Source organism: Herpailurus yagouaroundi, unplaced genomic scaffold, assembly GCF_014898765.1.
Source record: "Herpailurus yagouaroundi ecotype Mexico unplaced genomic scaffold, PumYag 139, whole genome shotgun sequence".
Classification (NCBI taxonomy): domain Eukaryota; kingdom Metazoa; phylum Chordata; class Mammalia; order Carnivora; family Felidae; genus Herpailurus; species Herpailurus yagouaroundi.
In genome coordinates this window covers 46,880,974-47,004,180 of record NW_024412394.1, presented here as the reverse complement: position 1 = coordinate 47,004,180, position 123,207 = coordinate 46,880,974, and the positions used below count along the sequence as shown (strand labels likewise).

Sequence of the window (123,207 nt, the reverse complement as noted above, 5' to 3'; positions counted from 1 at the left end):
CCTTCCTTCCTTCCTTCCTTCCTTCCTTCCTTCCTTCCTTCCTTCCTGTCCCTGGTAGTCTCTAATCTACTTTCTATCTCTATGAATTTCCCTGTTCTACTGTTCTAGAGACTTCATACAAGTGGAATCACACAATATTTGTCCTTTTGTATCTTACATATTTTATTACCATAATGTCTTCAAAGTTCACTCTCACTGTAGCATGGCTCAGAACTTCATTAACTGACTAATATTCCTTTGTATGTGTATACCACATTTTGCATATTCATTCTTGATGTAACTTGGGTTGTTTCCCACATGTTGGCTATTGAGAATAATGTTGTGATGAAAACTGTCATACAAATATCTCTTTGAGTTCCTATTTCCAATTTTGGGGTATATATCTAGAAGTAGAATTGCTGGGTCAGATGGTAATGCTATGTTTAGCTTTTTGAGGAACTGCCAAACAGTTTTCCACAGTGGCTGCCCCACTTTACATTCCCACCAGCTTTGTACAAGAGTTCCAATTTCCCCACATCCTTGCCAACACTTGTTATTTTATATTTTAAAAACTATACCCATCTTAGTAAGTATTGTAGCTTTTTTTAAACATTAAAAACAAATTTATTTTAGAAATAAAGAGCATGAGCAGGGGAGGGGAGAGAGAGGGAAGGAGAGGGAGGGAGAGGGAGAGAGGGAAAAAGGAAAAGAGGGAGAGAGAGAGAGAGAGAGAGAGAGCCTGATGCAGTCTGATCCCACGACCCTAAGATCATAACCTGAGCTGAAATCAAGAGTTGGACACGCAACCGACCGAACACCCAGGCGCCCCTTCTTAGAGCTTTGATTTGCATTTTCCTAATGACTAATGACGTTAAGCATCTTTTCACCTATGGATTGGCCATTTGTATATCTTCTTTGGAGATATGTCTATTCAAATCTGTTGTCCATATTTGGGTTATCTTTTGTTGTTGAGTTTTAGCAGTTCTTTACGTATTCTGGATATTAAAACTTATCAGACTCCATTTTTAATTTAGATAAAATGTTTGGGGGAAATCTTCAATTCCCAAAATTATTCATGATACTGGCAATATTGAATATTTTACTTTCTGAAAATATTTAATTAATTGAATTTTCCAAATGAAATTCCTGTGCACTTAACTGCTAGTTCTCAAGAGAAAAGAGAAAATCATAGGAAAATTGGTACATTAGAATTGGCAAGTAGAAACTCCTTAAAAATTGGGAGTAATCCATAGTGACTTAAGAAAAGGGATAAATTAAAGACCTTTATTAAAAATAAAGAGACAATATGAATTATTATTAAGAGATAAACATGATGAGCTAATGACTTCAAACTAATGACTGCTTTCAAATGCTTAAAGGGCTATTATATAAAGATTCCTAACTTATCCACCTTCAGGGGAAAAAAGTTAGAGAAAAAAACATACTAACTTGCAATTGGAAAGCCTTCCAATTTGATACCAAGAAAAGGTTTTAATGACAAAATAATAATAATGCTTACTGATCACTACCATGTGTCAGACTCTGTTTTGAGCCCCACGTGATTAGTACTATTATCATCACAGCTGAACTTGGGCTTGAACCCATGGAGATCAATGCTGTGCCCAGGCTCTTATCCGCTATACTAAACCAGCTTTGTTAAAACTGGACTAATATTAGAACACCTTTCTCTCCTAAGAAAAGCCACTGCCTTTCTATCAGCAGAGAATTTCAAAATAGGATAGACATTTATCAGTCAAATGAAATTCATGATTCTTACACATTTGATGGTGTCAGTCTTCTAACTCTATTCAAACAGCAGTTTCTTTCTTACTGCTTTTCTTTTAGCAAAACAGTCTGGATCTACTCTTGCCTTCCTCCCTTTTCTAAAATGATCAGCAGGGTACTTTCAAATGTTTTGTAACATTACATAAATATCCTTTTAAATAATATGGACAAATGCCCAATGACACATGTTGTAGGAAAACATAATACCTTTTGTTTTCCCTTTTTAATCTTTGGGACTTTGTTTTAATAATTCATGGAGACATTAACCTTTCAGGTGGATTTGAAACTCCTTTTTATTTAATACAATTTTGTTTGTGTTCTGAAAACCCAAGGACATTGAAGTATTTATTCCCTGCTCAATAGATCACTGTGTACATGTATGTTTGTTTTCTCTGAAAACATCTCTTAACCTTCATACATCTCCTCAGGGCTTTTGTGTGTGGGCTTGCTACATATTGTTTCCCCTGTAAGAGGTAATGTGCCATGCTCCAACAGGTGTGCTGCTATTAACAATATCCCAATTTTCTTAACCTCCTCATTTCTCTCACATGATCATTTCCATGATACTCTTTCAGCTGAGTTAGAGAGAAAGCAAAAGGTAATTAATTTTTGTAATAGAAAACAAGAACTAAAATGGCAAGAATTTCACCTAAGAAATCACAAAGTATATTAGTGGCAGACCTGGAGCTCTAGCCCACATCTTCTGATTATAGCAGAGAGTTATGAGAAGTGGTTTTCACTTGGAGAGATTCTGTCTCATCTCCACAGGGTACACTTGGAAATGTCTGGAGACATTTTTAGTTGTCCAAAATGGGGAGGTGGTGCTACTGGCATCTAGCTGGTAGAGGCGAGAGATTCTGCTAAACAACCTACAAGGCATAGGATAGCTGCTCCAACAAAGAATTATCCAGCCCCAAATAGCAATGGTGCCACCGTTGAGAAGCTCTGTTTTAGAGTGATGGAAATTAGATTTGAACCCTCTGCATCTTATTTTGTGACCTTGGGAAAGTGGCTTCATTTTTCAGAATGTGCTTTCTCATCTGAAAGAACAAAACATCCACCACCATAAACAAACAAACCAAACCAACCAACCGACCAACTAAACAAACAAAACCCCCACTTTCCAGGGTAGTTGGGAGAGACCAACTCAAAAGCACTGAACAGAGTATGCTGTGTATATAATGGGCCCAACAAACATAAATCAGGGAATCCAATTATAAGAAAAGATGGAAGCGGAGTGTGCCAGAAAGACAACATCACTGAAATGAAAAAGAAGACTCCCTAGTTTCCTTTCAACTTTTATATAGAAAAGGGCAAAAGAGATGGAGAGAGGTACAAGATAATTAAACAGCATCAAGGACATATTAGGAGGAGAGGGGAAGAGATGGTAAGACTGGGAATAGAAAATTGTGAGAAGGCTGTACAGGTGAGAGAGATTTTAGCAGTGACCTGGAGATGAATTTGAGAGATATTTGGAGGGAGGAACCAGAAGAATTTTGTGAGTAATTAAGAAGGGTCATAAAAGGGGCACCTGTGTGACTCGATTAAGTGTCTGACTCTTGGTTTTGGCTCAGGTCATGAGCTCACCATTCCTGAGTTTGAGCCCCGTGTTGGGCTCTGCACTGGCAGCATGGAATCTTCTTGGAATTCTCTCTATCTCTCTCTCTCTCTGTCTCTCTCCTTCCCTCTCTCCCCCTCTCTCTGCTGCTCCCCTGCTTGTACTCTCCTCACCCCCCTCTCTCAAAATAAGTAAATAAATATTTAAAAAAAATTTTAAAGGGTCATAAGAGAGAGAGGTCCAGGATGAATATGAGATTTCCAACTTGGGTGCTTGGGTATTGGTGATGCCATTAAGCAATAAAATCAAAGAGCAGAGCAGATAATAAATTCATCTATAGATACTTCAAGTTTGAGAGGCCTGTGGCATATTTAAATGATAACCAAGAGGCAGTGAGATATGGAAATCTGGTGAGAAGCCAAATATTTGAGAGTCAGAAATCTGAAAATGGTAGATGAATCCCTGGGAGTGAATGAGATTTTCTAGGGAGAGCATATGGAGTAAGAAAAGAGCAGAGGACAGAGCTTTTACGAATTAGACAAAGAAAACTAAGATGGTACAATCAAGAGAATCAGAACAATAGAAAGAGAAGATAGAAACAATAGAAAGAAGATGATCCTGGATGTCAAGGCTCAAAGAGTTTCAAGAACACAAGAGCAGGCAACAGTATCATAGAAAAATTAAGTGAGATCCAGAGTGTCCAGAAGATTTGGCAGGTCAGTGGTAGTGCTAATTTTAGCATGCAATGATGAGCAGAAAAACTAGACTCAGTGAGTTGAAGAGTAAATGATAGTTGTAATAGTAGAAATAAGGGATAAAACTTAAGCACATTTATATGCTGAGATGAAGGAACCAGTGAAGGTTGAAGATACAGAAGCAGGGAAAATGGATAAATCAAGAGTGGGGTGTAGAGTTGGAATGATCATTTTGAGGCAAGATGAGGCTGACCCCTCCCTCTAAACTGTGTAGAGCATGTTAAGTTGGGCATTGATGTAAGTAGACCTGCAGGGGTGAGGAAACATGAGTTTGAAGAAGTTCATATCGGAGACCCTCACTTTTCACTATGGGACTGTAGGTGAGCTCAGTTGTTGGTATGGGATATGGGACACAGGACATGAGAGGAGCTGGGGGAAGGAAATAACCTTTAAGGATTGGGGAGGGGCATTAACAAACTAGAGAAAGTGAGTAGAGATTACAATTTCAAGAAGCTGGTATGTGAGGGGTATTTCAAGGTGCCAATGTCACCTTGGGATTCATATCTATTTTTTTTTTCTAGATCACTAACAGAACCCATCCATCCTTAGAAGCAATAAGCTGGAAGGATTTGTTTGAAAGTGAGATAGTGTGTGTGGGATCACCAACTAAATTCCAAACTTAACTGGGCAAGGAATCAATTACGTCTGTGGACCAACTGTGTCATCTCCTTGTATGAATGTGAGTCCTCAACAACCAGAGTTGAAATTCAACTTTATCGTCCATAATTCATAATCAAGTAAGACAGTGGAAATGATCAATAAAATGAAAATAAATGAATCTTGATGCAATTGTTTTCTTTTGCAGAATCTTACCTTCTTTTGAGCCTAAGTCATGAGTTGGATGTTCCTCAGAGACCTCCTAACTGGAGTAAATAAATACTCAACCGGAATTGGGCGGATTTGGCTGGCTGTTGTGTTCATCTTCCGTTTGCTGGTCTACATGGTGGCAGCAGAGCATGTGTGGAAAGATGAGCAGAAAGAGTTTGAGTGCAACATTAAACAGCCTGGTTGCGAAAATGTGTGTTTTGATCACTTCTTCCCCATTTCCCAGGTCAGACTTTGGGCCTTACAGCTGATCATGGTCTCTATGCCTTCACTTCTTGTGGTTCTACATGTAGCCTGTTGTGACAGTAGAGAGAAAAGGCACAGAAAGAAACTCTATGTCAGCCTAGGTGTGATGGATGGGGGTCTGTGGTACACTTACCTGATCAGTCTCATTGTTAAAACTGGTTTTGAAATTGGCTTCCTGGTTTTATTTTACAAGCTGTATGATGGCTTTAGTGTTCCGTACCTTATGAAGTGTGATTTGAAGCCTTGTCCCAACACTGTGGACTGCTTCATATCCAAACCCACCGAGAAAACAATCTTCATCTTCTTCTTGGTTATTGCCTCATGCCTGTGCATTGTGTTGAATTTCACTGAACTGAGCTTTTTGGTTCTCAAGTGCCTTATTAAGTGCTATCTCCAAAAACACTCTAAGACACTCAAGTCTTCAGTGTGTGAGTGCCACAACCTCAGATATGTTGAATGTGGTGGGATAGGGGCTCCTCCCCTGCTCCAGAATTGCCACTCAGACTCAGCTATAAGCACACTGCACACCCCTGAACCCCCTCCTTCCCGAGGTAAAACAAAACTGCTTTGTGATACACAAGAGGGTTGGCAAGGAGAATCTGCATCCTTCCTAAGCAAGACTTAAGCTGTGTTGGAAAGCAAAGGGTGTCAGGCTTAATGTCATTTGGGAAAATTTTTTAAAAAATTTTCAGTATGTGCTCAGTTGTACACACTAGACAGAGATCTCATTGTCATAGGGTTCAAGTGGATATGTGAGTTGTGTTAAAATAGTTAATTGCAAATTAGTCTGAAAAAATCCAGTGAACGGCATTCTCTTAAATGCTTAGATCTGTCACCTGGAAAATATAGAAAGTGACATTTCTGACAAACGTGATGGCTTCCAAGCTGAGGTTGAGGCATTGGCAATCTTTCCAAAGTGGCAGCCAAGGCTCCCCTCACTCAGCTCTACACAATCTTTGCAGAGAAAGAGCATGGTGAGGGCACAGTAGCAGGTAGCTAAGGCAAACAGAAGCACACTCAGTGAGAAGGCCTGGCCTGGGGAAATGACCACAGAGCCCAGGCCTCTGCAGTTTAGGTCTCCCTGGATATAAATGGACTAGGGGGGAGGGAAGAAAGCCATAATTTGTGGTTTCCAAGTTAATACAAATATTACTGGGGACATGTCCCACTTAAGCCTGAACCTAGCAGATACCTGAAAGGGTCACTCCAGTCATACCAGAAGGCAGGTCCCACCAACTACACAGACAGGGAGCAGGTAGGACCCAGAAAAGGAACATACCCACTTGATAATTACTTAACCCTTCTCTTTTAACCACTGAACATTGAATACTTTGTAAATTTCTGTATTTATTGGACCTTTTTATGATCAGGAATTCACAGTGTGTTATACAATATGTCATAGTTTGCCTACAATTTTCTAGTACATCTCTCTCTAGAATGGATGATAAAATGTGTACTATGCTGTTACATTGGTTTGAAAAATGTAAAAAAAAATAAGGATGCTTATTATTACTTTATTTGGAGCCTAGCTCTTTCTTATTTTTTAAAAAATCATATATTATCTTTGTATTTAACACTCTAACAGACGTGCATTTCTCTAGAATAAAAATGCAGTGGTTTTGTTGTGTTATTTGGCTGTCCTTGATATTGTTACTTGACTGCACGGGTACAATTACTCTGTGAAATAAAACTTTTCTGACAATTTTAGAGCAGGACTTGCAGCCCTGCTTGATAAAAATAGTTCAGAAATCATTCTTGTCCACTGGGAATTTTTTTAATGAGAAATCAGTGCATAAAAATGTAATTTTAACTGAAACTGATTATGTCATGTCTTCCATGGCCCTGCCCTCTTCAGCATAAAGTCACTACAATTCATGCAGGTTTTCCCCTTCTTTCAATTTATATCCCAGATCCCTCACTGCTGCACTCCTGAGCTTACATTCATTTGACATGAAAACAGCCAATCTTTGCAAATGCAGGTAACCACTAAAGGATTTAAAGGAATATAAACACATGTTTTTGACAGTGATGGGGGTTAAAGAGGTTTGAGATTTTTGAGGCCTTCATCATGGCATAAAATCTAGAAAATAGGATTTTAGTGCACAGAAATGAAATGGAGGCAAGATGATTTTTCCCTTTAAGTTTGTAGCCAAAAATATTTTTGAGGAGCTCAGACTTCACATCAGCTATGACCAGTGCTGCTGTAGGGAAAAGGATTGGTGGGACATGTGCATTTTTTGCTCTTTCCACTTTGCATTAAGAGGAAATGACGAGGTAATGGGAGCAAGAGCTGTGAATGAAGTTGTTTAGACAGGAAGGGGAATGATTTTTTCCCCTTTAAGCTTAGTTTATAAAATGAGTTTCCTATAAGAATACTCTGGAGGTTGTCTTGGCATCAGTGAGGACCCAAAGCATTTGATTGAGAGAAACTGGCATTTAAATTTGGCATCTTTAGCCTCTTATCAATAAATTGATTTTTATTGAGCTATGATCAGCAGGAACAAGACACTGCATTATGCACCTTCAGAGATATATAATTCCGGCTGTAAGAAAATTTCTACTTTCATGCGGGAGCCTGGATGTTAAGATGGGGTGGAGTATCTTGCACTGGTCCTCACTGGTCACCTCACTTGACCTGACTCCCCCACACAACATTGGTGCTCAGAGAGCAGACATTAACCTTAGAGATGAAGAAGGTAAGACCCAAAAATTCAGTCCCTTTTTTCAGGGATATTCATCCAGTAAAAGCCGAGTTACCAATCAACCATAGTTCTTTCTTAAACCTTCCTCACCTCATTGGGCTTCCCAGATCACTGAACAGGTGTCTTCTTAATTTCATTCAAGCCATTCCTGGCCGGCAGTTGGCTCTCTAGGACTTATCCCCCAAATCTTTCCTGTTAAGACACTGTCTGTGGTCACAAGGTTTCGTCTCAATGGAGCTGGAAGGAAATTTTTTTCAGTATTGTATGAAAGAATGCCTAGGGTTGCAAGTAGCTATGGTTCCAGTCTTCCCAAGGAAATTTAACAAAGATAGCTTAAGACAGAAAGACTGCAAAGTTAAGAGAAGGGGGAAAAGGCAAAGACCTGAGAATGTTTGAATTTTTAATTCCTGCTGTCTCTGACACAGGCCCCCCCCCCATCCTTTCTGTAGTTTAGTTACATGAATGATAAATTCCCCATTTTTGCTTAAACTGGCTTAAATAGGGTTTCTGTATCTTGCAACTGAAAGAATCCTGATAACACCATGTTTTTCATATGTTTCTTTCCAGTACAGTGTAAAAAGGCGGGGGGTGGGGGATGGGAGGACACTTCTCTTGTACTTACTCTTTCTTTTTTAGGTTAGGCATGGAGTATCCTAACTTTTACACGTGGCTACGTATAGAATGTGTGAGTAGGGGGAGAGATGTGGAAGGATCTCAACATTGGTTACAATAAGAGGAGAGTGAATTTTTTCTTTATAAATCTTTTCATTGTTTCATGTTATTTTTGTTCTTAAAATTTTAATAAAGAAGTCAATTAAAAGCCCAAACTGGGGGCACCTGGGTGGCGCAGTCGGTTAAGTGTCTGACTTCAGCCAGGTCACGATCTCGCGGTCCGTGAGTTCGAGCCCCGCGTCAGGCTCTGGGCTGATGGCTCGGAGCCTGGAGCCTGTTTCCGATTCTGTGTCTCCCTCTCTCTCTGCCCCTCCCCCGTTCATGCTCTGTCTCTCTCTGTCCCAAAAATAAATAAACGTTGAAAAAAAAATTAAAAAAAAAAAAAAAAGCCCAAACTGCCCTGTCCCTCCTTTTTCTATCTCACATCCCATCATATGCATAGAACACTTGCCTTAGATATTGATGCCAATTTATTCCTAGTTTACATTTTATTTTGTTTGTATATTTAATACTGCACACAGTACAAAAGAGAGGGCATGTCACAATTCTGTAAAAAAAAAAAAAAAAAAAGTGGTGAGGAAAGAAAGAACCAGTGGTGGGGCATGTAAAGGCAAAAAGTGTTAGCATTCCTTTGAATTTTATGACAAAGTCTGAAGGGACAGATATGTTCTGGGAGAAACTTACCAGAAGCTGTCTCTTTAAGTTTTTTCTCACAGAGCAAATCTTCCTTCAGCTGTAAAAGACAATGGTTTGTGGGGAGTTTTGAAAATTTTCACAGACCTATCCTGTTTCTACTATGTCAGAAAGTCTTAATAAACAATTCTAAGATGATAAAGATTATCTTTAAAAATGCTGTAATGTATCCATATATTCTGTTTGAAAGTAAAATGAGTTCTGGATGTTACCCAAATAGGTCAACATTCCCACCTACTTATAGTTGAAGTATCTGATCCTTCCCCAACTATGGAGATTTAATTTTCTTCTAAAAAGGAAAAGGAAAAATGTTGTTCAGAGAAAAACAGTATTTGGAACTTCTGTTAATTTATTTTTGTCTCGAAATTTTTTCAGACATTAATGCTTTCTGTCAGAGGTGGACAGATGGCTGTGGTATAGAATTGTCTGTACAGAATAACAGGAAATTGAAGAAGTAGACTCCAGTTTTCTATCCTTTAAAAAGATCACTATTGGACTCTGCTCAGTAGATTGGGTCCAGAAGAGACAAATATTAAATGATCCCATTTTCACATTCTTGCTATAAAAATGTCTAACTAAATTTGATCATGAGTCCCCTGTGAGTGTTAGTCATTAGGTGAACCAAGTGCTTTCATTTATAAAGCATTTATTGCAAAGGAGAGTCAGTGCAGTAACTTGAGATTTGACTTTCTATGGAAGATTAGCAAATATGATAAACTGATATTCTGGAGAAAATGCCTTCTAATCACATTTGATGATGACATTAAAAACTTACTGTGGCTAAAATGAAAGATTGTCTTACTAATCTTTCCATATCCTGTATCCCCACAGTTTAGGTCTCTGGCATTTAGGAGCTCAGTTTCTTGGAAAAATATCTGTTCCTCTCCTTCTTCCTTCTTTTGCCTACCCAACATTTACCCTTCTTCACCTAAAAGAATTCTGACTTTGTTGGAGGTGGCAATGTCCCCAGCTAAAAAGTCACATTTCCAGGTCTCCTTTGCATGTAAACGTAGCAGTGTGAAATCTTGTCAAGACAAGATTTTTTGACTGATGCTTTGGGGAAAGTTAAAAAGTGGGCCTGACCTGGCTTGCATGCATCTTTGTGCCCCCCAACCCCTTCCTGCCTAAGACATCATGGCTAGAGCTGCAGTAAACATCTTTCTACCATGAGATACTTTCAAGATGGAAGTATAACCTTATGGATGAAGGAGCAGAGACAGCTCCTGGAACTTTGATGCCATCAGGGAGTTGCTGTATCAGCTCTGAACTGCCTATCTCCATGCTTTTGTTTTCGTTGTTGTTATGTGAGAGATAACTCCTACCTGATGTAAGCTATTGCCTTGTTGGGCTTCTTTACTTATAGCCAAAAATAGTTCCTGACTACTTTCATGTGAGTGATTAGGATGAAAACACAGAAGGTGTGCTTGTATCTACTGAAGACAAAAGAGATGACCTGGATATTGAATGGCAGAAATAAAACATGATTAAAAATCTCAGAATTTTTTTCAGAACGAGTCAGTTGAAATGGAACAAGTAGTCATTCTGCATCGATTTAAAATTTTAATATGAGACAAAGATTTAGTTCACGACATAAAGTCCTTGGAATTTAAGCTTACACCTTACAAATGAGCAAATGTGTAAGTATTAGACTATTGAAAAAAAGTTAATCTTGTGTTGGAAATGTGTCCAGACTATAGGGAATGATTTTCCCAATGCTTGATAGAGAAATAGCTTATTATATGTCCCAATGTTTCAGAACCAGGACTAATTGGTAAACATCAAAGAGATGAAGATTTTTACCTAATAGAGAAGTATTCTATTAATTTGAACTGCCTCAAAATGAAATGATTGCCCAATAAAGTAGTGAAAACCTTAACATTGAAAGAGATGATCAAAAATATTCCTGGATTGTATGGCAGGTGTAATAGCTAGATGACCTCCAAATTTCCTTTTCTCTCTCCAAGATTCTATAGTTCTCAGACTTAGAACATATACTGGGTAATGGCAAAATGAGACTTTGTATTGGTTATCTCACTATATAAACTTGATACCATAGAAAAATCTCTGATTAATCATCTTTAAAATACAAATTTCATGTACAATAAGACAACTCATTAAACAATTTAGGCAATTCCAAAGAACTGATTATAACAAGATTTATTTTCTGTACAATCATGTGACATGTAAAGTACTTAATATTTTCTGTAGTTTCATTATTTTCTCCATCTTGAAAAGTCTAATTTTATTTCAAGGCTTGGATCAAATATTTCTATCGGAGAGCATTTTTAAAAATGTAAAATGGGGATAAATAATACCTATGCCATAGCTTGTTGACCAGATTAAATGAGAGGATCCTTGCAAAGCACTGATACATGGAGGTTATTTTTTTCAATTTTAGATATTACAATTAACATTACATGGCTTTATTATCACTTATTCCTATATAATTTGCTTGTGCATTTGTACCTCCCTCTAAATTATGAGCATATTAAATGTGGGCAAGAACCATGTCCTTTACCATTATACCCTTGAGGTTTAATCCACAGTAGCTGCTCAGCAAAGATTAAAGTATCCATGAATCTTACAGCCTAACTATGTTGTATGAACTGAAAAATCATGGTATTCTGGAATACCAAGGTTTAAGAAATCCTTAAAATGCTTATAAGGAGACTATAACTCACAATGATAAAGTGACTCGCCTAATGTTACATGAAGTGATGGAGTAAGAATTCAGGGTTTGTTTTTTTTTTTTAATGTTTACTTTTGAGAGAGAGTGCATGTGAGCAAGCAGAGGAGGTGCAGAGAGAGAGGGAGACAGAGGATCCAAAGTAGGCTATGCATTGACATCAGAGAGCCCAATGCAGGGCTTGAACTCATGAATTGTAAAATCATGCATGACCTGAGCTTAAGCCACTGAACCATCCAGGTGCCCCAAGAATTCAGGTGTTTTTTTTTTGTTTGTTTGTTTGTTTTTTTTACTCCAAATCTAGTCTTCCACAAGTTTTCTGTACAAAATTGTTCCAAAGTCCCAGTTTTTGGCACCAAAATAAAAAAGATATTTGGAATATTGGTATCCCACATAATAACCAACTGCATTACACTCAGTTGTTTTTTGTTGTATTTTTACCTTATTAGTCAACTAAATTCTGATTTGGTTGGGAGTGACAATGTGCCCAGCTAAAAAAAAAATGTACATTTCCAAGTCTCCTTTGCATGTAGAGGTAGCAGCACGACTACCTTGTTGTCAAAACAAGATTTTCTCATGCTTTGGGGAAAGTTAAAATATGTATAATACATGCAATATTACTGTAGCATGTTTCCATTATAAATGGTGGTCTATTAAAACGTACACATCATAGTTACTTCCCAATTTTTAGACTTCAGTTAACTGTTCAATTTATCATAAATATTCAAAAATATAAATGACACACCACATCTTAGCCCCTGTGTTAGCTTGTAACAAATAAAAAGTAATGGAAAAGTAATTTTTGGTTCCATTTCCAGACCTCAGCTCTATACCACATCTCCTATGTTAGCTTGCCATCTTGTGGCCTCTTACTCCTGTGCAACTCAGTATCAGACCACCACACACTCACACATCCACTTTTTAACTTGTCTTATATGCAGCACGTAAGTCAGGTGCACATCCGATTTCACTCCCAGACCAATTTCATTCCAGCAAAAGTTGACAAACCTACAGTCAGAAAGACAAATGCTGACAGCTACAAGTAAAGTGAATCACCTAATCAAAAAAATATGCTCTGAGAGACAAGTACTTAAAAAACATCTGAGTATTTATTGAACAGAACATGCATACGTTTGCTGAAAAGGGGTGTACGTAACTTTTTTGGTGAAATCAGTATGAACACGGCCTCTGATAAAGATGTAGAAGCAAGGTAGTAACAGGATTTAAATGTAGATTTTACCAAATCAGAATGGTGACATGGTCTTTCTTTCCACTCTGACAGAACTATACAATCTCCAATGTTTGCTTTCTCCGTTGAAGGTATACATATGTGTGTGTGTATGCACATATATTCCATAGTGACTACGATTTAAATCCTCCTTCAAGCAGTATTCTAGGTTTAATCTCAGAACACACAGGTCTCTCGGAATAGAGGAATCAGGTGGGGTTATGAGTAAAAACCGTGACAGTTATCTCCAATACCAGCTACTTCCTTTCTATAGTTGTGATTAAATGAATTGACATATAATGAACTCAGAGGTCTGACACATATATGATCTATTGCCCTTATGATATAGATAAAGCCAGACTTCAGTCTTTGGCTTCCCAAGCCTCCTTCCCTGCTCAGCACTCCAACTGTTGCTCTACATACTGCCCAATTCAATGTACCAAAGACCTGAAGACTCTGCCAGATGGAGCACGTCTCTGTCCTTTGCTTCAGTGTTGTATTTCTGAGAAAAGCTGCCTACACAGATGCTATAGCTTGGCCAGTGAAAAGGGAAAGAAAATAAAAACTGTATCCTGGCCATAGGATACTGGGCTCCTGCCTACAGTTTTAAAATACAAATTCGGATTTTCTCTCATTGTCAGGAATACTGACAACTAAAATCTGAATGATTACACACAACCCACCACATTTTGTGGTGGAAAGATTCACACCATTCTGGATGTTTCTGGTCTTTTCTGGATATTCATATAGAACATTCTGGATGTTTCTGGTCTTTTCACTTCTAGCAGAACAGCTGTTGCCTTTCATACTTCTGGCTCATCAACTTTGGTTGGGGAGCTGGTGTAGGATCAAGCTTTTACTGGAATAAACTAGAATTGCTTCAGTTTCTCATTTTATACTGGTAACATATAGACTACATTTAAACAAAAACTATTTTTAAAGTGTAAGACATCAACATATGCCACGACATGTGACAGAACTCATAATTCTGCCTTATTTACTCATAAGTATATTGCACTGCCTTCCACATTTGCAGTAAAATTTTTCACTATAAAATCCTGACCTTCTCCACATTCATCCTTCTGCTTTGAAATGGCAATACTTTCAGCATCAGGAGAGTAGAGAAAGCATTCTAAGAGAGGGGTCAGACCTATTTTATAGGTTGGTTGTTACAAGTCATTACATTTCCCCATACATCACTGTCCTCATCTATAAAATGGGATTGCTACTTTTTCTATTCCTCTCATGGGGCAGGGCTCATTTGAGAATTCCATTTTAAACTGCCTAAATACGATTTAGACAACCACCCAACTGTCATCATGGGATGAGAAAATTCTAGTGGCATACACACTTGAGAAAAACTTTGTAATGCTCTAGCTTTAAGAAGCCATAAGTAGGTTTAGTAAATAAGGATTGTTTTAAAATTTTCAAATAAGTATGATAATGAGTTTACCAGCTGTTTATGATAATGAGATTACCAGGGACAATTGGCAAAATGACTTATTAGAAATTTGGACTGTATTGATTGCAAAACTGTTTTGCTAGTATGTAAGAGATTCTCTGTATATCCCATCCTCCTTCCCATCTCTAAGTGTTTAGGTGTTGGTAAACATCTTGAAGCCTCCACATAAAAGGGGTTACTTTGGCTTGGCAAGGGGGGTGGCACTCTCCTTGTAGGAGTGACTCCTGGTACCTATTTCCAATAAGAATTTCCTGGTGTGACCTGCTCCTTAACAGGTTGAAACCTACCCATTGTCCTCAAAAGCCCAGTGACTTAAACACTTCACTGCTATTGAGGGACTGTAGCAAAGGAGGGCTATCATTATCAACCTGATGCCCCATTCCTCTTCTCCAACCTACCCTGGGTGACGGGGGTACTTACAGGATCTAGGGATGGTCATACTAAACGCTATTTAAGTGCAGCTTACCTAGTGAACATTTTTTTTTTTTTTTTTGCCATGCCCATAGTTATTTTGGGGAACACAAGAACCTAGAAGCTGAGACGGCAGCAAACAAAACCTCTGACTACTAGTTTCGATTGTAGGCCTCCCAGTACACACGGACTATAAAGTGAAAGGAGCTGGTCAGAAACCATTCGACCCCTCCACAACTGCTTATTTCCTTCTCTCTTCGCTTCTTTGGTTTAAGAGTACACAGCTGCAATGAAGACCTCTAGTAGCAAGCCCTTTGTTCTACTGTACTCCCTTCCTTCATCAACACAGCTATATGCTTCATGGCTCCAGACTTGATTCTAGAAGTTCATCTTTTTTTTCCTTTGGAATCAATATAAATTAACTGTAAACAATATATATATGAATTATCTCCTAATTGCCTGGGAGAGAATTCTCTTCAGCTACCACAGTTTTTACAGCATCATTCCAAATAGACAGTGAGCAACCTGTTACCTCATTTGGCTGCCTACGTCTTCCAAACAAAGCCATGTACAAGCTCTGATGTCAGTGTGCGTGGTTTCAACACTCAGTTCTGCCACACACTAGCTGTTAACCCTTAGGCGAGACATAGACTTTCCAAATATTAACTGTTACTATTATTAGCAGACCTGACACATGGGACCCTAGGCTTGGGAAAGCTAGAAACAGCAGATTCTTGTTAGACTGTAGCCTAAAGATGCCTCCCCCTACAACCTTCACTACCATCCTTACTATTTTACTTTCTCTCCCTGACTTGTCTATGCCTTTCAATTCTATTCATTATGCTCTTTAAAGAGTTTTCTCTAAAACTGTTCTTTGCTGCTTCACAAATTTATATTCTGTAACTTTAACTGAATATGGATCTCCTAAGACTTCTGGGCCAAGAGTATACAAGAAGCTACTTCCCTAAACTCCTTACACGTACCACATAGCCTGGAGGCACTCTCCCTGACAAAACCTCTAAAGGACTTCAACACTTGAGTCAATCTCCTTACACCCAGTTCCTACTAAGGGCATCTTTTGTGCATAGTCCACCAAATAATTTAGACCAAAATTCTTTAAATTTCTCAACTCCAACAACTTTCATCTGCATTCTAATTCAGCAATCTACTATTGCCATTTCCAGACACTGCAAGCTGTATTACTCCTAAAATTTTAAATTTCAATGCCCTGGTCTTTCATACTTAATTCTTGGCTTCATTCCCACTACACTCTCTCTTTGGTGACATAAAGACTTCCAGTCCCTTGACTGCTCTCTTTTCTTCGGTTCTTTTGGCTTTGTTTTCTTCCCTAATTGGACTCAACTCATTGATGTATTACTTCTGCCAGGACTATCCAACCTCTTCCTTGTTCCTCCTCCATTCATACCAAGGAACAGTATTGGAAATACTACATAATCATGCAGATGGTGCCACTACATGATCATGCTCTCCTAACTCAGCTATGCCTTAATGCTGATCAGTAATCCTTATAAAAAACCTGCTACTTAGCTCCTTCTCCCATTCTTCACCTCAAACTTTCACTATTTAAACCTTGGTTTCCTACTTTTCCAAGGATTGCTATTCTGCACATTTCTGTTTCCTTTCTTCATGACAAAGAGCTCAACATTTCTACTTAATAGGAGTCTAAGAGATGTCCTTTCTATTTTGTAAAGCTAGTACTTCTAACCTGCGTTCTTGGGACCAGGTTCCATCTTCTACTCAAACTTCTACCTCTTTAATGGGTACCTCCCCAGAATCCACAAATACTCAAGACTCATCCTAAAATCCTGCAAATAAGGGCAAGCACTGGCCAATTCTATTTCTTTCAAGCAAGATACTTAATTCATTGTCTTCACTTCCTTAGCTCATTCACCATTCAATTGAATATGAGTAGACATTCATTACTTAGCATCCACTAAAACTTCAAGATCAATGACCACCAAAGGTTAATTCTAGTATCCTTTTTATTCTTAACGATCACCCAGTGACACATGGCAGGACCAGCTACTCTTCATCATTCTCCAGCTTCCATAATGCCCCATAACTTTACCTCTATTTCTGTACCTCACCTAACCTAAACAAACCTTCCTTCCCAAAACATCTTTGCTAGTTTCTTTTCTTCTGCCCCTTAAGTGTTGGTGTTCCTCAGGGCTCTCTCCTTGGTGATCTAGCTTTTCCTACATGCTTGCTATTTCTTTCAATTCTAGCAAAATGTAGTAAGTGCTCACTGTATCTCAGATTCGGAGCAAAATGTTCATGAAACAGAAGCCAACATACTTATCCTCAAAGGATTAAAGTCTACATCTGTAGCTTCAGACCCCTATAATTGATCACTATTCTTCTCTGCCTTAACGACCTGTAAGAACCTCAAACTCAGTATTAACCTTTCTTCCAACCCTATTCCTTCCATATATCTTGGTAAACAGCATCACCAGTCACATTACTCAGGCGGAAAACTTAAGAATTTTACATGCTGTTTTTTCAAATCTTAATCTTTCTCATTGGAACCTGAATATGCTCAAATTTGCCTATTATTTGAAAAACCGGTTGGACTCCATGGCACCCTTCGGCTGCCATTCTATCATTTCCTCTCCTTCACAACCAAACTTTCCAAAAATAGGTGTTTCCACTTGCTCTCTACAGTCCTCAAACTGACTTCCACTCTAAGTAATGGCAAAGGTTACTGATTTTCTTACCACTAAATCCACAAAGGACACTACAATCTCCTTAGCAGAATGTGACACAACTGCACACCCATTAAATAGTTCCATCCTACTAGTCTCAGGATTTTTCCTATTTCTCTTTTAATCTACTTTGAAAGACTGAGTTTCTCAGAGGTAAGCCCTGAGTCTTTTTCTATACACTCCCCTAGGCAATCATCAATTCACAAAACTGCTTTTATCCTCACCTACCTAAATAGATTTCTTCAACCACTTATTGAAACCAAAAACCTGAAATTTTTCTCAACTTCTGTCCTCTTCCTCTCTTCCCATAATCCATGATCAAGTTCTGTCAGGTATTCTAGACCTCTCAAGTCTGTCCACTTTCCTCCTTCAGCCATCATCACTCTTCAAGACAGTATTCTCTCTTTCTGGACAATTTGGACAGCTTCCGTAACTGGTCTCCTTGAATTTTCCACAGGAATACTTCCTCACCAGAATTAAAAAAAAAAAAAAAAAAAAAAAAAGCCTGGAATTTTCTTTAACTTCCCTCCCCTTCTCTCTCTAGAAAAGCCTCTAAACTGCTTTCCCTCATCACAGACTATATAGTACCAAATTCTCACCATATTATATATTTTTATAATGCCCTTAGCACTAATGATTATAGTAATTGTGGAGACTCTGACCTCCAGTAGAGCCAGAATCAAGTTCTCTTCATCTCCCATTTAAGCATCCAAGAAATTTTTACTACTGCTAAGTATGTACTATGTTAAAGGTACCAGATTAGATCCATGGCATAGAGTAAAAAGTAGTAACAACAACCTGATAAACGCTATCAAGGAAGGTAAATGCTATAATGTAGTAACCAGTAACAAGGGCAGAGGCCTAAAACTTGAAGAAGGAGTAAGTCAGTACACAGTACATTACAGTATCCCAAGCAGAAGGAACAGCTAGTACAAGGGCCTTGCGATGTGAGTACAAGGGTTGGTCTGAGGAACTCAAAAGTAACCTATGTGGCTAGAACACAATGGGCAAAAGGAGAGCAAAACGATGTACTTAGAAAAAGATAGGCAGGCATCATAGTAAAACATTTTTCTTTTTTTAATTCAAAGGGCAGTGTGAAGAAAAAGAATGTCCCTTCTCCACCCACTCACCCCCAGAGCCACTAAAATTACTTTAAAATTTTAACGTGTTTGGTGGGTAATATTCTGGAAGAAAGCTCTTAAGAACGATATTATGGTGGGTAGGGAAGAAGTGATGGTGAAGAAGTGGAAGAGTTCCTTTTTGCTTGAGGTAAAAAGGACTATACTTGTGACCAAAAACATAGGGAAAGGGCATGAATTGGCTACTATAACAGCATTAAAGAACTTAGCTTGAGAAACCTAGGTATTGATTTCACTTATCCAGATAAGGAATACTGGGAGAGGAATAGATTGAAGGTGAGGTGGGGAAAGAAATAATGATTTGGAGGTAATATGTTTAACTATGAGGTAGGCAGTTGAAAACACAAGCCTGGAACTATGAAGTTTGGTGTTAGAGGTATAAATGTGGTGTGACAGGTACATTCATACTGAACTCCAGAGAATGGACTAAATCTAGAGTGGAAACACACACACACACACACACACACACACACACACTAAGCCAAGTTTAGGTATTGAGAGAGGAGTTAGGGTTGGAGTCAGTGATGGAGCAGCCAGAAGAGGTAAAGAGAAAACCAAGAGTGAGTATTTCAGGAGTACGTCATCAACCCTGCTGGATGCTCCTGAGACAGTGGGTGAGAGCAGAAAAGGATAGGGCAGCATGGAGAATGGTGATCCTGAGGACAGCAACTTCAGAGCAGTTGTGGGGATACATAATGTGGTAGTAAATGAGAATGAAAGGTTTGAAGAGACAACTCAGACTAGATATAAACCAAATAAAATGGGTTATCATTAGATGGAATCAAGTGATCACCCTCCCCACCCTCTACTTATAAGAATAGAAGCTACGAGGGCACAAGTATAAATTGTTGAAAATGATCTAGTAAGAGAAAGTCTGATGAAAAGAGTAGTTAACTGAAAGTTTTTGGGGTGAGGAAGGAAGGATTTTTGATAATAGTGCAGATACAGATTGGGTTTATAAATTTGGTGGTGAAAAGTGGAGAAAATTCCTGTCACATTTTTGTACTTTCTTGGTAAAATATGATTAAAAGGTCAAAGATGAGGGGAATAGGAAAATTGGGGCAAAAAAGCATATAAGTCATTTAAGTTTGTGGAACCAAGTTATTACAATAAAAATGCATAAAAACTGCCAGTTTTGAGCCTCTTTGAGATTATAAACTTGCCTACTGTAGTAATTTCTCCCCATCCAACTGCTCAAGAGCAGACAGGTTTCTGAAATTGTTCCAAATCATGACAGAGTGGGGCATGGTGTGAGAATATGTGCAAAGGAATTCATGTAACAATGGGATCTAGTCTAAGTAGGACAAGTTGAGGACAGGGTGAGCTGATGAATAGTGAGCAGGTGGTAGGATTAACTGATTAACTGTAATGAGGTAGAAGTATTTTTTAGTGGAGATATCTCGAGCAGGTGAACTAGAAGTTTGTGGCTGGACAAAGAGAATCTGAATTCCAGTTAAGGAAGTGATACATGTTTTGATTACAGCAAGGTATAGGGATCGCACTTATGGGGAGATCACGGAAATGAAGCACCTCTAACAAGCAAAATCACTGAGGAATAAAACAGACACTATCATTTTGTTCATTGAGAGGTAGTGTTGGGAGGCACAGATAATAATATAAAAATTAAAAACACTAGGAGCACTGGGTGGCTCAGTCGGTTAAGTGTCTGACTCTTGATCTCAGCTCAGGTCTTGATCTCAGGATCGTGAGTTCAAGCCCTGCAATGGGCTCCAAGCTGGGAGTGAGGCCTACTTAAAATAAAAAAATTAAAAAGCTATAAAAAGACATGTGAAACTTATCAATCAATTAGAACAGTTAAACTGGCCAATTGGAAAAAAAAATCACCATTTGTAAACAGCCAATACAGCTGCTTTGGTGCACACACCTGCTGATTTTCAGCCCTGGTTTAATAAAATGCCATTTTAGAGGAGCAGTTCCTAAAGTGTATTCCTTAGAACACTAAGTCAGTAGGATACACCTAAGTATTAATATTTAAAATGAAAAATATTTCCATTGTCAGTTAAGCCTGAAAAACTCCCACTTTAACAGTTAACATGTTTTCTGTACAGAACTTGAATATACTAATGTTCACTGGATTAAGAGGGAGCTATAACATGCAGTTTAGAAAACTTTGACTACAGACTTCACCTTCCAACCTGCTGGTATTTCACTACAATAAACATTTTGAAAAAGGTTGTCTTACTGCTCTACTCTTTCTCAACTGTTAACATTTTTTCTTCTGGCCTCCACAATTTTTTTTTTTTTTTTTTTGCCTCAAGTCTCTCTGCTTTTAGTCTCAACTTATCCAATCTACCCTCTATACAATGCCAATTGTCTAAAATTGGTATCTGATCAAACTGTTCAACTTAAACACATTCAGTAACCACTTAATCAAAACTGAAAACTTTATGGCACACAAGAACCTTCATGATCTGGCCCATTTGCCTCTTCAGCTTCTCCAACCCCCTATCTTCCCACATAGACCACTTGCAATACTGCAAATGCACTATGTTGCTTCATCATTTCTCCATACGTAGAATTCCCATTTCCCCTATGACCATCCAAGGACTCTTCATTCATTTCTCTCTCAAGACTGATCTTTTCTACAAAAACTTTCATTAATACCCTCCCCCAAATAGAGCATTCCCTCTTTGATATCTCTAGCTGTAGTATTTGAGTAGTCTTAACAGCTATAGCAACTGTGTTTGCTTACCTGATAGTCAAAAAATTGCCTTGCTAAAACTTGATCTCTGTCTAGCCCTTTAAAATAATTGAGCTATGCTGAATTTAACACTGCTGAAAAATTCCCAACTGTTACCATTTCACTTAACACGATGTATTTTGAATAATCTGTTCTGTAAGATTCAAATTCTTTGGATTTAAAAGAGGGAAAAAAATCCATTTTTAAACGATAAAAGCTTAGGTAAACTGAGATTACAGGAAGAAAATACCCCAAGACAATAGACTGAGGAAAAGTATACCATGAAAAATATATACTTTATGATTCCTTTTTAATACTTAGGCATTACATTCCATATCAAATTTTACCAACATGCTGTTTTATAAATTCATATTTTATACCATAATTTGAGTTTTCTGTTCCATGCTAAAAAGCCCACTCTTCCATAATTACTTTTAGCATACAGTACCTGGAATATAAAAAAAAAAAATAACTCAGTGTTGGCAAACTTTCTCCTGATACGTAGGAGAACAATTACAGAAATGTCTAGTTAAGCTAATGAGCAAAAGAAAAGCCCCAATCCACTGGTATTTTCACATAACTGTGGCTCATCACTACATTTATCAGAAATAAAACTACTTGCTACTGCACTATTTAGGGCAGTTTTGCCCAAGGCCTATCTTTAAGAGCTAGGTCAACTTCCAAGAAAACTGTACAGAAACATTCAGTTGTTAACAAAAATTTAATTTTAAAATCATTCAGAGTTAAGTTATTGTTAATTTAGAAAAAAAAAACATGTATTAATCACCCATAAGAACAACTTTTATTTTAATAAATAACAGTGGGCTTGCCAAAGGGAAGGGATTTTAATGTGTCAAGTTTTATGCATATTGGTAATAAACTTTAAGGAGGTGAAACCAACTATTCAATATAACCCATTAGGCCCTAAAAATAAAACTACAATACTTCAATAAAACTTAAAAAAATATTTTCCAAAAGAAAATAATTCACTCCTTGACCATGCTTATTTATTCAGAGTACCAGCAATTTCAGTTAAGTGCTTCATTTGTCCTGCAAATCTGATGTTGCACAGGGAATATACACATTTTCATATTATCACAACATCATCAATATCTCAGGCTAATAATATTGTGAATGCAACTAGTTTATAACAAACACAAAGTCAAAAATCAATGCTACTATATATGGCAAACAGAAACAAAGTAAATCTGAGAAGATGTTTTGTTTCCAGTACTGACTTAGTTGGACTTCAAATGAAGGTCCTAAACTCTCCTGAAATAACCTCTATCTCTGGCCGTGAATCCACAGTATAAATATGGTGAATAGAGCTAACCTATATGAGCTAATTATATACTGAATAACCAAAATAATCAATTATGACAACTAATACTGCTCTGGAAGACCAATCTAATGAAAAAAGTATCATTAGATATGGTGGGAAAATACAAATCTGTACAATCTAACATCTATAAACAGTAAAATCAAAACATCCAACTTCCTTATAGAAAGTGTTTCATCTATGTAATTATAAATGTTAAGGACTCTTGCATTTTATAAACACAAGATGGGCTCACTTTGATGATACCAATTTTAAGATTTATAAAAATGTTTAAAAAAATCTTTCCACAAAAGTTTATACAGTTTAAAGCTATACACCAATCTATAAATCTCAGAAAATGGAAAAAAAAAACTTTATAAGATCACATGTATAAAACAAGAAATGAAATGTGATTTTATTTAAGGCAATACTGGGCTACTTCACAAATCACCACCTCAAATATTTACACTGCTCCACACTACTAGTTTCTATCACATTCACAACGGATTTTTTTTTAATACCAAATGTTTAAAATCTTTGATGTAGTAAATTCTTTATTCACATTTCCATTATATTTCATGGAACCATAATAACTATATCCAATTAGAAGCAATGAAAAAAACTGTCGCTATAGGAAACTGCTAAAGAATCTGCTATAATTTCACATGAATACCATCCCCAACTCCTAGAGGATAAATTTACAAAGCAGAGCAAGGTGTTGATACAATGTGCCTACTTTGTGAAAAGTAATTTTGAGATCTTGTAAATAAATGTTTTATGTAAAAATCAATGAACTATGGCAGAGTTTCTACTTTTAGTTTGAAAAATTCTTAATTTAAAACAATAAAAGAACAGTTTTAAAAACTTGATCACTTAGTTAAAAATTAAAATTCCAAATATAAATGTGTCATTTAATAGTTTAGACTTACACACTGCTGGTGGCAGCAAATGATTTACAATAATAAATATATACAAAAAAGATATCTACAGAGTACTGTTCTACATGAGCAGTGACCTGGTGAAACATATCAATCACACAGATAATTCAGATTAGTTCATGGAAAGGGCAACTGGCTGATAGAAATCTGAGGTGTAGCTCAACTATTTACAATAACTGAAGTATTGATTCTGTTCCTCAAGTCCCATAGGGATAAAAAAAAAAGTTTTACATGACAAATGTCATGTGTTTTTTTTTTTTTTTTCCTTTTTTCGGCCAGGTTAATTCATGTCAACAACAAAAATTAATGAAGAAGTGTCACAATTCTAGCATGCGTGATGACTTCCTATTTAAAATAAAACCGTAAATGATGTATTTATATTACATTAGGTATCAGTACTGCCCTCTCCCTGTTGCTTTACCCAAACTAATTTCTTTCATAACAGACACATCTGGATCATTTGAATGTACTTCAAGTTTTTTCAGACTGACGGTAGGTTTCATTTCCTGAAGCTGTTTTAACACAAGTTCAGTGCAATCTTTAAGAGTCTTGTCTAAAACAATTTTTACATTATCACTGCACTGAAGCTGTGATGGATTGGCAAACTGTACAAAGGTTTCACTTTCTTTACAAGAACATACATGATTTCCACTAGTCACAGCAGTCTTGTCAATATTTTTTCTTGAATTTGAATGGGACCCTTTCTTATTTCCACTATTTGGATGGTCTTTGTCAGAATTTTTCTTCTGCTTCACTGCAGACTCTTCAAGAAACTTCAGAAATGATACTTCAAATCCCATTGGTTTAAACGAGCTCCAGTCAAAAGATGCAGGATGCTCCTCCGTAGTCTGAATTGCAACAGCAGTTTCTTCTTCTTTATGTGTGCTACTTAACTCAACTGCCGATGTTGGTTCAGCTTTTTCAACTTTCCTCTTTTTATTTTGGGAGACATTTTTTTCTTTATTAACTCTCTTCAAATTACTTGTTTTTTGTTTTTCTGACTGGCAGGGGTTACTTTCCTGAAAATTATTACTTACATTTGAAGAGGTATGAGCTTGGGTCTCCACACTTGCATTGTCTTCGTTTATTAATTTCGTAATAAATAATTCTGTTAGCTCATCCATTTCGTCTTTTTCATTTTTTTCAGTTTCCCTCTGTGGAACTGTAGCAGTTCTGGAGTTATCACTGCTCTCTGGTACACATGTGTCAGAATTTTTCACATCACTCTTATCAACTTCTTGCTCAGAAGTTTCCTTTAATTGTGAGTTGCAACACCGTTTGAAGACAATGAGAAGATTACGGTGTTGTGATGTAAATGCCTTTGATAATTTATGGCATTTATAATGTCTAATTATATTGCTTTCACTTGTAACAACTGACGTACACCCCTTTATCATACATGGATACTGGGTTACAAATCTGCTTGTACACTCAGACAAGGCATCGTTCCTAGCCTTTATAGAATATACATGCTTTCCACGTTTCAGAGAATAAGGTTTATTTTCTTCAATCTGCACAATTTTCGCAGTCTTGTTTTCTAAATTATTTTTTTTCTTTCGTTTAGTCTTAGGCATTTTTATTCCTTCCTTTCCAGATCTGTGTTTTGTACCCCGATGTTTAGACTTTGTCTTTTCTTGGTTTGCCTTGCTTGATATATTTTCCTGACCAGGTGTTAATCTTCTTGGCCGAATCAAATGAGCTTTATGTTTGTCATTATGCTTATTAAAAATGTGTCGGAGGAGATTTGACCGAGTTGCATATATACGGTCACAGCCTTCACAGTCACACTTGTATATGCCATCTTCTTCAGTTTTATTTCCCTTTATCCCAATTCCATGATCTGCCTCAAGATGAACAACATAGTTCAAGTAGGTAGTAAATGAAGATTTACACTCTAACTGGTCACATGGAAATTTCCCAACATCCACAGAAGCAGTCATACTTTCAATTTCCTCAGGAGTCATTTCATGAAGTTTCATGTAGTGCTGGATCAGGCCAGTAATTGCTTGGAAGATTCGAGAACAGTCACTCACCTGACATCGAAATTCTTTCACAGTTTGTTTAGTTTCAATCTCTTCACTTTCTTTACCAGCTTCACTTTCCTCTTCAATCTCTGCAGAAAATGCAGGTAGATCTGATTTGTGGACAGCCTGGTAATGCAGAATTAAGTTTTGCTGTATAGTGAAAGCGGCAAAGCAACCTTGGTGAACACATCGATAAGGTCTGTAAGGACTGTATCTTGTTGGAAACTCATGGGAGTGGGAAACCGGCTTCTTGCGTTTTTTCTCCTCCTTTTCTTTTTTATGTCTCCTAATTTTCCGCCCTTTGGTTTGTATGTTTGTGAGAGAATTTGTATTACATTGTTCTGAAGTAACTGTAATCACTTGCAAAGAACTTTCTGTTTTTTCAGGACTTTTTTTTTCTACAAGTTGTTTTTCTGGGATCACTGCTGTATTACTGAGGGCATTTTCCTTCATTGCTCCCAATTCTAAAGCAGGCTGGAACTCCCTTTTATTTTCCTCTGTCATAGTTAGCTGTCTTTTTACTTGTGCAATTCGTGGAGCTGACAAATTTTCACTCTGAGATTTTCTTCCATAAGGCCTTTTTATTTTTAACTTTACCATTTCTTCTGTTGTAAAATGATGGACCAACTGGCAGTGTGCTCGGAGATTAGAATTTCTTGTAAATGTTTTTGTGCAGGTAGGCACTACACATTTAAATGGAGCAAATTTCAACTGATTCTTCTTAATTTCAAGAATCATCTCTGGAGTGTATTGATGAATCTTACCATAGTGCTTAAATAAAGCATCCTTTGTCATAGCGCTGTAATTACACCCTTGGTTTTGACACACAAAGGGTTTATTAACTTTGTCACTAAACTGAATGTTGCTTATCATTTCAGAAACTGGCTGAACCACTGTGACATTTGGGATTGGCTTAATGGGAGTGGGAGTCAGTGTTACTGATGTATTTATTAGTACACACTGCGATGCTGGAGTGGACAGGTCATTTTCTAATTTTAATTTCTGTAAGCCTTCTAAAATTTCCTGTATTTGATCCTCCTTATGTAATACTTCAGACTGAGGAATGTTACTTTTTGCTGGCAATACACCTATGAAGGAGGAAAACTGAGAAGAATCAGGTAACTTGCTATTTTGTACAGTGTTTACTGAAGGAAGCTGAATGTTATAATTTATTTGAGCATTCTGTGATGTTTCACCAACACCCTGAGATCCACTTTTTACCTCTAGTATTTGAGAATTCATAGCACTTTTAATAATTTCAAGAGTCTTTTCGAAGTTTTGTATAACATTGTCTTCAGAAATCTGCAAATCAGAATTTATTGAAGTTGTGCATGAATTCAAAGCCATCATTTGGGAATCCCCATTTTCAGTTTTTAATGTTAAAGGAGCTAACACCGTATGGGACTCAAGATTGGTTTTAAAGTTTTCTTTCACATCAGTAATAAATAACTGATTGTCAACATTATTTAATTTCTGTGCTAGGTTTTCCACCAAACCCTGAGGCTCACAATTTGGAATTACATTTGAATGGAGGTTAGTGGTTGGTATCTCAATACTCTTTGCTATAAGTCCCATTGCTGTCAAGTCACTTGTTACCAAGTTTTGGGAAGCATTGGGTGCAATTAGGGGAGGGGCAACTTTCTTTCTTCTCTTGGAAGCACTGTTTCCCTTTTTATTTAAATGACTAGACCTTGTGTTCTGAGGACCACTTATAACTGAAACACGTGAACTGTTACTGGTAAAATTTTGTGATGGCCCACTAGAATTAGGGAATGAACTAGAACACAAACCATTTTCAACAGTCTTCAGTAGTAAGTCATTTGTTGGGAAAACAGGTAAACTGCTGCATTCCTCAATGGAGGAAGTTTTGGAGTTTGGTGTCCTATTCTGGTTTGTCAGCAGGGCGTTTGGGTGGCATACAGTCTGCAACAGGGGTGGCACAGCTGGGTTTGGCATCACTGTTGCATTTACTTGTGCTGCATCTGAAACACAACCTGCTGGAACATGAGAAAGCATTTCAGCACCCTCAAACGTACTGGGAATGCCAGCAGTTTCCAAAGCCTGTTTAATAATTTCACTTCCTTCTTGACTAACACTGGTACTAAAGCTAGTCACACCAGTCCGGGGAAATGTATTTGGTAAAAATGTTGATGAGCGATTTTCAGCAGCAAGAAGTTGCAGGAATGATGGATCTTTAAAACACGCTTCTGGGTTGAAGGTAGACTGTTGAGGCTGCTGCAAATTTACTGCATTTGTGGAGAGAATCATGCTGGCAAGAAGAGAAGGCTGTCCATTATTCTGTAGAAGTTCTTGAGCAATTTCTGCTCCATCCAGTGGTTTACAGTAAGATCGCTTAGACAAGTGTCCGCCCAGAGATCTGGGATTAGTAAAAGCCCTGTAACACCTGCTACAGATAAATTTCCCATCTCTGATAATTGCAGGCCATTTGGCCCTTTTGTTGTGCTTGGGTTTTCTTTCCTTCCCATTTGGGCCCCGCCCACGGTCTTTTTTAACTTTTTCAGGGGCAGACTGTTGGGCACTGGTGCTATTAAAGTCATTTGCAACATTGACTTGCGAAGGAAAAACTGCATTTTCACCATTGCCTCCCTTTAGAAAGGAGGAATTGGTGTTTCCTTCAATCTGCGAGGAAAAATGATTTGTATTATTTTCCAGCTGGGAAAAAACAGAATTAGCCCCATTATCTGCTGGTGAAGGGAAAAGAGACATTGAACTACTTTCTGCAGGTAAAGGAAGGAAAGGATCCGAGCCACTGTCAATATTCAAAGGCAAAACTGTTTTGGTTAGATCTTCCATTTGTGCTGGCAAGGCAGTAGTAGATAAATTTTCCATTTGGGAACATATAATACCACCACCTTGTTCATTTTTATCCTGAGAAGGTATATTTGGATTTATGACACTTTCCACTGATGGCAACAGTGGAGCTGACACACTTGCTAAATGAGCTGGAAAAATGGAAGGCGAGACATGCTGCAACTGATTTGAACAAGTAGGATTCCCATTGGCTTTGGTCTGTGGTGTAAAAAATGCATTGTTAGAGCTGCTCACCTGTGATGGCAAAAAATAAACAAACTTGCCATTATTTGGTGTATTTAAGTTGTTCGATTTTTGACCTTTTTTACTTTTGCGCTGCATTTTAAATGCCGCATACTGGTCAGGGTGTGCTGTCTTCATGTGTTTCCCAATACTCTGTGAAGAATTATAGGTTCGAGTACATCCCTCAACCTGGCAACTGAATTTCTGACCTGGCGCTTTTGGAGGCACTGATGGAGTTCCTAAAGAACTACTTGGGTTGGGCTGTGATGGAACAAATGTGATACTTTCCAATGTCTTAAGAGGTAAATTATAAAGACTGGATGATGTTTTAACATTACCTCCACATTCAAACTTAGAAGCTGGTAAACTGTTTTGAAATCCTGCCTGGTTTTGCACAGAAAAGGTCATCAGGTTGTTCACTTGCCTTTCTAAGTTTTGTGGGGTAAGGTCACCTATTTTAAGGGTTTCTGAATTTACTAAAGGATTCTGAGTTATCTGGGCTTCATTAAAGCAATCCTGTTCTTTTCTTTCTTGAAAACCTGGACGACATAAATCATTACAAGTATCTTCAACCGGTGTATGTAAGTTTGTGACCAATGATTCACCAGTGCCTTCCACAGTTGAGTTTTCTTGCTTTCCAAAGTTATCCTCGATCCCCTGATTGAGGGACACTTTAATGGACACAGCCACTTCACTGGCCTGAAGCAGAGGAGTAGTCACTGGGTTTTCCAAACCATTTGACAATGGTCCATCAGCTTGCCTGAGCTCTGATGCAGAAATCTGGTCTTGTTTGGTCACAGCTGATTCTGTTTTGCTTTTATCCCAAGCATCACTTCTCTCTGCTGGTAAGGCGTTTTCAATGTTATTTTCTGAAGGAAGCATAGACCTCTCTTTCTCAATGCTCACTTCTGTGTTCTGATTCACTTTAGAAGGCTGAACACAATCTCCAGATGAATTAAGTTGGTCTTCAGGAGGCAGCACTTTTTCAGGAGTACTGTGATCATCCAGATGCTTTTCTAGCTCACTCTGAGAACGATAAACTTTACCGCAACCTGTGAACTTACAAGTATAGGTATTATAATGCTGTGCTTCATGATCATATAGTAAGTAAGCTTCTGAAAAAATTCTGCCGCATTTAGGAAACATACATTTCGCTCTAAAGACTTGATGTTCCTTTCGGTGTGTTAAGAGCTCTGCGTAACTATTAAAACCAGCCTTACATTTCATCTGTATACAGATATATGGTTTACTGCCACAGTGCATTTGTAGGTGATCATTAAGATGAGTAACACTTACAAAATGCCGTCTACAGTATTGGCAAATAACTTTTTTGCTTTGCATTTCAAGAAAGCGCTTGGCATCTTCATTATCCTTATGTCCCTTTACATGAGCGATTAAATTTTTAAAGTACTTAAAGCCCTTTTTACAAAAAGTTACAGGGCAATTAAATTCATTAACAGGTACTGGTTTCTGGACTGGGATCACTTCTGGCTCGTAAGATTTATCTTTGTCATCATTCTCATCATCTGAACCATCATTGTCATTAAATACTATGAAATCTGTTGAATAGAGACTATTCTTTTTTATAGGCCGCTGTTCCTGCTTGGTCACAGCATTAGTCTTTTGATTCTCATTGGTAGTTGTGATCTTAGGTGGCCTCCCCAATCTTCTTAATGGTTTCATAGCTGCTAGTCTCTCTTTACTAGATTGTTTAACATGCAATGTGACATGAGGGACAAAAGTTTCTTTAGAATTGAAGTTCTTTGCACATATAGGGCAACTGTAAATCCCATCTTTGTAATGTTTTTGAGCATGTCGTACTATTCTATGACCAAGGAATTCTTTGTCACACAACACACAATACTGCATGTAGGCTTGCCAATTCCTAAACCTAGCAGATATAAATCCTCTCTCTCTTAATTGTTTTATCTCTCTCTTCTTCTGCTTTTCATCACAGATGTCTTTGAGAAGGCCAGAATTAGCACCAACTCCACCAGAAAGTCCATTCATAGAAGTTTCTTTTATCTCTTCCTGGTAGTCTACTGCTTTCTCATAAACTTCACTGTCGTTTAGTTCATCTATTGAAGACACAATGGATGCTTCTTCCCCCATTAATGCAAGACATTGTCGTTTTAAGGTTTTCCAATCCCAGAATTCTGGATCAAAGGGCCACTGAGTTTTCAATACCAGTAAGAGCTCACAGCGTAGAGAATTTGGTATTGGAAGATTTTCTTCATCATATTTCTGATCTGGCTGGTTATACAACATTTCCACAGCATAATATGCATCTACTGTAGGCTCAAGAAGAAATTCACTCAGTTGACAAGCACGTTTAACTTCCAGATCATCAGGCAACAAGCAGGAAATGGTCTTGCAAATAGATATTTTCACTTCAGTATTTTCTGTAGATTCCAAACGAAGGGCTTTTACACATAGTTCTATACAGGTGGCAAGTCCAGCCCCTTCAGTCTGTGAAAAAGCAAACAAGAAATGTCAAATGTCAATTTATACTTAACCAACCCTTATAAGTGAATTTGGTTATTTTTAAATTGAGGTTTGCTTTTCTCAAATTTTGCAAATAGCAACATATGAAAAACTGCCTCTTCTAAAGCATCGTAGCTTAGCCGTGTGTGTGTGTGTGTGTGTGTGTGTGTGTGTGTGTGTGTGTGTGTAAAATGAATTATAAAGAATAGCAGAAAATGGATAAGCACTGGGAACTAAGACAAGACCTGGGTATAAAATCATCTAATACAGCTAGGTAAACTTGGAAGTTATTACCATCTCTAACCGTTCATAGCCCACTTATAAAAGACAGATCAAAACAACACAAACTTCATAAAACTGCTGTATTAGTGAATATTATGTATTTAAAGTATCTGCTATAGTATAACGTCTGGCACATAGGAAGTGATCGATAAATGTCAACTCTATCACAAATTTCATTTCTTAACTTTGTATTTACAGTCCTTCTGAAATAAAAAAACTCTTAATCCAATTACAGAACTGAGAATGTCCCCCTATTTCCTAACTTACTAGTAATGAAAGGAGATTTTCACTTTTAACAGACTAATCTGACCCTTCATGGAGGAAGGGGTTGTAGTTCTATAATACATTGGCTGAATGCCAAATCACCTACCTTGCTGCTGAACCATCTTAAAAATGAGTAGAAGGAGACACAATAAATGTTTTTTCCTTTTGAATTAGCATTTTTTAAAGTTTATTTATTTTGAGAGAGAGAGAGAGAGAGAGAGAGTGTGTGTGTGTGTGTGTGTGAGAGAGAGAGAGAGAGAGAGAGAGCGAGCAGGGGAGGGACAGAGAGAGAGGGAGAGAGAGAATCCTAAGCAGGCTCCACGCTGTCAGCGTAGAGCCTGACATGGGGCTCAAACTCACAAATTGAAATCACATAACCTGAGCTGAAATCAAGAGTTGGATGCTGAACTGACTGGGCCACCTAGGAGTCCCTGAATTAGCATCCTGAACTATTATTACAAGACAGCAGTAATGAAGGTAAAAGTTATTTGAAGATATATGAAGTGAAGAGATAAAAAAAATGGGTTTTTAAAGACTAAGGAGAACATAAATATAAGAAATAAGCCAGCTGTAAGGTGTGGCCACGTTCATGGGAATGGAATATATGTTATATAGGATCAAAAGGCAAGAAAAAAATAAGTTAAAAAAAGCTGATAGGGTCTGTATTTTCACAGACTAAGAAGGAAATAAAGCTTTTTGTTTTTTTACTAAAACAGAAGCTTAGATTCATGAGCCAAAAGGAAAGTGAGGGGAAGATAAATTGGTCTTGACTTTAGGAAAAGCAAGGACACAAAGACCAAGAAGAAAATGGACAAAAATAGATATGAGACCTATTAAATTTTTTTTTAATGTTTGTTTATTTTTGAGAGAGAGACAGAGGATGAGCAGGGAAGGGGCAAAGAGAGAGGGAGATAAAGAATCTGAAGCAGGCTCCAGGCTCTGAGCTGTCAGCACAGAGCCCAACATGGGTCTCGAACTCACTGACTGCAAGATCATGACCTGAACCGAAGTCAGATGCTCAAGTGACTGAGCCACCCAGGTGCCTGACCTATATTCTTAAAAGTGACAGTGAAGAAAGGACAACTAGGAGAGAACTGGGACCATATGGTTGTCTCTAGCTTTCATATCAAACCTGTATAGTTATTTTATACTATTCTGAGATAAATCTGAGCCAGAAAACTTTTGTAGTAAAAAACATTTGCACCTCTGTTACATGACTTAGGGGCTACTTCTAATAATGCACAAGTGATGATGAAAGCACATATCAAAAGGACTAGTAAATATGTAGGGGATGAGAATTCTGAAAAAGGTTGTAATTATTTAGAAAATTCAGGAAATGGTAGAGAAAGAAAGTAAGAAAGGATTCAGGATATAGGGGTTTTGTGGATGAAGGACACCTACTCTGATGAAGCTGACTGTAACTATTCCGTCACGTGAATGTTGATCTCTTTCTCTATAAATGACAAAAGTGGATTCAAAAATTTTACTTATTGCTTAGAAAATGCAACTAAAATTATTTCAGAGAGAAACTCAACTGACAGTTCTATCCTAATACAGTCGGCTCATGGATTCAAGGGTTCATTTCAACTCATTAAGAGCAAATGGCTTTGAATAAATTTGCTTTAAAAACATCTTAATGTTGTGTAATTAAATGTGAAACCTTAAATGATGCCAACAGAAGTACAACAAAATTTTTATTCTTTTGAGTTTTCATATTTGCGTGTGTGTGTGTGATTGAAAATTAAGTTTACAGGCGATATTCAAATCATAAACTTGTTATATAACAAGTGTTTTTATTTTTTATTAATTTTTAAATTTTATTTATTTTTTAAGTAGGCTCCATACCCAACATGGAGCCCAATGCAGGGCTTTAACTCCCAACCCTGAAATCAAGACCTGAGCTGAGATCAAGTGTCTGTTGCCTAGCCGAATGAGCCATCCAGGTGTCCTTATAATGGTGGGGTTTTTTTTTTTTTTTATTAATTTTATTTTATATTTACTATTTTTTAATTTTTTTTAAATCTTTTTTTTTTTTTTTTTTTGAGAGAGAGAGAGAGACAGAGACAGAATGCAAGTGGGAAAGGAACAGAAAGAGAGGGAGACACAGAATCCCAAGCAGGCTCCAGGCTCTGAGCTGTCAGCACAGAGCCCAACACAGGGCTTGAACTCATGGACCACAAGATCGTGACCTGAGCCAAAGTCACTTAACTGACTGAGCCACCTATAATAAGGGTTTTTAAAGATGAGTCTGAATTCACAATTTTCCATAAGTATGTGATTAAAGAAGAAATTAGCCTATAATAATGTACTTAATCAATAACATTAGTTAATAAAAGTACTGATAGCACCAGCCTGAATTTAAGAGTCACAGGAACAGAAGAAAGCTAAGTGCTAAAAACTCAGAGGGAGGAATAGAGACCCACCCCCTTCCCGCCGCCCCCAGACAGTGGTCCAGCGCCAGGCAACCTTCTGAAAAAGACAAGGTTTTATATTTGGTATCCACCCCCCTGCCTCCACTTCTCTGTTCCTCTCCTCTGACTGCCTAGTGTCCTTGACCCAAAGCTACTTAAGGCTTATAGACTGGTTAGTTTCCCCGTGAACATCCTATTCAGCTCTTCTCCATCCGTGCATACCATGTCTTACCCTGCTTTAAAATTCTTAAATGGTTACCTTTATATTTCAGAATTAAATATATATTCTTAATTGGTAATACAAAAAGGTCTTAACAATCCTACCTATGCCTCATCTGGTCTAGACTCATCTTTTATCTTTTGCCCAACACCCAAATAGCCTATACTGCAGGTAAACTAAGCTAACTGTAGATCCCAAAATATGCCATTCTCTCATTTGCTTGATACCACTTGTGATACTGTGATATAAGAAATACATATATATTTTTTTCATCCAGGGCTCCCAGCACATAGTCCTAAAACCTTGGTAATTTCCTAAATGATAAGAGCTATAAGGGAACCTTTTGTTCCCAGCTCCTAAAATAGCTCCAGAGCCTTAAACCATGAAACAGGTGTTGCTATTAATAAGGACCTTTTAACCACAAAGGAGTTTGTTAATGAGGGGATTTCTGGAGAGCCCCCAGATAACCACCGGATGGTGTCTGGTAGTCAGGGGAACAAACTTGTAATTAGAGGGTTGGAACTTTCAGGTCTTGCCCCCACCCCCACCTCCAAGGGAGGGAGAGATGCTGGGTTCTGAATCAATCACCAACACTGGCCAATGATTTGATCAACTGTGCTTATGTAATGAAGCCTCTGTAAAAACCCAAAAAGAACAGGGTTCAGGGACCTTCTGCACTGGTAAACATGCAGAGATCTGGGGAGGCAGCTTGCCCTTTGCCCCATACTTTGCCCTGAGCATCTCTTTCATCTTGCACTTTCTAAGTTGTATCCTTTTACAACAAACCAGTAAGCTAGCAGGTAAATTGTCTTCCTGAATTCTGTGAGCCACTCTAGCAAACTAATCAAATCTAGGGAAAGATATTGTAGGAACTTCTGATTTCAGCCAGTTGGTCAGAAGCACAAGTGACAAACTGGACCTGTGATTAGCATCTGAAAGGGGTTGTGTGTGTGTGTGTGTGTGTGTGTGTGTGTGTGTGTGTGTGTCAGTCTTGTGGGATTGGGCACTTAATCTGTGAGATCTGTGCTACCTCCAGGTAAATAGTGTCAGAATTAAATTGTAGGATACCCAGCTGGTGTCCAGAGAATTGTTTGATGTGAAGAAAACCCCCACACATTTGATGAACAGAAGTATTCAGTGAGTAGCGAAGAAAAGAGAAGTTTTTTCTTCACACTACTTTACATGCTTTTTCTAATACTAGGGACACTTTCCCCTCCCATTCTGTCTGGCTATCACTCAGTCAAAACAGACAAGTGGGTTGGATGGCCCACATGTTTGTGTGTCTCCATCAATAGACTGAGTGCTATAGTGCAATAGTGCTATATTTTTCTTTTTTTTTTTTTTTTTTTAATTTTTTTTTTTCAACGTTTTTATTTTTTTATTTTTGGGACAGAGAGAGACAGAGCATGAACGGGGGAGGGGCAGAGAGAGAGGGAGACACAGAATCAGAAGCAGGCTCCAGGCTCTGAGCCGTCAGCCCAGAGCCCGACGCGGGGCTCGAACTCACGGACCGCGAGATCGTGACCTGGCTGAAGTCGGACGCTTAACCGACTGCACCACCCAGGCGCCCCAGTGCCATATTTTTCAACCTTTTAATTTCAAGGGTCTAGGAAAAAGCATGAATAAACTGGCCAACAGTCTTCAACAAACCCTGGAATTGTGTTTTTTAAATTCATTTATTTATTTTTAAATTTATTTTAGAGACAGAGAGTGTGTACAAGCGGGGAACAGAGGCAGAGAGAGAAAGAGAGAATGAGAATGAATCTTAAGCAGGCTCCCATGACCCCAGGATCATGACCTGAGTCAAAATCAAGAGTCAGATGCTCAACCAACTGAGCTACCCAGGTGCCCCTAACTCTTGGATTTTTTTTTTTTTAAGTTTATTTATTTTTGAGACAGAGAGAGACAGAGCATGAACGGGGGAGGGTCAGAGAGAGGGAGACACAGAATCTGAAACAGGCTCCAGGCTCTGAGCTGTCAGCCCAGAGCCTGACGCGGGGCTCGAACTCATGGACCACGAGATTGTGACCTGAGCTGAAGTTGGACGCTTAACCGACTGAGCCACCCAGGCGCCCCACTCCTGGAATTTTTAAAAAGGGCCACCAGGTAACCAAAATCACTGACCTTGAGACTAAATTGCATCATGTGAAAACTGAGAAGTTTTACTAGAACCTAGTCACTATAGCATTAATTTTAAGGTCTCTTTTGGTCCTTAATAATAATCTAGGATTCTAGTTTTAAGATAAAACCTCTGCTTGATCAGATTTCAAAAAGTAAAAAACAAAGGGAAAAAATTTTTATGGAATGGGAAACAAGATTTTTGGGGCAGAGTAATTAGCAAGTTGCAAGTTATTCTTGTCAGTAGGTGTGCTCCCCTGACCAACTCTCTAAGCTATTATTCATGCTTTTAAGTGTTTTATATAGGTGCTTTACTTCTGAATCCAAAGTCTCTCCAGAAAGGCACTACTCAACAGAACTGTGATGATGGAAGTCTTTTTTATACTATTCAATATGGTAGTCACTAGCCACATGGAGCTACTGAGCCCCTAAAATGTGGCTACTGGCTATGACAATGCACAGTGTAGCTCTTGTCCAAGTTCTTCCCCTCTCCAACACAATCTCCTTCTAAGTGGGGTGTAAGTTTGACGGAGGAGAGTCACTTTTACTTAACGTCCTTAATTAATCTAATTAAGGAATGAGGGGTGCTTGGGTCACTCAGTCAGCTGAGCATCTGACTCTTGATTTCAGCTCAGGTCATGATCATATGATCATGGGATCGAGCTCCATGCTCAGCATGGCGCCTGCTTAAGATTCTCTCTCCTGTCAAAATAAATAAAAATGAAAATAAAATTTTAAAAAATGTAACACAAAGTGGTTAGAGTTAACAGGTGGTCAACAGAACATCAAGTTTCATACCCAATTTGTCTGGCTTCTGATTTCAAGCTCCTTCTACTTTGCTACACTGTTCTTTAAGTGAGACATAAAGCCACTAGTGGCACAACCTATGTTTTAAAATTGCACATTAATTTTTTAAGAAACTTACTATTGTAAGTTCATTTTCTTTTAACTGCAACACTACAATATAGAAAATGGAAAATCAGAATGAATTAACAAGGCTGACAGAGGAAAAACTGGAAAGCAGGACTCATTCCTGTCCTTTGAGAGAAATTCTTTTCTCCTGAAAAGAAATTATTTCAGGAGAAAAAGTGAAGATATGTGTAAAATTTATGGACCAACTACAGGTTTAAAAAGTTACTTTTAAAGGGGGACAGAAGAGTATCTTTCGGTCCCTCCTTTCAAAAAAAAAAAAACAAAACTACACATGAATTAAAAAATACTTCTTGTCATGCTGCACACCAGATTGTAAGGATTCCTAAACACTGTTTGGCATCCCATTCTATGCAACGTAGCAACTATGGAAAGTGTCTTCTGTGTACATTTAAAATAGGAACCAACTGCATTACTGCAAGGGTTATGCTATAAGAAAATAAATTAATCTTATAAAATTTGGATTCCAATTTAAATAAATAAATGGAAACACATAGGCAACCTCTGATTATTACATGCCTCTTCAGTTGTATTTAATTTGTTTAATCTACTTATTAAATGTTTTCATTTCAATGACTTGTGTTTTATTTGCAAAAGTTCTTCTGACTCTTTAAAATCTGATCATTTTGATAGTGTCTTTCTTATACTTCAATCCCTTATTTTAGGTCTTTAAATACATGTATTTTATAGAATTTTCCATAATTGTGTTAAACTACTAGGCAAATAATTCTATTCTTTTTGTCTACTGAAATTTAGTCATGTCATGTTGTTTCACATGCTTTATAAATCTTGGTGGTTAAATATACTTATGTCTACAAATATATGTAATTTATAGTTTCTATCCTTTCATGTTTAATCCTATTGTTACTTCTCTCTGACAGAATTCCCTCATGACAAACTGCTTCATGTTCTGTAAATCTTGATCACAAACTCATCTTAAGCAGGGCTTTATCTAAGAATCCTACATTGAGGGTATGTCCCTCCAAAGTTCTGCATTTGCTTCTGCCAGGTATCCCAGCTGTTACCAGCCCAGTTCCATCCTTACCTTCTTCAACATTACTTATTCAGCATGGGGATTTCTGGACTATACAGACAGGGTAAATCTGGACCCCAAATCTGTGTAAGGATAGACCTATGGGTACAACTGCTTAAAGAAAACTTTTTTCCTTCTGTGACCCACAGCCCAGTTGGACATGCACAAAGTTTCCTATCATCTATCTGTGTTAAATAAAAAGTAGTATTTTTCTAGTCTACTTTTTCAGTGAAATTGTAGGACTTCAAGGTTGGGGAGGGGAAGGGGGACAGGGGAACTCACTTTCAGCTCCCTAACATGAGAGGGCCGAGCCCAAGATCTTATCTCCTATCCCCATAAAGCTATCTCCTACCCCCATGTGCATATTAAAACTCAAACCCCTTAGTTACCACAAGTAGTAACATACCCTAATCCCCACCCAAGCCAGGAGGGGCCCAGCATCAACTCAAGCTTTCTGCTCCAGTTTTTAGGTTCTTCTTCATTTTGAGCCTAAGGATTTCCCCTCCCTAACATTCATGCAATCTCAGATGCTATACATCAATAGAAATGTTTATGTCATCAAGTATTTTGGGGCATTTTGTAGAAAAAGGATTTTTAGACAATGTAATCTGCCAAACTACCAACAAAGGAAGCTATCTCTCCATTTCTCTTCACACTTTCTAAATCTCTACAGAGCCAAACTATCAAAACAGCAGAACACATAGGAGTAAAAATTATAGAATGATAAAATACTAGAATATTACTTTTCTTCAGGCCAAGAGCAAGACTCTGGCTCTCATTTGCATTTTTAAGTTTCTCTATAGCAAATCTCTATTATTAGACTAATAAGGAAAGCAATGTTGAAAACTCTAAATGAAATAAACAAAAATCACTGGAAGAAGTGCCAAAATAATGTCTTTTATTAAAGATTATTTATGTATCTTAAATTAAGAAAAAATAGCTTGATTGTTCTTACCTCAGAATTAATAACTTTAATCAGGAAGAAAATGTGATATACCGTCTTGGTTAACAGAGAAAGCTGACGACATCTTTCTAGGTACACTTGTATAGATGGTTCTACTCTTTGCTGTAATTTACTCCAAAAGAGAGTGAGTTCCCTAAAATAAAGAAAAAAAAATAAGTTGGAACAATAATGTAACAATCATGGACTATGTCAGTCCAGTCATTACATGTGAAATTAAAGCTGGTTTTAGATTCCAATTCTACATGTGAAATTAAGTTTAAATAAAATATAAAATAGATCTCAATTTTTTAGAGACTAAATAAAATCAGGATATGATTTATCACTTTATTGACTGATATTTTTCAATCTCAGGGAGAAGCACTGCCTGTCACTAATGAAGCACCTCTCATTTAAACTAAAAGTATACAAATGGTAACTCTGAGTCACATCTGTGACTTTATATAATAAAGCACAAAATGTATGTATACATAAAATGCATATACATATATATCAATGGCATATTTTAAAAAGCATTTCATTTTATCTTCTACCTTAAATTTAAAATTGACCAACTGGTCAATTAAATTTAAAATTTTAAATTTAATATTATTAAATGTTAACAATCAATGATCACACAGAACCCAAAAGAAAGTAATTTAACTAATTTCTGTCAAATTGGTAAAATAAAGAAATTTTTGAAAATGGACTTTAAAATTGATTTCAAATGCAATTAGAATGTATCTTTCATAGAAAATAATCCTACTGAAATGATGAATTTTCCTCCCTTTTACCTATTGTTCTATTTCTCTTCTGTCCTCTGTGGTTAATTTACACAAAAATCTTCCTTGTTTCAAATTTTTTCACCAAGTATTCTCCTCAATACATGCCTTTCCTATTATTATTTCCTCAGTCTGCACTTCTAGGAACCCTGCTCTTTCACCACCCAATTGAACAACTTGCTCATTTACTGGATTTTAACCTATATATGGAGGACTTCAAAAATCTGTCTCTCCAGTCTTGACCACTTTCACCTCTCTAGTTCTTTATAAGACTTCTCCACTTTGATCTCTTCTGAAACCTGAAACTTAATATATGAAAAAGATGATTAACATTCTTTCCAGTTCACCATCTTTCTAATTTAATGCATCATTATCACTGACCCTAACAGCCCCTGCTTTTTACTATCCTAAACACAGCTATCGTCATTTTTTTTTGCCCCATCCAACATCCATAAGGAAGCCTTTGTAACTTCCCAGATGGACTGTTGTACTGGTTTTCTAGTTGATTTTCCTATCTCAGCTCTGTCCTGCCACTTCTTCATCCCAACTCTACCCTCACCATTCAGCCCCCAACCCATTTTTCTCCATTACTTGTATTAAACAGCATTTCTTACACATAAACTTCTACTTTGCCTTCCTTAAGACCTTGTAATAGATTGCCTGTGTTGGTCATATGAAATCCAGACTTTGATGCCTTTTTTAAAGCAATAGCACACTTAATTTCTTAGTCACTACTATTTATGTTACATAGAAAATATACTTGTCCTCAGTAGTATATGCATGTTATTTATTCTCCCTTCAGAATCTTCCTACCTGCCTTTTATATCAATCCTCTCTGTCCTGCATTTATGATTTTCCCTTCATAACAAAACTCACAGCTGCTCAGAAAACCTTTATAAACTTTATTCTTCTTTAATTACACATTTATTTAGCTTGCCTGTTCCATATTCATTTGTATGTAATGTGTTAGTCACTTGGTAAAAATTCTTAAATGTTAGAATATTGTAAACTAAATTTTGTGTTCCCATATTACCAATACAACACTGAAGACTAATAATGCTATTCACTGAACAGATTGTCAGCTTTAGCTAATACATTAAGACAGCTGACCTTAAGATTTTTGAATCAGCTGAGGTCAACAGCTCCATTAGTTGCAAGCTCCCAAAAGATTATATAGAACAGGCTTTGCAGAACTGAAAATGTATCATATAAAGTAATGTGCACTAAAGAAGTTAGTGAAGTAAAATATCTCACAGACAGAAAATGAACTATATTTCTATACACGAATGATTAGCAGCTAATTATGTAATTGAAAGTATACAATATGCAGAGGGAAAAAATACAGACATTCAATCATAGATTGCTTACATATCTGAAAAAATTGTTATTGTGGCATCAGATAAAATAAACCTTTCTTTCATCTTCTAATATCTATTAATTATTATACAATCATTACTGGTATACTAAGGAGTTGTGTGATCCTTAATAGAAAAAAATTTTTAAGTTATAATATGAATTAGTTGACAGTTTACATAGCATGTAATAACTGCTAATAAGCTTTTTGTCTTGTTAAGACTTTAAAAGATTAAAAATATATTCTTGAGCTCTCTGCACTCTCACAACCTATCTTGTTTTTTTGTTTAACAAAGTTTTCCTTACAAAATAAAATCAACTCACCAAGCACAGTACATATCTCCTTGTTGGAGCTGACGTGATAGAAATGCAGTACATAAGACAAGAGCACTTTTTTCATCACCCTCAGATTCTAAGTTACAGATCATTTCTAGTGCATCTTTGCAATCAACTTCTGAGATCTACAGAAAAAGGACACAGAAATATGCCATAAAATGGTTTGTATTAGGATATATAGCAATACATGTTAAAATCTTCACTAGATATTTACAGATCATTTTTATCAGTAAAACCTCATATATACTATCAATTCATAGTTTGTCATTACTAGGCTGCAATAAAGAAATCTTTTTTCAAGTCAAAAACCAACTATTTTCAAGAACTTTAAAAATATCTATATGTAAAAAACTAATGCTCATTGTAAGTACCCTCTACCCATTAATCAAGTCTATGATATTGAAAAAGAAAAGCTGTATTTTTCCCTTTTTCATCTGGTAATTTAAAAAGCATTAGAATCAGCAGAAAGACACAGAGATCTACTGGATATAAACTAATAAAGTGTCTATTCATCTGAGGGAAAAAGGTATAATATGAAACATTTTATACTGTAGTTATACTACCTTTAAACTCATCTCAGCTTTCTATAAATCTCCATTATTTTTCTTTTCATATCAATTCATTTCATCTCAAAGCCTGTCAACGGCCATGCATACATAAGTATAACCTAGATGAAGGCAACTTCATTTAATTACACACATCTTATTGCTTATTTTTTGAAAAGTTAAAATTTACTATCATATTACAATGATTTACTACATAAACAGAACTTACATATGATCTCTACAAGCATTTGCTGTAAAACAAGAATATGGCAGACATCACATGATCACAAATCACCAGTGTTCCACAAAATAAAAAGATTAATTCCAACATGTTATAAATGACAAATGGCCAAAAAAAATTGAAGACGATACAGAGCACTGGCACCCATGCACCACAGAGGTAACCATGCCCCTCCTTACTGATCTTATGTCTCTCCTCATCAACTTCTGAGTATGTCAGTGTGAGAAAGAGAGAGAGAGAGAGAGAGAGAGAGAGTGTGTGTGTGTGTGTGTGTGTGTGTGTGTGTAAAATATGTGTTTAGGACTGAATAAGTATCTAAATGAGGATAACTTTGAGGCTTATCTTTGAGAACAAAGGTTGCATGAGAATAAACTCAGAGGTCCCATTCTATACCTTAAGCTGCGCTAGAAAACACTAAAACAAGAGAAGACACAGCTCTGAGTTTGTGTGTTTAACAACAATGACTTCTGAAAGGAATTATGAAGTTAGTGGCAGCGTTAAGAGTGAAACTGGAGTCTTGGAATTCCAACTCCCTGGTGCAGTGCTCTTTCCACTATACCTCTATCTAACTCCTTCTAACAAATCTTTAAGTGAGCTCATTTAAAAAAATTAAAAAGGGGCTGAACAATATGTAATCATACAATATTTTCAAATATCTATATCACATTAAGTGCACTGTCAGACATATTTTATTATTTAATCAGAAATTTTCTACTAGGTAGGCATTATAATTAACATTTTTTACATAATGAATGTGGTGTTCAAACAAATTATTTGCCCAAGTTGCAAAAGTTAATTAAGTGGTAGAACTATAAATCAAATTTTGTCTGATTGACATCAAATACATTCTTTCCATTTAATCACATTATCTTTTACTGCAAACTGTGTTAATTTTAAACAATTATCCTGGTACACACATACAGACAATTATTAGAAGTCGACCTATGAGTTTTGTTTACTTTTTCATGTTAATAATAACAATAATAGCAGCTTCTATTTATTTGTGCCAGCTTCTTCAGAAATAGTATTGCTAAATCTGCACAATATCTTGCCTGGTAGATATTACTATTAACTTTTTAGAGATAAGGTTCAGAGAGGTTACTTGCTCAGTCACATGCTTAATTAGTGGTAGTCAAGATTTCAACCCAGATGTAGCTTCAAAGTCTGTATTCTTTTCAGAATTCTCCATGCACAAGCAAGTTGAGGCCCTTTATTGCTAAATATTGATTTTCACATGTTCAGGTTTAATAAAAAAATCTTGTATCCTGAAAATCTAATTTGTTTTGAAACCGATCTTTTGTTGTCATTCTTCTACACTATTTTTTTTTTTAATGTTTATTCATTTTTGAGAGAGAGAGAGAGAAAGAGAGAGACAGAGCGTGAGTGGGGGAGCGACAGAGAGAGAGGGAGACACAGAATCCAAAGCAGGCTTCAGGCTCCGAGATGTCCATAGAGCCCGACGTGAGGCTCAAACTCACGAACTATGAGATCATGACCTGAGCTGAAGTCGAAGTCAGACACTTAACCAACTGTGCCACCCAGGCGCCCATGTTGTTCGGTTCTTCTAAAACCTAACCCACTCTCCTTGCTCCAATGATGTAAAATGTGTATATTATATATAAGGAAACCTATTTTCCCAATGCCATTACTTACATTAGCTTACAGTTAATCATTAGAAATATATATTTGTATGTTAGGCAGCCTCTACATACTTATTTCATACATATACAACATATCAACTGAAACATTTGCCATATTCAATAATACAGAAAACCTCACTTTTTATAGGTATACTAAGAAAACAATTTTTACTGTCTTTCATTTCCATGATTTGCCACTAGAGAGTCCTCTCAAAAAAACAGGACACTGAAGAGAATGGCAGGGAAAATGAAACTGTCTTTAGACTAATGAATGGCTCTATTCAAACTATGAAAGTGAAATACAAGTCAAATATAGCTATCAATGAACAAGAATTATTATTTTTTTAAATCCAAGGCAGCATAAAGTAGCAATTACCAGTGTTTACCTAAATAGGGACTATTTATATAAGATGGATATCTTTTCTCTATTGCTTTGAAAAATGAGCAAAAATTTAAGTACCAGAAAATTTAGAACTGAATAAATTTTTAAAATCAGAATGATCTGTTAAAGACGTATTATGCTAAACTCTCTGTAAAACAGAAAAACCATTTCAAAAACATGAAAGATGAGGGGTGCCTGGGTGGCTCAGTTGGTTAAGCGTCCAACTTCAGCTCAGGTCATGATCTCGTGGTTCTTAGGTTCGAGCCCCACATCAGGCTCTGTGCTGATAGCACAGAGCCTGGAGCCTGCTTTGGATTCTGTGTCTCCCTCTCTCTGCCCCTACCCTGCTCATGCACGCAGATATAAACATTAAAAAAATTAAAAAAAACAAACAAACATGAAAGATGACTTTTAGGTTTTAATATGGCTCTTTATGCCAGGTATTCAAAAAATATAGAACATTTCACCAGTATTTATATACATTTACTGAGTATACTTTTAAAATGTATTGGCTCTAATCACATTTTAAGAAGTCTTTTTTGCTTACCAAGATAAAATTGCTTTCCTTCTATAAAATAATTTAAATGGTAAACCTCTCATACTAATAAAACATAAAATCAAATAACGAGCTTTTTTTTTTTTTTTAACTCTCAGGCTAGCAAAAATTTAAAAGACAAATTATCTCCAGTGTTAGGGAAGAGGAAATTTCATATGCTGTTTATGGGAATATAAATTGGCATAATCTTTTTTGGCTGGTAGTAAGTCCCTATCTATTAATTTAAAAATTCCATGGGGCGCCTGGGTGGCGCAGTCGGTTGAGCGTCCGACTTCAGCCAGGTCACGATCTCGCGGTCCGTGAGTTCGAGCCCCGCGTCAGGCTCTGGGCTGGTGGCTCAGAGCCTGGAGCCTGTTTCCGATTCTGTGTTTCCCTCTCTCTCTGCCCCTCCCCCGTTCATGCTCTGTCTCTCTCTGTCCGAAAAATAAATAAATGTTGAAAAAAAAATTAAAAAAAAATAAAAATAAAAATAAAAAAAATAAATAAAAATTCCTTGATCCAGGAAGTCCACTTCCAGAAATCTGTCCCACCAGTGTACCCCTGACAGGAATGAAAGGATATATATACAAGACAACAGTTCAAATGCCCCCTAGTCTGACTAAAGTTATTACAAATACATACTATGGAATTATGCAGCCATAAGAATGAGGTTGATCTATATGGAACAATATGGAAAGATGTTCGTAATAAATGGGGAAAAAGTAATTAGCTGCCAGGGTGCATACATATATAGAAAAATATACAGAGGGGCGCCTGGGTGGCGCAGTCGGTTAAGCATCCGACTTCAGCCAGGTCATGATCTCGCGGTCCGTGAGTTCGAGCCCCGCGTCGGGCTCTGGGCTGATGGCTCGGAGCCTGGAGCCTGTTTCCGATTCTGTGTCTCCCTCTCTCTCTGCCCCTCGCCCGTTCATGCTCTGTCTCTCTCTGTCCCAAAAATAAATAAACGTTGAAAAAAAAATTAAAAAAAAAATATACAGAAAAAAAAATATATATAACTATCAGAAAGGTTATATATCAAATTTCAAACTGAATGATTACTTGGGGGAGTATTAAATTGAGAAGTGATGGTTAGAGAGAAAGAAAATTTTACTTTTTAAATTCTATGTTTATTTTAATGACAAAACCAACAGAAATACTGGATCTAAAATAAACAATGCTCACTTCGTTTTATACCTCTATCAAGATTACAGACCAAGCTAGTAATTCCAGAGAAGCCAGACAGACACTCCACTCTCTCAGCCCCATTCTTCAGCCATTTACCAGGGCTAGCTGCTAATTCTATTACAACGAAAGGATCCTGGGGGAATAGTCAATCCCTTGCCTACTGGCTCACTTGGACAAGGATTTCCTCAAAAGGACCACAGAATCCAGCCTATGGTTGACTCTTTCCAGTATCTATTCCCACCATACTATAAGGAATGGGTAAAAACCTCAAATGCTTATAAGAACCAGACAAGTAAAGGTAAATGAATGTGTGTGAGAGAGAGAGAGAGAGAAAGAGAGAATACCACCTCTGTCTTTGGGCAATTGTTCCAAAGTGACTACTTTTCCCTGGGGCAGAAATAAAATAGACCTTGGTGACAGCCAATCTTAACCCACTTCACATGGGAAATGAAGAAAAAGTTTCTATATGTTTGTAATAGGAACATAAAAGAATAACCAAACAATCTCTAAGCAAAGGGAGACTTTTAGCAAGAATGTGTAGACTTGGGGTGCCTGGGTGGCTCAGTCGGTTAAGCGTCAGAATTCAGCTCAGGTCATAATCTCACAGCTTGTGCATTTGAACCCCGCATCAGGCCCTCTGCTGTCAGCATGGAGCCTGCTTTCGATCCTCTGTCCCTATCTCTCTGCCACTCCCTTTCTCTCTCTCAAAAAGAAATAAACATTAAACAAACAAACAAAAAGAACATGGAATGCCTTAATTCTATCTGCTTAATGTAAGAAGGAAAAAAATCATTTCATAGGATATCAGAGATACTTGGGGTCCTCATAGAGAATTTTCCTGAGGACGTCCCAGAGCAAGCTGGGTTGCTACTACTCAACTAAACCAAAAGGAAACTTAGGTTCAGTATTGCAAGATCTTTTGATTATTCAAGAGAGTTAGAAATACAGACTCTTCCTGGAAATTACAAATTCGTACTCTTCAAACAGGACTTCAAAGCTAATCCAATGACCCTATGTTTAGAAAGTTTTCTATTAGAAGTTAAAGATTCTTTAGGCCAAGGCTTATGCCTTAACTCACATTTAACCCCACGGTGCTTAATAAAAATTTGCTGAAGGGAGGATGGATGGATGGACAGATTGACATAAGGACAAGAGCTGAACTGATAATGAAAGCTTTGAGTTGAAAAAAATCTAAGATGTAGCAGCAGCACAATAGTTAATTTAAGAATTTTAGAAAAACTGTTAAATACATTTCAAAAGCTATCTTAAGAAACTATATATCTGCCAATTAACTGTCTGCATAGCTATTTTGAACTAATAAGAAAACTTCAGTCTCCTACTTTGCTCTGATATAGAGACTAAAAAGCCAATTATCTGAGATAAAAGAGAAATAAAGAAAAAAATCTATGGATTAGCCAATGTCTAAACTAATGATATAATTCCCTAGGCTACAGTCCTGGGAGCTATTCTATCCAGCCTAGAAAATGCCAGACATCACTCTTCCCAGTATCCTCATTATCCTCACCATCCACAACAACCTTATTGGAGCTAATCTTGGTCCAAGGCTACCATCTTCCTCTTCATTTTCTAGTCTTTAAAAAAAAAAAAAAAAAAAAAAAAAATCACACAATTACCTCTACAATTACAACCTGTAACCTCATGTAGGCGTTCAGGTTTCTGTCTGAGGCTATATTATGCAAATTCCCATTTGGACCATGATTCTACCTCAGAATTCTGTAGTATAAAACAAATACATGAATACTATGTTTTATGTCAAACTAGAAGTAAAAATATCGTATGTCACACAGAGAAAATAAAGCTTTACATTAAATATACAAGTAAAATTGTGACCTATATATAGACATTTATCTATCTGTATTTATAACTTCTTCCTAGGATACATTATGTTTTTGAATACATTATGTGTGCATGCATGAGTGTGTGTGTGTGTGTGTGTGTGTGTGTGTAAAACAGAAAACATATTCTTAGTAAGAAGTCAAATAAATTCCAATAGTTATTTAAATTAGCCAGTTAGAAAGATCTACAAGTATCCTACAAGTATCAGGTAAAACTAAAGTTAAGGCCCAACTGCTGACAAATATAAACATCCTACTAAATTGTTAAGCCACCTCCATCTTTCCCATAATTTAACCAAAGCAGTAAAAAGATTCAAATTATTTAAAACAGAAGCTAGATGAAATCAGTTTACATATAATTCTGAAAGCTGCTTAGAATCACTACCCAAGAGCATACTGAAAAGTTAAGACTGACAATAGTCCCTCACTATCTAAAAGAAAGAGAAGTCAAAGACATTCTAATTGAAAATTAACTTCTTCATTTTTAAAATTAATTACTAACAAAAGAAAATATACTCACCTCTTCCATTAACTTTTCATTTGGTGATGATGTACAAAGACAAACAAGGTAAGTTTGCTTAAAACTACCTTTTGTACCAATCTCTGGATGGTCAGAACACAGCTTTGCTAGAGCAGTTGCTTGACTTAACTGATTGGTTTTGATTAGATGTTTAATTCTCATATCCAACAAGATGGGACCCTCAAAAGCTAAAAATTCATTCACTTTAAAAAACAAGACATAATAGATTATTAACATTTGAAAATTCATTTGCAATACAAAACTTATCAGGAATATATATATATTTTTTAAGCACAGGAACTACTCCTCATTTTTCTTTGCAATTTTCTATTACTGTCACACTATTACAAAATACTTGACCTTAATAAGCAAAAGGAGATTACACTGCTAACTTTTAAAAGTTGCATTAAATATTTTTACCTGAGAGTACCATTTAGAATGAAGTGAATTAACTTAAAAATAATTTTGTATTGAATTCTAATAGCCATTGCTATTAAAATTATAGTAAATTCTTTTCCTCACATTTATTCTTGAATACCAGAAAGTAGCATCCCTAGAAGTTTGCAGTACTGGAGCATTACACACTAATACTGGTAACCACAAAAGGATACTTGGATATGCTAGAGGATGAGATTCAACCAATAACTGTGTTCAGTACTGATGATGTATTTTTTATTTTACAAAGATGAGGTCTATTTTGCTTTAATAGGTGTTCTAAAACAAATTAAATATCTATAGAAAAATTAAGGGAGTGGGTGAAGTCTGCTGAAACTTCATAGGTTTGTAACTTTTAAAATATTAACCGATAAACCTCAACATTTCCTCACGACCCACTTAGGCATAATACACTTCTACTCTGTTCAAGTCTTTGAATTTCCTACTGCCTGTTTGATGAACTACAAATAAGAATCTTTACTTTTTGTATTTGTGAGGGAGAGTCTAAATTTTAACAGTGCAAATTTAAACTCTTCCCTGTTTTCTTTATCACAATGAGAAAATCATGTTTAAAAATCTACTGGGTGATGGCTAGCCTGAAACCTTTGGAAGGCTTTTGGGAATACAATTTTAATACTCCAAATAAAACACACAATTTCTCTCTTTATGAACAGACTGGAAGATACGTCTAGTAAGCAATTTGTAAGTTAAAAGATGGAAAGTGAGAGATGTTCTTCCTTTTTTAAACACCCTTTGCTACCCACTAGTACCTTTATTTTTTAGGTATAACTGTACTATATTCCTGTATTCCACTGTAAAAAGACTCTCCTATAAGACAGTATAATCATGGCTCCTCAGTATTAAAACCATGAGCATATAAGCATTTTAACACAGAAACCCAAATTCCATCCTTTTCTTGAAGTCTAGACCTTTGTACTTGCCACTTTCTATTCTACTCTCTGCCACATTAAACTAAATCAAAAAGTATAAAGACTGAACAGAGAGAAATAAAACTAAACATAACTTTACAGTGCCTCTGACTATATGTCTTACATATATGGAGCATTACTTTTTTTTTTTTAATATCACATGATTCTACTGGGGACAATTATATTGCAAATATCTTTTAACAGTTTAGTTCACTGCCAAACCAAAATCAGTAAAGATTTTAAATGAGAACTTAAAAAAAAAAAAGTGAAAATAAAGTTGTTCTGGCTATAAATAAGTCACAGACTTAAAAAAGTTTTACTTTCCTAGTCATTCTTTCAAAAGGAAAAAGCCAGCAATACAAAGTCTGGGAATTACTTAAAATATTCCCATTAAAATTCAAAACCAACAAATTCTGAGGACTGTGGCAAAGAAATTATTTAAAGGTGGCAAGTATTTAACAAAACTGATGACACTCCGAATAGAAACTCAAATCGTCCCTAAAATCTCAAATAGCAACATATAAATTAGAATGACAGATTGTACAAAATAATTTCTGTGCTAGTTCAATGTATAGGAGGATATATGTTAATACTGTAAAATGTCAAAAACATAGTTGCACGTGGATTTTTTTTTTTTTTTTTTTAATGATAAGAAACCACTGCCACGCTTAGGGCAAAATTGATTCCAAAGAAATACAGAGTATTAGAGCAGAAGGGACTTTACAAATCATTTTGTCCAGCTCCATCATTTGGCAGATGAGTAAACTGAGGCTCACAGAAGGTAAGTAACGTCCTAAGGTCATACAGCCAGTTAATGACAGAACCAGGACCAGAAAGAAAAAATGGGTCCTCTGACTTCCAGCCTAATACAGTGGTGGCATTAGAAAACAAAATTCACATTTGACTAGTGTGTCTACTTTTTTTTTTTTTTTTTAAGTAGGCTCCACGCTGGGCATTTTTTAAATAGGCTCCAACAGGGGACTTGAACTCATGATACTGAGATTAAGACCCGACCTGAGATCAAGAGTCAGATGCTTAACTGACCAGGATGCCCCTAGTGTGTCTACTTCTAATTAGAGTGGCACTGTATAGCAGTGAAGAGCTGTGAGGTGGCATTAACTTTTAAGGGAAAATAATTCTGAAGCACGGGGTTCAAATGGATCAAAAGTAGATTATATCTTAATACCCATTTCAGAACGTAATAAATGCTCACTCTCCCCCGCCTTTCTCCATTTCTTCCTCACTGCTTTCCTTTTTCCCATTCCTCTGTATCTTTCTCTATTCCTCTCCAATCCAGACATCACAGATGTTATAACATCACCTCAAAGACTATCTGTTTTAGTGCTTGCCAGACTTACGAAAAAAGTTTTATATTTATCTTTGAATAACTAGTCATAGCACATCTCATTTCTCACCTTGCTTTTCCCATTCCCATTCTAGAAAAGTAAAAATATCCTGAATTTTACTGGTGTGTAACCTTTTAATCTATTTTACCTGTATTTATGGACTTGAACAGAAAAGCAGGTTTTACCACATTTGAGACTGTCAAGAGAGCTGGATTACATAAAATGACAATGTAAATGAATGTTTAGCCAGTTCAATTGAGAAAGTAAGAAATGGCCTCTTCTCATAGAATGCCACATACATAATATTTAAAAATACTAGTTCCTACATTAAAGATAATTAACTTTAAATATATTACAATATATATGTTGGATTTTTGTGATAAATCATTCCACAAATACCAAACGAGCATGTCCTATGCACAAAAACTTAATTCAGACTAGGTCCTGAATTTTCCTCAAAGCGGAATGAACTTATTAATTGGATGTGTATCTCCATGCCAAGATCTGCACACGATTTCCTCTGTAGCATCTCTGAACTAGCTATTTAACAACCATCTCAAACTCTGCATACAAAAATCTCTATACTGGGATGCCTGGGTGTCTCAGTTGGTTAAGCATCCGACTCTTGATTTTAGCTCAGGTCGTGGTCTCACAGTTTGTGAGATGGAGCCCTCACTGGGCTCTGTGCAGACAGTGCAGAGCCTGCTTGGGATTCTATTCTCTCTCTCAAAATAAATAGATAAACATTTGGTGGGAAAAACCTCCATACCACAGCATATGTCATCTCAATCCACTTAGTTGTACTCAAAGCCAGGAATCTAAGAGTTGGCCTTAAAAATGCTCTCTCGTACTTGCTTCTCACCCACACATCCAATCCACCACCTAATTCTGTCACTTATAATTCCTAAATACTCAATCCATTCACTCTTCCCCATCTCTACTCCTGCCATTCACCCACTCCTCCCAGCCCAGTCTTTAATCTACCAGACCACTTTGTTAGTCTCCTGCATCCACTCTTAAGCCATCATCTCCACTAGGACTTGCGTCTTCTTTTCTTTTCTTTTCTTTTTCTAAAGTACACACTTGATTGTCTTCTCCCAGTTTAAAATCCTCCAATGGTCCCTTTGCCTTCAGGGTAAATTCTAAAATCTTCATCATGGCCTACCCGAATCTGCATTACCTATTCCTTTTTAAAAAATACAATTTGTATTTTATCGTAAAAACAATTTAGCATTTAGATGAGAGAAAAAAAACGCATTCAAATTGGAAAGAAATAAAATAATCGGACTGCAGATGACATGATCTTACATATAGAAAACCCTAAAGATTCCACACACACAAAAAAACAATTAGAATAAATGACTTTAGGGGCGCCTGGGTGGCGCAGTCGGTTAAGCGTCCGACTTCAGCCAGGTCACGATCTCGCGGTCCGTGAGTTCGAGCCCCGCGTCGGGCTCTGGGCTGATGGCTCAGAGCCTGGAGCCTGTTTCCGATTCTGTGTCTCCCTCTCTCTCTGCCCCTACCCCGTTCATGCTCTGTCTCTCTCTGTCCCAAAAATAAATAAATGTTGAAGAAAAAAAAAAAATTAAAAAAAAAAAAAGAATAAATGACTTTAGCAAAAAGTTACAGGATACAAAAATAAATTGCATTTTTATACACTAGCAATGAACAACCTGAAAAGGAAATTAAGAAAAACAATTCTATTTTACAATATTAACAAAAAGAATAAAATACTTAGAAATAAACCTAACTGGGGCACCTGGGGGCTCAGTCGGTTGAGCGTTCGACTTTGGCTCAGGTTGTGAGTTCGAGCCCTGCACTATGTGCTGACAGCTCGGAGCCTGGAGCCTGCTTCAGATTCTGTCTCCCTCTCTCTCTGCCCCTCCCCTGCTTGTGTTCTCTCTCTTTCTCTCTCAAAAATAAACAAACATGAAAACAAATTAAAAAAAAAAAAAGAAATAAACCTAACCAAGAAGGTGAAATGCTTGTCCCTGAAATCTATAAAACATGGCTGAAAGAAATTAAAGACACAAGCAAGTGGAAAGATTCCTGTGTTCATAGATTGAAAGACTTAATAATTGTCAAAATGTCCACCTATCAAAACAATTTAAGAATTCAATACAATTCCTGTCAAAATTTCAATGGCATTTTTTGCAGAGATAGAAAAATTTAGCCTAACATTCATATGAAATCTCAAGGGATTCCAAATAGCCAAAATAATTTTGAAAAAGATCGAAGTCTGAGGTGTCACACTTCCTCACTTCAAAATAATTTATAAAGCTACATTTTCAAAACAGTGTGGTACTGGCCTAATAACAAAGATATATAGGCAATGCTGTAGAACAGAAAGTCCAAAAATAAACCCTCACATATATAGTCAAATGATATTCAACAAGACTGCCAAAATCACTCAATGAGAAATGGACAATCTTTTCAGCAAATGGTGCTGGGAAAACTCATATCCACATGTAAAAAAATGAAGTGGGACACTTACTGTATACCATATAAGAATTTAACTCAAAATGGATTGAAGATCTAAATTTAAGACACAAAACCATAAAACTCCTAGGAGAAAACAAAGAGGATAAGCTTGAAGACACTAGACTTGGCAAGGATTTATTGGATATGACACCAAGGTACATACAAAAAACCCAAACACGGACAACTGGAACTACATCAAACCTAATTTTTATGCATCAAAGGACAGAATCAATGGGGTGAAAAGGCAGCCTACATAATGGGAGGAAGTATTTGCAAATCATATACCTGATAAGGAGTTGATATCCAGGATATATAAAAAATGTTTAGAACAATAAAATATCAAATAATCCTATTATAAAGTGGACAAATGACTTTAACAGACATTTCTGCAAAGAGGATATACAAAAGTCTAACACATGAGAAGATACCCAACTAATCATCAGAGAAATGCAAATCAAAACCACAATGAGATATTACCTCACACCATTAGAATAGTTATTATCAAAAACAAACAAACAAACAAACAAAAAAACAACCCAGAAAATAAATGCTGGTGAGGATATGGAGAAATTGGAACCTTTGTGCACTGTTGATGGGACTGTAAAACGGAGCAACTTCTATGGAAAACAATATGGAAGTTCCCCAAAAAGTTAAAATAGAACTAGCTACCATATGATCCAGTTATCCCACTTATGGGTATATATACATAAGAACTGAAAGGAGGGTCTTAAAGTGATATGCACATGCACCCCCATGTTTACAGCAATATTACTCATAACAGCCAAGAAGTGGAAGCAATCCCAATGTCCACCAATAAATGAATAAACAAAATGTGGTATATACATGCAGTGGAATATTATTCACTTTTTTTTATTTTTGAGAGAGAGCATGCGAGCGAGGGAGAGAGACAGAATCTTAAGCAGTCTCCACACTCAGAGCAGAGCCCAACACAGGGCTCAATCCCACAACCCTGGGATCATGACCTGAGCTGGAATCAAGAGTCAGACACTCAACTGACTGACGCACACAGGTGCCTTAAAAAGAAAGGAAATCCTGTCACATGCTACAACATGGATTAGCCTTGAAAACATTATGTTAAGTGAAATAAGCTAGTCACAAAAAGGTAAATATGGTATTAAAGTAATCAAATCATAGAAACCAAAAGTAAAATGGTGCTTAACTACTGGCTGGTAGAAGTGGGTAGGGTAGAAGGTGTTGCTATTATTACAGAATTTTAGTTTTGCAAATGAAAAAGTTCTGGAGACCTGTTTTACAACAATATGAATATACTTAACACTGAACTATACACTTAAAAATGATTAAATGGTATATTTTATGTTACATGTTTTTAACCACAATAAAAAAAAATAAATTAAAAAATCAATGCAGCATTGTTAGTCACAAAAATCCAAATTTAGAAATTTAATAAAAACACAACACGTCAAGCTCTGGATAAGTGGCTCTTAACCCTGGCTGTACAATTATCTTGATCTTACAAAAAACTACTGATGCCTGGGGCTCAGACCCAGAGACTATGGTCTGAGGTAGGCCTCTTAAGCACTGAAATGTCTGAAAACTGTCCAGGTGATTTAGGCACAGCCAGGATTGAGTACTACTGCTGTAGGTATCTAGATTTCAGTGCCCAAATTACCAATTAGGGATAGTCTTAATAGTCACCCCACCCCTCATCCTTTCTTGAGGGAATATATTACACTTGTAAGAAATAGAATTTTTACTTAAAAGATTTCAGTCTTGCTTCCTTTTTCATTAATCTGAAACTTTATGGTCATAATGGATTATAGTAAAAATTTATGATAACTGAATTTTTGACATGATTGAAATGAAACAGAATTTTTAAAAATTAAAAAAAAATTCTCTGTCAGAGCACCTGGGTGGCTCAGTTGGTTAAGGGTCAGGCTCTTGGTTTCAGCTCAGGTCATGATCTCACAACTTGTGGGTTCAAGCCCAGTGTCGGGCTCTGCGCTGGCGACACCAGCCATGCTTGGGATCCTCTGTCTCCCCTCGCTCTCTCTGCCCCTCCCCAACTTGTGCTGTCTCTGTCTCAAAAATAAACATTTAAAAAGAATTTTTTATTTAATAAAAATCCACATCATAGGTGAACCTAGTTAGTACGCAACATTAAAATTTTTGTGTGAAGTAAGATCTCATTATGAGTTTTACGTTTAAGTTCTGACATATTTATCCACATAACATTATTATAAAATACACTCATTAATGTTTCAAGAAACCAGTGAGTGTATCTTAAAATCATTTTTAGTGAAAATGAAAATATGGGGGTCACTACGTTTATATTTAATTACATAATAGTAGAGTATAAATACAAATATGTCATCAGCCCAAAACTGTGAGTGAATACTTTTAGAAGCTTACTGTAGTTTAATTGTCAGCTTAATTTTATCCCGTCACTGATCCTCAAGGATCTAAGGGTTATATACAAGTAAAAGGCAATCTAATTTAGTAGTGATTTTTAAAAATAAAATCTAAAATGTTCCCTTCAGTTATTTTGTATACCAAGACAAGGTCAGTTAAGGGCAAAGAAGAGAAGGGGACACAAAGCAATAGAAAAAGGAAATTAAACAAACAACAGAGGAAGGGAGGGAGGGACAACCAAAGACAAACAAGTTAGGTCAACTGTACTCCTAAAAGTACTTAATACAGTCTTTAAGGTTTTCTTTTTAGTAACTTTCTGTAAGAAATGTCCTAACACAAAAAAAGTGTCAGTAGATTTAAGTCTAGGTTTCAGAGTCACCTCTTCTGGCATTCTCTGTATAGACAGGTAAAGACATATATATATCTCTTTATACAAAAATATATATATTATATATATCTTTATAAAAAAATATATATTGTATATATCTTTATACAAAAAAAAAATACACCAAAAATGTACCAAAAGAGTGAAGGAACTACAGATTTCTTATCCAAAAGTAAATGCAGCTGTAATCATATCTGGCCTCATCCTATTTACCTGGAAAGTATGAGTTATCACCTGCTGTCTCCTCCCATCTCCCCTCCCTTCAAAATACTATTATATTTTATGTATACTAATACCTGATAAACCAAGGAACAATTCTCTACCTTCACTTTTAAATGCAAAGTTTATTACTAAAATAAAGACTTATTTTCTCACAAAACTCTTAAGGATTTATAAGTACTGTGGTAAAGCTTAAGCTTTAGAAATTTCCTTTGAAAAAGAATTGGTTCTGGGGGGAAAGACACTGCTGGGCTTCAAATTCAAGAAAGGACTGGAAAGATGATAAAAATTTAATCTGTGCAACTGCAAATTATCCCAATATATCAGAATAAGGGGAAAGGCTGAAGGGATTCAGTGTGACTGTAATAGGGAGCTCTCTCAGAGTCTAGATTGTAAAATGATGACATATACAAAAGAAGGGGAAGCAGGCTCAGGACCAAGGATACACACACCCTGAGTGTTATAGACCTGGTACTAATCTGTGTGAATTGTTATTAAAGCTAGAACCCAAGATGGCCCCTAGCTCACCAAAAATGTTGAGAACAATCAAACTGGCAAAGGTGGGTACCTTCTCGAGAAAAGTCTGCTGCTTGGGTTTGACTATGTATTATTTATAATGACAGAGAAAAGGGAGACTTCCTCTTTTCTTGTGGTGGTTCTGATAATAATAAACTTTAGATTTAAAAGGATAGATAGGAAAATGTAATTTTCAAAATGGGGCTGAGCAACAGAAATAATCCTAAATAAGAGTCTCAAAATTAATTATATTAAAAACATGGCTTGTGATTGTTCAGAGGAAGGTATGTGAGTGTTAAGTGACAAGACAGATTCACTGAACACAAATTAGGTTATACCTGTCAAATTATCCCAAAATGTCCCCAAATGTATCAGAGACCCAAATACAAAATGCAAAACTTCTATGAGAAAAAATCTATAGAACTCTAGGTTTGGTAGTGAGGATGTATGTATTTATGTATGCATGTACTGTTATTCTATTTGATTTTATTTCCGTATAGTTAACACAGTGGTAATGAGTTTTTAGATAAAACACCAAAAGCATGATCCACAATAGAAAAAATTCCTAAGTTGGACTTCCTTAAAATTTAAAATTTCTGCACTGTTAAGGAAAAGGATAAGCCACAGACTGAAAGAACATATTTGCAAAACTTATAAAGGACTTGTATCCAAAATATACAAAGAACTGTTAAAACTTAACAATAAGAAAACAAATGATCTGATTAAAAACCAGGCAAGAATTCTAAAGGGATGCCTCATCAAAGAAGATATACAGATGGCAAGCATGCATATGAAAAGATCTTCAGGATCTTATGTCATTACAGAAATTGTTAACTGAAACAAAAATGTGGTATTACTATATACCTTTTAGAATGCTAAATTCCCCCAAATAGGTAATACCAATTGCCAGTGGGGGTCTAGAGCAATAAGAATTCTCATTCATTGCTGGTGAGAATACAAAATGGTATAGTCACTTTAGAAAAAGTCTGGCAGATTCTTACAAAGCAAAACATAGTCTTACCATAAGATTCAGCAATCTTACTCCTAGTATTTACCAAACTGATGTGAAACTTGTGTCCACACAGAAACTTGCATGCAAATGTTTATAGTAGCTTTGTTCATAAACAGCAACTTGTAGCAAACAAGAGATCTTTTAACAGGTGAATGGATAAAGAAACGGGATGAAGAATCTTTTTTATTGCTAATCAGCAATAAAACAGCAATGAGCTGTTAAGGTATTAAAAACATAGAGGTCTTTAATAAGCAATAAAAAATATTCAGCAATAAAACAGAATGAGCTGTTAAGGTATCAGAGACATAGATGAATGTTAAATGCATACTGCCAAGTAAAAGAAGCTAGACCAAAAGCCTATAATTATGAAAATCTCAAAAAGGCAAAACTATAGAGATGGTAAATAATCAGTAGTTGTCAGGTGTTCAGGAGAGGGTTAAATGGGTGAAGATAGTAGATATTTTCATGGCAGTGAAACTATTCTGTATGATACCATAATGGTGGATACATGGCCACCATGCATTTGTCAAAGCCTATAGAACTTTACAGAACAAAGAAGGAATCTTAAGACATGCAAATTAAAAAATTATTTAGGAGGTTGGGGACACCCAGGATGAAATGCAGAATACGGCAAAAAAAAAAAAAAAAAAAAAAATCTAACTGTACAACAAGTGTGACGAAAGAACTTTACTGGAAGAGGTGGGGAAATACTCATCTAACTTTGGATGAGTGGAGCCTATCAGAAAAATGGCAAGATACTGTACACAAGCATTGTACTCTAATCAATAAAGCCGTTTTCCACAGAGGTAGAAAACATGTACACTAAGACTGACTAATTAAGTACACAGATGGCCAATGGTGTAGGAGGTCAGTCTGAAAAGGCTACATTATTGCATGACTCCAATTATATGACATTCTGTTTATGTGAGAGGTTATAGATAAGCAAGAGAAGGCTAGAATGATCCTTGTGGTATGGATTTGAGTGAAATACATCAGCATGAACACACTCATATTTAGTTTAATACACATACAGCTGGTTACATATAGAAATATTTACAGATGTGTATATACACGGCTTAGCATACCTACATATATTTTCTTGCTTTGTCTGTTGAAAGGTCCTAGAAGCAATGACACCTCCACAGCAATGAACACACCCAGTTATCAGATCTTAGTTTCTAATACTAGTCTCTAAGAAAAAGAACAAGGGCTCTTTGGAAAAATAGCTGATTCTAGGACTGGGGTAGAAAATATGCAAAATAAGCTGGAGTACCTTACAGTGTCAGAAAGCAAGGAAGTAGTCAAATGAAAAACATAACCCACAATGAAGGGGGTATGTAAAAGGGACGCAGAAGTTAAATCAAAGAGTTCCCAACGGCCAAAGCTGGGACAATTTGAGCAACTAAAATAAAGTAGTATTGGATTATCACCAAAGTAGACAATGAATATCCATTAGTCCATACTGATATGAATAAATGACTGAATAAAAGGGTTAAAAGACAAATCTGTGTAGAATTCCAAATAATCTGTATAGATACTGCCCCCTCAAGAAAGTGGAGCTTAAATTTCCACCTCTGAAGTGTGGTCTGTATGTAGTAACTTCCTTCCAAAGAGTACTGTATGGAAAGGGAGGAAAAGAATAACTTTGAAGTGGAGAAACTTGATAAACACATTACCTCATCCAGGTAATCAAGTAATGTTAATATCAACAATGAGAAGTCATGCGGAGAGTATGTACCCTTGATATGATGTGATAACAACGACATTTTACCTCTGTGATCTTCCTCCCCAAATCCATAAGCCCAGTTCTAATCATGAGAGCAACATCAGATAACTCCCAGTTAAGGGACATTCTACAAAATACCTGACCAGTATTCCTCAAAACTGTCAAGGTCATCAAAAACAAGGAAAGTCTGAAAAACTGTCACAGCCAAGAGGAGCCTAAGAAGACATGACGACTAAATGTAATGTGGTATCCTGGATGGGATCCTGGAACAGAAAAAGGACATTAGGTAAAAACTAAGGAAATCTGAATAAAGTATGGAAGTTAATAACAAAGTATAAATATTGGTTTATTAATTGTGACAAATGTAGCATACTAATTTAAGATATGAAGAGTAAGGAAAATTGGCTGTGGGGTATATGGGGACTTTTCACAATTCTAAAACTATTCTAAAAATAAGAAGTTCATTTTTAAAAATAATAAATTAGGTCATAGTAACCTCAGTATTAAACAACACTACTTAAAAGAACTCTAGCCAAGTACTTGTTATGGTCTTTCACCCAATCCTTATATACAAAAAAGGAGAACCATGGAGCAGACAAAAAGAAAAATAGGAATATTTGATCAAACAACCATAATCAAACAGTACTGATTAAAGGACTAAAAGCAAGAAGGAAGATTTCTAGAAATATCTCAGGGGCTAGGTTTCTGGACATGACCATTTTATGGTTATTATCAAGGATGTGGATGTCAACAGAATATATGTTAATAAGAGGAAACTGGTAAGGACAAAAACCTTGAATAACAAAATCAAGACTTAAAAGAATATTGACAAGTTGCCGAGACAGAATAAATCTAACAGTGAAATTAAGCAGAACGGGGAAAAAAAGGCAATGCCTTGTGTGCCAAAAGACAAAGTATAAAAATGTAGTTGAGGGGTGCTTGGGTGGCTCAGTCAGTTGAGTGTCCAACTCTTGATTTTGGCTCAGGTCATGATCTCACAATTCTGGAGTTTAAGCCCCATACTGGACTCTGAGCTGTCGGGCTCTGTATTGACAGCACAGAGCCTGCATGGGATTCTCTCTCTCCCTCTCTCTCTGCCCCTCCCCTGCTCATGCCCTCTCTCTCTCTCTCTCTCTCTCTCAAAATAAATAAATAAACTTAAAAAATGTAGTTGATAATTTAAGGGTAGCATTTGTTTTTTAAAAATTTTGTGTGATTTTAGTAATGTCATCAAGTTGTATGATATGACTACCCAAAACGGTTAATGTCATCTCAAGTCACACTAACACGTATAAAATGTTAGGATGAAAAATATGAGAGCACCAATGACTTCAAAGCTGGCCAGATCATATTTAGGGTACACATGAAGTTCTAAGAATTATACATTAAAGAGAACAACAAAATGCACTGAAAAACAGGAATCATGGGGACGCCTGGGTAGCTCAGTCAGTTAAGTGTGACTTCAGCTCAAGTCATGATTTTGCAGTTTGTGAGTTCGAGCCCTGCGTCGGGCTCTGTGCTGACAGCTCGGAGTCTGGAGCCTGCTTCGGATTCTGTGTCTCCCTCTCTCTCTGCCCCTCTCCTGCTCGCACTCTTTCTCTCTCTGTCTCAAAAATAAACATTAAAAACAAAACAAAAACCAGGAATCATGAATGTAGATTTAACATCTTTAAAAATCTCAATTGCTATGGCATGAAAGAGGGATTTATACTTTGGCATGGCTTTAGGGGTAGCACTAGATCCAAAAGATAGAATTCTAAGAATGTAGTTTTCGCAATTTTCACAGTGAAGATTTTCTAATCATAGGTTAAGAATGGACTGAACTACCTAGCAAACCATTCTCTAGAAGTGTTCAAGCAAAGGCCAATTTATTATCAGTGATGTTTTAAACGGGAGTTAAAAGTGGGCTTTAAAAAAAAAAAAACAAAAACATTCAGTCTTTCCAATCTTGAGATTATGACCAAAGACTCAAGTAACATGTAAGCTTCAAGTTCCTGTGATATTCAAAGGCCATCTACCTGAATATGTTAATTTAGTTATTACAGTTACTTTATTCTAGGATGCTAAAACCTTAAAGTGAAACCAGCATTTAAAATTTTGAGTTCCACCCACGCTCAATCCCCCAAATCAAAGAGCATTTCTTGGTTTAGCTGGGTTGTAGTGGGTCCAAACTTACTCAATTAAAAAAAAAATTCAGAATTAAGTAGATTACTGTTCAAATGCATGAAAACTCTAGAGGCTTTACTATAAACTAATGAGCACAGCCTACTGAGGTGTACTCATTCTCTCAGCTCTAGCTCTTCACTTCACACTTGCTGTAGGCTAGATTAAGTTAAACTAAGGGGCTAGAGAGGTAAAACTAAAAGCTCCCCATCCTTTTCAACCATCAAGTTTGAAAATGTAAATCAATTCGTATTTCTGTGTAAAATGTTAATTCCTCCAAGTTTTCCAAAGCAGGTAATAAACATACACTTCTAGTTTATGTGTGTGATTAGCCATAAAATAACTCCCATCAAAGAGACATTCTAAGTAAAAGAGGACCAAGTGAAGACTATGGATGCAAAATCTCTGTCATTTCACATCTGAGTTGTATTAAAGTCTGGCTACCTATAACCCATTGTACTGTAAGAAACTCCTCTTGGCTAAATAGTCCACAAATTACTCTAGTAGCTATGTCAGGCAAAGAACAAGAAATAGAGCAGCACAGAAATGGGCAGAGACTTTGTTAATAGAAACAATGTTAAGCACATTTAAGCAAGTAAGGAAACTGAGCACATGCTCTTTTAAAATAAATCTTAAATCTCTGCTAAGGTAAAGATTCCATTTTCCTGTTTAGCGTAATGTGTAAGTTTGGCAAAAATGCTATTCAGAAACTAACAACAGAGAAGAGGAGTTAATTCTTTAATTTAAACTAGGTGCAATTTTATTTACAGGTTTTAGGCTAGGTGCCAACAGGCATGATATAAAAAGGAGAGAAGTCCTGACTTCAATTCCTGGCTCTGCCTCACATCACTGGCAATGTGATATAGAAAAGACAACCAATCTTCCTGAGCCTCCATTTCTCATCTGTAAAATAGGGACAATAAAGATCCTGCCTTTTTCACAGGATCATTGTGAGGGTTAAATGAAACCAGTACTTCTAAAAGCACATTTCAAACCGTTAGGAACTATACAATGCAATTTGATATTATTATTAATATATTACATCCAATATTTCCAAAAGCTGGATAGATCAGAAAGTATAATTTGATTATAAGAACAAAGTCACAGTGGTGATAGTATACTAGGATAAAACTAATATGCCAAAGGCAAAAAAATCTAAGATTCTCAACTTTTAAATGTTATTATTAATTTAAGTAATGAGAGTCCACTCCCCATTTCTCCAAGGTCTTGAGAACACTGTGGCTAATCTGTAGGTATCCATGATGGAAGGCAGTACTAAAAATCATCTGGCTTATGAAAATTAAGAAACAGATAACATTGCTAGAGCTATCAGAAAAGCATGGAGAAATGGTTAAGAGGGGAGCCAGGTAGAAAAAAACCAGCTTGAAGAGAAGTTTGGAGACTTGGTAAATATCAAGATACCAGAAGAATTCACAAGCAATGGCCCTAACAACACTTTCTCAGGGCCTTCACAATTTGCTATTACATAGCAAAATACCTAGGGTTCGCCATCAATCAACAAGCAAAGCAGCAATAAACAGAAGTAGTTTATTTACTTCTTCAGTTAAATACCCTGGGAAAGGTCTGGATGAAATCTGGGTACTTTCCTAAACAATTTCAAGAAAAGTACCAAAGACTGTAACTGTGGTCTTCTTCATGGTGTATACAATTTTTGAACTCTTTTGAACATTAAGTGTTATACATATTATTAGTGATTTAGCCACCTACTTCAACAGGATATCTGCCAGTTTAACTGGAATCTTTACTGCCCAAGCTCATCCAATAACAACAAAACAGAATAAAATAAGATGGAGCAACAAGCTGAGAAAGAGTACTAATCTTAAAGGCAAAGACTTGAGAGTTCTAGCATCAATTTCTGGCTCTGTTTTGAGGAAAATCATTTAACTACCCTACTTCTGCTTCTCCATCTGTCAAGTAAGTTATCAAATATAAGCTAGACTGCCACCTGTCAGGATGTTGCAGAGTGAATTCCTCTACTGAAAAGATGCTGGGAAAATTTTTAGTTTTTCTGTTACTCTAAGATTGTGTAATATCCTATAAATACATCTTCCCCCAAATAAAGGTGAAGGGCCTGAAGCACCTCAGGTAAAATTTAATTAAATGGTCCTTCTCTAGGAAATCTTGAGATGAATTATACTTATCAAAACAATTTTTTAAGTACTCATTTTTTTTCTAGTCTAGTGATTTTTATTTTCTCTCTCTCTAGAAAATTTACCTTTATCCTTATCCAATGGTTCCTGGGAAAGAATAGTGCACAGTACCGGGTTTTTCCACACCCCAGTCTCTTGAGCTAGAGTAGCTAAAAAATGCAATTCACAGCTGCCATTCTCCATCAGCTTTTCATGAGCTACCTATAAATATTAAATAAACATCCAAAGAATTACAACAGATTTTTAAAAGCAAGCTTATCAGGCTCTAAATATAATACTAACTTTTGAAAAGACTTTTATCTTAAAATTTTCACATCACATTACAAAGTGCTGAATTCCTTTACTTCTGATTTTTTCAAGATGAATCTCAAGAATTGTATCAATTATAAATTTTAATAAATACAATGTATTTCTAGAAATAAGTCAAACTTATTTTTCCTCCAAAATCTAAACCAAGAGCAAAGTTATTTCTCAAGGAAGCTATCAGAATATCCATAGCATAAAAGACCTTACACATTTTATATCCTGTATTAGTAAAAAAAAAATAAAAACAAAACTTTTCCCAAAAAACTACCATTAATAAGTGACAGATCTGCATCAAGGCCTAAGTGACAACATACACATATCCCAATAAAAGGGACTTTTGAAAACAACTAAATGCATGATTTTTCATTTATTTATTACATAGCCTTGGCAATATTCTATTTAAAGCTACGACACTAAAACTTGCTTACTAGTTGTTTCCAAGTGTTCATGCATTTAGTGTATTCTTCGAAACACAAAAGGACCAATAGTTTTTACCCAATTCAGAAACTGTTTATTGGGAATGTCTATGGGCAAAGGACTAGGGAAGAGAGCAACTGGTCTTGCATTTATGGGGCTTATACTCTACTGGGGTAAAGAAAGGGGAAGCACAGGCTAAATGAAACAAATGCTGTTAAGCAGGTATAAAATAACCCCAAGGAAGCTCTGAAATAAGAGCAAAGTGTTATGGAAACTCTTAAAGCTACATACTATGTTTATACAAAAAGTCTATTCCTCAGAACCATAGAATCTTCCCACTGCAACAAGTTCCAGGGCTTGAAGAAATTTTCTTTAAGTAATTGCTGAAAGCTACTGTATAAGGATTTAAAGAGTTATTTCCTTCTCATTAACCCATATGGAAAATATCAACTAGTGCTTCTGTTTCAAAAAGGAAAGTTTAAAAGTTTATCTTATGTCAACAAACAAAATAATGAGAAATTCAGTATTATATTTGCATATAAACAACTTAATTCAGGGATAGAGTGCCAAACAATGAAAAGTTCTACAATAATTATTTACCTAAAAATAAATACTTGCTGGGGAAATAACCTAAGACATGAGGTACTGATATGCTGAAGTAGAAACTACATGATCAAAAAGTTATTTGCAACGTGACAAACAAGACAAGACACCTTCACTGCCACAAACAATTAAGTATTATGTGTAAAATACTATGTGAAATCCTATAATATTAAGATATGAATCCTACCTTCAAGAATTTTGCAACTGATGAAGATTTTAATGGTTAATATTGAAATAGGAAAGCTGATTTCTCTACCTAAATATAGTTTATTTCACATGCTTCTAAAATTTGAGAATAAAATTCTCTTTAATGTATCTCCTACAGAAAAACATCAAGCCAAAACATATTTTAAGAACTCTGGTTAGAGAAAGAGACAAGTATACTTTGTGAAACTAGCTAGCAGAAACATTTTTTAATTAATCAATTAATCAAAACGTACTTGAAGCTATAGTATATCCAGCACAATCTAGTGCTTGAAACAAAATTTAACATTCTTGAAAATATTCCAAGACAACTAAGTACTAAATTGTGTAGTACTACGTAAGGCAGAATAATAGCACTAAATAAAAAAGACAAAGCATGTGTTTTCAGTTATAGGAGAAAAGCATGAACTCTGGAATAAAGAACCTTGATTCAAATGACTACTCTGTAAAATCAACTGTACAAATTTGGGCAAATAAATATTTTAAAGTATGAGCCTCAGTTTCCTCACCTTTAAAATGGGAAAAATATACCTACCCCCACAAAGGATTATATGATATATTAAATTCTTATAAAAATATTGCAGATGTTCAGCAATTAAACTGTTTCTAAATACAAATTAGGGCATTTTCTTTTGTTTTCCCTTACTGGTCTGGCAAAGTCCTAAACTGATCTTAAAGAACAGTGCAATATTCAACCAATCTATCTAAATGTATATATCCATTTAGCACACATTTATTGAACATCTACTATATGCATGACATTAGCGTTAACAAGAGCTGCAATTAATGCTTTAGTTAGATGTTTTAAAGTGTAACCAAAAAATTTATATAGAGTAAAGAAAACAGACATAAGATATGCCTATATGAAATCTAATAGGTAGATATTCTCACCTGCACCAGTGTCTGAAACTGTTCCCACTGTTTATCTGATAACTCGACAGGTAGGCACAATAAAAGTTCAACACAGCTTCTAAAAAACAAAAAATTGGTAACGATAGAAATAATTATTAAGATTCAAAGTAAAATAAAACAAATAATTCTAGTATCAGTAGGTACCCCAAAACTGTTCTATTTAAACTATCATAAAAGACTGAAATACAGAATTAAAACAAAAGAGCTGTATCTGATTTTTTATTTACTCAAAGGTCTACTCACAATGCCAAGCGTTCCAGAACCAATGCTACATTTTCACATTCAGAGGTAAGATAAGGTCGGGCTTTAACATAACTTTGGATAGCCACTGTGTATACCTCCAATAAAGGTAAAGGATCTTCTGAAGTTTTCCATTTCTCTGCATATTCAAGGAGTGTCTGTTTTGGAAGGAATAATAAAAAATATTCAATGTAAATCAAAATACATACTGGCTAATCAGTTTTTCTCTCCTCCCTGAGAAATTCTGAAAAATAACATGCTTTATCTATGAAAACAAAAAGTAGCTTATACCAATTAAATTATTAAAAGTAATAAAGCCATAGTCTTATTTCTAGCAGCTCTCTAGAGGAGAAAAGATTAGTGTTAATTCATCCAACAACAGCATCATTTCATGAAGGATGACTTCCTTAGTCAAAATGTCACCTTTCACCCCCAAACTTCTAAGATTTAAAAGTTGTTTTAAAAACAAGATACCTAGAGACCAGCTTGACCAGGAGGCATGTAGTAAAGAATTTCAAATATTTACACTTCTATTTTTCATATAGGGAGCATAAAATTGAACACCTAAAATAAATAAATTGTATATATGGTCAGAAGAAATTAACTTTTCAGTTAACAAAAAATAACGGTACAACATATTGCTATTTTTTATGACAAGTTTTATCATTTAAAAAAAATCATCTAAAGAACTTCAACAAATATAAAGTCAAATAACTTGTATAATAAAGTGCTTATTTTTTTTAAATAGAAACTACTCCTCATCCCTTAATGAAGTAAATATTTCAAATGCACCATATCAGAATTACTAAAAGGAAAAAACCCTGTTTATTCTATAGAAAGAAGAGATGGAATAAACTGGCAGCAGCATTTAAGCAGACACCCACATTTAAGATTCTACAACTATTAAAATCGTGGGTTACTAAAAAGTATTGTCTAAAAGGTTCTATAAGTATGCTAAATAAAGGACTCTAATTGTTTTTATAATATAGAAAACTGCCATAATTGGTCCTCTTCACACTTGAAGATTTAAGACTCGTCTCATCACATGTGTAAATTCAGTGTCCTTTCCTAGAAAAGAGGGTGTCTTGAATGAAAACTCCATGAGGGCTTATATTTTTTGGCCTACAGAAGCAGTTTTTAAAAAAATATGTAGGGGCGCCTGGGTGGCTCAGTTGGTTGAGCATCTGACTTCGTTCAAGGTGATGATCTCGCAGTTCATGAGGTCAAGCCCCACGGTGGGCTCTGTGCGGACAGCTCGGAGCCTGGAGCCTGCTTCCGATTCTGTGTCTCCCTCTCTTTGCCCCTTCCCTGCTCATGCTCTGTCTCTCTCTGCCTCTCAAAGATGAATAAATGTTAAAAAAAAAAAAAAAAAGTAAAAACAATATGTAGATAGGTAAGAAGGTAGGAAGGAAGTTAGGAAGGAGGAAGGAAGAAATTACATTCTACCATTAAACACTCAAAACACTGCCTTGTCTTCTCTACTACCTCTAATAGTAGTTAAGTGATCAGAGAGGATAAGGAAGGAAGAAAGGACAAGAAAGGGTAATCTGGTAAATTTAAGAGCAATGCAGCAACAACTCACTTTATGAGCAGTCATACATACATCCACAGACCCTGACCCTCTCCAAGTTGGACAGAAGTGCAGGTAACCTGGAGACCCAAGCACTCACTTGGCCACTGACATCGGAAGTGAGGACAATCTTGAGGGACTGAATCCTTTAACCTATGGAATCTGATGCTAAGTTCAGGTAGTAGTGTCAGGCTTTGATTGTAGAACACCTATTTGGTTTTGGAGAGTTAGAGAAATAGTATTGGGAAAAACCATGTATTTCATGTTAGCAGTAAAAAAAAAAAAAAAAAAAAAAATTCCTGCAACAAAACTTTTAAAAATCTAAACAAAAGCTACCAACTGAATGGAAAGATGTGCATTTAGAGGTTCTTCTGTGATTATCTGTCTATTTCTAGGAATGAAATGGAGTATAATATTCTGTGTTTCACACATGCAAATGTTGGCAAGGTTGGTTTTAATGTTTTCCTTGGACATTTTATGATGATGTGACAGAGGATGACCTTACTCACATGTTCAAGAATTTCAGAAGTAACACCAAGGATGCATACAATTCTTACTTCAGCTAGCATTTGTTTTTCTACAAAAAGTTATTAAGTATCATTTTCCTTTTTCTGGAAAAACATGTTTGGATGTCTAGGGAATTTCATGCCTGGCAAATGTTCCTAATCTAACATAGATTAGATTGAACACTTAGGCCTCTTGCAATAATGAATCAATTTCCATAATAATAATAGCTTTTGCTAGAAGAGAAAATATATCATACCAATTTCCCAATAGTTCTGAAATTGTAAGCTTCCTTTTTAAAATTATCTCCTAACCTCCCCAAAAAAACCCCTGAAGAAGGTGATATATTTCTACATATATATACATATCCAGGCATACCTCATTTTACCGCACTTCACTTTATTATGGTTCAAAGGTATTGTTTTTTGGGTTTTTTTTGTGTTTTTTTTTTACAAATTGAAGGTTTTGGCAACTTTGCATTGAGCAAGTCTATCAGCACAATTTTTCCAACAGTATTTACTTACTTTGTGTCTTTGTCACATTTTGGTAATTCTTGCAATACTTCAAAATTTTTCATCATTATTATTTTGTTTGTTACGGTGCTCAGTGATCTTTGATGTCACTACTGGAATTGTTAGGGCACCACAAACTGTATTCATAGGACAGTGAACTTAATCTATAAACGCTGCATGTGTTCTGACTGCTCCACCAACCATCTCTCTCCTTCTCCTTGGGCCTCCCTATTCTCAGAAACATAACAATACTGAAATTAGGGCAATTAACCCCGCTGTGGCGTCTAAGTATTCAAGAGAAAGAAGAGTCACATGTCTCTCTCTTTACATCAAAAGCTAGAAATGACTAAGCTTAATAAGGAAGGCATGTCGACAGCCAAGACAAGCTTAAAGCTAGGCCTCCTGTGCCAAACAGCCAAATTATGAATGCAAAGTTAAAGTTCTTGAAGGAAATGAAAAGTGCTACTTCCATGAATACATGGATGCTAATAAAGTGAAACAGTCTTATTACTGATAATGCAGAAAGTTTTAGTGGTCTGAATAGAAGGTCACCAGCCACAACATTCCCTAAACCAAAGGACTCTCCTCAATCCATGACAGAGAGGTGGGTAAACTGCAGAAGAAATGTTTGAAGCCAGCAGAGGTTGGTTCAAGAAAAGGTTTAAAGAAAAGAAGCCATCTCTGTAACATAAAGTGTAAGGTGAAGCAACAAGTGCTGATAGAGAAGCTACAGCAAGTTATCCAGAAGATCTAGTTAAGATCATTAATGAAAGTGGCTACAGTAAACAACAGATTTTCAGTGTAGACAAAACAGCCTTCTATTTCAAGAAGATGCCATGTAAGACTTTCTTAGCTAGAAGGGAGAAGTCAATGCCTGGTTTCAAAGCTTCAAGGGATAGGCCAACTCTCTTGTCAGGGCCTAATACAGCTGGTGACTAAGCTGAAGCCCATGCTGAAGATTCTAGGGCCCTTAAGAATTATGCTAAAACTACACTGCTTGAGCTCTACAAATGGAACAAAGCTTAAGGGATAACATATCTGTTTACAACATGGTTTACTGAATATTTTAAGCCCACTGTTGAGAAAAAGATTCCTTTCAAAATCTTATCACTCACTGACAATGCACCTGGTCACCCAAGAGCTATGTCAGAGATGTACACGATTCATGTTGTTTTCATACCTAACACAACATCTGTTCTGCAGCCCATGAATCAAAGAGTTACTTCAACTTTTAATTATTTAAGAAATACATTTCATAAGGCTAGAACTAACTGCCCTAAATAGTGATTCTTCTGACGGATCTGAGCAACATAAATTGAAAACATTTTGGAAAGGATTAACCATTCAAGATGCCATTAAGGACATTTGTGATTCATGAAAAGATATCAAAATATCAACATTAAAAGGAGTTTCAGGGCACCTGGATGGCTCAGTTGGTTAAGTGTCCAACTCCTGATTTAGGCTCAGGTCATGATCTCATAGTCTGTGAGATGGAGCCCCGTTGAGTCAGGCTCCATGCTGGCAGCACAGAGCCTGCTTGGGATTCTCCACCCCCACCCCCTCGTTCCTACCCCACCTGCATGTACGTATACTTGCTCTCTCTCAAAATAAATAAACATTCTTATTTTAAGAAAATGTCACTGCCACCCCAAACTTTAGCAACTATTATTCTGATCAGTCAGCAGCTACCATCAAAGCAAAACTCTCCACTTGCAAAAAGATTATGACTCACTAAAAGCTCAGATGATGGTTAGCATGTTCTAGCAATTTTTTAAACTAAGTACATATTTTTTAGACCGAATACTACTGCACACTAAATAGACTGCAGTATAGTATAATTTTATAAGCACTGGGAAACCAAAGAAATTATTTAAAAAAAAATTTTTTTTAACATTTATTTCTGAGAGACAGAAAGACACAGAGCATTAGCAGAACAGGGGCAGAGAGAAGGAGAGACAGAATCCGAAGCAGGCTCCAGGCTCTGAGCTGTCAGCACAGAACCTGACGCGGGGCTCAAACCCACAAACCGTGGGATCATGACCTAAGCCGAAGTCAGACGCTTAACTAACTGAGCCACCCAGGCTCCCCAAAACCAAAAAATTTATTGAACTCACTTTACTGAGGCTCCCCAAAACCAAAAAAATTATTGAACTCACTTTACTGATATTTGCTTTATTGTAGTGGTCTGGAATTGAACCTCCAATATCTTTGAGGTATGCTTGTATCTATATTTTCCCCAAGACCTAAAGTTCTGAATATGTCTAGCTCTGCTAAGGGTATATGAATTCCGTTCTCCTGTCCTCAGATGAAAGAAGTTTTTAAGCTTAATTCTAATATGTAACCAAAGATGAGTTCTTTTGGGTTTAACAGAGTCTGACTGAATTGATGAGAAATATAACTGACAAATTACAGAATGTTAGATCCAGAAAGTACCTTAAAAACCATCTTTTTTTTTTTTTTTTTTTACCTCATTTTACAGATGAGAAAAGAGGGAGAGGAAGCAGACTCTGGTGAAAAGGAGACCATTTAGGTGGCTATTTATTTAATAGTGTGGGAAAAACTTAAGTAGGGAGAGGGTAGAAAGATGACAACATACTGAGATGTTATGAAAAAAGTGATGACATGCTTGCTCATAAGGATTACATATAAGAGCATAAGTTAAAAAGTTGGTTAAAAAGCAAATATGTAAAAAAAAAAAAAAGCAAATATCTATGTGTATAAGGCTTTGAGTGTTGGTATTCATAGAAGTATATTAATAGTAGAGGTTCCCTTGTTTCTCAGGACACTAAGATCAGCAGAACCACTGTGAAACTGAAAAAATCCCCAACATAACTGGTTATTAAATTATATTTCTTCAATTAAAAAAGAGTTACTTATTTATATCTACTTTATACAAGGGCTTTTAGGTGGGAATCTCAGACTGATCAGACTCATATTCTTTTCAGAAAATCAGAAAAGACTTTAAAGATCACTTAATTCTGTTTTACAGAGTAGTAATTAAAGGGTCCAGTGACCTGCACACTATGAATAGAACTGGTAATTAGCAAAGCCAGGCACCCTTACTCTCTGTGAAACATTCTGTCCGCTACAAACAAATATGGTTTGTGGTAATGTTAAGAGAACTATAAATCTGTGGTGTTACTTTATAATTACAAGTACCTTTTACCTGTATTGCTTCAATTATGCCTCATAACAATGAGAGGAAATACTACTTATCCAATTTGCCAGCCATACTAGGATTAAGTAACTTCTTTATCAATTAAGCTTATTTTATTTCATTTTTTAAATGTTTATTTTATTTTTGAGACAGAGACAGAACATGAGTGGGGGAGGGGCGGAGAGAGAGGGAAACACACAATCTGAAGCAGGCTCCAGGCTCTGAGCTGTTAGCACAGAGCCTGATGCGGGGCTCAAATTCATGGACCATGAGATCATGACCTGAGCCAAAGTCAGACGCTTAACTGACTGAGCCACCCAGGCACCCCGAATTAAACTTATTTTAGTTGGAAGTAAGGAAATTCAACTCAAAGCAGCATACACTAAGAAAGGCTTCTCACATAACAAGAAATTAAGAGGAAGTTCCTGGACTGGTCAGCATAGTAGCTCAACAATGTCTTCAAGACTATGTATGACAAGCACTGAGTGTCACATGTAAGTAATGAATCACTAAAGCCTACACCTGAGATGAATATGACACTGTATGCTAACTAACTGGAATTTAAATAAAAACTTGAAAGAAAAATAAAATACAAACAATAAAAATAAAACACAATGCCTTCAAGAACGCACATATGCCTTCACTCTACCATCCTCAGGTGGTACCCACCCTCAATCTCCAGTCCTTAAGAGAGTGAAACAGGTTTCTTATCCAGACTCAGCAGTTACCAGAAAGATGAGATCATCTCTTCATGTATATCTCATTTAGCAACAAGGAAACCGTTCCCAAAAAAACCCAAACCCAATTCCCATCAGATTTCTCCTCAGGTCTCAATGGCCACAATGGCATCACACACCCATGTAGAAAATACCCCAGCCACAATGGAACCCTATGGTTGAGTTTTAAACCAATCAGAACTCACTCTCTAATGCTGGAGATAGGGCTTGACTCTCACACAAAGCCATGTGGAGGAAGGAAACTATGAATAAAATCAGGGTTCTATTAGGAAAGTAAGGGAGGGGCCAGTCTCACACTTTGGTTGTTTCACTATTGGTTTTTTCTGTCCACATGCCCTCAGGAATAAGTGAGGGGCGCCTGGGTGGCTCAGTTGGTTGAGCATCTGACTCTTGATTTTAGTTCAGGTCATGATCTCAAGGTCTGTGAGTTCGAGCCCTGCGACAGGCTCTGAGCTAGTCGTGTGGAGCCTGCTGTGCTCTATGCTGACAGCGCGGAGCCTGCTTGGGATTCTGTCTCCCTTTCTGTCTGGCCCTCCCCTGTTCATGTGCACACTCACGCTCTCACTCTCTCCCTCTCAAAATAAATGAACTTTTTTTTTTTTTTAAAAAAGATCCTCTCTCTCCCTCAAAAAAAAGTCACTATGATCTAGTTTCGGGAGGAGTGGGAAGGGGTGGATAATACAGAAGATAAAAGATAGGGAAAGAAACAAAGTTTTTCTGTAAGGCACCAGATTGTTTCCATTAACGAGTAAACTAAAAGTATGGCAGGAAAATTTAAAACCATGTTATATGAATAATGACTGATGGAACTAATACTGCTTAATCTGGATAATAAATAACATTTACTGAATATTTACTAAAGACTAGGTGCTATTCTGAGAGCTTTACATGTAATACCTATCAGCAATTAGATAAATTACATTAATATACTTATATTAAAAATGAACAAACTGGGGCACAAAAAGATTAAAGTAACAAGTCCCAAGACTACAGAGCTAGTTAAGAGGCAAAGAAGAGATTCCAACACTTTGGCTTTGGAATCTGAGTTCTACTAAGTTCTATATTTCTGAAGAAATTTTTGATTCACAGCCAAATTCACAAATTTGAAGACTTGTCACATAAGAGTAGTTTTCTTCTGTGTGATCTCACAGAACAAACCAGGACCATTAGGTTAACAAACCAGGACCATTAGGTTAAAGTTTGAAGGAGATCTATTTCTACTTCCTCTGAGGCAGAGCCATCAAACAATTAGAGTTAACCAAAACAGGACAGATTAGCCTCCTGGGACAAGAGGACAGATCACAGTTATTCAAGTAGGAACAAGACTACTCGGAGTTCAGAATGCTGGAGAGGAGTCATCTTTTGGAGACGCATTCTATCATAGTGGAAAAGATACACTTACTGTGTTTGTGGGGCGGGGGGGGGGGGTTGGAAACTGGTGGTTCACAGAGGTTTTGATTACTGTATTATTTTTAGATTATTTGAGTTTCTAATCCTTAAAAAATAAGCTTGGGGCACCTGTGTGGCTCAGTCAGTTAAGCGTCCAACTCTTGATTTCAGCTCAGGTCATGATCTCACACTTTGTAAGTTCAAGCCCCGCATTGGGCTTGCACTGACAGTGAGGAGCCTTTTTTGGATTCTTTCTCTGTCCTTCTCTCTCTCTCAAAATAAATACATTAAAAAACTAATAATAATAATAATAATAATAATAGTCTTAATAAAATTTGATTTCTGGCTTTTCTTTCTAAAAAAATTAAAAAGTGTTGGCAACCTTAGCCCCATATACTACCATCACAACAACTGGCTGGAGCAGAGTTATCAGTCAAGGTCCTCTGGCATGGACTCTCTGGTTGCTCTGAGCCTCACCTAGCTGCCTCCCTCTTTAAGGGACCTATTTGACCCCTACGAGGTATTTGTGGAACAAGCCTAGAGAGGAGAAAGAAATACAAGTAAAAGAAAGCTTAAAGATAATGCTGCAACAGGATCTCTAATGCAGTGTTTTACGACCTGTCCACCCCCCTCCCTGCCACTCCCCCATCATCCTCTCCCTAAGGAACCTTTTTTTCCCACTAACCATCCCCCATCTCCAATGAAATGTTAATACCCAGACGGACTGTATGAGCCACAAACTATTGTTATAGCTAAGGGTTTTGTTTTGTTGTGGTTGTTTTTTGGTTTTTTCTTTTTTCTTTTCCTCTCGAAGAGCCAATTTTCACCCCCTGAGAATAAAAATGCACACTTTAAAATTCTGGCTCTTAAACTGATTTCTCAGGGGCTAAATCAGCAGAGACTGGAACATATATACACTAGGTAGACAGACATTATACATTTCCAGCAGCTTCTTTTTGTTCCTCTAAGGATTATCAGGAGAGAAAACAAAAAAAGTTTTGAATAAAACCATAGGAGTGTTAAATTTAATGAACATAAGGATTAAATTCCTTATGAAGATTAAAAGGATTAAATGTCTTATGTAGAGCTAAGACTAATGGAGTGTTGGATATGTTTATACTGTCATATTCAGCTCCAATTTATATCTAGGACTGTCGAGAATAGAAGCTCTCAAAAGTTTTGATCTCATGACTCTTTACTCTTAAGAATTACTGAGGATACCAAAGATTGTTTTTTATGTGAGTTACAACCATTGATACTTAACCATATTAGGAATAAAAACTTAGATTTTTAACTATACATTTGAGTGGATTTTAAAAAATAATAAACCTATTGCACATTACTACAAATAAGGCATTTGTAGTGAAAAAAAGCTTTTCAAAAAATTAGTAAAAGAATGTCATTATTTTATATTTTTCAAACTTCTTCATTGTTTGACTTAGAAAAAACCAGGATTCTCCTATCTATTTCTGCATTTAATCTGTTGCAATATCACACAGCACGTAACCTCTGGAAGACTCCACTGTATACAAGTGAATGAAGACAAATAACATCTTATAGTTTTGACCTTTTGGATCCCTGAGCATTTGCTGTGTAATACTTTTTCAATTTCAAAGTTATTAAAATTTGTGTGAAAAACTGTTGGCCTGGATACATACATTTTTGCACCATGCTCTCTCCAAACTTCAGTAATTGTTTTAAAGTAGCATAAACCCACAAAAACTAAGAAAATAGAAATGGAGGAAAGAAACAAAATTTTAAACACTGAAAAGCATATGGAAGAGTGGCACTCTTAAGAAAAGTGACTGATAAGGAGCCTTTACATAAAGACACTAACTGCAGAATCACCAAAGGGCTCAGGAATTGGGAGCATTAGGTGCCTCTGGAAATGGGAGTGAGGATGGGTCTAGGAAGAGGATTGGTTGAAAGTCTATTTAAGGGGCTAAGCCTCTCTGATCTCCTAGTCCCTCTCCACAGCTGGGTGACCCAAGCTAGGAACTGTTCCTCTCTATTGCCAGCAGTAGCTTATTCTGTAGATAAGCGTATGTTTGTTTGTTTGTTTGTTTGAAGGTGTCAGTGCACAATTGAGGGGAGATATCTTACTTTCATAACAAGGCATCAAAGTCAACTTTACACAATGACTATACAAAAAGGTCCCCTTTTCAAGCCCTTTTCCACAACTGGTAGCCAGAGCCTCCAGAGGCCTTAGTGGAGTCCTATTCTGGGAACTCAAGAGAAAAGACCCAAAGATTCTGCCAGGCCTTTCCCAGGAAAAGAAATAAGCTCGTTACGTAAAGACCACAACACACCCTACTCACAGGCTTGAAACTCTGAATCAGTTTTTAAGTAGTCTACCTTTAAATATGGACAGTGAAGGACCACTAGACACTTAAGGAAAGCATCTAATAGCGAGAGATCAAAACAAACAGTAAAACAAAACAAAACAAAAAGCCCAAAAAACAAAAAAGAAACTTGGAGTAAGCAGAGACTATGAGAGAAGACAATCCAAAAAATTATCATTACACCAAAAACAGTAATGATGCAGCAATAGCATCCCATCCAAAGCAATCTACACATTTAATGCAATCTTTATCAAAATACAAATAGCATTTTTCACAGAGCTAGAACGAACAATCTTAAAATTTGTATGGAACCACAAAAGACTCCGAACAGCCAAAGTATTTAAAAAAAAAAAAAAAAAAAAAAGCAAAGCCGGAGGCATCATGATTCTGGACTTCAAGCTATATTACAAAGCTGTAGTCATCAAGACAGTATGGTATTGTCACAAAAACAGACACACAGATCAATGGAACAGAACAGAAAACCCAGAAAAGGACCCACACTATATGGTCAACTAATCAACAAAGCAGGAAAGAATATCCAATGCAACAAAGAAAGTCTCTTCCAGAAATGGTGTTGGGAAAACTGGACAACGAAGAATTAAACTGGACCACTTTCTTAAACCATATAAAAAAAATAAACTCAAAATGATAAAAGACCTAAATGTGAGACAGGAAACCATCGAAATCCTAGAGAAGAACACATACAGAAACCTCTTTGACTTCAGCCATAGCAACTTCTTGCTTGACGTGTTCTGGTGACAAGGGAAAAAAGTTAACATGAACTACTGGGACTTCATCAGAATAAAAAGCTTCTGCACAGCAAAGGAACAATCAACTAAAAGGCAGCCTTAGGAATGAGAGAAGATATCTGTAAATGACATATCCAATGAAGAGTTAGTATCCAGGAGCGCCTGGGTGACTCAGTCAGTTAAGTGACCAACTCTTGATTTCAGCTCGGGTCAAGATCCCATGGTTTGTGAGCTCAAGCCATGCTGACAGCACAGAGCCTGCTTGGGATTCATTTCCTCTCTCTCTCTCTTTCTCTGCCCCTCTACCCTTGCACTCTCTACTCTCTCAAAATAAATAAACACTTAAAAAATAATAATAGCAGAAATGAAATTCTCAAAGAACTGGAAGATACCTTGAGGAAATTTCCCCAAGTAAAAAGGATAAGAAAATGTGGAGGACAGTGCTCCAGGTCCCGTAATTAAAAACAGGTATTCCAGAAAGTCAAAACAGAGAAACGTAGGGAGAAGAAAGTAAATTTCCTAACCTAAGGACGTGAATTTTAATGAAAAGACCCAATAAGTGCCCATCACAATTCGTGAATGTAGTCCTATACCAAGGTACTTTTTCATAAAATTTCAGAGCTCAAAGACAAAGAGAGGATCAAAATAAGCTTCAGGAGGGGGAAACAGCAGACTTCTCAACAGCAGCACTGGAACCAAAGGAAAATAAAGCACTGCATTAAAAACAAGAGGGGAAGGGGGGCGTCTGGGTGGCTCAGTCGGTTAAGCATCCAACTTCAGCTCAGGTCATGGTCTCGTGGTTTGTGAGTTCGAGCCCTGCAGTGGGCTCTGTGCTGACAGCTGGGAGCCTGGAGCCTGCTTCAGATTCTGTGTCTCCCTCTCTCTCTGCCCCTCCCCCTGCTCGTGCTCTGTCTCTGTCTCTCAAAAATGAATACACGTAAAAAAAAATTAAAAAAAAAAAAAAAACAGAGGGGAAGGGTGTCTGGGTGGCTCAGTAGGTTAAGAGCCTGACTCTTTGATTTTTGGCTCAGGTCGTGATCCCAGAGTTGTGGGATTGAGTCCCACGTCCGGCTTCTTGCTGAGCAAGGATAGAGCCTGCTCAAGATTCTCTCTTTCTCCCCTCCTCTGTCTCTCTCCCCCACTCCTGCTTTCTCTCTGTAAAATAAAATAACTTTTAATAATTAAAAAAAAAAAAAACTGAGGGGAAATTATTTCCATCCAGCCATCAAAAGTATTAAGACAGAAAAGTCAGGGGTGTCTAGGTGGCTCAGTTGGTTAAGCATCTGACTCTTAATTTTGGTTCAGGCCCCACATGGGGCTCTGCACTGACAAGTGTGGAGCCTGCTTGGGATCCTGTCTCCCCCTCTCTCTGCCCCTCCCCCATTCATACTCTCTCTCAAAACTTAAAAAAAAAAAAAAAGAAAAAGAAAAGTCATCTCAGACATGCAAGTTCCTAAAAATTTTACCTTCTAAGCACCTTTTTTCAGGATGCTACTATAGGGAGAATTTCACCAAAATGAGAGAATAAACCAGGAAAGGAGTATGAGTAATATCTAGGAAAAAGGAGTATCTAACAAAGAGAGGCAATGAAGATCCAAGAAGAAAGCTGTGTTAACAGGCCTGAAGAATAACTGCAACACAACAGACAGCTCTAGGAGGAATTTCTTGAAGATGAACCTGATAGACTACCTAATGTGCCTGAATAAGCTGAGAGGAGATTTTTTTTTTTAATTTTTTTTTTCAACGTTTATTTATTTTTGGGACAGAGAGAGACAGAGCATGAACGGGGGAGGGGCAGAGAGAGAGGGAGACACAGAATCGGAAACAGGCTCCAGGCTCTGAGCCATCAGCCCAGAGCCCGACGCGGGGCTCGAACTCACGGACCGCGAGATCGTGACCTGGCTGAAGTCGGACGCTTAACCGACTGCGCCACCCAGGCGCCCTGCTGAGAGGAGATTTATACAACTAAGGAAGACTCTGGATTGAATTTAATACATACATAGAAAATTTAGCTAAGAAAATAAGGTAAGTCTACAGAAAATAGCAATTGAACAATTAGAGAATGAACATTCTTTACCAACACAAATAAAACACAAACTAGACAGTCACAAGAAAAAATTAATATCATACATTTTATTCTTTGAACACAATGAAATAAAATTAGAAACTATTAACCAAAGAATACCCCTACAAAGAAAACTACAAACTTGAAACGTTTAAATATACCTCTAAATCATGGCTGGAAGAAATCATAACAGAAATCAGAGAATAATATTTAGACTTGAACCACATAAAAAATACAACTATCAAAATTTGTAAGATGCAACTAACACAATCTTAAAAGGGAAATTTATAGATGTATATGTTTATACTCCAACTTCTGCTATAGTTTTTTTCTTTTAAAAAACCCACAAATTTGTTCTAACACAGTTTGAGCAAGACATGAATTTCCCACTTGCTTATGTGTGATTTTGGTGAGAAACATCAGGTAAAAGCAGAAAACTGAACTCAGCTGAAGTGAGCTGTGTAGGAATATGCAAAATACATACAACTAAAAACATGTACCATCTATCTCAGTTCACCACGTGTGTTATGAGCCATACCTACACAGATGGTATTACACTTTCTTTCTTTTTTTCCTTTTCACATTTTTTTTTCTAATGTTTACTTATTTTGAGAGAGAGTCAAAGTACGAACAGGGGAAGGGCAGAAAGAGAGGGAGACACAAAATTGGAAGCAGTCTCCAGGCTCTGAGCTGTCAGCACAGAGCCCAATGAGGGGCTCGAACTCATGAACTGTGAGATCATGACCTGAGCTGACGTTGGATGCTTAACCGACTGAGCCACCCAGGTGCCCCTCTTTTTTTTTTTTTTTTTAAGTTTACTTATTTTGAGAGAGAAATTGAGTGTGAGACAGAGAGAGAGAGAGAGAGAGAGAGAGAGAGAGAGAGAACGAGCAGGGGAGGAGGAGAGAGAGACAGAGACAGAAAATCCCACACTGCCAGTGCAGAGCCCAATGCAGGGCTCACACTCATGAACCGTGAGATCATGACCTGAGCTGAAAATCAAGAGCAGACGTTTAACCAACTGAGCCACCCAGGTGCCCCATGGTATTATACTTCCTGTCCAATGTCAAATAACTCTCCTTCCACCACCTCACAATAAGTCACAAGCTGTATCCCTCCTGATACCCACTTCCACAAGCAAACTTCAGTTCTTGGGTCAAGTACCACATTCATTTTAGTAGTTATGTATATGTCTTAACCACTAAATGTGTATAAAATAGTACTACTGTTTTTAGAAGGTTCTGAGGGGGGAGGGCAGGAGGTAGGAGGGAGGGAGGGAAAGGGAGGAAGGAATGGAGAGACATGAAGTTTTTGAATGTTATGCCTCTAACCCCATTTTCTCCATAAGCCCCATGATTTTTGTTACACAATTCTCCACAGCAAGGTAATTGCTAGGAATACATATGTTGTGATAAAGCAAAACTGGCTGCATTAGAAAAGATACAATGAAAAACTTATAGAGGATATTATTGGGACAGAGAAGTCTAAACATATACTGTAATTAGATAGTATTATTGTGTCAATGTTAAATTTCCTGAGTGTGAAGGGGCAGAGAAAGAGAATCCCAAACAGGCTCTCCGCTGGCAGTACAGAGCCCAGTGCAAGGCTCGAACTCACGAACCTCGAGATCATGACCTGAGCCAAAACCAAAAGTCGAATGCTCAACTGACTGAGTCACCCAGACACCCCCAGACCCTTCTTTTATATAACTTTGGAATACTTCCCATACTGATAGAGAATATTTTCCTATCCCTTGCAACCTGTTTTAACCAAAAGAATGGGGCAGGAGTAATGGAAGTCCAGCTGTAAGTTTAAAACTGTTGCTCTGTCTTCAGCTTCTACTATCAACATGAGAAGATATATCCAGACCACCCTGATCAGGAGGATGAGAAGTAGATGGCATCCTGTTGCTCCAGTTGAGGCCAACCTGTGTCAGTCAACACCCAGCCAACTTCAGACCTGTGCATGAGTCCAGCCAAGACCAGCAGACTGCCTAGCCAACTGTCTCCTGACCTCCAAAAGTTAGCAATACATGCTTACTGTTACACATCATTAAGATTTTTGTGGTTATTCAGAATTTTGTGAAAACAATGAGGTAGTCAACTTATGTCAACTTAGACAAAGAAGAGAATACACCTGAAGTACAAAATTTTTTAAAAATTAAAATTAAGGGGCGTCTGGGTGGCTCAGTCAGGTAAACATCCAATTCTTGATTTTGGCTCAGCTCATGATCTTACAGTTTGCACATTGAGCCCCGAGTCAGCCCTTGCTGACAGCGTGGAACCTGCTTGGGATCCTCCGCTTCCCCATCTCTGCCCCGCCCTGCTTTGCCCCTCTCCTGCTCACTCCCTCTCTCAAAAGTAGATAAAATTTAAAAAGTAGGGGCGTCTGGGTGGCTCAGTCGGTTAAGTGTCCGACTTCAGCTCAGGTCACGATCTCACGGTCCGTGAGTTCGAGCCCCGCGTCGGGCTCTGGGCTGATGATGGCCCAGAGCCTGGAGCCTGCTTCCGATTCTGTGTCTCCCTCTCTCTCTGACCCTCCCCCGTTCATGCTCTGCCTCTCTCTGTCTCAAAAATAAATAAACGTTAAAAAAAAAAAATTAAAAAAAAAATAAAAATAAAAATAAAAAAATAAAAATTTAAAAAGTAAAAATAAGAGAAGAAATATATGAAACAAAATAAAGACACAAGAGAAAGGATCAACAAACCCAAACACTGGTCATTTGAAAGACTGAAAAATAAACCTTTTGACAAAATATATCAAGAAAAAAGAGAAAGCACAAATAAACAAAATTAGGAATGACAAAGGGACACCACTACAGGAACAATACAGTTTTTTTTTTAACTCGTAAGATAATACATTAAATAACTTTATTCCTTATTTGAAATAGCTTAAAAATCTGAATAGAAGTATTTTAGAAAAGCTACTCAAACTGTCTCAAAAAGAAGCAGAGTCATTTACTCACTGAAGAAACTAAATCCAATTTTTAAAAATCACCACATGATTTTTATAGGAAAATCCAGGAAACAATCTGTTAGAAAACAGATTTCTTTATTACAGAAACTTTTGGAAAAAAGGAAAGAAAAAAGGGAGGGATGGAAAACTCTCCCAATTCAGTTTGAGGCTACCATAAACTTGAAAACTGGGCATATGTAGTATGATAAAAGAAAAATCATAGGCCATTCTCACTTATAAACACAAATTTAGGGGTGTCTGGGTGGCTCAGTCCGTTGGGCATCCGACTTCAGCTCAGGTCATGATCTCACATTTCGTGGGTTTGAGCCCCACATCAGGCTCTGTGCTGACAGCTCAGAGCCTAGAGCCAGCTTCAGATTCTGTGTCTTCCTCTCTCTCTGCCCCTCCCCTGCTTGCATGCTCTCTCTCTCTCTCTCAAAAATATACAAACATTAAACAGAGATTTAAAAGTCCTAGGTATTACCAAATCAAATCCTGCAATAAACACTTTAAAAAATTTAAAAATACTTTGAAACATGGGATGCCTTAGAAGGCTCAGTCAGTTAAGCCATCTGACTCTTGACCTCAGGGTTGTAAGTTTAAGCCCCTTGTTGAGATCCAAGCTGGGCATGAAGCCTACTTTTGAAACAATCGCACACTTACAGAAAAGTTGGAAATACAATATAGAGAAAAAAAACTTTCCTGAACCATTTGGAAGTTAGTTGCCAACCTGATGCCTCCACTGCCTTTAAATATTTTAGTGTGTATTTCCTACAAACAAGGACTTCCTATGACATAACAGAATATGACCATGAGAATCTGGAAATACTGATATGTTAATGCCATTTAACCCTCAGACATCATTCAAGTGTGCCAATTATCCCAACGACCCCTTATATAGAAAAGGATACAGTTGAGAATCATGCAATGTATTTAGTATCGTGCCCCTTCAGTCTCTTAAGACCCACTTAGGATCCTTACACTATCAAAAATTATGGGCCAGTTATTTTGTACAATGTCCCTTAATTTGGGTTTGATATTTTCTCATAATTATATTCATGTTATGCATTTCAGCAGGAACCTGGCAGAAGTGACAGTGAGCGATTTCTTCTTATTGTATCCTATTAAGTGGTGCCTGATTTCAATCTGTCCCATTATGATGCTCACTTTGATCACCTGGCTAAAGGAGGGTCTGCCCTCCTCACTCCCTTTTGGCTCTGACTCAGCATGCTGGAACTGGCTGTCTCTCTAAGTAATTCCACTCCTCACCCTTCTCCTCCTGCTTAGGATCTGACATCCTATGCCAAGGTTGCCCCTCTGCAGAAATGCCCCCCTCACCCTGAAGCCCCTGAAGCCCCACCTCAAGCTGCTCCCTTCCCCCTTCAAGGATGCTCTACTTACTACACTTGGGCTCTAAATCCCCACACACAGCCATGTGAACCACCTCCCTACAGAGCATTCCTCACCTTAAATGGGCTCTGACTCCAGACCCGCTGAACTGCTACTCTGTGCAGATACCCTCTTCTCCCAATCTGGGCTTTGACACTCCCTCTGGGTCAATGTAGCACCCCTACTCCCATCCCCAGATACCCACTTCACCTTACATAATCGATTAAAGGTAAGGACTGAATTATTTGGGAAGGGAAGAAGAATGGCTACAATGTATTTTTAAAATGATGTTGGACTCAGTAGGATTCATCCTAGCAATAAGAGGGTGGTTTAAAATTAGAAAAATCTATTTACTGATTTACCATAGTAATAAATTTAAATGAAGAACTATGTGATTATCTCAATATTTACTCAAAAAAAAGGACATATAAAAATACAACCCATTCAAGGTAAAGAAAAAAACAAAACCTTTGCAACAATAAATAAAAGGATATCTCCTTAACATACTTGAGGGTATTCAGTAAAACCCACAGGAAAATGTCATACTTAAGGGTGTAAGGTTAAAAATATTTCCCTTTAAAGTCAGAAACAAAACAAAAATGCCTGCTTCTATTCAATACTGTATTTACAATAATCAGTGCGCTTAGAAAAAAAGTGAAAGTAATAAAGTCTGGAGAGGAAAAATAAAAATGTCATTACTGTTAGACAATGGACGCATACGAAGCTGAAGGGGGTGCAGCACCTGGGTGGCTCAGTTGGTTGAATGTCCGACTTTGATTGTCCAACTTTGGCTCAGGTCATGATATCACGGTTCGTGAATTCAAGCCCTGTACTGGGTTCGCTGCTGTCAGAACAGAGTCCCCCCCCTCTCTCTCTCTGCCCCTCACCTGCTCATGCTTTCACTCTAAAAAAATAAATAGAACATTAAAAAAAAAAGAAGCTGAAGGGAATGTCATATAGTTGCAGTGTATCACAGCAACAGAAAAAAATCAATTCTGTTCACAATAAGTAGAGAATAGAATTGTTCAAAAATACCATTCACAATAACTAAAAAATTTAACAAAACATTTTTAAGATCTTGTCAGAAAAAAATTATGAAACTTCACTTAAAGACATAAAAGGCCTGCATAAATGGAAATACCACATTTGCAGCAGTAAGACAAAATTTAAAGATCACAATATGACCTAAATTCAATCTATAAAATCAAAGCCAATGCCAATGAAATTCCCCATGGAGTTTTCATAACTTGATAAGTTGACTGTAAAATTCATACAAAAGGAAAAAACAATTTTGAAGAGCCAGGTGGCAGTATTTGCCCTATCAGCTAGCAAAACTTATCCCAAAGGGAAACCAAGACAATGAAATATTAGTACAGGCATAGATGATAGAAGAGAATTCAAGCTTTAAAACAGCACTAGAAATCAGTGCCATTAGAAATCAGTGACTTAAGTATAGAATATTCCTTAACTACTGCTGAAACGACCAGCTTTCCAGGGGAAAAAATTACAACTATTCCCAGCATGCAGCAAAATGATATCCCATATGGACTAAACACAAAAATATGAAAAGCAATACTTTAAAACTTTATAAGAAGAAAATATGAGAGAGGAATATCTCAAGGGACAACGAAGACTTCTCAAACAAGACACAAAACACACAACCATAAAGGAAGACAATGACAACTGCAGCAACATTAGAATTTAAACCTGTGTTGATCAAAATCCCACAAAAATCATCAAATGAAAAGCCACAAATTGAGGAGAAATATTTGCAACCCATACTCCCCCAAAATGCTTAATATATTCATAATATAGAAATAACTCTTCCAAATCAGTTAAAAGAAAGAAAGAAAGAAAGAAAGAAAGAAAGAAAGAAAGAAAAGAAAAGAAAAAAAGAAAGAAAGAAAGAAAGAAAGAAAGAAAGAAAGAAAGAAAGAAAGACGCAATCCAACTGAAATGGGCCAAGGATAGAAACAATTATCTAAATGGCTAATCAAGTATAAAGACAAAATTGTGATCAACTAAAATCCTGAGTTGACTCTGGGGTAAAAGATGCCTCTGACTAGAATCAGGAAAAGTGAAATGTTAAAAGCATTTCCCTTTAAAGTCAGAAACAAAATGAAAATGCCTGCTATCACTGCTTCTATTCAATAGTGGGTTGAATAGGGCTAATCAGTGCAATTAGAAAAAGAAACGAAAGTAATAAAGGCTGAAAAGGAAAAATAATAATGTCATTATGGTGGACAATGCATACATAAGAAGTCTAAGAGAATTCCAGCTACTAAGAAGCTTTTCAGAAGTCTGACTTAAAGAACTGATGTTCATCTACATCACTTCCAGCTCCCAAATCTGCCTCTGTATCTGAGTTTTGAGCTTTCCATCACTATATTTTCTTCTGGGGGTGCTACTTTTACACACTTTCTTCCAATAGTGAGAATTCAGGGAAGTCTCTTACTTACAATGAAATCCAACATTATTTCATCATCTTACTTCTTATACCATTCTGGCCCTAATACTTTTGCCCCACTTCTTTGTCTACTGTCCTTGGCAAATGGCCAACATCATAGCTATTTCAGGAGCACTTTAGGATTTTCAAAGAATATCAATTATGGGAGCTTCCGGGTTGAACACAAGGAGGTGCTGGGAGAGTGGCGTCCCTGGAGAGGTCATAGAAGCTAGCTCTGTGCCCTTTCCCCTGGCCTTGCCCTATGCATCTCTTCCATCTGGCTATTCCTAAGTTATATTCTTTTAAAATAAACCATTCAGGTGTTGGGAAGATATGTAGTAGCTGAGCACCCTTTCTTCTTAACACCATCCTCAGAATCTGCTTCTGGGATTGCTTTCTCCCCATTCATCTTCTGAAGCAGCCAGGCATGGTGCTCTTTCATAGCAGTGAGGAACACTTCAGGCTCCAGAAAGGCTGGAGTTAATCGGAAAAGCACCATTCTCTCTTGAAAAAAAAGTTGCCACTGATATTTTTATTGGATAAAGTTCAAATATGTTTCAATTCACAAAGGCTAATTGTTGAACTAATGTCCTGAAGAAATTGTCCACAGGAGCCAAAGCAGAAGTCTCTGATGCCAGCAGAACTGGCTCCATTAGACCATGGTTCATCCCCTTTTAAAATCAATTGTTTTTCTTCTGCCCTACAAGTATTTTTTTTTCCAAATAAAGAAAAAAGCCTACACTTGTATCAAGTTCTGCATTAATCTGTGTTACACTGCCATCCAGGATTTAAAAGGCTAGAATCTTGGATAACCTGTATCACTTTAAAAATACATGTTTTACTATGACAAAAGTCAATTATGAATAACATAATTCACACTCCCATACACTATTTCTAGGGAGTGAGGTATCACCCAGAAACTGAGCTTCTGGTAGCTTTCAATCCTAAACAATCTCCAATATGTATGCTATCCTCTCCAGAGCTTCTCAGAGAAGGCCTAGTTTCTTTGTAGCAGTTTGAAACGTGGCATGAACATCAGGACCCCCAAATTTCCTATTTCTTACCCTGACATAGCTCATTAAATTCTAGTTCTTGTAAAGTATATACTTTGCTATAAGCAAGTATCTGGTTACGGATGCAACCAGATCAGTTTCTTGGTGTAGAGGGTGTCAATACTGAATCAGACGATTCGCAATGCTCACAAGGGACTCTAATTTCCTATGAAACTCGATATAATGGAAGTTGTGGTTAAAAAAAGAAAAATGTCTAGGGGTGCCTGGGTGGCTCAGTCGGTTAAGCGTCCGACTTCAGCTCAGGTCATGATCTCGCGGTTTGTGAGTTCAAGCCCCACATCAGGCTCTGTGCTGACAGCTCGGAGCCTGGCGCCTGCTTCAGATTCTGTGTCTCCTCTCTCTGCCCCTCCCCTGCTCATGCTCTGTCTCTCAATAATAAATAAACGTTAAAAAAATTTTTTTAAATGCCTAGTACATAACCTAGAAAGGGAAAGTTTTTAGATTCCATCCAATGAACTAATTTTCATAATGAACATAATTCTCTCATCCAATGAACAGCTATGTAACGGTTTCTGTACAATTCTGACTGTGGATTTTTTTTTTTAAACGTTTGCTTATTTTTGAGAGAGAGAGAGAGAGAGAGAGAGAGAGAGACAAAGCACGAGTGGGGGAGGGGCAGAGAGAAAAACAGAGAGGGAGACACAGAATTCGAAGCAGTCTCCAGGCTTTGAGCTGTCAGCACAAAGCCCGACGTGGGGCTCGAATTCACGAACTGTGAGATCATGACCTGAGCAGAAGTCGGGCACTTAACCGACTGAGCCACCCAGGTGCCCCTGACCGTGGAATTTAAATGAACAGCTATATAACTGTTTCTGTACAATTCTGACCCTGGGATTTAATCTCCACAACATTTCTAACTCTGTATTTATTTTTCAAGTACCACAACAGCATATGTCTGATTGACCTGTACCTTTGTATCATGATTCCAATAGTCAAACAGTCACAGCAAAGGGAAGCACATGTCAAGTCTACAGGGATGACTTTATTCTAACATACAGCTAAATACCATATGGGAAGTCCAAAATCCTACAGAAAATAATCCTCTAGGCAGAAATTAACCTTAATGTGTCCAGGAACTTACATGTGCACATAACCATATTCAAAGCAGCGGAATCAAGATGCCATAATAGCAGCATGAGTTTCAATCTGAAGTTGCTGGGGCTTAGCCAGAAAAGGTACCAGAGTCTACTGAGTATGTCTATCATGGGCCAAATGCCACATATGTGACATCCCCACTCTCAAAATTCATATGCTGAAGTACTAACCAAGAAGATGGTATTAGGAGGTGGGGCTTTTGACAAGTGATTAGGTCAGAAGGATAGAGCCCTCATGAATATGAGTAGAGCCATTACAAGAGAGATTCGAGAAAGCTCCTCTGCCTTTTCCACACATCAAGAAGGCGCCATCTATGAACTGCAAAGTAGGCTCTCACCAGACAATGAATCTGCCAGTGCCTTGATTCTGGACTCTCCAGTCTCCAAAACTGTGAGAAATGAATTTCTGTTGTTTTTAAGCCATCCAGTTTATGTTATTTTTTTAAATGTTTATTTATTTATTCTGAGAGAGAAAGAGAGAAAATACACGTGTGTGCAAGAGCAAGCAGGGGAGGGGCAGAAAGAGGAGACACAGAATCCAAAGCAGGCTCTGAGCTGTCAGCAAAGACAGGTGCCTCTAGAACTTTTAGTAACTATCCTGGATGGTAACAAAATTCATTAGAATCCAGTTTTTTTCTGGGGCACCTGTGTGGCTCAGTTAGTTAAGTTTCTGACTTTGCCTCAGGTCATGATCTCCCAATTTGGGAGTTCAAGCCCTCCCTGCATGGGACTCTGTGCTGACTGTGCAGAGCCTCCTTGAAATTCTCTTTCCCTCTCTCTCTGCCCTTCCCCTGTTTGCACTTTCTCTCTCTCAAAATTAAAAAACTAAAAAAAAAAAAAAAATCCAGTTTTTCCCTACTTATATTTATGCTCACTGATCCATAGAGAGCTTTGATTAAAGACAAATAAATAAGTTACCTCTTTTTCCTAGGAAAAATGTTAATCAACATAAACTGAACTATAAGGAGATGTGATCCATTCTCAACATAACAAATGGTAGGGGGACAACTGGATATCCACATACATAAAAGAGAAATGAGACATTTACATCATATATAAAAATTAACTCAAAATGGGCCATACTTAAATGAAGAGCCAAACCTGTAAAACTTCTAAAAAAAACACAGGATGAAATCTTAGTGACAATGGGTTAGGAAAAGAGTTCTTAGATACAACACTAAAAAGCATGATCTAGGGGTGCCTGAGTGGCTCGGTTGGTTAAGCATCCAACTTCAGCTCAGGTCATGATCTCGCAGTCTGTGAGTTCAAGCCCCGCATCAGGCTCTACACTGACACCTAAGAGGCTGGAGTCTGCTTCAGTTTCAGTGTCTCCCTCTCTTTCTCTCTCTGCCCTCCCACGCTCATGCTCTCTCTCACTCTCAAAAATAAACATTTGATTAAAAAAATTTTATAAAAAAAATAAAAGCATAATGTCTAAAAAGAAACAGTTGATGAACTGAACTTCATCAAAGTTAAAAATTTTACACTTCAAAAAACTCCACTGAAAAATGAAAAGACACATGGGGCGCCTAGGAGGCTCAGTCGGTTAAGTGTCCGACTTCAGCTCAGGTCATGATCTCGCAGTTCCTGAGTTTGAGCCCCGTGTCAGGCTCTGTGCTGACAGCTGGAGCCTGTTTCGGATTCTGTGTCTGCCTCTCTCTCTGCCCCTCCCCTGCTCCCTCTCGCTCTCTCTCTCTCTCTCTCTCTCTCTCCACTTTCTCTCTCTCTCTCTCTCAAAAATAAATGTTAAAAAAATTTTAATGAAAAGACACAAATTCAGTAAACTTGCAAGGTATGAAACCAAAATACAAAAATCATTTGCATTTCTAATATTATTTCTATTTCTATCACGAATTTCTAACTAATAACAAGCTATCTGAAAAAACAATAAAGATAATCCCACTGACAATACCATCAAAACCAATAAAATACTTACGAACAAATTTAACCAAGGAGGTGACTTATACCCTAAAAACTCTAAGACATCAATGAAAAAAAAAAAAAAAAACCCAAAGATACAGGTTTCCCTCACTATCTGAAAGTTCACTTTATGGGTTTGCTTTTACTAAAGACCTACATTAGTACCTGTTTTAAGGTCTTGTACTAAATACCTACATTAGTACCTGAGAGAAATCTAAAGAGGATTTTTGCTTTTATGAAATACCTGCTTCACTTTACACAATTTTGGCTTGTGAAGTTTCACAGCAACGCTCTACTTTAGGCTAGTGGGAGAAACCTGTAAATGGAAAAATATTCCAAGCTCATGGATTGGAAGAATATTGTTAAAATGTCTGTAACTACCCAAAGCAATTCACATATTCAATGCAATTCTATCAAAAGTCCAATGACATTTGCCACAGAAATAGAATAAACAATCCTAAAATTTGTATGGAACCGCAAAAGACCCCAAATTACCAAAGCAATCCTAAGAAAGAACAAGGATGGATGCATCAACACTTCCTGGTTTCCAAACTGTATTACAAAGCTACAGTAATCAAAACAGGATGACACTGTCATAAAAAGAGATATACAGATCAGTGGAATATAATAGAGAGCCTGGAAATAAACCCGTATGTATATGGACAACTAATCTTTTGACAAGGTTGCCAAAAACACACAATGGAGAAAGTCTCTTCAATAAATGCTCTTTGGCAAACTGAATATTCATATACAAAAGAATGAAACTGGACCCCCATCTCATACCACTTATAAAAATTAACTTGAAATATATTGAAGACAAAAATGTAAATAAGACCAGAAACCATAAAACTCCTAGAAGAAAACAGAAAAAAGCTCCTTAGCAATCACTGCTCTTAGCAATGATTTTTTTTTGGAATATGACACCAAAAGCGCAGGCAACAAAAGCAAAAATAGACAAGTGGGACTACATCAAACTAGAAAGCTTCGGTAGCAAAGGAAACAATCAACAAAATTAAAAGGAAGCCTATGATATGGGAGAAAATATTTGCAAACTATATACCAATAAGGGGTTCATATTTGAAATGTGTAAGGAACTCATGACTTAAGAACAAAAAAAAATCCAACTAAAAAAGGGGCAAAGGATGGAGACATTTTCCCAAAGGAGACATACAAATGGCCAAAAGGTATATATAGGAATAGGTGCTCAGTATCATTCATCAGGAAAATACAAATCACAACCATAATGAGGGGTGCCTGGGTAACTTAGTTAAGCATCTGGCTCTGATTTCAGCTCAGGCTCTCAAGGTTGTTAGATCGAGCCCCATGTCAGGCTCCATGCTCTCTCTCCTCTCTCTGCCTGTCACCCAATGGTGTGGGTGCTCTCTCAAAATAAATAAATAAACTTAAAAAAATAATTTATGGTATGTCCATACTATGAAATGTTTCATTTAAAAAGAATGAAGTAGTTTTGAGTCTGCTTTGGAATCTGTGTCTCCCTTTCTCTCTCTGTCCATCCCCTGCTCATGTTCTATCTCTCAAGAACAAACATTAAAAAAAATTTTTTTAGGGGCGCCTGGGTGGCACAGTCGGTTGAGCATCCGACTTCAGCCAGGTCACGATCTCGCGGTCCGTGAGTTCGAGCCCCGCGTCAGGCTCTGGGCTGATGGCTCAGAGCCTGGAGCCTGTTTCTGATTCTGTGTTTCCCTCTCTCTCTGCCCCTCCCCCGTTCATGCTCTGTCTCTCTCTGTCCCAAAAATAAATAAACGTTGAAAAAAAATTTTTAAAAAAAAAATTTTTTTAAAAGAGAGACAGCATGCACGGGGAGGGGCAGAGAGAATCTTATGCAGGCTCCACACTCAGCTCAGAGTCTGACTCCAGGCTTGATCTCACAACCCTGAGATCATGGCCTGAGCTGAAATCAAGACACTTAACTGACAGAGCCACCAGGGTGCCCCTTAAAATTATTACTGTTACTTAAATTGGCATATTGTGTTAATTGAAGGAGGCTTTTCTAAGTAACTTCTTAGTAAGATACAATACATGCCATATGAATTTCATGTTGTATTTTCTTGCAGGAGCTACCCTGAAAGAAAAAATACATATTTGACAGCAACATATGAATTATTTTCTTCCCTATTATTCTTACTGTTGCAAAAATCCTATTTTCCTTTAAGATGATCAGGTTCATCCCCTTATAATTATCTTTATCTAGCACATTACACCCTCACAAAATTTCACATGTCAAAGAACAAAATAAAATACCATTGTTTCCATTGCAAGTGAGGGGGCGGAATTTGTATTTGTAACTTAAAAAATTTTTTTTTTCTTAACGTTTATTTACTTTTGAGAGGGAGAGAGACAGAGGAAGAGAGAGCATGTGCACGCACAAGCAGGGGGAGAAGCAGAAAGAGGGAGACACAGAATCCGAAGCAGGCTCAAGGCTCTGAGCTATCAGCACAGACGCAGGGCTCAAACCTAGAAAGTATAAGATCATGACCTGAGCCAAAGTCAGATGCTCAACCAACGGAGCCACCCAGGCACTCTCTTTTTGTAACTTTTTTGAGAAGTATTTTTTTCCCTTTCAAAAACATTCACTGTACACATAGCAATTATATCCCAAGTTTTAAAAAATTAGGCTCCTCTACAGAAAAGATCATTTGCTTTTAGGGACGCTTTGGTGACTCAATCGGTTAAGTGTCCAATTCTTTTTTTTTTTTTTTTCAATTTTTTTCAAGTTTATTTATTTTGGAAAAAAATAAAGTTTATTTTGAGAGAGAGAGAGCACGAACTGAGTAGGGGCAGAGATACAGGGGAGAGAGAGAATCCCAAGTAGGCACTGCACCGTCAGTGAAGAGCCTAATGTGACGCTCAAACCCACAAACTACAAGATCATGACCTGAGCCGAAAACAAGAGTGGGACTCCCAAATGACTGAGCCACCCAAGTGTCCCAAGCATCCAACTCTTGATCTAGGCTCAGGTCATAATCTCACGAACCCAGCAACTGAGCCCAAAGTAAGCACAGAGTCTGCTTGGGATTCTCTCTCTCTCTCTCTCTCTCTCTCTCTCTCTGCCCCTCCCCCACTTGTGCTCTCTCAAAATTAACTTTTAGGGGCACCTGGGCGGCTCAGGTCATGATCTCGCAGTTGGTGGGTTCGAACCTTGCATCGGGCTCTGTGCTGACAGTTCAGAGGCTGGAGCTTGCTTTGGATTCTGTGTGTGTGTGTGTGTGTGTGTGTCTCTGTCTCTGTCTCTGTCTCTCTGCCCCTCCCCCGCTCATGCTTTGTCTCTCAAAAAAAATAAATATTAAAAAAATAAAAATGAACTTTTTAAAATATAAGAATAAATATAAATTTACTTAAAATACTAACTAGATAAATGTTCCATTGGTAAGATCATCATCTACAGAGCCAGGGACATCAGTTTTATCTTCAATTATATCTCTACACTAAGTTGTCACAAACAGTGAAGTTAAAGCAGTAGGACCAGGAGGTAGGAACCCCCTCAAACAAGATTCTGGTATCCTACTGTTTAACTGATTTTACTATAAATAACATAATAACATAATTTATTTATTGCAACATACAGATTCATTACTTCTGTACCAGTATATGGGCTATTGGATATAGATTTAACAAATGTTGCTATAAAATCAACAATCAATTTTATTCTTTCCTCCTTCAATATCTTGAGACATCATTTATTTTAAATACATATCACACCTTCAAAGAGAGAGCTAGAACTAGGGTGCACAAAAGCCAACACAGAAGTCAGAAATCCAGTATCCATTGAATTGAGAAGAATTCCTGGGAACTGAAGGCAGTATTAACAGAACACTAATCAAATGCACAGAAATAACTGCAGATATGTGGCAAATGTTATGAAAAATATGAAGGGATCTTAAAATTAGCAAAGCTACTGATTTTAAAACCTCACACGAAAACTCAAATATGAAAATGATGAACAATCAAATTTAGAGGTCTGCAAGTAAAACATTTAACAAGTCAGCACTACTAAGAAATCAGTCACAACAGCACTTCTGTGTCTCCTTTGCCTTACCAGTCCCACATCCTCTGGGAGTATGGGGTGTGCTTTTCTTTTAATCTGACCTCCTATTTGGGTAACTTTTTATTTTATTTATTTTTTAATTTTTTTTAACATTTATTTATTTTTGAGAGACAGAGAGAGACAGAGTACTAGTCGAGGAGGGATAGAGAGAGAGGGAGACACAAAATCCGAAGCAGGCTCCAGGCTCCAAGCTATCAGCACAGAGCCTGATGTGGGGCTCAAACTCACAAACAATGAGATCATGACCTGAGCCGAAGCCAGGCACTTAACCAACTGAGCCACCCAGGCGCCCCTTGGGTAACTTTTTAAAAGATAATTCACATGACTGTCATTTGTTAATATTCAAAAAGAAATGACCAGGGGCGCCTGGGTGGCTCAGTCGGTTGAGCGGCCGACTTTGGCTCAGGTCATGATCTCATGGTCCATGAGTTCAAGCCCCGCATCAGGCTCTGTGCTGACAGCTCAGAGCCTGGAGCCTGTTTCAGACTCTGTGTCTCCCTCTCTCTGACCCTCCCCTGTTCATGCTCTGTCTCTCTCTGTGTCAAAAATAAATACACGTTAAAAAAAAATTAAAAAAAAAAAAAAAGACAAAAAGAAATGACCAGGTAGAAATTTTTTGAGCTATCAGATATGCTAATATCTTAATAGAATTGAAAAGTTCTCACTTGATGTTTAGATTGTTTAGAGATATATTTAACCATGAAAACATATTCATTCCATTCCCTCATCCTTAACAATTTTTGGCACCAGTGGCTTTTAAGGATGACTCCTGCACAATTACAATCCCAGTAGAATGAATAAATGAATTTTACAACCATAGTGACTTTATTAATACTAAATTTAGTTTCCATGGATGAGGTGATGACCCAAATATGCCATGGATATGAGGGGAAAAGTATTGGTACTAATCTACAGGCTTAATGTGTAAGTATAGTATGTAACTTATTTCATTTTAGCCTACTGCATCGAATAGGGTCCAACCAAGAAATAGGAATCACACAGTAATTTGAAAATAAAAAGTTTCATTTAAAGAATTATTAATTATAACAGAGGAGTAACACATATAAATGCATGGAGAGAATACTAAAGAATACCAGAAGACTCTGTGAGAGTACCCAAGGCAGAAACAAACGTAGAAGGCCGTTCCCCAGAACTAGGGTATGGACCAAAGAGAAGGTGTGGTTGCAGCCTACTGGATGGCAAAGAAGCTCACCAGGTTGGGTTGTATGGGCCTAACAAGCTGGTTAGTGAGCACACAAAGGGAGATGAAACCGGGAGCCTGACCCAGCAGTGGCTGCGTAGGAGAGCAATAGGAAAACAACCCTCTGTGGTATAAGCAGATGTGCAGGGGGAGTTGGGGTGTTGGCTGCTAGCTCTCCAGGAAGGAGACATGATATCTGGGGTGTGCAATGTCCATGGCAGAGGAACTGGTGAGGTGGTCACTAAGTTGGGGCTGGGGTTGTAAGTTTACCAAGAATGTGTCTACTGTGGGCATTCTCTTGGGGCAGAGGACCACTAGATGTCCCCATACCTGTTCCACTAGTAGCCATGCAGAAGGAATAAGAAACAAAAACAGAAACCCCTTCCTTGTGTAGTGTCCCCTCAGTATCCTCTACTGACAAAGTTTAACATCAATCAAAGAAGAAATGCTTAAAGCATCCAATATCACAGAGCAAGTAACAGAGTTGATTCAGAGCTGAGAGGGAATATGATAACCGGCACACTTAATACTCAGGTGTCTTCATAAAGGGTAAAGCATGACAAAAAACAAACTGGAAATACACACAACATCAAGTGTGACTAAAAGACAATAATTAAAAAAATTTGCTGTCACTGCTGTCATTTCTCCAGTACAATCTGAAAACGGGAAAAATAAGCAAATATATTATCATATTTAAGAATATATCTCAGAAACCTCAGCTACTCATAGCACTATAAACCAGTGGTTTTCAAAGAGAGAGAGAGTATACAGTGAAGGACAAAAGTGGGGGGACTTTTTCTATTGAATATATCTAAAACATAAACTTTATAATTCAGTACTCAGACCGAAATAAGTATATAAGCTGTAATAATAGGTATATGTGGAGAGAGAGTGTGTGTGTGTGTGTGTATACATACTCTCTCAAAATATCTTACTGTACTGTACTAACCCTTCTTCTTAGGATAAAACTATAAAATGCCTACGTGATGAGACAAAGTGAGGTGAACGATACAGGTACTGTGATGTAGCATTAGGCTACTAGTGACCTGACTATATGTCAGAAGGAGGATCGTCTGCTCTGGACCACACATGATGATGGGTAACCAAAACTGCAAGAACAGTGAAATAGTGGATAAGAGGGGGAACTACAGTCTATAAATATAAATATATATGATTTATAATTAGACACTCCTATACTGAGGCTTCATATTCAAATGTTTACTGATAGAATACTCAATTAAAAGCAGCTTAAATATCGTCGATGTAAACAATGACCCAATTTTTTCCCATGAATTTTAGGTACTTCTTTGTGCCAAATAAAGAGACAAAACACCTTACAAATGCAGATTTTTTTTCTTAATCCAACAAAGAAATTATCTTAGTTATACACAGAGCTTAGAAACCGATTTCTTCAACCAGCTGCTCCCATTATAGTTTATAAATATCAATCACCTTTATAAATTTTTTATTTTAGAGAGAGTGAGAGAGTGGAAGCAAGGAAGAGAGGCAGAGGGAGAAAGAGAATCCCAAGCGAGCTTCACGCTCAGTGCAGAGACTGACATGGGCCAATCCCACTACCCCGGGATCATGACCTGTGCCGAAATCAAGAGTCAGACGCCCAATGTACTTACTGAGCCACCCAGGCACTCCTGTATCAATTACCTTTAAAAGATTCATACATTACTCAAATAAATTCAAAACTAATAAAATTCCCACTATTGCTAAACCAAGAGCCCTAATTAATACGTTCTTAAATAAGGCTAGTAATTAATCTCCACTACAATAGTAAAAGGCTTACATTCATTATTCTACTTTCCTAAAGTTTAATTTCAAATTCCTGGGGTGCCTGAGTGGCTCAGTCGGTTAAGCTCAGGTCATGATCTCATGGTTCGTGAGTTCAAGCCCCAAATTGGGCTCTGTGCCGACAGTGCAGAGCCTACTTGGGATTCTTGCTCTCTCTCTGCCCCTCCCCTACTCGTGTTTTCTCTCTCAAAATAAATAAATAAAATTTAAAGAAAAAGGAAATCAAATTCTTCAAGTTTACTATTACAAATTCCCTCTGTACCCTAAAAGAAATGTCAAAAAACAACACCTACGGATTCCTCCCTAAAGGAAAAAAAATTTTATTTAATTTGCGTTTTGCTTTTTGTTTTTTAAACATTAAATCATAGTTACTTACTTAGCCAAGTTATTTTACTTCTCTGTGCCTTAGCAATCTCATATAAATAGGAATAGTAATTCTACCTACTTGAGAGAGTTGTTGAGAATTGACTTCATCTCTCAATTTCAATCTCTCTCCCTTTCTTGCCCCAACACACACACACATGCACACGCACGCACACACACACGTTCTCTCTCTCCCACAAATACACACATTTTTAATAGTTCCTGGCACACAGCATTTAATAAATATAAGCTATTAAGATGACTATTATTAATCATATACTCATGTATACTTCATAAGAACTATATGTATTTGACCCAACTCAATCCTTGCCTGAACACTGATACCTAATGTGAGAACTGAGATGAAATAAAAGTGGTCAAAAGAAACCTAATTTCAGTAAGTAACAGCCTCTTAGGAGCACAAAATTCACTCTACTCTCCAATAATTAAAACATCTATTCAAGGGAAAAAGAGGAGAAAAACATTCAACAAGATTTAATTACCTATGATTCAGTAAAATAAGACACGGCCCCTGTTTTTAAGAAGCACCAATTTGGGAGTAAGTTGAGGAGACTAACAATCATAATACAGAGAAACTTTGATAAAAGCCAGAAAAAACATAAAAGTCTAATATAAATAAGGCAAATATGTCATTAAATCCATTTAGGAGTGTAGGAAAGCCTCATTAGAAATCTAATACCTAATAATTTTATCAGATTGAGGGAAAGAAATGTAGAGATATGGGGTTGATAAGAGGAAACACTAAAGGAAAAAGCTAAAGCCAAAGCACAGAGGTGAGGGAAGATATGAAAATTATAGTATAAGAACAAAAAACATAAAGACTTAAGGCTACGGAGAAGAAATATGGCTCCCAATTAGCCAAGCTGGTGCGTTGGGAGCCAGGTCATAAATCTGAACGTAAGGCAAGTGAACTTGAATTTTATTTTTCATGGAACAGCTTCTTATGTGGTGCTTACTAATGTGATGGGCACTGTGATGATGCCTCATTTAATCCTCACAATCCTATGAAGTAGTATTATCCTCATTTAATAGTTTAAGGAACTGAATCCACAGCTGCTATATGGTAGAACTGAGATTTCACCTCATGATATCTAACACAGAACCTGAAGTCTTCAACAATGGGCTGCCTTTTAAAATCTTTAAGGAGTGCCTGGGTGACTCAGTCAGTTAAGTGTCTGACTTCGGCTCAGGTCATGATCTCACAGCTTGTGAGTTCAAGCCCTGTATCTGGCTCTGTTCTAACAGCTCAGAGCCTGAAGCCTGCTTCATAGTCTGTCTTCCTCTCTCTCTTTGCCCCTCCCCCAGCTCATGCTGTCTCTCTCTCTCTCTCTCTCTCTCAAAAATAAATTAAAAAATTTAAAAAGAGGATTGTTAAAAAATTGTTAAATAAATAAAATCTTTAAGGAAAGTATATGATGTGATATGCTTTAAAAAGATAACTGATTATCTTAGAGACAATATAAAGACAGATTGAAGAGAATGGAGGACAGAAAAGCACCTTCATGAAAAAAAAAATCTTTGAGTTTTCTTGCTGCAAGAAACTAAGTGGCCACTGATTAATATATCAGATCTAGCCAGAGAAGGCTACAGGAAGCAGTGCATGAATAAAATCAACAGATCTTGGTGAGTTGATTGTGGAGGTGAAAGGAGGAGTTAAAAATGGCTCAAGGTTTCAAAACCTAAGTTTAAGTGTGAGTGGGGGAAATGTCACCAATACTAACAACGTTTCTGTTTTGTGGAAGAATGTAAGGGAGAGTGATGAGTACAATTTCAAACATATCTAATTAGAAGTACCTGCTGAACTCCATGAGGAAGAGTTCCAGAGAGCTGGAAATAAGAGCTAAGAGCTAAGAAGAGTAGTAAGATCTAAAAGAATGGATACTGGGGCACCTGGGTGGCTCAGTTGATTAAGCATCTGACTTTGGCTCAGGTCATGATGTTGGGGTTCATGACTTCAAGCCCCACATCGGGCTCTCTGCTGTCAGCATGGAGTCCACTTCAGATCTTCTGTCCCCACCTCTCTCTGTACCTCCCCCACACGTGTGCTCTCTCTCTCAAAAAACAAACATTTAAAAATAGATAAATAAAAGAATGGATAACTGGAAATGCTATCCAGAGTGACAGGGGATGCTGTCAGAGTGGATGACAACTGAAGATTAGTATGTAAATCATGGATTATCAACTAGGGCAGCATGAGCCTCTTTCTGATGAGACTCCAATTTCAGACACGATGATAAAGTGGGAAAAATGGTTGAGGGTTACTCATGAAGAGTGCAAGGAAGAAAAGAACATTTGAGGAAATGACACCAAAAAAAAAAAAATCCTGAAATATTGAATCTAGCCTTTTAAATAAATCAATGGTAGCTAATAATTACTGTGGAACTGCAGCAGGTAAAAGGGAGAGTCAGTGAAGGTGACTAAGGAGCAGTCACAAAAGGCAGAAGATTAGGAGAGCAGTGTAAATAAATCTGAAGGGAGATGAACTTAAGATCACAAACATTTAAAATGCCAACAGAGGCTGAGCAGGCAAGCTACTTCAGCTTGTAGCCATGAATGAGTCTAATACTGCCAGATTCCTGACATTCCAAGATTAAGCCAAACATCCATATTTCAGTATGAAAGCTTATAACTTTTCATAAACTTTTTTAATGTTTATTTTTGAGAGAGACACAGAGAGTAGGGGAGGGGCAGAGAGAGAGGGAGACACAGAATCTGAAGCAGGCTTCAGGCTCTGAGCTGTAGGCACAGAGCCCAAAGCGGGGCTCAAACTCACAAACTGCAAGATCATGACCTCAGCGGAAGTCAGCCACCCAGGGGCCCCAAAGCTTGTAACTTTTAAAATAAATGTTTATTTATTTTTGAGAAGGAAAATGCACACGTGAGAGTAGGGGAAGGATGGGGGGGGGGGGGGCAGAGGATCCAATGCAGGCTCTGCAATGACAGGAGAGAGCATGATGCAGGGCTTGGACTCACAAACAGTGAGATCATGACCTGAGCCAAAATCAAGAGTCAGACATAGGAGCGCCTGGGTGGCTCAGTCAGTTGAGTATCCGACTTCGGCTCAGGTCATGATCTTGTGGTTTGAGCCCCGTGTAGGGCTCTGTGATGACAGCTCAGAGCCAGGAGCGTGCTTCAGATTCTGTGTTTCCCTCTCTCTCTGCCCCTCTCCTGCTCATGCTCTGTCTCTCTTTCTCTCAAAAATAAACATTAAAAAAATTAAAAAAATAAAAAAAAGTCAGACACTTAACTGACTGAGCCACCCAGGCACTCCAAAGCTTGTAATTTTTAAAATGTGGACAATTACACTTTCTTACAAACAATGCAAACACGTGAAGTAATCTGAGCTGCTGGATTGCCACCTGGGTCTACACTTAATAATGTATTACAAATATGCTGAGCAAGTGACCTTTAAAAGAACATTTTCTTTAGTACGACGGGTAGAATCCAAACTGCAAAGGAACGTAAGAAATAAAGACAACAAATATGGTAACTTTCCAAGAAGTGTGGCAGTAAAGATTAGAAAACAAGATTAAAAGGCCCCTTTTTAAGGTAGAAGTCTCCTATGTGGAGAGACGGGCTTAAAGAAAATGAAAACAATCCTAATATAAACGACCAACAGGGGCACCTGGGTGGCTCAGTCAGTTAAGCATCCAACTCTTGATCTCGGCTTAGGTCATGATCTCTCTGTTTGTGACTTCGAGCCCTGCAATGGGTTCCATGGTGACAGTGTAGAGCCTGCTTGAGATTCTGTCTCCCTCTTTCTGCCCCTTCCCCACTTGCACTCTCTCCCTCTCTCAAAATACATAAACTTAAAAGAGACAGAGAGAGAAAAGAAAAGGAAAAAAAAAATAAATGACAACAAAGCAAAAAGATGAAAAAGACATATCTGCAAGTTCAAGGTCAGGAATGATGGAAAGAAAAATGACGAAGACACAGGAAAAGTGGAAAGGTTCTCTGAGGGCGTGGAGAATCTCAACTGCACTGATGGAAAGATCCACTTTCCAGGGAACAGCCACTACTCTGGAAACACTAGGAAGAAAATGAAAGCTCCAGAGAAAATAAGATGAAGATTTGGGGGAATGTGTAAGATGGCATAGGTCTTCTGAATAAACTTTAAAAAAGATTAAAACCTTAGCATTGAGTATATCTGTAGAACTACTTGTGTGTGAGTTGCACTATTTTTTTATTATTGCTTTAATGTTTATTTATTTTTGAGAGGCGGGAGGGGCAGAGAGAGAGACACACACAGAATCCAAAGCGGGCCCCAGGCTCTGAGCTGTCAGCACTGAGCCCAATTGCGGGGCTCAAATTCACAAACCGTGAGATCATGACCTGAGCTGAAGTTGGATGCTTAACCAACTGAGCCACCCAGGCGCCCCTAAGTTTCACTATTAAAAAAAAAAAATTGTTTTAAGTTTCACTAGTATTTAATGTTTATTGTTCCTCTGAAAAGGTATGATTTCTCTATTCAGACAACATACATGTCAGCTCCATGCTTCCAGAGAAATAAATTTATTTTAAATCTCAGGTGCCAAAAAAAATGAGTTTACTTAACATGCATGGTATGTAAAACAAAAGTAAGCAGCACAATTAAAACTCTTTAAAAACTAAATACAATACATGAAAATTGTTAGTGATGGCTTTATTGTGTCATTCATAAACGATCTTCACCAGAATACAAAGAAGAAAGGAGTAAAATTAAGAAAAATAAGGGGAAAAAATCCCAGTTGTTTAAGAAAATAATGTCAGAAAAGAAGTATGCCTGAACCCCTTTTATAACTCTGGCATGGTACTGTTTTGTGTTAGATCAGTCCTTGTCAAACTTTGCTGTTTTATACATCAAGATATCAAGTAAGACTTTGGGGTAGAGGAAAGGAGTTCCCTTAACAAAAAAAAATTTTTAAGTTTCAAAACCACTATCTAGATGACAATAAACAGTATTTTACTAATATTAATATTCATGAGGGACAATTTCAGATCTAGTCCTCTTAAGTGTATTAATATCTAGCATTTACTGTGTACTTCCAGCATCATAATATACAAAGTGATCAGCAAACATTATGCCTTAATCACAACAGCTTGAACACAGATATTATTACCTTGTCTATAGATGAGGACACAGACACAAAACCAAGCCTGAAGTCCAATAAGGGAGTTGTAATTCAAACCATAGTTCAAAATCTATACTTTTAGTTATAATGTAATACACCTTCTCTCATCCCCAGCCTCTCAAATCCCAGGTTTCAAATTTTGGATGAAGGAAAGATTTCAATGGTAAAGCCACACACAAGTAATCTCTTTCCCCTTCACACCACCAAAATAAAAAGATTTTTTTAAAAATATTTTTTAATGTTTATTTTTGAGAGGGAGAAAGAGAGAGAGAGAGAGAGACAGAGAGAGAGCGAGGAAGGGAGAGAGAAAGAGGGAGACAGAATCTGAAGCAGGCTCCAGGCTCTGTGCTGTCAACAGAGCTCGATGCGGGACTCAAACTCACAAACCATGAGATCATGACCTGAGCCGAAGTCAGATGCTTGCTTAACTGACTGAGCCACCCAGGCACCACAAAAGATTTTTTTTATAAACTATTATAAGATCAAATTCCACCTTCTCTAGAATACAGACTTCAAAAAATTTGGTAAATCAGTAATTGTTATTTTTCAAAGTGATGATAATAGATGGCATTGAAAATGACAGAGTTTCCAAATTATGCTGGGTCATTATCACATATAAAACATCAAAGGTGGTTCCAAAGTAGTCTCTAAGTGTAAATGAAAATGTTTTTATATTTTAACAATCATTTAAAATAACTACGCCTTTTATCAATTCTTACAGCAAAGGTCTGTATCATTTCCATTTCAAGGATAAAGAAACAAAGAAAAATTATAAGAAGCATGCCAAGGGTCACAATAAACAATTTTGTGGAAATTAAAACCAGTGTCCTTAGAATCCCAAACCATTAATTCACAGTATCTAATGGGCTGTCAAGAAAAGTATATATGAAAGACAGGATACAAAGAACAGGTTTCTTTCATCAAGGAAAACAAGATTTAGGAATGATTCCCCCCCCCCCGGGGGGGGGGGGGGGGGGGGGGGTGTCAAACACCACAAATGGTTTCAATGAAGATAGGTAAATCCTCAAATGTCTTTTTTGTGTTAAAAATAATTTCTCTTTGGGGCGCCTGGGTGGCTCAGCTTTCGACTTCAGCTCAGGTCATGATCTCGCAGTCTGGGAGTTCAAGCCCCACACTGGACTCTGTGCTGACAGCTCAGTCTGGAGCCTGCTTCAAATTCTGTGTCTCCCTCTCTCTGCCCCTCCCCTGCTCACACTCTGTCTCTGTCTCTCAAAGATGAATAAATGTTAAAAAAAAATTTTTTTTTAAATCTCTTTAAGGTAGCATTTACAACATCAGGTCACGTTTTCAGAAATATTTTATAAACAGGTCACAATATTGTATATACTAAGTCTGACTAACTTCTTGTCAACATACTCAGTTTTACATACTAGGGTGAATTCTTAATTACTAAAGAAACACCTAGTTATGATACAAGCATTCCGAACTGTTTCCTACAAAATATCTTCATGCTGACCATGAACTTCATGATCACTTTGAGAATGTAAGTTTTATTCATAATATCAGTTATTATGTGTAATATCCCAATTTAAGCAGGCAACAATTTTTTTTAATTTCCCTAATAGAGCTTTAAAATAAAGTGATACAAATATGATTTGGATAAGTCCAAATCACAGTACATCACAAGATTCAAACTACTTAAGTATCAATTTTAACAAGTATTTTATTAAACTTTATGTTTTATTCTTTAGAAATATAACCTGTGAGGGGCACCTGGGTGGGTCAGTCGGTTAAGCGTCCAACTTCAGCTCAGGTCATGATCTCACAGTCTGTGAGTTTGAGCCCCACATCGGGCTCTGTGCTGACAGCAACAGAGCCTGGATCCTACTTCAGATTCTGTGTCTCCCTTTCTCTTTGCCCCTCCTCTGCTCATGCTCTGTCTCTCCCTCTCAAAAATAAATAAACATTAAAAAAGTTTAAAAATATATATAATCTTGTGAAAGTTTTTTTCAAAATATTAAAAATAAAAATTTGTATTTGCAGAGTATGAATTGATAAAATGTTAATACTTTTAAGTTAGACATGTAATGTTTCAGGTTTTTTATTGACTGAGACCATACCTGCAAAACTTAGGGAAAGATCAAGAAATGCTTATATAGAAAATACAAAATGTAAGCTATTGATTTGGAGTTAACAAAATTCTAGGGGCATCTAGGTGGCTCAGTCAGTTGAGTGTCCAACTCCTGATTTCAGATCAGGTCATGATCCCAGGGTCATGGAACTGGACTCTGAGCATGGAGCCTGCTTAAGATTCTCTCTCTGCCCCTCTGTTTCTCTCCCCAGCTTAAGTGCACACTTCTCTCTCTCTAATATATATAAAATAAAATTCTAAATGCCTGATTTTGATGATAATAGCTCACCTAAAAAAGGTAGTAAAATCACTGCTACTTAAAGGAAATAATTGTCTTTCAAAAATCACATATATCTGCAGGGCACCTGGGTGGCTATGTTGGTTAATCATCTGACTCTTGATTTCGTCTCAGGTTATGATCTCACAGTTCATGAGTTCAAGCCCTACATAGAACCTACACCTGCACTGTCAGTGCACAGCCTGCTTGAAATTCCCTCTGCCCCTCCCCCACTCTCTCTCAAAAATAAATTAGGGATACCTGGGAGACTCAGTTAAGCATCTGACTCTTCATTTCAGCTCATGAGCTCATGGTTAGTGAGTTCAAGCCCTGCATCAGGCTCTGTGCTGACAGCATGGAGACTGCTTGGGATTCTCTGTCTCCCTCTTTGCCGCTCCCCAACTTGTACTCTCCTGCTGGCTCTCTTCCCGCACCCCCCCCCACCAAAATAAATAAATAAACTTAAAAATAAATAAACATTTAAAAAATAAAATACAATAAAATCCTCTCTCCCTCTACCTGCTCCCCCCACTCTGTGCACCCAATACATGTGCACTCACTCCCCCCCCCCACAAAAAAAAAATCATGGGCACCTGGGTAGCTCAGTCAATAAAGCATCTGACCAACTTCAGCTCAGGTCATGATCTCATGGTTCATGAGTTCAAGTCCCACATTGGGCTCTGTGCTGACAGCTAGGAGCCTGAAGCCTGCTTCAGATTCTGTGTCTCCCTCTCTCTGCCTCTCCCCCGCTTGCACTCTAACCCTCTCTCTCTCAAAAATAAACATTAAAAATTTATTTAATTAAAAAAATTTTTTAAAAATCACAAATATTTGCTTCAATTAACTTTGGTAAACCAAAATTACTACAGCATACATATCTGATATGCTAACTTTCATATATCCCCATAAAACTGGTTGGGGTAGGAATCAAGTCAATTATTAATTACCACTTTTAAATTTAGATTACCTCTTTATAAATATAAAACCTGTATCTACAAGGTATAAAGTTAATATATAACATTGCCTATGTCAGGCATCAATAAGGATGCCAAATGTTCCACATGAATACACTGTAGAGATATTTGAACTGCTTTATTTTAGCCATTTAACCAAATATCTGTCTTCCTAAACAGATACCTAATAAAATTTAATATTTTCTAATGATTCAGTGTCATACCAAACAAGTATTACATAGTAATGACGAGATCCTATGAAGCAATTTGGATTAAATGGGTAATTTAAACAAATTGAATGGTATTTAATCCTATGATCTCACAGGTCTTCAGATTAAACAATTCACTATTAGTAAAGGATCTAACAGTGCTTGTTCTGAACATTAAATCTTTCCTCTTCAATTTGCTTAGTCCAGCCTCTAACTCCAAGCTTCACTCTCACCCCAGCCTTATTTTTTCAAAGAAAGCATGAGCTAAAGATCTTGTCCAGATTGCAGAGGAGCTCATATTTGAAATCAAATCCATCCGGCTTTCTACTACATAACATGGCTCCTCTAAGTCAAGTCACAAAGGAAGTAAAATGAACAGGTATACTTGTAAGGAATGAAGAGACCAATTTAGATGGAGCAGAAAGTTCCCATTGAACAGTGAAAGGATGGACAAAAATAAACAACAGAGCAAACAGAGCCCTGGGCTAAGGCTTAAATTTGTATGTTATGCTATGCACCAGTATTTCTCAAACTGGGTTCCATGGTCATTATGCAGTTTCCAGCATTCACTGTAAAAAAACTTAAAACTGTATTTTAATTTTGATGCTCCTCCTAAATAAAATATAAGAATGTTCTGAATCAGCTAGAAGGCCAACTGATAAACTCAGGACTGCCTACCTTTGTACTTAACTACTAAACTGAGCACAGTGATGACCCTACAAGTAGTATTTTTCAAACTGCTGGTTATGACTATCAGTGGACTATAAAATCAAGAGCAGCTTTTCAAAATAATAATAAATAATAGAAGAGAATGCATCACACATTGTAAGGATATATATGGTTTTGTGATAGTTCAGTGTGACAACTAAGTGCTGAAGTTAAAAAAAAGTTACATCTTAATCTATGAGCTGAGGTCAAAACTTGTAACTGTAGACTCAGTCTCTTGGGTTTCTGCAAACTCAAATTTGAGAAACACTGTTGTAAGTACTGGACTGCCAATTAGGTACAAAGATAAAAGCAGGATATTGGGGAATTTCATAAATAGAAAGTAAGGTTAAAAGCAAGTCCTTCAGTTAAGAAAAAAAGAGGGCCAAAGATTAAGATAAGAACTAGGATGCTATTATTGGACTGTACAATGTATAGACAGCACAAAACACCAAACTGCGACCAAATTTAATATTAAGGTGAACTATTGTAAATAAAAAGGTTGTTCTACAAATTTTCCGAAGTTTGAGTGATGTAGTAGGGATACCCTTCTTCTATTTAAAGAATGAGATTAGGGGCGGGTAGGTGGCTCAGTTGGTTAAGTGTCTGACTTCGGCTCAGGTCATGAGCTCGTGGTTTGTGGGTTCGAGACCCACATCAGGCTCTGTGTTGACAGCTCAGAGCCTGGAGCCTGCTCAGATTCTGTGTCTCCCTCTCTTTCTGCCCCTCCCCCACTGGCTCTTTCTCGCATGCGTGCGCACACACTCTCCCTCTGTCAAAAATAAATAAACATCGGGGCGCCTGGGTGGCGCAGTCGGTTAAGCATCCGACTTCAGCCAGGTCACAATCTCGCGGTCCGGGAGTTCGAGCCCCGCGTCGGGCTCTGGGCTGATGGCTCAGAGCCTGGAGCCTGTTTCCGATTCTGTGTCTCCCTCTCTCTCTGCCCCTCCCCCGTTCATGCTCTGTCTCTCTCTGTCCCAAAAATAAATAAAAAACGTTGAAAACAAAATTAAAATAAATAAATAAATAAATAAATAAATAAACATTAAAAAAAAATTCTAAATAAAGAATAAGATTAGTAAAAGAGACTAGATGGGGCACCTGGGTGGCTCAGTTGGGTTATGTGGCTGACTCTTGACTTCGGCTCAGGTCATGATCTCAGCATAGCGTGTAGCCTGCTTGGGATTCTCTCTTTCTCCCTCTCTCTCTCTGCACCTCCCTCACATGCCAAACGCGCTCTCTCTCAAAATAAATAAATAAACGTTTAAAAAAATCTTAAAAAAAAAAAAAGACTGAAAATATCTTTTGCCAAACTAAGAGAAAAGGAACAGAGAGCTGTGCTTTGATTACTGAATATGGGTGACCAAAAAAAAAAAAAAGCAAAGACAGGGCTATAGAGAGGAAAAATTTTAATTTGACCTATATAAGTGCCTGAAATTGCAGTGGGGAATAAAGGAAAATGAGATACGTGGTAGATCGTTACATAAATGATCCCTAAAGAATCACATCTCCCTGAACCCAAGAGAAGCTGGGTTTGATCACTTGTTGTACCCAAAGGGACCATGGCAAATGCGACACATGCAGAGGTTTAAAAAGCAGTTGTGCAGTAGAACTTGTTCTCTTCCTGCCATGTAACAAAATCCTAGGTTACCTTACTAGATGATAAGAATGGGGATGAGCCAACCCAACTGAAGAACCTTGACCAACCCACCTGACAACCACAAGACAAATTAGTGAGACCATCTGGGACATTCAGCCCCACACAACCTACCAGCTGACTGCAGACCACCCAACAGACCCACAGACTTGAGAACAGTAATAAAAAGAGCTATTCTTCTGGGGCACCTGGCTGGCTCAATTGTTAGAGCATGTGACTCTTAACCTCAGCTGGAACCTCAGTTCCAAGCCCCAAACACCTCTTCTTCCAAAGCCACTATGTTTTTGGGTAGTTTGTCACATTGCAATAAAACTGACTCAGGATACTTCAAGAAAAAACAAAGTTGGGGGTGCCTGGTTGGCTCAGTCAGTAGAGCATGTGACTCTCAATCTCAGGGTACAAGCCCCATGTTGGGCACGGAGCCTACTTAGGAAACAAATACCAAAGGTTTTACCATTGTGAACTTCTTTTTGTTTGTTTCAATGCCCCAAATTTAGAAAAAAGAGTCTTTAGTCAATGTAACTATATATTATCTACACTTAAAAGATTCATTAAAATTCCTTTGTTTGGATCCTAAACCCTTAGTCTGGTTCTTACACTTTTCTAACCTATTTTTCAAACCAACTCCTGATATTTTCATCCAAGATGCCAGTTTGAAGTTGTTCCATTTTTCTGGGTGTTTATTCCCATCCTTCCCACTTGTTTGGTTATCTAAACTCATTCAAGACCCAATGTAAATAGTGTTTTCCTTTCCTGCTTAATTTTTACTAAATCAATTTCAAAATGACCAGTTCTCTTACTTCATACTCCACTTATTGTATTTATGACTATTTTACTATCTAATATTATTGCTTAACTCAATATATGCCTTAATTTTTGTAAGAGCTTTGAAGGCAGAGAGCTCCATAATGCTCCATAGCTCCCTTAGTACTCCCACATGAGGAATTTAATTATCTAAAATACATTAAGAAAAGATACATGTAATTGAATTGTAACATATTTTCTTGGCTAAATATATGTATTTACAGACCGTTAAGTTTTTGTAATGTAAAGTCAAGGAGGGGGAGGAAAAAATTTTTTTTTGTTTTTGAGGTGCACTGTGCAACTCTCAAGGCTGAAAGAGAAACAGCAAATCAAGAGGTTCTCCTGGAAAACAATACAGGGAGTATGTAACAAATACATTAATAACAAACTTTCCATTTTGTAAATGAGGCTTCTTTCATGATGACTGGTGAATTTTATGAACTGGACTTATGTGTGGGAGTTGGAAAAAACAAGGTAATTTCTCAACTTTGACAGAATTTCAAGGCAAATAAATAGACCAACAATTTCATATAGTTAAGAACATATATTTTCAAAGATCCTTGGTTTTACAGATTAGTGATATAAAATATTATGAAGAGCAATTGCAGAATACATCTTATCTTGCCCTATTTCAATTTAGGACCAGAAAGTGTCAAAAAGGAGGCAAGCAAAATTTGGTAAAGTTTTCCTTTGCTAAAATTGGCATAAGCATATTCTGGAAAGTAGAATTTAGTATCTCTAATATGAAATCATACTAATTATGAACATTTAAAAATTTATTTCCCCTGAGCATTACCTACACTTTTAAAGTTTAAATGACTTATTACTCCCTCAATACCTAAAGTAATTATCACTAATTAACAAGCAAGCCATCTTTTCTTCTGATTAGAAGTGTCCCAAAAATTAACTTAAGATATCCTCTAATAATCAAAAGAATAAAGTTTAGCTTTTTTTTTTTATTTTTTTTCAACGTTTATTTATTTTTGGGACAGAGAGAGACAGAGCATGAACGGGGGAGGGGCAGAGAGAGAGGGAGACACAGAATCGGAAACAGGCTCCAGGCTCTGAGCCATCAGCCCAGAGCCCGACGCGGGGCTCGAACTCCCGGACCGCGAGATCGTGACCTGAAGTCAGACGCTTAACCGACTGCGCCACCCAGGCACCCCAAGTTTAGCTTTTTTTAAGAAAGCGAGCATTTTCAAAATACCACTATAATAAAGCTAAGAAAACAGGCAGATAAGCAAAAGAATGAACCTGTATCAAACAGATGAAACTAAAATATACACTAAAATATTTTAACTATATAATTTAAGTACTCGGTAGCTCTTCTAATAGTTTTGATTTTTGTTTCTTACACCAATAAGGCACTAGTTAATACAAGTACTAAGGCCCAGCTCAAATCCTATCTCAGTAAAGCTTTCTCTGATACCCCAGCCAGAGTGCTTACCTCCTACTTTGAACAATTTATTGAAATTATTATGCAAAAAATTAACTTATTTATCTAAATAGCCACCAATAATTAAGCATGGCCACAGACTGGAATTACCATGCAGTTTAAAAATAGAAAAACATGGGGGCGCCTGAGTGGCTCAGTTGGTTGAGCACTGGACTTCACCTCAGGTCATGAGCTCGTGGTTCGTGGGTTCAAGACCCGCATCGGGCTCTGTGCTGACAGTTCAGAGTCTGGAGCCTGCTTCAGATTCTATGTCTCCCCCTCTCTCTCTCAAAAATAAATAAACATTAAAAATAGAAAAATATACGGGGTGCCTGGGTGGCTCACTAGGTTAAAGCGTCCGACTTCAGCTCAGGCCATGATCTCATGGTTTGTGAGTTCAAGCCCCACATCAGGCTCTGTGCTGACAGCTCAGAGCCTGCAGCCTGCTACAGATTTGTGTCTCCCTCTCTCTCTGCCCCTGCCCCGCTCACACTCTGTTTCTCTCTTTCTCAAAAATAAATAACATTAAAAAATTTTTAAAAAGATGGGGCGCCTGGATGGTGGCTCAGTCGGTTGAGCATCCGACTTTGGCTCAGGTCATAATCTCGCAGTTCATTAGTTCAAGCCTGGCGTCGGGCTCTGTGCTGACAGCTCAGAGCCTGGAGCTTCGGATTCTGTGTCTCCCTCTCTCTACCCCTTCCTCACTCATGCTCTGTCTCTCTCTCTGTCTCTCAAAGATGAATAAACGTTAAAAAAATTTTTTTAATTAAAAAAAAAAACAGATTTACACGAGCAACTATGGAATGATCTCGAAGAGATATTTTTGGTGAATAAAAGCAAGATGCAGTATATAATATGTCCACTTAATTAAAAAAAAAATTTTTTTTTTCCAATGTTTATTTATTTTTGGGACAGAGAGAGACAGAGCATGAACGGGGGAGGGGCAGAGAGAGAGGGAGACACAGAATCGGAAACAGGCTCCAGGCTCTGAGCCATCAGCCCAGAGCCCGACGCGGGGCTCGAACTCCCGGACCGAGAGATCGTGACCTGGCTGAAGTCGGACGCTTAACCTACTGCACCACCCAGGCGCCCCTCCACTTAATTTTTTAAAAAGGACAAATATGTATTTCTGGAAAGATGGATAAAAAACTATTGGGGAACTGTCTTTGTGGAGGGTGACAGGAGGTCTGGGGTTGGAAAATCAAGTTTTTACTGTATGCCCTTTCTCTGTTTGAATTTAAAAAAAATTTCGGTACACTACATTTTCAATTTAAAAAATAAAATAAAAAAATAAAGTAAATCTGTTAATGATACACTGTCTTTTGACACTTCTTCAACTACCATCTTGAAGTTTCATTTAAATCTTATTATTTTATATACTAGAGTCTTCTGTATCTTATATCCCCTGCTAACATCTAAATCTAGTCTTTGCATTAAATGCTTTCTTAAAAGTACAGAATTTTAATTATATCAAAAGGTCAAACCTCTGCTTTAATCAGGACAATAAAGGATGCTGAAATTGCTACCCACTTACCCCAGTAAAAGTGAATTGTTTTAGTAATTGTTTAAGTAATTACTTGCAATTTCTACTAAGGAAGCAGAAATTTTCTTGACCTCTCAAGCTCAGTGTGAATTTAAATATGGCCAAGCATTTACCTGGACCTGTTCCAGATTAACCACAATTCTTAATATGCTAACTATATTATCTTAAAATGAAAAGAGCATAATAACTTTTAAAAGTCTTCTTAATATGTTATTTTTCTTTCTGTTGTGTTCCTCCAAAGAACATTCTGGGTATTTAGGCAGAGGAATACTTTTCAGTGGGGTGTAACTGTCCTGATCACCTCAAAAGTTAGCACCCATGGCCCATGGGCACTAAATGTCACTATCACATCCACAGATCCTGCAAATGACAAACTGACCCCACCTATTTTCAAATGCCTTAAAAGAGAGAGCTTCAGGAAGAAAAGGACTATGCCAGTTGAGAAACACTGCTTGTATGAATGAAAGCATGCAGATACAAAATACAAACTTATTTCCACAAATCAATTCAACCTTTTCAAATAATTATCGGTCACCAGAAGATAAATGGCCAAAACCAGTCACAATTCATGTATTAATCAACCAGTCATCCAGCCCAGTATATAATGCTGTCAACATCATGCCCCAACAAATCATTCTTCCAACTATTACAATGGCTTAACTTTTTAAGTAATTATTTTAAAATCTTTTAAGAATAATTCTTCTATTGAAATGCTTTTGTTTAAACTTCCAAATAAGTAGCTTTCCATTTTACTACACTGATCTCAGAAATAAAAGATACAAATCACAGTTTACTACAATTAGTTGTTTACCTTCCTTCAGAGACTGTAGGCTCCTTCAAGCCAGGGACCAGATCTGCCTGGCCCACAGTGTAGGTATTCATTAACGATGGTGAGTGAGTGAGTGAATACTGACCAGGTCTAACACAAAAAATAGCCCAAGAAGTTCCAACTATAATCAATTTTTATATAGTAATTATCCTGACACAAATAAGTGCAAGAAATTACTTCTGGCTATCCTATATTCTTATTCTAAGCGGATTTTAAGAAAATTAGTAAATCAGGGTGCCTGGATGGTTCAGCTGGTTAAGCTTCGCACTTCTGCTCAGGTCATGATCTCACAGTTGGGGAGTATGAGCCCTGCAATGGGCTCTGCACTGGCAGTACAGGGACCGCGTGGGATTCTCTCTGACCCTCCCCAGTGTGCATTCTCTCTCTCTCTCCTCTCAAAATAAATAAACTTAAAAAAAAATAAAATTAATAAGTCAATTACAGTACCCATATTAAAGCTAGCTTGCAAAGATTTAAGGAAATTTTTGAGTTCTGACAGGTACTCTCTTACGCTCATCCTTTCCCACCTTTCCCTCCTCCTACTTCAGCTTTAAGCAAATGTTCAGGTATAAAAGTAAAAAGGGGGCATACTTCCAACTCAATATAAAGAAAACAATACTGTTAACAGTGAGAAAAATTTAATGTCTTTTATTTCTACTTTACTTCTCAGAACGCAATCTATTGTACTTAATTAAAAAAAAAACCTACTAACTAGGATGTATAAGCAACTTCTACTTATGTAGGTTTCACCATAGTCTCCAGAAACTCATCTGTTGCTGAGGTAAAAATTCAAAATATAAACTAATTCATTTCTTTAAACTAATTTGTTTTTTTAAATAAATGCAAGTTAGGATCACACAAGCACTAAGCATTAACACATAGAGAATATTAACTCTGAAGCCCACTGACAAATATTTATCTTTGTCTTTCTGAAGCATGTAAATATCCCAGTTTTGTGGGAAACCCTTACATAGAAAAAGCTAATCTCAACGCTAGAAATCAGGACATAATTTCTAGCTCCCTAGCATTTCAAGTACTGTTTTTAGATTGCTCTAATAAATTCTTTGTTAACCACTTCTTTGCTCAACTCATATCAGAATGTTAAGTATTAATGGCTGGGATACAATTTTAAAGAAACAATTATGTTTCAAGTTACCTCCCATTTAACAAAATCACTAAACAGTAACAGGTTACTTAAAAACAACAACAACAACAACAAAAAAAACCACAAAAGAGTATGTTCTAAAGGGATCGAATATCAGATACACTCTAACTGTTCAAGTAATGGAGATTACTTTTAAATGCATTTAAATTATTGTGGGATTTTAATGCATGAAATATTTCATTATTCTTGAAATCCACAAATCCAGTATTTGTTTTATTATGTTTCCTGTAGCATGGGTCAATAAAAACTATTTACATATTATAAGACTAATAGCTTAAAAGGAATACAGGAAATTCTTTTCATATCAATAAAAAGAAATGCTGCTTCATCCATTAAAAATATTTCTGAAAGTGATAACTTTATGATGTGGCATACACTCAAAAAAGTCCTACCTGCATGAGATTCCATTTTCCCAGAATTATTAATCCTGCGTAAAAATATTCCTGGCCAAGTGTGTTTAAATTAGCCTTAAACCCATCTGTGGACACTGCTATCTGAAAAGTATCTTTAAGCAAAGCTAGACTTTAATACTTTTCAAAGGCTAAAAATCAGACTTCACTTATAAAGAAAGACTTTCCCTTAAAAGGGTGTCAAGTATTTTTTTATATCTAAAATAAATACATCTAAAAGACCAATTAACAAGTAGTTCCAGGCAGGTCAAATTGGCAAATTTCAACAATTCTTTAAAACAAGGATTCAGGGGCGCCTGGGTGGCGCAGTCGGTTGAGCGTCCGACTTCAGCCAGGTCACGATCTCGCGGTCCGTGAGTTTGAGCCCCGCGTCGGGCTCTGGGCTGATGGCTCAGAGCCTGGAGCCTGTTTCCGATTCTGTGTCTCCCTCTCTCTCTGCCCCTCCCCCGTTCGTGCTCTGTCTCTCTCTGTCCCAAAAATAAAATAAAACGTTGGAAAAAAAAAAATTGAAAACAAGGATTCAAAGGAATGATGGAATCTCTAAGTTTGACATAAGTATTCACCAAACCTAGAGTACACTAAATGGGGAGCTTTCACATTGCATATACTGCTAGAGAAGTCACCACCTAATTTGACAGTTTTTTTTTTTTTAGATAATGAACTACTACCAAATAGTGACAATAACGTGCATATTGAATTTTTTGTAGGTGTTCAAGTATCCCTTATCTTATAAAGAAAAAATTTCAGAACTTGGAGGTGAAAAATTAAGTGAAAACGTAATCTATTCGAATATTCTAAAATGGTCCTCCCATTGTTTGGCTTAAGCTCACTATGTTTCCAAAACAATTTCTCTATGATGATACATTCACAAATAAACTCTAAATGGGACCTGCATATATGGTCTTTTTCCTCCTCAAGACAATCTAGCCAAAATCTTCACCACAACCAGTAACAGCACCTTGAAATTTCAAACGTAACTGGAGGGTTTTTAATCAAATCCAAATGTAGACCCAAACTCTCCGATTGCTATCAAGCAGTGTTACTAGCATTCCAAATCCTGCTTAGAACGCAGTTACTGGAAAGCAGTGTCCTTGTGCAAGAAAAGGAAGGAAAGGTCTGAAACTGACCTGAGCACAGGTCCACAAGAACCTCAACCCTCTCCTTTTCACCAGAAGGCCAAATAGGGAAGGATCCAAGTAATAAGGGTGGCGGGGAGATGCGGGAGGAAGGGCGGAGGAAACCGTACTCCTCCAAGGGTGAAAGCAAAAGAGAAGCGGACTCTGGAAAGCCGCCCCACAAAAACATTCGACCGTAGGAGCAGGGAGAGCTCCTCTCCTCTACCGAGGAGAGCAACCTTCACACCATGGAAGTGGTGCACCAAGCAAGCAAAGGCAGGAAAGGACAACCTCTGCGCCCCCCACCCCCGAACGTCTCGGCTAGCTCCAAGGGGTCGGCGGGGACTGTTCCCAGAACGTCAACAAAGGCCCCTTCAGTCCTAAGGCGAAACTCGAACAACAAAGGCCGGGAGACAGGGAGGACGGGGCCGGGGGCGGGACGGATGAAAGCAGGGGGAAGCAAAGGAATCAAACCAGTGGGGGCGGAGGCCCGTCGGAGTGGGAAACCAGAGGCGCAGAGGCGGGGGGCGCGGTAATCCCCAGTGCACAATAAGAGGAGGAGGAAAAAGGGGACCTGGCCTCCATTCCTCCCTTACCCTCTCCCTGCGGCGGAGAGGGCTCCAGTCTTCAGCCGTCTACATCTCAGCCTCGGGGACCGCGCAGTCCCGAGTTCGGGGAAGGAAAGGGGCGGGGGGATTTTCCGCCCTGACCACAACTCCCTTCCCCCAGTTGGGAACTGCCGACAACAACCGCCACAACGGCAGCCACACAAAGGCGCCTGCCTCGTACTCTCCGCTCCCGCCTGGGCGGCGGCGCCAACGATGCCCCAGCAGCGACGACCACCGCTCGGCCGCCAGGCGCTCGCTCGCCCTCTTCCCTCTCTAGCTGGGGAAAAGGGGGAGGGGACCCCCAGGCGCCCTCACCTGGCACAGCTGCTGACAGTACTCCGTGGCCGCTTCCACGGCCGGCACGCGGCTCTCCCGCAGCTGTCGCTCCAGCTCCTGCAGCCGCTCGCCCAGGCGCTGCAGCTCCGCGACGCAGCCGCCTCCGCCGCGACTCAACCTCTCCTGCTCGGCCTCTTCGTCCGCCATCTTCACACCCCGCTCCGTCGCGTACGCACCTGGGTCACGTGATAACACAATGCCACGTTCGGCGGGGTCACGTGCCGGGCGCGCTCGCACGCCGCCGAGCACGTACAAAGGGCCCGGTGGGGAGGATGGGGGAGCGGGGAGATTGGCGCGAGGGAGCCCGAGGGAGGTGAAGGGAAGGGAAAAGGAAGAGGGCGGGGTTGGGGCGGTGCGGAAAACCGCGGTTTACTTACCCCGAGCGGGAAGTGGGCTGCTGCGGCCGAAAGGGGCGGGCCGGTGGAGGCCTGCTGTCGGTCACGTGGGCGCTGCGACCGTGGGGGGGTGGGGGGGGGAACCCTGGGGAGGGGCTGCCCTCTCGAGTGTCCCGATTCCGGCGTGGCTTTCCCCAATCCCCGAAGTCTTCTACGGACGTATGTCCTAATTCCCCAAGAGGACGGGTGAGCGAAAGCTCTGGGTGGGCTGGGGCAATGGCAGCATTTGTGGTTGGCCTGCAGGCAAGCCAGAGGCAGGGGAAAAGCAAGAAGGTAAAACCTACCCATGGACCACAAGCGTGAGAGCCAAAGTGGGATTATGGACTGTCAAAATTGTCTCTGACTTCTCCCCAGGCGGGCGGAGGAGGGATCTAGTGCCTAAGGTACTAAATCTCACCCCACTTGACTCTCCCCTTCAGCCCCAAGAACGTCTCTCCCCAGGAAACACAATTCTCTAGGGGGTGGAGGCAACAAAGAAAAATAACAATTGGATCAGAACAGAATGAGGTTGAAATCCTCCCTCTGGAGAACGGAGCGAATTCATGAAAAGCATAGCTTAAAAGATTTCACTCTGTGCAATTGTGGACGTTGTAACCAGACGATTTTTAAATCACGAAAACATTCCTAGAATAAGTGATAGCCAGCTAATCCGTTTCACTATGATTTAAGAGTTTTTCCTACACGCTACAGAAATCACCATCACTGAAAACACTCTATATGAAAGCTTTTGTAAAGAAAGTAGGTCAAGAAAAAAACCAGCAATAACTCCATTAAAAATCACAACGGAGGAGGGGAAGATGATGCCAAAAGAACAAGGTTATCAAGAATGATTATAAATTCAACAGCATTTTTTTCTGATGCTGCAAATAGACATGACATTCTCAACCATATTTTATTTACAACCTGGAAGGAATGAATACCTGACGCTTGAACAAACCAGTAGAAGAGGCACTACAAAAAAGTCCTTAACCCTGAAGTTCAGAATAATAAAATGAATATTTTGTTAGTAGTAGGAAATTAGACAAGACGCTTATCTTTCTTAAAACCGAATGGTCTACAGAAATTCAGAAACAATAATACTAATCAGGCACCTACTTTTTTCACTATCATTCCAAGTGAACTATATTTTTCTAGTACAAGAATCCAAAATAAGATGAATCCCTTCTGTGTGCAGCATCCTCTTCCAGGGCTTTCTAGTAGCTACAGACAATATTCTAGATAGTATGTTGTCTAGAATGAATGTTTTGTAAAGCATCAGTGGTGGCAACCTTTGTTAAATGCCATTATATAAGGTGAATGGACACAACTGAACCCCTTATGAAAAACAGTATCAGCTAAAATATAAGTATAACATATGTATACTCTTATTACATAGTAACAGACAAGTTCTTCAAATATTTACTTCTGGAAGAATCTGAGGAGTACATTCAAAGGCTAAGGACCAGGCATATTTTTTAAAGTATCACTGATAGCTGAAAAAGCAACAATTAAGGCAGCTAATAGATCTTAATATTTGCAGCTCACTTTCCCAAGTGAAGTATTTCGACATCCAAAATTAGATTTCTCCAATTTATATTATTTTAGGATGACAGTGAAAATTTAAAAAGTAAGAAATCTGAAATTAGCCAAATGTATCAGTAAATCCAAAGATAAATATCAAAAGGTTAGCAAGGCATATTTTCAACTTCAAGCATAATGGCTTATACCACACCTAGTCTATAAAAAGAAAAAGGGAGAAAAGAAAGGAAAATAAATGAAAAGAGAAATATATCCAAATACTGATTTTACAAAAATAGTCTGAGAATGGTCATTCCCTCCTCCTGCCCAGGATAGCCCTAAAAGCAAGACTTGATTAGCAAATTGATTCTGAGCCCTACTAAGGTCTTGCAAATGTCCCCTTAGCATGGATGGCTAAGTCCTTCATGTTATCTTTGAGCTCTACCTCCCCATTCCTTCATTTAGAGCCTACAGGAAATGGAAGGACTAGGGGTGATTGGTGTAATTACTTAAGCATTTGTTACTGAGTATTTATGTGCAGGCACTGCTTGGTTTGGGGAAATCAAAAGTGAATAAAACCTATTCCTGCCTTGAAGAAGCTTACACTTGTGATGGAGAGTCACCTGCAAAGGTATCATATACCACATGACAAGTATTCTGTTATGAAAATGCATGTAGATTCAACTCAGAACACAAAAGTCTAACTGAAGTGCTAACTAGAATGTCCATAGAGTGTCAACAGAAGTGCAAGTTTTTAATTAAATGAGGATTGGAAATACTATCCCTTATCAGGTCTACATTGTTTGGATATCCCAGAAATCTCATTCTTATCCATAGAAAATGTGTATCAACAAGTACACCACTTATTTGTACCTAAGTCCATTTGTTCTTAAATACCAAACGGTCAGTTCATGGGAATCCTGACACACACACACACACACACACACACACACACACACACACACACACTGACACTTACTTACTGAGACGTTCCTGGGGGAATTCGGAGATTCGGTCCATGGAGAAACAAGAATAAGCCCTAGGGAGGAGAGAATCCACCTCTCTGGGGACCCCAGTGTCTGCGCAGTGAGTGCTCCTGCCCATTTTGGACACAGCGCGACTGCTATGGACATGATATAATCATATGGACTTTCACTCCCAAGAGACTCTATTTCAGAGTAAATCTGAGAGACAGTAATAGATCCCCACCCCACCTCTGCGATCAATAAAGCTGGGGAAACCCTTAGGGGACAGATGTATCTGCATCCGGGCGGTCTGTGCCTGCCCGTTTCGCGAGTTGCCCGGCCTGCCCTGGCCCGCACCTTGCCGGTGCACATCTTCCCCCTAGAATTCTTGAAATAGCAGGGCCTAGGGGCAGGAAAGGAGCTGGGTTGTGCCAGCTAACAGAGCCAGAGGGCCGTGCTAGGGATGAGCGAGAGCGGTGTTTGCAGAGAACGGATAGCTAGGGCTGAGGCCGGCAGGTCCTTCCCACGCCGGGCGCAAGAGAACCACCGCAGCCAGGCCCCCGCTTCAGCATGCAGGCAGAGAGCGCGAGGCCAGGAGTTGGAGGAGAGAGCGCGCCGCCCTTGAGTCGCTGTTTCTCCCTTCCCCGGCTTCCTCCCTGGGCAAGGGCGGCCGAGAAGGTCCACAGGACTAGAGCCAGGTTAAGGCTGGCTCCGCTCCGCTGACCCTGTATGCGGGTCCCCAGTCGGCCGAGACCATGCTGGGCTTCCCGGACCGCGGCCCACCGCTCGCCCGCCCGGCAGCCGCGGGGGTGCTTGCGTCCTCAGTCCCGGGGCCGCCCCGCCGCCTGCGCGCTAGCATTGGCCACGGCGGCTTTTCCACCGAGCGCTGCAGATCAAGTCCACAGAGCGTTGTGCCTCCTGGCCCCGGAGCAGCGGCCGCCGGGGGCCTCCAGGTAGAGAAACGCTGGAGCCTAACCTGGGCACGGCGGGGCTCCGGGCCTCCGAAAACCGACCGAGCGGGGATGCTCCAGTCTGTCCTGCGGAGGCCGCGATGCGGGCACTGTTGCTTGGTCTCCGGCAGGCTCAACCCGCTCCCTTCCAAAGAGCTGGGCCGCCGGCCCCACACAGGCCGCCTGCTGGAACTCAGAGGTGAGGGCTGGAGTCTGTCGAGGGTTCAGTCCAATAGAAAGTATCTCTAGAGTCTGGGAACCACCGTTGGTGCCCACAGACACAAAGAAGGACCATTGGTTTAAAGCTCTATTGGCATCAGTTAAAAGCATATCGCACTTTGATAGGGAAGACATTTTTCTTGAGAGCAACAGTGAAGGGACTCAAATAACATGTTGAAAACATGCGGCAGGTGCTGTTCCAAATACTGAAATGATTCAAACGCACGGGCACATAGGACCCACATTTAGGTGGATTAATTTTATTCCTTGGGTTGTCCCAGATAGCAGATGGACAGGTAATTAAATGAGGAGGGGTATTCTTATTGCCTATTTGGATAATTTTTTCTTTCCACAGGAGAAAAAGCCAGATGTGAATGAGAAAGGGCAACAATTCTTTAAGAAAATGCTTTTAATACAGCCTCAATTATTCAAATTTAGAAATCAAGCAAGGTGAAAATAACCACTAAATAAAGCAAAATAAAACCTTGGAAGCATGGAAGTGTTTGATACACTGTTTCTATAGAGAATCCTTGAGTTGGTTCCCAGTATCTCTGCAAAGAAGCAAAGAGAGAAATCTACAAAGTGTGTCTCTTTTCTTATATTTCTGAGTTTTAATCACTGTATCTCATTTACCTCATTGGAGATCGATCAGAAAGTATTACTTTTGTGGCATGAAGGGGCAGAAAAGTTTTCCCTTCTTCCCTTCTAGGTGCTAGTGATTAAATTGCTAAAAGACAGATTAACAGGAGAAAACAAAGTTTAGTAACACCTCTTGTATACAAGAGACAGACCCAGGAAAACTGCAAGCCGGGGTATGGCTGTTGTGCAAATCTAAGGCCTAGTCTTTTCTATTGATAAGAGTTTCTAGAGGTTGAATCATCCCTTTCCAGACACGGTGAAGGAGAGAGATACTTTTACAAATGGAGATTTACCTTATAAATATAAATATTTCTTATAAAAGAGTAACTTCCACTCAGTTCTCAGAGCTTTACCTGTGTCTGCTGTTTCTTAAAAATAGCCAGCTTAAGGGGCGCCTGGGTGGCTCAGTCCGTTAAGCGTCCGACTTTGGCTCAGGTCATGATCTTGCAGTTCGTGAGTTTGAGCCCCACATGGGTCTCTGTGCTGACAGCTCAGAGCCTGGAGCCTGCTTTGGATTCTGTGTCT

General features: G+C 37.8%; 2 protein-coding genes and 1 long non-coding RNA gene across 5 annotated transcripts; 1 reads left to right on the top strand and 2 right to left on the bottom strand.

Moving 5' to 3' along the window:
- Positions 1–3,986: 3,986 nt before the first annotated feature.
- GJB7 (gap junction protein beta 7) lies at positions 3,987–6,778 on the top strand. The gene is made up of 2 exons (XM_040474108.1): positions 3,987–4,756; positions 4,883–6,778. The coding sequence occupies exon 2, from the start codon at positions 4,910–4,912 to the stop codon at positions 5,771–5,773; it is 864 nt and encodes a 287-aa protein (XP_040330042.1). The 5' UTR covers positions 3,987–4,756; positions 4,883–4,909; the 3' UTR covers positions 5,774–6,778.
- Positions 4,861–9,407, bottom strand: LOC121029751 (uncharacterized). Its single transcript, XR_005789877.1, has 3 exons — positions 9,207–9,407; positions 7,941–8,087; positions 4,861–5,013 (listed from the first exon to the last, which is right to left on the bottom strand). It is a non-coding gene; the product is annotated as an uncharacterized LOC121029751 (long non-coding RNA).
- A 12,451-nt stretch (positions 9,408–21,858) lies between these two features.
- On the bottom strand, positions 21,859–118,242 carry ZNF292 (zinc finger protein 292). Of its 3 annotated transcripts, none has more exons than XM_040474104.1 (8): positions 117,997–118,242; positions 67,416–67,570; positions 67,152–67,230; positions 64,796–64,931; positions 48,957–49,159; positions 42,041–42,177; positions 39,597–39,738; positions 21,859–31,368 (listed from the first exon to the last, which is right to left on the bottom strand). In XM_040474104.1, exons 1-8 carry the CDS (start codon positions 118,162–118,164, stop codon positions 24,214–24,216), a joined length of 8,175 nt encoding a protein of 2,724 aa, XP_040330038.1. In that variant the 5' UTR covers positions 118,165–118,242; the 3' UTR covers positions 21,859–24,213. The 3 variants fall into 3 exon arrangements, with proteins under 3 accessions (XP_040330038.1, XP_040330039.1, XP_040330040.1); XM_040474105.1 differs by having other exon boundaries at positions 67,511–67,570; positions 117,997–118,086; XM_040474106.1 differs by lacking the exons at positions 64,796–64,931; positions 67,416–67,570; positions 117,997–118,242 and having other exon boundaries at positions 67,152–67,208.
- Positions 118,243–123,207: the final 4,965 nt, after the last annotated feature.

Coding starts and splice junctions, on each gene's coding strand:
- GJB7 (XM_040474108.1), top strand. CDS start 4,910: ATGAGTTGGATGTTCCTCAGAGACCTCCTAACTGGAGTAAATAAATAC.
- ZNF292 (XM_040474104.1), bottom strand. CDS start 118,164: ATGGCGGACGAAGAGGCCGAGCAGGAGAGGTTGAGTCGCGGCGGAGGC. Junction 67,571..117,996: donor ACTGTCAGCAGCTGTGCCAG/GTGAGGGCGCCT, acceptor CTTCCAAAACAG/ACACTCCTTGAATATGCAGA. Junction 49,160..64,795: donor ACCATTGGATAAGGATAAAG/GTAAATTTTCTA, acceptor TGTTTTTTAAAG/TGAATGAATTTTTAGCTTTT.